This window comes from Erinaceus europaeus, chromosome 4, assembly GCF_950295315.1.
Source record: "Erinaceus europaeus chromosome 4, mEriEur2.1, whole genome shotgun sequence".
NCBI classification, from domain to species: Eukaryota; Metazoa; Chordata; class Mammalia; order Eulipotyphla; family Erinaceidae; genus Erinaceus; species Erinaceus europaeus.
Window position 1 is genome coordinate 136,307,543 of NC_080165.1, and position 144,179 is coordinate 136,451,721.

The following is a 144,179-nucleotide window of genomic DNA, read 5'->3' on the forward strand; positions in this document are numbered from 1 at the left end:
TCACTTGTGTTGATAATAATGTATAACAGAAAATATTTATTTCTTATGCATTTTCCTCTTCTTTCTTACTAATGCAACTTATTTAATGGAGTGGTGGTGACACATTTGTCTCAAAAACTGTTTACTTAGCCTCTCTTGCAGTTAGAAAGGTTGATGGAGGTGAGAGAGAAAGTCCTTGAGTGAAACTCAGAAAAGTCCCCTTATCTCTTTGCCCTCGATTTTTCTACCTGTAACATTAGAGATGATTGATGGAATTCTGGGAGGAAGATTTTCTTTGAAGTAATAAAGCATTAGGAGTAGCAGGGAAGAATACAAATAGAAGTTAGGTCCCTGAACACCAGACAGTGATAAACCTAGTAGATTAATGATTCTCAAGGACCCAGTGTTCAAACACACAGTCCCCATTTACAGGAAGGAGGCTTCATAAATGGTAAAGCAGTACTGTGTCTTCTCTTTCCTTCTCTCTCTCTCTCTCTCTCTCTCTCTCTCTCTCTCTCTCTCTGTGTGTATCTATCATTTTCACTTTCCCTCTCAATTTCTATGTCTTTATACAAAATAAATAAAATACATTTTTTAAAAAATTAGTTCTCTAACAAATTAATGTTTTCTTAGCTTTGAACTGTTTAAAATTGTGATTTTTAAAAGAATAATACATGAAGACATGGCATTTCAATTTATTTTAATAGCCATTAAATGCAACTCCTAAAGAGGAGATAAAGAAAGTGGTTGGCAGGGACTTCTGTAAGACAGGTCCATGGAATAACTGGGACCAAATTGCCTCTCCTCCCAAAACAACAAATAAAGACAAAAGACCTAACTGAAGTCATAATCTACAGCTGAAAGTTCTGCTGCCTCAGATGGGTGCTTGCATGGGGTTTGAGGGGAAAGAAGTGCGGGTTGAAGAACAGCAAAGTCCAATCAGAGCTCTGGGCAGTGCAGGGCACTAAGCTGCACCATGTTGGTGATTTCACTTTAAACGCAGCAAGCAAGTAACATTGTTCCTGGTGCCTGAAGAAAAGAGACAGGGGCTTAAAACCTCACAGTCTTTGACTCAGGGGGGGGGTTTAGCCTTCTGAATTCAAGGCAAGGACACAGCATAAAACTGGGCACCTGAAGACAGCCCAAAGCAACTACCCCCACTCCATCCCACTTGCCACAGAGGATACAGAGAAACCTAGAGATCACAGTAGCACCACCTACTGGCCTGCAGTAACCAGCACAAAAAAAATGCACATATTGGGGAGTATGTAGCGCAGCGGGTTAAGCGCAGGTGGCGCAAAGCACAAGGACCGGCATAAGGATCCCGGTTCGAACCCCGGCTCCCCACCTGCAGGGGAGTCGCTTCACAGGCGGTGAAGCAGGTCTGCAGGTGTCTATCTTTCTCTCCTCCTCTCTGTCTTCCCCTCCTCTCTCCATTTCTCTCTGTCCTATCCAACAACGACAACAACAATAATAACTACAACAATAAAAAAACAACAAGGGCAACAAAAGGGAATAAATAAATAAAATAAATAAATAAAATGCACAAGCAGAGAAACAGAACTAAATAGCCAACTATGCCGTATCAGCCAGACAGAAATGTAACAGAATAAATCCAAGGAATTACAGATTTAGAGAGACTCTCAGAGACATACTACACAGAGCTCATTATGAGGACTCTCCAAGAATTTAAGCAAGAATTAAAAAAGCATGTTACTATGGAATTAAAACACACAAGAGAGGAACTTATAACAGAGTTCACTAAGAACCTTCAAATCTTGAAAGAAGTCAATCCATGCCCAGGTAGAAGGCTTAGGAAGTAGATCCACACATTCAGAAGAAATTATCTCCAATCTAGAAGATATAGCCAGCCCCTCTTTCAATTCAAATATGAGGGAGAGGAATGGTTTAGAAACAACTCTCTGTGAAATTGCAGACTCCATCAAAAGACTGAATATAAGAGTTATAGGTATATCTGAAGAGGGGGACAAGACCAAAGACCCAGAGTCCATTTTCAGAGCAATTTTATCTGAGAACTTCCCTCACTTAAGAAACCATCAGAACATTCTCATTCAAGAGGCAGAAAGATCACCCAGATTTAGAAATACACAAAGACCAATGCCAAGGCACATTATTGTAAAGCTATCAAAAGTCAGCAACAAGGAAAAAAATTTTCTGGATGCTAGGGAAAGGAAAGAAGTCACATACAAAGGCAGAGCTACAGGACTTTCATTAGAGTCGCTTCACAAACTCTAGAGGCAAAGAGAGAGTGGAAAGGCATATTCAAAGTTCTAAAGGAGAGGGAATTCCAGCCAGGGATATGGAACATTGGTGGTGGGAAATGTGTGGAATTTCATCCCTCTTATTCTATGGTTTTGTTGATACTTTCTATTTATTATTTTATAAATAAATTAAAAAGAAAAGAATTGAAGAGAAAGGAAAAGAGGCAGAACCATAGGAAAAAAGTTGCCAAATATATATAACTAGAGATAGATAGCTATAGAAATAATAGTCAATCTATATCTGCAACTTTGGGAGAACTTCTGTAGTTTCCAGTGGAGGGAATGGTGACATAAAATTTTGGTGGTGGGAATGGTATGGAATTATACCCATGTTATCTCATAACTTTGTAAATCAATAATAAATCACTAATAAAACTTAAACAAAGAAAGCAGTTGGCTAATAAAATACTTTGATCTTTTAGTTAACCATCCTTATCCCAACTCTCTGGTTATGCATCTGTTTTCTCCTATCATAAAAATTGATGAGTCGTTGGAATATATAAGCCAATACATTTTTTAACAATAGTAGATGAAACCCATTGCAAACCACATAATGGCCTTATTAATGCTGCAAAGGTGAAGACTAGAGGAATTGAAATTAAACATTCAGTGAACACTGTTGTAAATCAGGAACACCTCTATTAATATTATGAAATAAAATGAATATACTTATACTTATCTTTCCAGAAAATAAGAACCAGAGAAATTAATTTAATCTTCATGGTCACACAACCATTTGCATCAAGGCCCAGAATTCTATTATCAGCCTTCCAAAATCCTATCATTTAGACTTTAGTAAATAATCAAATGAAACCATACTTTTGATTTTATCCTTAATGCTTTAATCAACACATGGATGCACATTATACAAATATGTAGCTGTACATACATATCTATCTAACAGAATAAACATAAATTTCATTGGGGCTCAACACATTAAAAATATGGAAAGCTATACTTTTTATTTATCAATAAAATGGTATTTTCTGCATCTTGTCAGCCTTGCTTACTTATAATTCATAACATCCACCTATGAGCTGCAGTAAAATCTGATGAGAAAAAAATATCTTCCGAAAGTAGAATAACAAGGATACCAGATGTGAAATGACTAGAGAAAGGGAAAGATGAACATCTTATCCTTATATCATTAGTTAAGCAACTAGATTTGCCAAGTAATAATTAATAATTAATAATAATAATAATAATACCATGCATTGTCTCACAGTGTTGCTCCTGAACTCATATGAAAGTATTGATATCTTGCAATATAAAAACTAGGTCCTAAATTTGCCGGTATTGGCAAGAAAAATCAGCAGAATACAATGACTTAAAATATGAGTATTTTAAAAAAGAGTATACAGCTTCACTATTCATGACTATCACATTAATCATTTTCCCAGCTGCTTTCTTCAACATTTTTAAAAAGCGGTTTGTTTGAAAGATTTTTTTTTTGCCTTAGACATTGCTAAAAATATAATAATATTAAATAGATGGAGTTGTGTACAACTGTCAGAAAAAATATATATATTTGTATATATATATATATATATATATATATATATCAGATATCAAAGACAAACAAACAAACAAAAAACCTTGCCACTTACAAAAACAAGAATGGACCTACAGACACTATGCTTTGTGAAATATGCCAGATAGGTAAAGAGAATCTTAAAAACTTGATGTTTTTAGGAGCAATGGCAGCAGAGAAGTATTGGACCAAAACAAAGGAAGCTGGGAAGGGTGGGTGGGGAGGGGCTTGTGGGGGAGGAGTCTTGGGGTTCAGATGCATGATGATGGAGGGGGACCTCAGTTGGGGGTGAGAGTGTTTTGGGGGAGATGAGATATTGTACCCATGTTTCAACAACTGTACTATAAAGCATTTATCAGATAAATTGACTTGAAAAAGTTATCAAGTCTTCAGATTAAATTAGAAGTTTTAAAAAGGCTATTATTACCCTCTTTATGAAATTATTTGTGTTTATAGCTGTACAATGAAAAAAAATGCTGGTAGCAATAAACTAGCTATCTACTCCAAAAATGAAGATACTATTATTGACCTTAAGTCAAGAAAAGAGAATAGAGTTCTTTGGAGTAATGTTTTGTTGTAATTAAGGTTCATGGAGCCACATACGTAGAATGTAGAGAACTGATACAAGTGAAATTGCAAGAAAACAAAACAAAATACTATGGCAACCACAACAAACAAAAACCAGAAACTACCAAATTGTTTCAAAGACTTGTGAAAACTATGGTGGCTGTATTTGGGAGGTGGAAGAGTGGGGATACAGAACTTTGGTGTTGGGTGTGGTATGTAATGCCACAGTTTTATAAGCCACTAAACATATCCCAATGTACAAGGACCCAGGATTGAGCTCTTGATTACCACCAACAGGGGAGAAGCTTCAGAAGAGACAAAGCAATGCTGCTGGTCTCTCTCTTTCTCTCTCTCTCTCTGCCTCTCTCTGTCTCTCTCTCTCTCTGTCTCTGTCTCTCTGTCTCTCTCTCTTTCTCTTTCTGTCTCTTTTCATATATATACATCCCTTTGCCTTTAATTTTTCTCTATTTCTATGGAATAGGTTAAAAGAGGGCCAATGAAATACTCCGCTTGAATAGTGCACTGCTTTGTCATGTGCACGACCCAGGTTCAAACCCAGCCTTCACTGTATTGATTATTCTTGTGGGAGCTTTAATTAAAACAGAAAGAAAGAAAGAAAGAAAGAAAGAAAGAAAGAAAGAAAGAAAGAAAGAAAGAAAGAAAGAAAGAAAGAAAGAAAACATGTCCCGAGTTCTCATATCACTACATGGAAATGCTTGGTTAGCTCCATCGAAATACAGTCAGAACTAGACAATGTCTTCTGAAAATGCAGTTATCTGAGGTGCCAAAATGCCTGTGGTACATTATTCATTCTTGAGATCTTAGTCTTAGAACTCTCTTCTCTCCATCTTTCTTATCATATTTATGTTTCACCAACTTGCCAATGCATCAAATAGGTGAAATTTCATAGCTTAATGTTGAAAGATGACAAATGATGTTAATTATGGGTTGCCTTGGGACATTTTGTTGGTAATTTAACAGCTTAACAGTTTGACATAATTTAGTTAATATATCTGGAGGGCTACTTTATTCTTGTAATTATTACACAAAGAGTATATTTCAGTCTGGGGATCATATGGACAGAACTAGACTTGTTTTAAGGGAATCTTACTAATACTATAACACAGCAAGAGGGTTAATGAGAACATATGCTGTATTGGATATTCTGTTAATCACTACAAAAATAAGAAAACATTTCTGAGTTCTATTTTAGTAAAAGAAGAGCATGTTTTGAGCTCTAGAGTTCCATCTTGTACTAAAAAAATTTACACATAAAATCTCATAATACGGAAACTTTATGAATTATAATCTATAACCAAAATGCCAGAACCTATTCTCTTTTTGTTTTCTTCCATGTTCTTTTTTCCCTTTCTCTATGTACTTGGAGTTTTGGATTCAAATCCCTAGTCTGCTATCGATAAGCAGAATCTCCCCATATCGCAGCTAGTAGTCTTTATCTCAAACTTAGTCTCCCTTGAAATTCTGAGGTAGAGTTGATGCAGTCCAAATCAAGTTACTTATAAAATGCCTCTATCATATCTGTCTTTAAGGCCTTTACTCAGGTTTATAATTTCTGTCAATGCTATTCCAGCTTGTGTGACTGTATTTTGAATGGCAGACATATGGCTGAAACTCATTTTTAAGTACCGCAGAACAAAGGTAAGTATGGTACATAAGTCATGTAACATCTTTTCTGGTTACAAACTAATATTGGGTAAGAGAAATATCTCACCTGATGAGTGTGTTGCTTTGTGATATACTAGACCCAGGTGGGCTTCCAACCCCCAATGTGTTGAAGGAGTTTTGGTGTTTTGGTCTCTTATACTCTCTATCTCAGCTTCTCTGTCTCTTTCTATTCTAAAAGAAAATGAAGCAGAAATAGCAGTAATCTATTGGAAAGAATATATTAATTGGAAGAAATATATTGGAAAAGTGTATTTATTGATAAAATATATGTGTTCATAGTACTACGCGCAAGGATCTGGGTTCAAGCTCCCCACCTGCAGGGGGGATGCTTCACAAGCAGCAAAGTAGGTCTGCAGGTGTCTATCTTTCTCTTTACCTCTCTATTTTCCCCTCCCCTCCACATTTATGTCTGCCTTGTGAAATAAAAATGGAGAAAAAATTGCCACCAGGAGCCATTTTGTAGTGTTGGCACTGAGCCCCAGCGATAACCCTGTAGGCAATATGTATTTACAAGGCTCATTTTACTAAAATGGAAGCACCACCGTTTTTGTGCAAGTGATTCATGACCTCTGTGTACTTTTGTAGGTATGCATAATAATAATTATCTAAATATTTATTTCTTCATTTATTTTCATGAGAGAGACCATGCAGAGCATGGCTCAGTTTTAGCTTATGCTTGGAATTGGATTCGGAACCTCAGAGCTGCTGATTCTGTGTTCTACCACTAAGCTAACTTCCCAGATGTACATACCATTTTTAATTTAAGAATTTCTAAGTAACATCATGACTATTTATTTTATCACTAGCATTATTCTCTAGTATGGTATCTTAAGGTTACATGGCATGCTACATTTTTCAGTATATAATCCATTATCATATGTTGGATACCTTGAGTGTCTTACACTAATCTATTTGTATAAATAACATTTGAATGAACTTCCTTGTATATATTTTTTCATGCTTAAAATGTTTACTGGAGGTAATTTTCTAGGTTAGAATACAAGAAACATCTTGATACTTTTGTATAACTACCTTTACAAACTACATTTTTTTCAATGAAGATAAGGAATATTTTATTTTTTGTTCAGGAAAGACAGAACAGTGATTATACAAAAATACTTTCATGCCAAAGGCTCTAAAGTCCCAGGCTCAATTCCCAGGACCATCATAAGTTAGAGCAGAGCAGTGTTCTGGTCTCTGTGTCTAGGTCTCTCAGTCTTTATATCTGTATCTCATTAAAATAAAACAAAAAACAAATGAATCAGAATTGACATTAAATTTTACTCTTACTAATAGAATAAAAACCTTTTGCTTTCATCTTTCACCAGTGTCTTAAGTCTATTATTTGAAGAGGATTTCTCTCTGGAGATATCCAGCTGTATTTTACCTACTTAGTGTGTGCTTTGATGGAAAACAGCATTGTTCCAGCATATCATATTACTTCATTTATCTAACGTAATTTTTCTGCTGATAAGTTGCTGCGAAGCGCAACTTTATGTAAAATATTTTACATTCCAATATTTCCTATGGCAAACTTACAAAAAAGACCTGAACGTACTCCTGTAAAGAACTAGACATTATGCCTGTTTTGATTCAAAGTCAACAGATGGCATCAATTTTGCTTTCTATTTTCAAGGGGAAATACTGACACTACTAGGAGTTTCTGGACCTAAAAATCGTTATAGCAAATATGACTTTTTAGATAGCTACCACAGTATGATTTTAAGACTACAAATTGTCATAGTCTTAGTTTACATTTTGGTCACTAACGAAGTCCTATGATATAAATGCATGTTAATTGACTTATATACACTGATTTACTTAGGAAAATTAAGTATTTGACTAGCATCTTCTAGATCAAGTTAATCCACTGAACGTACTTCACAATCTGACTCACAGAAATTTAACAGATTTATCCACAGTTGTGCTGATGTCTTATTAAATATTTAACACTACACTGGAAATTTTGAAAGAAGGAATCTTACAAAATTCTGATAAGCTAGGCCAGGCAACAGTCTGCCCAACTTAGTGATGAGGAAATTGACATGTGAGGTCAGTTAACTTGTCAGCCTCATAAATAGTGAAGAATAAAGTTAAAATCTGAACACTATTCTTATGAATTTAAAGTTATTACTTTTTATATTCAGGAAATATATACTAAATAGAAATATATATATAACTATTTGCAGATTCTATGCTTAGAATTGCTGGTTATACAAAGACACTCTGATGACTGAGGTTTAAATCCTAGGTTTAATCGTGCATCACCATAACCTAGAACTATTCAGTACTTGGTAAAAAAATAATAAGTTATAAATAAATAATAAAATAAATATAAATAATTAAAAAACTAAGTGCAAATATTTAAAGAACGTAACAGATATTTCTCAAAGAAAACAACTCAGAAACTTGGATCTGTGTAAATAAAGAGAACAGTGAAAGTAATTTCTTAAAATGCATGTTATTTTCCAAATAAGTTTTTACTTTTTATATTTAATTTTACTATTAATGAGAGATAAACAGAAGAGAGAGAGAGGGAAACCAGAGAATTGCTCACGTCTGGTTAATGATGGTGTAGGGGAGAGAACCTGGGTCCTCAGGACCTCAGGAATGAAAGACTTTCGAATAACCATTAGGATATCTGACTAGTTCAAAATTCATGCTCTAAACTGACCCAGCAGACCACAATATGTTCATAAAAATAACAGCTTATTAGAAAAGTTAAGATTGTCAGAATAGAACAAAAAATGAGATCCAGCTGTATGTTGTTCAGAAGAAGTCCCTAAGGAGTACCTAGGATTGTAAGTATTCACGGACCATGTATAAGGACCCTGGTTCAAGCCCCCAGTGCTCACCAGTAGAAGGAAAGCTTTACAAACTATTTAACTTAGGAAGAACACAAAATGAAATTTGGACTAGGCATAGTGTACTGATTCAAAGCAAAGGGGAGATAATTGTGGGGTTCTGGTGTATAATGAAATTTACTTATATGCCAATGACTTCACTGTAAAGCATTAACCACCACACACCCCCAAATTGGAAGGACAGAGAAATCTAATATGCCAACACTGAAATAAAAACAGTAACTGTAGCTTTATTAATTTTAAAGAGAACAGACTTCAGTGCCCAGAGACTTATGAGCAATTAAAAAGGACATTACATCATGAACATGAGACAGTGCTACAGAAGACGTAACAATCCTTACAGTGGATGGGATTAATGGTAGAGCATTAAAAATCTGTAAGGAAGCAATTGATAGAACTGCAAGGGAAATAGGTAAATTCATTATTATAGTTAAAAATTTCAACAATTCGCTGACATGAAGGACAAATCCAACAGTCAGAAAATCAGTAAGGACCTAACTGAATGCAAAAATATCTTAACCATTTGGTTATAAAAAAAATCAATAGATTATATTAATCAATAACAACTGAATATACATCTTCTCAAGAGCATGTGGCATGTGAAATATTCACTGACATAATCCCCATTCAGGGCCATGAAGTAGATTTTTTTGTTTCTTTCTCATTAATTGGAAATGTCACAGTATCTAATCTCAGAACAATGGTAGTAAACTAGAAATCACTAACAGAAAAATGGTTGGAAAAATCAAGAACTTGGGGATTAAATAACAAACTTCCAAATGATTTAAAGCAGAAGTATTAATCACTATTTTAAGTATTTTAATTAAACAAGACTGAAATATATATCTGGACAGTAGCCACTCGAGCTGCTCACTGAAAAGAAATGCTGAACGTTGTTTTCCCTTAATGTCTTTTCTTACAAAAGTGAAGCTGCTCATTGAACATGACTTAGTAAGCGAAACAGTCTCTTGTAAAATCACAGTGGCAAAATATAAACTAAAAACAGAGAATACCTGGGGTGGGGCGGTGTGCAGCGGGTTAAGCACATGGCACAAAGCATAAGCATGTAGGTTCGAGCCATGGCTCCCCACTTGCAGGGGGGTCGCTTCACAAGCAGTCAAGCAGGTCTGCGAGTGTCTAGACTTCTCTCCCCATCTTTGCCTTTCCCTCCTCTCTCAATTTCTCTCTGTCCTATCCAACAACAGTGACAACAATAACAACAATGATAAACAACAAGGGCAATGAAAAAGAAAAAAAAAATAACCTCTATGAGCAATGGATTCTTAGAGCAGGCACTGAGTCCCAGTTTTTTGTCTGGAGGACAAAACACAAAAACAAACAACAACAACAACTCAAAAACAAACAAACAAAAAACCAGAGAATACCCATGGTAATCTACTGTGGCTTGTTAATAAGTGACATTGAGTAACTGAGGCTAGTGTCATAAGGGAGAAACTTTACCTTCAGCTCAATTTTCCTGTGGAACCAAAATTGTTCTAAAACTAAATAGTTTTTTTTTCTTTTAATCCTAAAAGAAAAAAATCGCTTCTACCTGGTTTACCTTCAAAATTATGCATTTCTTGTTCTGACTGCTATCTTCTATTTCATGGAACCAAAGATTAGAGATGATGTGTAGAGGCAATCCTTATCATAAAACTTCTCCATCTGGTTGGCATTCATTAGAGTAGGACTGGCGGAGTTTTACTGCTGATATTTCTCACAATAACACTAGTCTTAGAACAATAGTTATGATAGATAATATCAAAAAATATTACACATTTTGAGAAAAATAGTCATGCATATAAAAAATTCTTTGTGGAAGAAAACGACAGAATATCTATCTATCTATATATATATATCTATATATATCTATATATTTATATATATTCCTTGACTTAGGATACTGTCACGCCATTGACTTTGTCTTGAGTTTGAACTAAAAGAATTCTGAGTAGAAAATATAAATATGAATATAAATATAAATATGTCAGGTGACAGAAGACATATGGATGTAGATGACAGATCATAGATATATATTATGAGATTAAAATTTGGTGTATAGAAGAGATTAGTATTCTGAGAGTCTATAAGGGAGGAAATTAACCTGTTTATAAAGGTTGAGGTAGTGTATTAAAATATTTCCAAGAGTCGGGCGGTAGCACAGCAGGTTAAGCGCACGTGACTCAAAGCCAAGGACCCACCTAAGGTTCCTGGTTCTAGCCCCAGCTCCCCACCTACAGGGAAGTTGCTTCACAAGTAGTGAAGCAGGTCTGCAGGTGTCTATCTTTCTCTACCCCTCTCTGTCTTCCCCTCCTCTCTCCATTTCTCTCTATCCTATCCAGCAATGACAACATCAATAACAACAATAATAACTACAATAAAACAAGGGTGACAAAAGGAAATAAATAAATAAATATTTAAATATATATATTTCCATAAGAAGTGATTCTAGGATTTATACTGATACATCAGAAAAATTTAACTGGGTAGATTTGGGCCTTCTTTGCTCCATATTTCAACTTAGCTAGATCCATTTCCCTCTTCTACTTACCAAGAAGTTCTTCTTCTAGCGTTTGCCCTTCTTCCGTAGCCAGTCAACAGCATCAGGTTGAGCCTGATGTAAAGTTTCGAGACCTCCTTTGAATCTGGAGAGGTGGCAGTCATTGACTATGTGGATCATAGTCTGTCTGGAGCTGCAGGGGCAGTTCGGGTCGTCTCTGGCTCCCCAGCGATGGAACATAGCAGCGCACCGGCCATGGCCTGTTCGATAGCGATTGAGGAGGGCCCAATCATAAAGTGCTAGGTCAAAGCCGGGTTGACGCTTGCAGGGGTCTGTGATGAGGTGAAACAGAGCTGACTGCCAGCTCTGTTTCCAAGAGTCTGGAACAGAGAAGTTCATTGTAGGCGTAGGGGACCAGATTGGGTGACGAGACGTCAAGCGTTGGACAGGGTGGGCGAAGATATCTGCGTATATTGGCAGGTCCGGTCGAGCGTAGACGTGGGAAATGAACTTAGATGATGCCGCATCCCGACGAATATCTGGCGGGGCGATGTTGCTAAGAACTGGCAGCCATGGAACCGGGGTGGAACGGATGGTTCCAGAAATTATCCTCATGGAGGAATATAATTTGGAATCGACCAAGTGGGCATGGGGGCTACGGAACCATACTGGGGTACAGTATTCTGCAGTGGAATAGCATAATGCCAGAGAGGATGATCGTAGTGTGGAAGCGCTCGCGCCCCATGAGGAGCTGGCCAGTCTTGCAATGATGTGATTCCTCGCGCCCACCTTTGCTGCAGTTTTTATGAGATGTTCGTGAAATGACAGAGTGCGATCGAGAGTAACGCCAAGATAGACTGGCTGGGCTTCATGCCGGATTCTCGTATCGCCAAGCTGCACATTAAGCTCACGTGAGGCCGAGGCATGGTGTAGATGGAAAACAGATGATACCATTTTTGCAGTGCTAGGGATTAGTCGCCATTTTTTACAGTAATCAGATATCAGAGACATGTCTTTAGTGAGTGTTTCCTCGAGGATGTCGAACTTGGATGCCTGAGTTGCACAGCAGATGTCATCGGCGTAGATGAACTTCCTTGAAGAAGTTTCTGGGAGGTCATTGATGTAAATATTAAATAGCGTAGGAGCCAGAACAGAGCCCTGGGGGAGGCCACTTGAGACAAGTCTCCATCTGCTGGACTTGTCTAGACTTGTCTTCTTTACCAAGAAGTGATATATAATCTCTCTAACTAACATTCAGGTAAAGAAAGATGGCACATTAGAAAACTAATGAATACAGTATACCAACAAAATGATTTTGAGACTGACAGCTCCCTCTTCAGTGAGTTTCAGAATACTTTCATCTGGATTTATTACTCCTGTGAAGAAGACAGAAGTTTCCTCTTTGTAAAAAACAAACAAACAAAAGAAAACTTAGCTTCCAGATATTGCTATATATTAGTAATAAGCATAATACTGGTTTGGATACAACAAATGACACTCATGCTTTAACAACTGGGAGAAAGTCTAAGCTCATCAGATAAAGAGAAGGCTACAAATTCTGGATAAGGGCAAGAGACTGACTTGCTTAATGATGGCCTTTTTAGCCAATACAAGGCCACCCCATCATCCTGGGCCCTATTCAGGGGATCCTTGGATTCTCACATAGATATGATGGGCCTAGACTTCTGATGGATCCCTCTCATCACTATCACTGGTCACTTCCATTAGGAATATCATCATAAGTCTTATTGAGGACTTCTATAGGACCTTGCCCTCAATGTAGAACAGCAATGGTAGGAACTGTCCCACTCTCTGAAGGGAGGCTGGGACATCTGTCACTTGAGAAAAATGGGTCCTGAAATGAGTTTAGCCTAGAATGTTCATAGCTATGAGCATGGACTGTGGGCCCAGACTGATAGGTACTAAGCAGTTATACAGGGTCAGATCAATAGGGTAAATATTTAATTATATTTATATACTTTCTTCAAGTTTGGAAGCTACTCTGCCCTACTTCATCTTTCTAGTCCTATTCTAAACTCTGACACAATCTTCCCATATTTATTCCACCTGCATGTTAGCTATCAAACTAAGACAAAAATTGCTAAAGTAATGGCTCCAGGGACTATATCTTAAATACACTTCCTAGCTTCTCTCCACCTAAGATCCCTATTCTCATCTGCTCTATTCCTACTTTTTAGTTCCTGTTTATTAAACATTTGGACCTATTTGTATCTAATTGCCTTTCAGCCACCAAGTTTCAGATACTACCATAATTCCATCCTGACTTCCCTGGGAAAATGACCTTACCGATGTGTCCCAGAATCTCACCCAATAGTTGGTGAAATTTAAAATGTAATGAGTCCTACATCTACTAACACACTGTAGATAGAGTTCTAGTTTTGGCAAAAAAAAATTAGAAATAATATATTTAAAACCATTAGATCAATAACATCAAATTATTTCTCCTTAAACTTTATTATGCAGGGTTGGATAGTGGCACACCTGGTTGAATACAGAAGCTACCATGTTCAAGGACCTGGGTTCAAGCCCCAGCTCCTACCTGCAAGGTGAAGCTTCTGGAGTGGTAAAGTAGTTCTGTAGATGTTTCTCTCTCTCTCTCTCTCTCTCTCTCTTTCTCTCTGTCTCTCCTTTCCTCTGTCTCTCTCTGCTTCACTACTTCCTCTCAATTTTTCTCCATCTTATCAAATAGAAGAGAAATAATTGGGGAAAAAATGTCTTCTGGGAGAAGTGTATTCCTCATGCAGGCAATGAACCTCAGTAATAACCTTGGTGACAATTAAAGAAAAAATAAAAATAATTTACAGGCATACACAGGTGCTGTCACTGACACAGGCATGAACTCATATGCACACATATATACACAGAGATCAAAAAGTGGGTCTTTTCAAACTCAAAACTGATATGAAGTTCAGGGGCTTCATATTAGAAAATGATTTATGAAGTGAAAAGTGAAGAGTTATTTAACCTTTATAATGTTTAGGTATTATAATGTGGGATCCAAGTGGCAGAATGTGATTGACTGAAAGTTACAATTCAGACCATTTTTAAGATGATTTAAGTTTATTTTATGATTTTAAGAAGCATTTACAAGATTAAGCCTAAGTGTTGTCTTATTTATATTCAGAAAATAAGCTATATTCAGTTATTCTTATGTGGCTTAAATTATTTTTTGTTGCTTCAGGAAATTTTCAAGACTTATCTCTATCTTATATTTAGTTTTCATAATCATGTACTCTTAAATATGATCAGGCAGATAAAGATTGGCAGATATTTAAGAAAATTCTTTAATGTGAAATACAGAAATTAAGCCCTCCACAAATAAAAGAAAAAAATCAGAAAAGATAGTTTGGGGAAACAGTTACTATTGGGAAAGAAAAAAATAGTACATGTAACATTAATGTTTTCAAAAGTATGAGATAATGTTATATATCTTTTTAAAAATCTATGTAACAATACTTGTGTGACTGGGGTGAGTAGTGGCACACCTGATTGAGCACACACGTGACAGTGCACAAGAGCTTTGCAAGGGGGAAATGACAAGTGGTGAAGCAGTGTTGCAGCTGTCTCTCTCTCCCCATTCCTCTTGATTTCTCACTGTCTCTATCCAATAAATAAATAAAGAAAAAGAGTTTTAAAATTAAAAAAAAGGTTAAAATTTACTTGTGTGCCCATCAAGATAGCTCATAGTGAGCTATCTTTGACATCACTGCAACCCATTTAAACCCCAATAAACCACATGGCTGTACTATTGTTCTCAGGGTAATGACTGTGCTGTGTCTTCACCTCTCCTTCTGTCTCTTTCTTTATGTTCTCTCTCTCTCCTTTCCTCCCTTTCCTCCCCTTCCTCCTCCCCTCCCCTTCTTCCCTCTCACCTCCCTCCTCCTTCTTCTTCATGAGCAGTGGAGTAGTGTTACAAGTGTCTTTCTCCTTCTCTATCTCCACCTCTTTATTTCTCTCTGACTGTATAAATAAATAAACATTAACACAAGATTTTCTATTCTTAAAAACAGAAAAGAAGAGTAATTAAAATTAATTAAGGTTTTTAAAAGAAAGAAAACTGGTTGCCAGGAGCAGTAGATTCTTCATGTATTCATTAATCCCTAGCAATAGCACTCGTGGTAATAAATAAATAGGGTGTAATACATATTGTATTTATCTCTATGTATTAGTGCTTTGATTTCTATAAGAATGAGCCTCAGAAATAAATTTATTGGATCAAATACAGATCTATTGTTATTTTGAGTAACTATTGAATGGTTGTTCTCCAACTTCTATAATGTTTTATTTTTCCACCAGCAAATGCAGGTATAATACTACCACTCATGAGCACCATATGTAGCTGCTATTATTCATCATATTTTGCAATCAAAAATTTAAGAAGTATGATCTTGTTATTAATTTAAAATTTACCTCTTGTCAAATACTAATGAGGTCAAACAAATTTTAATATTTTATTAGTAGCTTGATTACATTTTCACATATTTATTAGTTTCTGGAATTCAACAATCAGTGGATTATTTATTTGAAAATTTTAGCCATTTTTCTGTTTGATTGATTTTTATAGAATATGTTAAATTTATCAAATGCCCAGAAAAATATTTCTCAAAATTTAATGTATCTTTGAAATAGTTTGTGTTATTTTATTTATGTTAACAATTTACGCTAAATTATTTATATGTAAAAGATTTTATTTTATGCTAAAATTATTTATATATAAAAGAATAATAAAGGCATTTTAAAGGTACTTTCTGATTATCCAGTCTTGATGAAGAACTGCTCAAATTTCTGGATCATACAGACAGACTCAAAACTATTACCTAATTTTTCATTATTTGATATTCTCTATGTGAAAAACTTTTTCTAATGCTGTATATTTTTGTTATAGTGTAAATAAAAAACTACAAAAGCTTCTTTGCTTTTGAACTCTAGAAGTGGTCTTACCTAACAACCGAGAATTCCCTTGCCTGGGGATATATACACAGCAAAAGCTAAACATCTCTAACAGACACCAGTGTACGCTCATTTTTTATAGCAGCACAGTTTGTCAATAGCCCAATTTTGGAAGCAACCCAGATGCCCAGTGACTGATGAGTGACTAAGAAAGTGAGGGATATATACACAGTATGATAATACGCAGCTGCCAAATCAGTGAGATCATCTCAACTGCAAATTCTTGATCAGAACTGTAAGTTATCAATTTGAGTGAGATAAGCCAGAAAAAGAAGGACCAACACCCAATGATCTCATTCCCAGATGGAACTTCTTACAGTAAGGAAAAATGTAAGATAAAAATTGGATTGAGTATGGTGGACTCTAGGAAAGGAGAGAAAGGGATGGGACTTAGGGGTGTTATGGGCTTGGTTTATGATGGGGGAGGTGGCTCTCGGTTGGGGGAGTCAGTGTCTCTCATATACCTAGGCAGCTATCATGGGATAATGAGTTGTACCTATGTGTCAACAACTGTACTGCAAACCATTAATCCCACAACAAAGCACAAATATGAAAATGGATTGTAATAGTTTTCACTAAATCTGCACTTATCCTGGAATTTATTTCTGGACTTCAGAGATGCCTTTTCTTATGTTGTATCCTGCAGAGTTTACACCCCAGCCTCCAAGAAAAGGCTTAAAACCACCACCAGAGATCCTTGGAACCATTCAAAGAATGCTCCCTTTATTGGACAATTCAGTCAGGTTTTTAAAAAATATATTTATTTATTTATTTATTTATTCCCTTTTGTTGCCCTTGTTGCTTTATTGTTGTAGTTGCTATTGTTGTTATTGATGTTGTTGTTGGATAGGACAGAGAGGAACGGATAAAGGAGGGGAAGCCAGAGAGGGGGATAGAAAGACACCTGCAGACCTGCTTCACCCCCTGTGAAGCGACTCCCCTGCAGGTTGGGAGCCGGGAGCTGGGACCTGGATTCTTAAGCCAGTCCTTGGGCTTTGTGCCATGTGCGCTTAACCCGCTGTGCTACCGCCGGACTCCCCAGTCAAGTTTTTATAATCACAGCGGAGTATATGTTGATATACATTTGAGATCAAAATAGCATATCTTGAGTTAAAGAAAACTTTAACAAAGGTCAAAGTTACAATATCTGTGTATGCAGGCAAAGATCAAGAATATGATATCTGCATGTATCATTAACCTAATGATCGAATACCTCAAATTATTATTCTTATTATAGAAAAAGCACCTGAAGGAAGTGGTATACTTCCTTCAAGAAGAAACAACCTTAAGGGAGTAATTCACCCTGCTGGTGTCCCAGTCACATGGCAACTCAACCTGAGGTTTTTCTCATTTTGCAAATATTGGTATCCAACAATATCCAGAATATTTTACTAATGTAGAATTTATAGTATGTGCTGTGTCAATGTTTCTTTGGCAAAAAGAGTTGCCTTGGTTGTCATCAGATAATTATGTTTCCCTACACTGAAGATAACTTTACAATTCAAAAACCTAATTAAGATTTTTAATTGAATTTGCAATTAATTAACATGGGATCAGGGAAATAACTCAGCAGTAGAGGAGTCAACTGGCATGCCTGAAGTCCCAACGGTCCCAGGTTCCTTCCTTACTGTTACTATATAGCAGATTTGAGTATTATTCTGAGCTCTCTCTTTAGTGAAATTAACTAAAATTCAATACATTTATACATTGACTTGGGAAGTGTTGACATCTTTATAGCTTTTTATCTAAGAAAAAACAAAGACTGTCTTCAATCTGTAGATAATAAATTTATGTCCTTTAATAAGATTATATTTCTCTATTATGAATTGTATACATTTCTGAGCATTTTGTAAGATTCATTGTCATTGAGAATTGAATGCTTCCTTTTATATTTTTTTTAGTTTATTACTGCCATATTTTTAAAATAAGACTAACTTTTGGCATTCTACTCTTCCAATAATCTTAACTTTTTAATTTTTCCCTTTTATCAGGAAAATGTGATTGTTTAGACTTCAAATTCATGAGCTACAGGGATGGCTGAGTGATCTAAGGCACTGTGTTCAGATTTTAAGTTCAATCCTGCATTATTTGACCTTGTCAGAGCCCTCGGTGACTAGGCCTAGGAGCTGGCCATCTTGAACATCTTACTCTTCTGTCTTACTCAACCTCGGAGCTTGAGTCTAGCCTCCTAAAGTCCACTATACTTGCTTGTGACTATTTTATTTTTTATTAGTGATTTAATAATGATTAAAAATTAGTAAGGTAACAGGGGTACAATTGCACACAGTTCCCACCATCAGAGTCCTGTGTCCTATCCCCTCCATTGACAGCTTCCTTACTCTATCCCTCACTGGGAGCATGAAGCAAAATTCTTTATGGGGTGCAGAAGGTGGGAGTTCTGACTTCTCTAATTGCTCCTCTGCTGAACATGGGTGCTGGCAAGTCAATCCATAGTCATAGCCTGTTTCTATTTTTTTTTTTTTTTTTTAGTGATGTAGGGCTCTGGAGAGGTGAGGTTCTGAGACACATTGGTGAGTTTGTCTGCCCAGGGAGGTCAGGATGGCATCGTGTTAGCATCTGTAACTTGGTGGCTGAAAGACAGTACAATATAAAACAAATTGTTCAATAAATAGGAACCCAAATGTGACTATAGTTTAAAACTTGATACCATACCATCCTCACAAGTAGATCTTAGGTGTCTTTAAAAATTAAGCTCATGCCTTTACAATGATTCCAGTCCATGTGGTTAAACTCCACACCCCTTCTTTCTTTGCCACCAGGGTCATTGTTGGTACTGTATGCTTTCACTGAGTCCAAAGCTTTACTGCTAATGAAACATTCTCTTATAGTGGTAGACTGGGCCTTGAATTGGTCCAAAGCTTTTATTCTTTATTTATTTTTCAGCTGGGTGCTGGCACTATGAATTCACTGCTCCTGATAGCCACTTCCCCCCTTTGTTTCTTCTCTCTCTCTCTCTCTACTTTTTTATGACAGAAAAATTGAGAGGAGAAGGGAGATAGGGAGAGAGAGAGAGACACCTGAAGGCCTGATTCACCACTCATGCTGGAAGTAGGAGCTCTAACTGGTCCTGCCTTATGCATGATAATGTGAGTGCTTAACCATGTGTGCCAGGCCATCACTCTGGATAATTGTTTGCTCTGCCAGGTGAGCTACTATCTGGCCTCAGTAGCTAACATTCCCTTCTATCTAGATATCCCCTTTCCCCGTTCCTACTAGATATGATGAAGCATCTTACATTGTCAATCATCTTAAATGTTTTCATGTATTTGTTTCTAATAACTACAGAGACTTCTTATAACTATATCATCATTTTATAAATAAAAACTAATTAACATCTATGAAAGCTTATCATTTTGAAAATAAATATTTCCTCATCTATGTTTCATATCTTATCCATTTTAATTTTATTTTTGTCTTTATTTTGTTTTTGTAGTGCTGGTGATGGTAGTGCTGGGGCCTCACAGACGTAGGAGTTCTCATCGATCGACTTTTTAATTCCTTTTTTTAATTTAATTTTTTATTTTTTTTACATTTATTTATTTATTTTCCCTTTTGTTGCCCTTGTTGTTTATCGTTGTTGTTGTTATTGCTGTCATCGTTGTTGGATAGGACAGAGAGAAATGGAGAGAGGAGGGGAAGACAGAGAGGGGGAGAGAAAGACACCTGCGGACCTGCTTCACCACCTGTGAAGCGACTCCCCTGCAGGTGGGGAGCCAGGGGCTCGAACCGGGAGACTTTTAATTCTTGCTTTAGAGAGGAATAGGAGTAGAGAGAACAGAGCTTATCTAGGCACTATGACTGTCCTGTATGGCCACCTTATCTTTCACCAGGACTGTACAAATGACAATGGAAACACCTTACCAAATGAGCTTTCAGTTCCTCTTATTCATTTTAAATCTCAAAAAGTGTTTCCCAAATCATCTTAGTATGTATACATCCTGTATTTGAGCTAATCATGCACTTTTGTTAATAATTGTTACATCTTCTTGGTTGACTGATCCTCTGAACATTATGTAATAGCTACCCCCATCTTTTGTTATTTTATTTTAACATCTATTGTTACTTTATTTTAAAGTCTATTGTGTCTGATATGAAAATAGCTATTCCTGCCCCCCTTTTTTGTGGTCTGCTAGCTTGTATGATAGTTTTCCATCTTTTCACTTTGAGCCTGTTGGGTTAGGTGGGATTCCTGCAAATGATATATGGGAAATTCAAGCCATCAATATTATGGATTTAAGATGCTTCAATGCCATTATTCTAAACATTTCTGACTGTTCTGATATATGGCATGTTTTTGGTGATGTTGTTATTGTTCATAGGAGACTTTATATAACTTCTTGTAAAGAAGATTCAGTGATAGTTGATTCCTTCAACTATTGCTTGCCTGAGGTTTTTTTTATCTCTCCATCTACTGTGAATGACATCTGGCAGGACAGAGTATTCTTGGATGAAAACTGTTCTCATCATGTGCTTAGTATATATCTTGACATCCTTTTCTGAATTTTAGAGTTCATGTGCTCCAGGAATTCTCTAATAATCTTATTGGTTTTTCCTCTTCATGTGACTTTATGTTATAAAAGTTATTAGTGATGCATCATTTTCTTTAGAATTGTTATTTTCTTCTTTTTTCATATGGTTTTAAAATCTAATAAGATTTTCAGAATAGAATTTCACATCTATATATGTGTATAATGCTCACCATACCAACCACCAAAGTTCTAGTAACATTATTTATTGTTGTTTCATACTGTTATTTTGTTTTCTGTCAAGAAAAAATGATCCTACAACATCTTTTACTTCCTTATCACAATAATAATCGTACTCAGTAGTTAAAGATTGAACACAAGCTCCAGGGACTAGACTTGGCACACATGATTGAACATACACTACGTGCTCAAGGACCTGGTTTCAAACTCTTGTTCCCCACCTGCAGAGAAGTTTCATGAGTGGCAAAGCAGTGTTGTCTCATCAAGTAAAATAAATAAAAAAAGAATATCTGTTATAAGAAAAAAAAGGCACTTAGGATGAGTTCAGTGCTCTTGAACTTACTGACAATGTATTTGTGACCTAAGATATGGTCTACTATTAGTCTCTGCATATACCCTTTCCATATGCCTCAGTAAGAAATCAACAGACATAAGTACATCATTTATTAATCTCTTGCCAATATGTTTGAAAACTTGCCAATCTCTGCCATTATGTTTGAAATCTCTTCCACTTCTCACAGTCCTTTTAAGCTATGACTACTATAAAAATTCTAGTAGGTTACATTTTCCTCTTGAAAATAGGGCTATTGAGTAGGGCACCAAAGTAAAAACCCTGGGTTGAGGGTGAGGGTAGATGCCTGGCTTCATGGGGCAGAGTGGCGGGGGGGGGGGGGGGTCGGCTGATGGGATAGGACACAGTCTTTTGGTGGTGGGAATGGTGTTGATGTGCACTCCTATTAATTTGTAGTCATATAAATCACTATTTAATTAATATGAGAGGAGAATAATTGATTCAATGTCTCAATCTTTTTAAAGCACAGACTGATGCCGTGCTAGCTTCACCAGAGAGAGACGAGGGACTCGTGGTGGCATGGTAATACAATTCTTTATTGAAGTGGATGCCCCAGAGGCGGTTGTGAGCATAGCAGGCTTAGACCATGTGGAACTAGCAAAATGTCCGCCTCCCGCTATGCACACCAGCCCTTCTCCAGGTCTGGATGCAGAAGAGAAAGAGAGAAAAACCGGAACAGCAGTGGGCTTTATAGGGTAAAAATGAAGTGGCAAGTCGGAAGTGGAAATGGCTAGGAAAGGGGATGGAGAGAGGCAAAAGGCATGCTGGGAAGGTGGAAGTGTCCTTAGCAACTGTTGCAATGGTTTTAACTGAATTAGCAATACCCTGAGGGGATAATGTGGTGGGGATCTTTCAGGAAAAACAATGATTATGTAAATAGACCATAGTGTCAGCAATGGAGCATGGAGCAGAGCAGGGGGGGCTGACATAATGCCCAATAGACTGAGTCTTTTATTTTAATACATAGGCTAAGTCTTTTAAAAGCCTAGACAAGGGAGAGCAGAAGCAACTGGTGTCACAGCTATATATAAATAATGTCAAAGGACATAAATTATCGTGATGTTATGTATGATACAACAAATCATAACAAAGGGGTTTTTCAAAGTTAACCCAATTGCAAAATAATGTGATAACAGCAGTAACTACCTATTGTCTTAACCTTAAGAGAGCAGGAACTTTCTGCTTCCTCTATAGAGCCTATAGTTCCCCCATTCCTGGAACCTCTAGGGTGGGGCTCACTTTCCTGCATTCGTCTCTCAATTTTTACCAAATGATATTGCATCTGCCGATCCCAACCTAATCAATGCAAAAAATACCACCTCACCATGCTTCACTTCAGACTGTGCTCAGAGACATCAGGCATGGAATGTCATCCCTTCACCCTCATTACTTGGGTGAGAACTTTCCTTTCATAGTATTCTCTAATTCCATCCCAGGCGGTTCACTTCCTAACAAAGTTGCAAAACCTAGATATAAACCAGGTCCTGTAAGATACAGCATATGTTCACATGTATCCATAAATTATGGCAAAATATATACCTGAAAGCAAAAGAACACAATAGTCTGTAGTGATAAAATTCATAAAGAAGTAGTGCTTAATTAGAATTAGATACCTATTCACCTATTTCCTATTATAGTTCTCTCACTCATTCCAAAGCTAACCTTATCAAAGCAAGAACTGCAAAAGATGAATAAGGGCAAGATCCTGGCATACTTTAATGATGACTCTTTTGTCACTAATAGGCCACCCCGTCAGCGCGGGCTCTAATCAGGGAGTCTGGAGATTCCCAAATAGACATGATGGGCCTAAACCTCAAATAAATCCCTCTCTCCATTTTTACTGGTCAATTCTATCAGGAACAAACACAATAGACACCTTTGTGTTCCCCATAGGATCTTGCCCTCAATTTGGATCAACAATTGTAGAGAGTATTCCATCCTCCAAAGGGAGGATGGACAACATACTCTATACTACACCTGAGGAAGATAGGTCAATATTGGGGCAGCTTGGAATGTTCCTACTCATGACCACAGGATATAAGCTCAGATCTACATGGATGCAGAGGTCACATAGGATCCTAAGCTGACCAAATCAAATCAATGGGGTTTTCAGTCAACAATATTTATACCACTTTCCCATATTAGGGAACTACTCTCTTCCCTGACCCAGATTTCTCTTTTTTTTCCAGCCATAACATCATCTCCCTAGACAATAACCTGGATCCACCTGCATATCAGATTTCAGGCTCAGGGGAAAAAAAAGAAAAATAAAAAGAAAAAAAGAAAAAGAAAAAGAAAACTGTCGCTTTGCGGTGGCAGGACATGGAGAGAAGAAAAGAGGATCCGGTGCAGAGAGGGAACACAATTCTTTATTTGCCGGGCACCTCAGGGTGGGGTGAGAGTGCAGTGGTTCGGGCCATGTGGAGCTAGCCAAAAATGGCCATCCCCTGCTACGTACACCACCCTTCCATCACCGAGGTAAAAAACGGGCAAGAGAGGGGAGGCAGAAGTAGGAGGGCTTTTTATAGGGCAACAGCCAGGAGTGACGTGTCGGGACAGGATTGGTTGGGAAAGGTACTTGAGAATAGACCCTTTGGAATATAACTAAAATATGCCTATTAGCTATCTACAAAATGGAGTACCCACCCCCAACTCTTCATCTGCACTATATTCCAGCCTTTAGGTCCATGATTGTCAACAATTTGTTTGGCTTTGTATGTTAACTCTCTTTTCAACCACCAGGTTCTAGAAGCTAACATGATACCCACCAGACATCCCTGGACAGACAACCCCACCAATGTGTCCTAGAGCTCTGCTTCCCCAGAGCCCCACCCCACTAGAGTAAGAGAGAGACAGGCTAGGAGTATGGATCGATCTGTCAATGTCCATGTTCAGTGGGGAAGCAATTACAGAAGCCAGACCTTCAACCTACTGCATCCCACAATGACCTTGGGTCCATACTTCTAGAGGGTTAAAGAATAGGAAAGCTATCAGGGGAGGGGAAGGGATACAGTGTTCTGGTGGTGGGAATTGTGTGGAGTTGTACCCCTTTTAATCCTATGGTTTTGTCAATGATTCCTTTTTATAAATGAAAAATAAAAATTAAAAAAAAAAGAAAATAGGGCTATTATTTGATTATTGACTCAACTCTTGAATAGTTGAGTCTGAAAAATCAAGGGACTTACAAGGACTGTTGCTTTTACTTTGTCCTCTACCATTAAAAATGAAGCTGTAACTCACAAAGATGCATGGATCTCCCTTTTGGCACATTGATCCACTACAAGTCATCATTTACACAGCTCATGTGAGGGTATAGACAGGTACTCCCTTCAGTGATTTTAACCTTCTATTAGAGGGTGCACAAGCTGTCTTCTAAATAGGTCCAGAGAAAATCAGAGCTTTTAAACTGTTTAAAATCATAGATAAAATCAGAGCTTTCTTTTTATTCATTTCTCTCATTTATCTCGATAAAACTAGAAATGAATCTATAGAAACAGAAACCGGAATAAGTAAAATAATTCTATGTATGTGTGAGCATATAAGGAAATATTTGTCCTAAATGATGATCCATTTGCTATCTAGAGAATGCAGATAATGTATTTCCTTATTTCCACATATTCCACTTACAACAAAATCTGCCCAACACAAAGAACAAGCCATCCACACTCTCCATAACACTTACTGAATAAGCCAGTGGCTTTTTCCTTCCTCTTCAGGGTGTTTGCCCTTCTTCTTCTTCTAGCGTTTGCCCTTCATCCGTGGCCAGTCAATAGCGTCAGGTTGAAAGCTGTCAGGAGCTGCTTGTTGCTGGCTTTGAAAGTGACTGGGATCCATGTGGATTCAGTCGGCTAGGAAGGATCGTCAGTTTCCCCAATGAATGGGTACTCACGGGATGCACCACGAGAAGGTCGATCCAATGCATCCCGGTGCTTGCCCTACAATGTCATTAGTCAAAATGAAGCTGAGCAAAGGAAGTTCCAAATTCCACCTTCTCTGTTTTCAACTAATTGCCAATTTCTATAGTATTAGAAAGAAAATAAATATCTTTCTAACCCCTGCAACATTATGCTTAATTTCTGAAGCACACTATTTGGTTCTCTTACTTCTCCAGGTAGAATCACTCATACATTTTGTCAGAAAAGGTGTTGAGCTCTCTTAAAGGACCAATTTCTGTATAAATAATAAGGAAAAACATTCAAAGCTTTGAGTTTCACAGGGCAATTGCTTGATGGGAAGGAATGATTTTCTTTTTCTTTTTTTTTCCCCACCAACTCAACCTGTAAAAAATTAAAAGAAACTAAGAAAAAGAGACTTCAATTCCATCTTCAACAAAATAAGGAACAATTTGTAAATTCATAGCATGGTACATGATTTTGAAAAACATCAATTAATGCATCAGAGAAAAGAGAAGTAAAATTTCAATATTATTTATACTAAGTGACTGTTCTTACATTATTGATCCACACAATCTTAATTTTTTAATCATTACCTTGGAAACTAAATTAGCAAGTATGCATAGACATGAGATGGGAGTTAACTCATCGTTCTAGAGCACAGGAGTTTCATGCCTGGGTCCCCAAACATAACAGGTTCAAATCCCAGTATTGCCATGGTCCATAGCAGAACACTGATCTGTTCTCTCAAAATTAAATTAGTAAATGCATCCTTAGAAAAAGAAAAGTGGGGGTCTTGGCAGTAGTGCATCAGTTTAAGCCCACATAGTGTGAAGCACAGGGACAGGCTCAAGGATCCTGTTTGGTTCGAGCCCCCGGCTCCCCACCTCCAGGGGGAGGTTACTTCACAAGCATTGAAGCTTGTCTACAGGTATCTCTCTTCCTCTCCCCCTCTCTGTCTTCTCCTCCTCTCTCAGTTCCTCTCTGTCCTATCCAACAACAATAATAGCAAAGGCAACAACAAAAACAGTAGCAGCAACAACAACAGTGGAAAATAGCTGCCAGGAGCAGTGGATTGTAGTGCAAGGAACCAGTAGTAACCTTGCAGGAGAGAGAAAGAGAGAGGAGAGAGAGAGAGAGAGAGAGAGAGAGAGAGAGAGAGAGAGAGAGTGAGAGAACAGGCATGCATAAGATGTGAACCAATATTTTGGACAACAAACTTGCTGGGTTTTGTCCTATTAGTTATATTACATCAAGGGTAAGAAGATAAGTGATTTTGTTTCTTCTCTCCAGATTCATAATTTGTCATGAAAAATATATACGTGAAAATGACTTAGAAACTAGTAAACAAAAATACAAATAGTCTGGACTTACTGGTATATGGTTGGTATTTAATATTTGTTAGTGTTTCTGATTAGCAGTATAATTCACGTTAAAAGTGCAATTGTCATTTATTGAGTGATTTGGATATGCGTATTGGGATTCTAGAAAAAATTTATCTGATTGGTAAACATACCATAACAAATATCTATAGGCCAGCTGGTATGTGATGACAACCGCATTTTCATTCAGTTTCTCCACAAATTTATCTATTTGTGAAAGATACAGAGAGGAGTATGTACACACACACACACACACACACACACACACATATTCTTCTCTGTTCAGCTCTGGCTTTTGGTGGTGCTGGAACTTCAGAGCCTCAGGCATGCAAGTCTCTCCAGTCCCCAAGAGTTCTCAGAGAAGAAGCTTACTCCTTCTTTGATGCAAACAATGGTACTGACATATTTTTAGTCATTATGTTCTTATATATGTATAAATTAAATAAAACCTGTTTTTCTCTCTATTCTTCTTCTTTTTTTTTTTTACTTCTAATCCTGTGAGTATCTCTTTATATAGTATATTTTGAGTAGGGTTCTGTAGCTTTACTCTGTATGTGACAATGAAGAGTGTCTAGACATTTCACTAGTTTTGTCAGTATTCTTGACCAATATCTGTCACTCTCTTCTAATATAATGTGGCTTACAAAATCGAAGACTTCGGTATTTCTTATACAGTAAAGATTTTATTGAAGTGATCATTGCACTGTCTAGATGAAAATGGAGTATTTTTTTAGCTCAAGGTTACATTTAGATTCATAAGAGTAAACCATTTCCTATGTTGAAACAAATCACAGTGAGTATCTTTTGAGAAGCTAAAGTCATTCTTGAGTCATAATCAGGATTTAGAATCTAGTTTATGCTTTTGGAAAAATAATTTTATAGTTCTTGTTTTTTAATTTATTTAATTAATTTTGTTATATTGAGTTATTGAATATAGGCAGGCAGAAATCCAGAGAAAAAAGGGAGATAGAGGAGAAAGAGAAACAACTGCAGCCCTGCTCCAGCCCTTGTGAAATTTTCCCTATGCAGTTGGGAACCAAGGGTTTGAACTAGGATCTTTGTGCATTGTAACATGTGTGCTTAACCAAGTGTGCCACTACCAGGTCCCAAATTTTATGGGTCTTTAAATTAACTTCCTGCTGCTAATTATGGTGAATACAAATAATAATGGTGTTTCTTTAGTGAACTTACTGTCTTTATGAACAGAGGAAAACACCAGTTATTTGGATTTAGGACAAGCAATCTTTTATATGGATCTGTCTTATCCAAAGAGGTAAGTAAGCCTTAAATTGCACAGATCTCCTCATTTTAAATTAACTTATCTTATAAAGCAAATTAATGGGAAGTGCACAAAAGGGAAAGTAATAATGTATCCTATGTAGGGTGCTGAGACCTAACTGTGGGGCCAGAGTGATAGATAGCATGGCAGTTTGAGCAGTAGGCTTTCATGTCTGAGGCTCAGAGGTCCCAGAATAACCATAACTCAGAGCTGAGTAATGTTCTGCTAAATTAAAAAAAAAAAGAATCTAACTATTAGGAAATTAAGCCCAATTTAATATATACTGACTACAGTGCAGTACGTATTTGGGGAAGAATCAAGGAGTTGTGGATAAATAAAGCCCTCTAATGGTTTTACTAATTACCATGTTGATAACAGTGTGTAGCAGGATAACTCTTTGCACATCTATTACATCCAGGTTTCTGAATCAGTATTTATCTAAAATTTACAATGATTTGCCAAATTGGTAGTTTGGGAAGCTTTCCTATGCTAGTCCTTTCACTTAGCTACTCTAAACTGATAGGTTAACTCTCTATCAATCCAGATATAGCTATGATGTAGCTTCATAAGAATTTTTTTTTTGCAACAACCAACACTCAATGGAAAACTTGACATATCAACTATATGATGCATCATCTTAACAAAGAATAAAAGATGTAATAAAGTTGTAATACAAAAAATAACTCCAGTATCATGAAAACTATTGTCATAATGGAAGTAATTGAGCTAGAAGTCAACAATTTTCAACATTGTGTTTTAAAACATGGAAATAGGAATGCAACATCAAATACGTGAGTTGTGATAACTGATAATTTCTCAGTCAAAGAGAATCTTTATTTTTTAATGATTTTATTTGTAGAGTTTGAAGTTACGGCATATACTATATTATTAATACAAGATTATTTTCTACACTATACTTAGTAAGTAAAAAATGTTCACTATCAATCAATAACATTGCTATTTCCATTAAAATTCAAATGTATTTAGGTGTATAGAGAAGAATGATACTTATATAACTTTCCCATATTTGAGAGCTACTCTCTGCTCTGATCAAGCTTTCTAGTCTTATCTCCAACTCAGACACCACCTCCCCAGACATTGCCTCTGGTCCACCTGCATGTTAGCTGTCAGGCTCAGTCAAAAATTAGTAAAGTCATGGACCCCCTGGAATATAACTAAAATAGATCTACTAGCTTTTTCCAAAACGGAGATCCCAAAACTCATCTGCTATATTCTTGTCTTTATGTTCCTGACTATTAAACAGTTTGCTCTGCTTTATATCTTAATGCTTTTTCAGCCACCAGGTTCCAGATGCTACCATGATGCCAACCTGATTTTCCTGGGAAGATGACCTCACCAAAGTACCCTGGACCCCACCTCTCCTGAGCCCTGGCCCACTAGGGAAAGATAGGGACAGGCTGGGAGTATGGATCGACCTGCCAATGCCCATGTTCAGCAGAGAAGCAATTACAGAATGGCACTAGATCATAATGACCCTAGGTTCATGTTCCCAGAGGGATAAATAATAGGAAAGCTTTCAAGGGAGGGGATGTAATGCAGAACTCTGGTGTTGGGAAAATGTGTACCCCTCTTATCCTGTGGTCTTGTCCACAATTTTTATTTTATAAATTAATTTTAAAAAAGAAAGGAAGAGAAAACAGGACCACAGAAAAATGTATATATATATATATATATATATATATATATATATACATATATATATATATTTAAAGAAATAATAGTCAACCCATATCTGTGACCTTGGGAGAACCACTACAGTTTCCTGTGGAGGGGATGGGAACACAGAACCCTGGTGGTGGGAACGATGTAGAATTATACCACTGCTATACTTCTCTTATCTCTTAATTTTGTTAGTCAATATTAAATCTCCAATAAAAATAAATAAGGACCTTAACCATGTGTCATGATGAGTTTCACTTTAAATTTTTAGATTCAATCTTCACTTTCCTCTGGGTATGTAATTTCACATCTCCCTTTCAATAAACCTGAACTGCCAGTTAAAAAAAGGAAAGAAAAAGAAGAATGTGCTCATATGCATTTTAGGTAAGTAGGTTACCTCAACCATCTCAAGTTCTAAACATACACATTTCTTTGTTGAATTCCATGTAGAGGCTATGCCATACTAGCCAGTAGGACAAGATTAGTAAATAAATACAAAGGCTTAGGAAAAGGGATAAAGAGCAGAACCATAACTGGGATTGGGGAATAAGAATGGAAAGGACTGATATTTTTTTAAAAGTAAATAAATGAAAACAAGCATTATGCTGGGAAAATATGACTCATTTGAATTTCCCATAAATTTGTCATTTATTTTGATAGTCTTATCCAGTAGACATTTTCTGAGAACAGGGTTAGGAAGATAAACTATAGAAAAGACAGCAAGAGCTCCTGCTTTTATGAAATTTACAGGATTTTTTAGTTGTTCTAATGAAAACATGTATTTCTCTTCTCAGGTCATTACTTCATTGTACTTGGCATATTTTACCCAAGAGACATAGAGTAAAACTAATAAATTTCCTGTATGTCTAGAAATTGTGTATGATTAAATTAAACATCCCCGAGTGCATAACTAATAACGGGTATTAACTTTATTCTGTTGACTATAAGCTTCATATGTGTTTAAATTTTGTAGAAATGGAAATTTTTAAGATAAAATGAGTTTACTTATTTTTCAACAAAGTACTGCAAAGGTTTTTTTGGACATCACTGACCAAAGTAATTCCATATTGTTTTTGAAAAAGTTGTATGTGAAGAGGTAACAACTGAGTTTGGATATATTTATTATGAAGGCAAGGGTAAAGGTTTTTGGAACTATGATTCTGTATTAATAAAATGAAATATTAACATAAGTTTGCTAATTTACTGTTCCATGGGATATTTACATAACTAATTTGTGTTGGTTGAATTTATGAAAGTCATTAATTTTAAATACTTGTGGAGATAAAGTTTCTTTAAGTAAGGCAAAGTAATGAGAAGCATGATTAATATGTACTGCAAAAGATTTTTCTTCAGGAAAGCTTTATTGGCACTAGAGATTCTGATGACCACATCTCATTATAAAGTAAGCAGATATGAAACTAAAATATGAATAAAAACTGCCTTATGTAAAGGAATTTTTTTATTTCACAATTCTTCTCTATCTTCTCAAGATAATAACAAAACCTTAAGTGATTTAAAAACTGTGTTAAGAGTAAGAGGATCTTAAGGCAGTTTTAAATCACCTGTGCTTCATAAGGAAACCAAGAACTTCAGTTTTTGTCCTTCATTTCTGAAAACCTTGCTAGTTATCCCTAATAAACAATTCAGAATGGTTTTTTAGATCTATTCCAATATAACCTGTACTGTACAATCCATTTGTACCACAAACATATTTAATAATTCTATATGAAAATATATAGACAGATAAAAGATGGTTGATGAAATAGATAAATAGAAAGATGAAAAATAGATGGACAGATAGAAGGATAGATATAGATAAGACTATATCATGAAAGCAATTTTTTAAATATTTATTTTATTTATTTATTCCCTTTTGTTGCCCTTGTTGTTTTATTATTGTAGTTATTATTGTTGTTGTCGTTGTTGGATAGGACAGAGAGAAATGGAGAGAGGAGGGGAAGACAGAGAGGAGGAGAGAAAGAAGCAATTTTAATCAATACAAATGATCTGTTAGAAGTTAAATTCCACATAACTTCTGAGTGAATACTGACTTTGTTAGAGCATTATAATGAACCCTTTAATAATCTTCAACTGTAAATGGTCTATTACCACTTAGAAGGGCGTGAAAATTCCAGACCGCTTAAAACTAAGAAAATATAATTCAGCATGTTAGGTAAATAGAATTGGAAAAAGATAATTCACTGGTCATAAAATCTACAGGTTTTCATTGATAATTATGATCCATGTCCAATATACGCTTTGATAACTGATGAGCTTGAGAACAAGAAGTAAAGTGCATCATCTATCCTCCAATTTCCACTGCCTTGGGGATCTATATCTGTAACTATTAGAAAACAAATTAACAATGTTCTATTTTTATGTATGTAATGATAATTGATTCAGAATACTTATTTTAACAGCACTTCTTTTTTTCTACTACTGGAAATGTACACCATGGAAAACCTAGTAATTTAGAGGAAATGCATTATAGGACTTTTTATAATAAAAATAAATACAAAATCTAAATTAATAACTGGAGTATGCATATAATATCATCATCACTTCAGATAATCCATCCACTAAAATAAAATGTTTTAAAGAATTCTTGATATTTTAGGAATTTGTCATGAAATAGATAATAAGAGCAAGTACAGTCACTATAATACAAATTTGAGGAAAATATACATGTAAATAAACATATATACTCAACAAGTTTAAAATATGAAAAAAAGGTTCATTCTGAGGGTTTCCTTTACTGAGAATATGTGGTCTTCATCATAGTAGTTTATTCAAAGGCGAAACTGTATTTGTGAGATTTAGTAGGGCATTTAACATACATTTTAATAATAAGACTAGCTCTCATTTATGCAGTTACAAAAACAGGCAGATTTAAACTTATGACAAACTAGCTTTTTCTTCAGAATTTTTTAGTGTAAAGTTTGATAATATAACTATATAGAATAAACTATAATATGTTTTCTTGCTGTTTTACTACCTCTGCCATATATATGTGTATATATATATATAGAGAGAGAGAGAGACAGAGACAGAGACAGAGACACAGAGAGGATCACCATAATTTTTTCTACATTTTCTGATGCCAATACTCCCATGCGGTGCTAAGGATTAAACTCTGGCTCCACACATGACAAAGTATTTTCCCTACCAGATGAGCTATTGCTCAGTCACTAAGCATTCTTCTTTTTTTAATTGGGGGGATTAATGATTTATAGGAAGTATAATTGTTGAATCACTAAGCATTCTTAATCACAGTTGTTTATACATGGATGTTTAAATATTTAGTTATATCAAATAATATTCTTATCTTCTGACTGCTTATTAATTTAATCACCAAAATGAAATTTGAATTACTTTATCCCTTTTGAGATTTTAATTAGAAATAGTCAAGCCAACTAAAGTTGGAAAATCACTAGCATTTATCCATCTGTCCTAAGTTAACTGAAAATATGCAAATGTTCTATAGTCTCTAAGTCAAGCTATTTTTTTTCTTTTTTCTAGTGATTTAATAATGATCAATAAGACTGTAGGATAAGAGGGGTACAATTCCATGCAGTTTCTACCACCAGAGTTTCATAGCCCATCCCCTCCACTGGGAACTTTCCTATTCTTTATTCCTCTGAGAGTATGGACCCAAGATCATTATGGGGCTCAGAAGGTGGGAGATCTGGCTTCTATAATTGCTTCTCCTCTGGACATGGTTGTTGATAGGTCGATCCATATTCCCACTCTATCTTTCCCTAGTGGGGTAGGGTGCTGTGGAGGTAGAGTTCCAGGACTCATTGGTGATTTTATCTGCCCAAGAAGAATGGTTACCAACATGGTAGTATTTGCAACTTGGTGGAAGAGTATTGGAGCTGGAGGGTTGATATTCCAGGCCAGCTTTTAAGGAAATTGTTGAAATCTACAGAGTAGAATTTTTTGCTTTTTTTGAAAGTGATAGTCTGGAGGATTAAAGGTTTGAGTAGAGGAGAAAAATAATTTTTTTTACATACTAATGCTTTAAGATTGAAGGAATAAATGTAGAACAGACTAAGTCAAGTAAAATATAGACTTTACTTAGAGTTTCCATCTTACCTTTTGAGCTAGACCCTTAGTACTTCAAGTAGTCAGAAGGGAACCAGGCTGAGATTTGACCCAACAAGTTTTTACAGTTATAGAATACAGACATTTTACCTGAAAAAAAAAAAAACAATGAATCTTAGAGGAGTATGTTTATCAGTTTTCCCAATTCAGTTTTTCAATATCATTAAGTTAACAGAAAACATAACTTTGTCTTTGACCATAGAGGATTCATGAACTGAAGGCAAATAAATGAAAAGAACTCACTATGGTTGTTTCAAGTTAGTTTTGTGTTCTAATGATGAGGGGCTATGAATTACAGGCAAAGTTAGTTAGGGAACTCCATGTTAACATGGCAAGAAGACTTTGAAAGCTGCATAGTCTACTTGACATTGTCTATGGTCCTACAGCATTGAACAGTTTAATTAATAAAAGTAATGCTAGATGTTAAGAGCTGGTGGACTGAGGTACTGAATAAATAAGTTATCATTTCTTTCACTTGGAGATGATAAGTCTGAGTTCATATAGTCTTTCTGGAGGGGATACATTGGCAAGTGTTAGTAAATAAAAGAATATGAGGCTAAAGAATTAAACATTTGCCAGCTACGCTATATCTAAGCACCTAAACTGATTTTGCCAATTTACTGTTAGTTAATGCTGAGTATTACTAGTTTACATTAAAATTTACATGACGAAACTCAAAATGTCTGTAAATATAGGAGTCTCACTATGTCATGGCCTTAAAACATTTACTTTTGGGCCAAAGGAATAGCTCACCTGGACAGTACACTGCTTTACTGTATGCAAGTTTGCACTGGCCCCCAATGCATGAAAGTACTTTTCATGTTGTGGTCTCTTTCACACTCTGCCATTCTGTCTATAACATATTCACTATATAGATATTAAATATGGCCAGATAACATGATGCATTTACAGTTCATGTCAGTGAAGGATCAAATGTGAATGCTCTCTGAATATCTCTGAGTACTTTCATATGAATGTCACTTGAATAAAAAGATTTGGTGTCTTGTATATTGGGGAGCCTTTAGTGTTTTATGGGATTAATATAAGAAGGTTACAGCATTATTTTATATGGCTTGTCATTTGGATGTAGAATATAGCCACCTGTATAACATGACATGTAGAGAATTTTAAGAGACACCTTCTTTGACATCAAGGTGGGTGGTAGGCAGGATGAATGAACAGATTTTCCTATAAAACTGTCTACTCCAAAGTGCAAGAAGTATTCATGGAATTAGGCTGAATCCTCCGCTATGAATAAAAAGAATAAAACGTGAATATCCTTTTAAAGGAGCTTAAAAATCTAAGTTACAGTAAAACTATGCATGACTCTTTGAAGGAATTCATCTGTAAAGGAGCATGCTAATAGATAATATGAAACAGGGACAACCATAAATGCACACAGATACTAAAATGTCAGCTACAGGAGCAAGTAACTTCGAAAAGGATTAAATTAAGATATGAAGAGCAGAGGTATTTGTGCAGCTTAGGTTACTGGTCACATTTCTTTCAGTTCCCTTCACTCATTTGTCTTCCTAAATGTGTTTAAGGCTACAACGGACAAATCGGATACTAACGTCTACTGTTTTGAGCTTGCAGCCGAGAGGTGAGTGGATGCATTCTGTGTCAGTAAATTGCAAAGAAGCTATAAAGTTCCACTGCTTTGTATGTATGAGAATAGGTTGGGTATTGGATAAGGTTTCTTTGGTTACCATCCATTTTGGGGAGAAAAGAAGTTTGTTTGTTTGTTTCACCAGAGCACTGATCAGCTCTGTTTATGGTGGTGTGGGGGGACTGAATCTGGGACGTTGGAACCTCAGGCCTAACAGTCTGTTTGCATAACCATTATGCTATCTCCTCCACCCTGGTTGACATTTTGTATGTTCAATAGTTACATGGAGATTTTCTGAAGTATTTAGTAGAAAAATCCAAACAAATTCAGATGCAGAAAAATAAAGGACAAAGAAACACTTCTTCCTTCAACCAATATTTATGAATTATTTACCCTATGTTACACATTAGAATAGTTACTTGGAAGCACTGGCCATGCCCTTGTCAACTTTACAGTCTCATTTTATCAAAAAAATGACAAAAATATAGAGTACTACAACTATAACAACTAGAAATAAAAAGCACTTATTATATGATCAAGGAAGGTTTTGGAAATTATTTTTTATTATTTAATCTTCTGAAAGATAAGTAAGTGGGAAGGATGGGAAGATTTCTCCTGTTAAAAGGCATATTATCATGTCAGCAAAATAGTGTTACTGAAGATTGAAAGATGAGGTGCCTACTGGGAGTCAGGTGGTAGCGCTGCGGGTTAAGCACACATGGCACAAAGCACAAGGACTGGCGTAAGGATCCCAGTTCGAGCTCCCGGCTCCCCACCTGCAGGGGAGTCACTTCACAGACAGTTAAGCAGGTCTGCAGGTGTCTTTCTTTCCTCCTCTCTGTCTTCCCTTCCTCTCTCCATTTCTTTCTGTCCTGTCCAACAACCACAACATCAGTAACAACAACAATAATAACTACAACAATAAAACAACAAGGGCAACAAAAGGGAATAAATAAATATTAATTAAAAAATCTAAAAAAAAAAGAGGTGCCTACTTTGTCATGTGTATTATTCAGGGTAGAGTCTGGCTCCTACTGCATTGAAGGAAGTTTTGGATGCAGTATTGTCTTTCCTTCTATCTGTGTCTGTCTCTTTCTAACTGAGAAAGTTCTTCCCAGAGCAGCAAAGCCATAACAATAAATAAAATAAAATAATTAAACTTGAATGAAATTTGAAAGTATTTCAAAAGGCACAAGGAAATAAAATCAATTTTTAAAATTTAAGGAACAAAGCAGAGAAAGCAAAAGGGTCTTAAAGGGCTTGATACTAGAGGCCAGTTAGTAGAGAGAGACAGACAATTAAAGGGCAATATTTTTAGCTGTATTGTCAGTCACTCTGACCAAAAGCTGATGTGGTTATTTTAGATTTGGATTTAAAATAATTAAAATTAGAATAACAATTTGCTTCTTCAGTTGGATTAGTCACATTTAATTTACTCAATTGCCACTTGTGGTTAAATGGTTAATATACTGGACATTGTAAAAACATTTCCACTATTACCTAAAATTATAGTAGTGGTTGCTAACATAACATATGTGCATCCTAAGAACAATTTAGGAGTACTTATAAAATGGTGTAGGGGGTAATATCAGATGGCACCTTTTTTTTTGAGAAGGACTTTATATGCTATTAAATGGAATAGGGACTCCTATGATGGGGAAAAATAAGTTGTACTTGAATAGGGCCTTTAACAGTTTATTACAGTCCGTACACAGAGGTGACTATAGATGGAGATGAGAAAAATGGATAGAGTGGCCAGAGTCTTGGTGTTATAACAGAGAGGACTTGGTGGAGGATTAAATTTGGAACTTGGGTTTTATTTACTTAAAATTTCAGGATGTAACCTCTGTGGAGAACAGTCTGGAGAACTCTCGGAAGGCTAGAAATGGACCTACTTTAGGATCCTGCAATTCCTCTCCTGGGGATATATCCTAAGGAACCCAACACACCCATCCAAAAAGATCTGTGTACACATATGTTCTTAGCAGCACAATTTGTAATAACCCAAACCTGGAAGCAACCCAGGTGTCCAGCAGCAGAAGAGTGGCTGAGCAAGTTGTGGTCTATATACACAATGGAATACTACTCAGCTATTAAAAACTGTGACTTCAGCGTTTTCAGCCGATCTTGGATGGTCCTTGAAAAATTCATGTTAAGTGAATTAAGTCAGAAACAGAAGGATGAATATGGGATGATCTCATGCTCAGGCAGAAGTTGAAAAACAAGATCAGAAGAGAAAACACAAGAAGAACCTGAACTGGTGTTTATGTATTACACCAAAGTAAAAGACTCTGGGGTGGGTGGGGGGAGAATACAGGTCCAAAAGGGATGATAGAGGACCTAGTGGGGGTTGTATTGTTCTGTGGAAAACTGAGAAATGTTATGCATGTACAAACTATTATACTTACTGTCGAATATAAAACAGTAATTATTAATTCCCCAATGAAGAAATTTTTAGAAAAATTCAGGATGTTAGTGTCATTTATTGGAACAGTGAAGTAGGATCAGATCTGTAGAGGGGGTACTATCAAGAAGGAATTGGATATACAAATTCCATTTCTCTTTCTTACTTCCCAATCACCTCACAGTTTGTTCATTTGAACAAGACCATTCAACTTTTAAAGTAAGACAGTGAGGTGTATAGTATAGTAAGATTTGGGGAGTATTCCTTGATGGAAATGAGCATTTAAAAGTGACTCTACCTTGAATGGTAAATGGCACACCAGAGATCAAAAAATGAAGTTCCAACATTCTCATGAAATAAAGACACAGTGCTAGAGTTTCCATGATTTCCTGGTTAATGACAAAGACAGCTCTCTTGCTTTTGCATAATATATATTTTTCTTGCTCCTGCCATGTTACTTTCACAGAGTGAGAAAAGTAAGTCTTCTGGCCTAGATTGTTTGCAATAAGCCATTGTGTGATAAATGTCTATGAAACTGCTTAGCCCAAAGGCAGGCGGTGCAGAACTCTGCTTGATAATGAAAGAGAAAAAGATGCTCACTACTTTTCCTGACACTACTTTAAAAGCATAATTCTTCAACATTTCATGATACTATAGCAGTATATTCTGATGGTATCTGTGAGTTGCTCAGAGAATTTCAAAGCAGTTTTAAATTTCCTTATCCACAAAGAACTTGTCAGAGACTAGTGAACCACTATGAAAATGTGAAAACAAACACTCGTGGTGTATGCAAAAAAGCTTACAGATTTGGAACAAGTCTCGGAAGACAAAATCTCAGATTTCTTTTTGAGATAGTGTACTTCCTGTTGTTTCACTCTGTTCACTCATTCTCTTGCTTTATTTATCATTTCTCATTTCCATTTGCTAAGATACACTCTATATTTCACTATTGTGAGTACAAAAGAAAGTGTGCTTACCTGAATACTTAGTTCATTACAAATACAACTGGTAAATGTTAATATTATATAAAATAAGTTTTGCAAATTTACTTTAAGGGGCATATGCATAATAAATTTAAATTTAAAAAATTCACTTTTTTTGCCTCCAGGGTTACTGCTGGGGCTCCACTGCTCCAGGAGGCCATTTTTCCCATTTTTGTTGCCCTTGTTGTTGATTGTTATTGTTGCCATTGCTGTTGTTGTTGGATAAAACAGAGAGAAACTGAGAGAGTAGGGGAAGACAGAGAGGGGGAGAAAAAGACAGACATCTGCAAACATGTTTCACCGCTTGTAAGCAACCCCTTACATGTGGGGGGCTGAGGCTGGAACAGGAAGCCTTATGCTTAACCTGCTTTGCTACCACCCAGCCCCCATAAATACACTTTTAAAAATATTGGGGTTTGTGCCATATGTTTTAAGAAACATATCCACTTTAACTATTCAGACAACAGAAAGGTCTATACCAATATGCTCATATCATGTAAGGAATCAAACTGTTTGATATTTATTCAGCTTAACAATATTGTGATTTAGGAAGCATTGCTACTCCTTTCTAAACACTGAGCATATAAAATATGGACAAAGTTAGTTTGTAATATCTTATAAGAAATTTGATGATGATATAGTCTAGATTATTTAAATTAGTTGTCTAAATTAGTGGTTTCTGTTGAATATTAACCAATTAAATATAACTTTGTAAATAGACTTACCTGCATTAGTATTATAAATATATAGATGTCACGTCATAGCTATTTATTACTTTATAAATGTAAACTTTTTCTTAAGTTAGCATTTTAGAAATAAGTAATCAATGTTTGTACTACATGGTTGAAAGTGAACCTTACTCCTTGGTTGTTGAAAAGATAAGACTGACTTAAAAATATTTTATCTATAGCAAATAGTAAGACTGAAACTCCTATTTTGGTTTTAACTACAGCATTAAAAGATAATTTAAGATTTATAAATTAAACTTCAGAAAGACTGAATCTCATCAAGATACATATGGGAATACATTTTTATTTTTAGCAAGATACTGCTTTAGCTTATAGAAGATAAAATACAATATTTAATTCTTGGGGCATATGATAAAATATATTATGTCCTTTTAAATTTTCATTTTATTTTTCTGATTTTGATGTAAATGAGGAAAAAAAATGTCATCCTGAAAGTCAATAGTATATCAGTTTTATACAGACTTGACCTTGTCCAAGGAAACATGCTTTGAAAGTTGAGATGTACCCTGTTAAGTAATCTACATTAGTCATTAACATTAACTCAATTTTTGATAAATAATAAGTCTCTTCTGATTTCATAGCTAGGAGTTAATCCAGTAGAGTGGTTATCATCAAGCCCAAGTGTTTTGGGGTTTTTAATTGTCCTATTCAAACAGAAAGCTTTATGCTAGCTTTTGTTACCACCCAATTAATTCTCAAAACCAATTAAGATAAGTCATACATAATAATCTCCTACTTATTATTAAGTATATGAAATTTGTCTCCATCACTTAGTTCTTTTGACCCATCATTGACAACTCTTGATTAGTAGAGCTCCAGTCCTCTTTTGCTTCTTTGCTTATCATCATTAAGGGACATTTGAAAAAGGATACCCACTTCATTTTGCTAATTCAAATTAACTTTGCACCTTCCTTATTTGAATATCTGTGTAGTTTGCCTTTTAATATCTTACTTAATGTTATTTATTTTATTTTTATTGACACTTTTGCTTGAAAATGGTATGATATTTATACCATGTGATAATTAAATTGAGTGTGGGTAGATTATGGATCCTTCATATGAGAAATCATTTGGGAATAAAAATAGAGTGGTAGAGATAGTCTTAGTCTAAATTTCTAAATTCACAGTATAAATGTTTTTGGCTAGGTCTGACCTGGTTCGTTGACTATTCTATTTCTCAAACTCTGAAAACATCCCACATATTCTTAACATTCATTCTATAGTTTCATTGTATGGTATTGGAAAAGAAATACCTTTAAATTGTATTTGATAATTGCATTTCTCCCACAAATATCACATAAAATTCACTGGATTTAAATTTATCTCAGTAGTATCATGGAAGTTTTGTGCTAAGATATTTTTTCCATCAGGAATTATAAATGATCAAATATATTAAGTATATCAAGATATCAACAACATCTAAATGCATTTAACTAGCCTCATCTATACAATAAATTCAAATAAATTATTTTTAACAAACTACCATTGAAAAAATAAAATGCTTAGGGACTTCTGAAGCTATGGTAGTGGAGTAGATGATAGTCCAGATGAACTAGAAAAAAAAAAAAAGAGAGAGAGAAAGAAAGAAAGGAAGAACATCACCTGAAAACTCAACAAAACACAGTCAGGATCTCTCCAGAAACTCACTAAGCCACAGATAAGTATAGACATGCATGGTCAGTGGGCTGAAAAGGAATAAAGAAAAACTTCTCCTAACTCAAAAGCCACATTTCTTTATTGGGAGATTAATGTTTTATATTCGACAGTAAATACAATAGTTTGCACATACATAACATTCCTCAGTTTCCCACATAACAATACAACCCCCACTAGGTCCTCTGTCTTCCTTTTTGGACCTGTACTCTCCCCCCACCCACCCACCACAGAGTCTTTACTTTGGTGCAATATGCCAATTCCAGTTGAGGTTCTACTTGTGTTTTCTCTTCTGATCTTGTTTTTCAACTTCTGCCTGTGAGTGAGATCATCCCATATTCATCCTTCTGTTTCTGACTTATTTCACTTAACATAATTTCTTCAAGTTCTATCCAAGATGAGCTGAAAACAGTGACACTTTACTTTCTAAGTTATTGTTTTCTCTCCTTTCTATTGTTGTTTATCTTTCTTTTTTTTTACTTTAGGTTTATTTTTATTCAAAAAGTTACTGTCTCAAGACATAAATACAAGTCATAAAACAGTACAATTAGGACAATAGAATGAGAAGGACAACAGGTTAGAGTAATATATAAAAAATTTTAGCTGGTTGAAAACAAAGCTGTAAGAACTGATTTCACAAAGAAGTACTCCTTTCAAGAGTGAGGGGGAAAAAATCAACTTAGATTTAAAATCATATATACAGTCCTCTCAGCAAATTTCCAGTAAATGCAGTGGTGTGAAAAATAACATAGGCAATACTTCTGCATATAACAATATATGCTGATGGAAAATCAGTTAGAGGCGTCTGGTTTCATTTGTTATTAAACATGATTTAATAAAATAATTGTGTTTTGATCATGATCCTTTAACTAACCTATGGTTTTTGGTTTATCTTATCTCTGGGTTTTCTTATCTCTGTCTTCCCTATTACTTAGGAGTGATCTAGTGAGAAATCTACATATAGTTAAAAAGCCCAGAATGCCTGGGGGATGATAAATCACTGCCAGATTCCCTGGGGCATAACAAGGGAGTCCTTGCTTCACCCCAGGGACTTCTTCTTCTTCTAGCGTTTGCCCTTCTTCCGTAGCCAGTCAACAGCATCAGGTTGAGCCTCATGTAAAGTTTTGAGACCTCCTTTGAATCTGGAGAGGTGGCAGTCGTTGACTATGTGGGTCATAGTCTGTCTGGAGCCACAGGGGCAGTTCAGGTCGTCTCTGGCTCCCCAGCAATGGAACATAGCGGCGCACGGGCCATGGCCTGTTCGATAGCGATTGAGGAGGGCCCAATCATAACGTGCTAGGTCAAAGCCGGGTTGACGCTTACAGGGGTCTGTGATGAGGTGTTTGTTCTTGACCTTAGCTGACTGCCAACTCTGTTTCCAAGAGTCTGGAACAGAGAAGTTCACTGTAGGTATAGGGGACCAGATTGGGTGACGAGACGTCAAGCGTTGAACAGGGTGGGCGAAGATATCCGCGTATATTGGCAGGTCCAGTCGAGCATAGACGTGGGAAATGAACTTAGATGATGCCGCATCCCGACGAATATCTGGCGGGGTGATGTTGCTAAGAACTGGCAGCCATGGAACCGGGGTGGAACGGATGGTTCCAGAAATTATCCTCAGGGACAGTCCCCCCAGGGACTGAAGTGAAGCAAAACACCTAAGTACAGAGTGAGTTGGGCGATAGCACAGCCCGTTAACTACAGGTGGCACAAAGCACAAGGACCTGTCTTAAAGATCCTGGTTTGAGCCCCCGATTGCCCACCTGTAGGGGGACTGTTTCACAAGCAGTGAAGCAGGTCTGCAGGTGTCTGTTTTTCCTCTCCCCTTCTCTGTCTTCCCTTCTTCTCTCCATTTCTTTCTGTCCTATACAACACTGATGGCATCAATAACAACAACAATAATAACTACAATAATAAAAAATAATGACAACAAAAATGAATAAATATTTAAAAAATAAAATAAATATATTATTAATTAACATTCAATAACATCTTGTGACAGTTGGGAATACATTTTCAAAGCCATCTGGAATCCTAAATTGTGAAGGAACAGGATCCAAACAATGGTTTTTATCCATGCTTCATTTATCTTTGACCAAATTAGAGAAAGAGGCATCTTATTTTTTTACCTGGAAATTTTTCTCCTATAAAAATATAGCTAAATTTTTTGATACTATTAAGATAAATAAATGGCACTTGAAGTTTTGTTTCTAACAATACACTTGTATATGTTTGTCAATAAGTGGGTTTTTTTTTAAATGTATTTTCCTACATTTAAAATGAAGTGGTATCCCTTTGTATGATTTGTTTTCCTAGTTTTTTAAAATATATATGTTTTATTTATTTATTTTAATGTGAGATACAGAGAGAAGGCAGAAAGACCAGAGCACTGCTCAGCTCTGGCTTATGGTAGTGCTGGGGATTGAACCTGGAACCTTGAAGCCTCAAGCATGAAAGTCTCTTTGCACAACCATTATGCTGTGTCCCCAGCTCAGTGTCATAGTTTTAATACTTTATTTGCTCCAACTTACCAGAAGTCCTTCTACACTTCAATACTAAAGAAAGTTGCTAAGAAAGATAAAGTTTTTCTGGAAATGTTACTTCATCAACAGTACAACATTTGGGGCAATAGAATGACAAAGTATAATTAAATGATTTTCATACTGACTATGCGTGGGCAGGGTGGATGATAGGGTGGTGAGGCGCAGCCTTGTATGATCTGGTGTTAAGAGATTGAAAAAAGTTCAATTTCTTTCCTAATCAACTAATAGCCGCTAGAGACTGAGAAATGGCTGGATATAAACTTTATATCTTAGTAACAGTATTTCAAATTCACATTTAGGGAAAAAATAGCTTCACACATCCAGGCTATAGATATTCACTGTAAATTGACTATGATTCTAATAAGCATATTATATTGATTCATTTTTTTACTCCAGAAATTCAAACAGATTTGTAGCATGAGTCGAATCCTGAAGCACAAGATATGCTTCAGATATGGCTGTCATCTTGAAAAAACAGGTTTGTGACCTTGGAAGTGATATTTTTTCTTTTTATTTATGCATTTTTAAATATTTTATTTATTTATTTATTATTGGATAGAAACAGAGAGAAATTGAGAGAGGAGATAATAAGGGAGTGAGACAGACACCTGCAGCCCTACTTCACCACTCGTGAAACTTTCCCCCTGCAGGTGGGGACCAGGGACTTGAACCTTGGTCTTTGTATGCACTGTAGTGTGTGCACTTAACAAGGTACACTACTGCCTGGCTCCTGATATATATTTTTTCTTTAGAAATTGGGAGTTAGAGAGGAATCCAAGAGGGTGTAATAGTTTCTGTGCAGAAATGGGATGTAACATTTCTCTATGAAGGTAGGCATTTTTCTCTAAGGGTGAATCATGAACACTGCAGGGGAGGGGAGTAGAGGGCAGTTGAGCAAAGCCAGGATATTTGCAGCGGGTTTCAACTGGCCATACACAGTAATTCATGGCCTTTGTTCAAAGGGAATAAGGAAACATGTAGGAAGGTTGCCAGTCAGGAAAAGCCTATCCATCATAAGGTCATGAGGTCAGATGAGGGCCTGCGTATATCCTCTCCTGAGAAGGAGAGGGCTCGGGGTCAACCCTCTAAGACTCTTATGGAAACAATGGCTTGGACTTTCCAGACAGTGAGCCCTTTCCCACATAAATTTGACTTTATTTACCTAATGGAAATCAAGGGACCAGGTGGTGTCAAACCTGGTTGAGTGTACACATTACAGTGTGCAAGGACCTGGGTTCAAGACCTTGGTCCCCACCTTCACAGGGTAAGCTTCACAAGTGGTGAAGCAGGGTCACAGATGCCTCTCTGCCTCTCTCACTGTCTCTGCCTCCCATCTCAATTTTTCTCTATCTGTATCCAATAAAAATTTAAAAAAATAAAAAGGAAATAGACTATTAGGTTCCACCTGTCCAGCTCAAAGCTTACAGTACTGCTTAGTCCAAATATCACTTAAAAGCATATGTAAGATACCTTGCTTAAGACAAACTGAGACCTTCCCATCACCATCATCATTACCATCATCACTAAATAAAGTCAGTTTACAAGTAGTCTGTAAACATTTAATAATAGTGTATTTGGGGTTTTACTTCCAACATTTTTAGTACTTATAAGTCACTTTTTTTTTTAATTGATTAAGGTGAAATGCTTAACGCAAGCTCAAACTTCCTGTATAAAAGGAATGAAATGGTAGAAATGGCATGTTTATGAATTCCCTACTGAAAGTCATTATTCTGATTTTAATCTTTTTTTTTTTTCTCCTATGGACACTGCTTTTTGAAACCATCAGATCTACTATCAAGTAGATGAAAAGTGAGCATTTAAAGAAGACTGCCAAAATTTTGAAGAGAGAAAAGAAAGCATACACCTAGGAGGAATTAATTGCACTGTCTAAATTGTTGATAACCATGGTGAGAAAAAGATGCTACTTTCATCATTTATTCAGAGCTGCCAAAATGGAGACATTGATAAAGAATAACTACATTTGCAATTTAAATGGCATAAAATATTTCATTTTTAGATACGATCCCTTTATTTCTCAGGCAAATTCATTCCTCTTTTTAGTTTGGTTAGGCTGATTGCTTGCCTTCACAATATACTATTTGGAATGATTTAAATGCACTACCTCAAAACAGAAAAAAGATAAATGGAATTTTTTAAAAGCCTATATACATTGGTGTGTTTTGACATACAATACACTACTCAAATTTATTGTGGAATTCATTTCAAATTGTGAACTCTAAATATGGAAACGTGGAAAGGAGAGAAAGGGGAAGATTGATGTTGAATGTGAAACAGGATGTCTTTGCTAGAGAAGTTTTTATTTTAATTAACCTGCTTTTAATTTGTATTATTGTGTCATTCAGTTTCAGTTTGTGGCGCCATTCACACAGTACACTTTTCACACATCTGTGGGGACTGATAACGATGAGTTAAATTTAAATTAAAACTATCAGTAAAATTTAGAGATAACAGGGCTATTCAGAATATTTGCTGCAATGGCCTATCTCAGTGCACATTATTCTTTTTCTCCAAGAAGGCTTTAGTAACACAGAAGTCATGCTGAGAACTTCTACCCTATTTCTTAAAAAGTCAGTTGTTCATGTATATAATGATTTGCAGCTCTTTAAGAAACTTAGCAATTATTCTGATTTCTCAACTAATACATTGCAGTTACTCTATGTCTAGACTAATCCTAAATTGGCTAAACTATGCTGATTATGTACAATTGTTAAGAGCTTAATTGTGCTTTTCACTAAAAAAAAAAAATTCATTATATCTTACAAATAGCATTACTTTAATGACTTTGGTCGGTAAATCAGGAAGGAACTCAGCAAAACAAGAAGAATGTACATTCCACCCCAAATTTAGAGAGCAAGAAGCAAATTAATAATATGAATCAAGAAAAATACTTACTATTAGCCTCAGATATAACTCGGTAGGTGGTGAATAGGGTTTGCTTCCAATAGAATTTCAAGTAGATGTGTCTTACTCTTCATTTCAACTTATGTTTTTTTAAAAAAAAAAATCACAATTAGAAACATTCCAGGCTGAACTAATTTCAGGACCCATATTCCTTGGGTCTTATCCTAAGGTAATGTCAGTATTTCCATTTTATAAGTAAAATTAAAAAAAAAATCACAATTAGCTATGAGACTTCATCTACAAATTTTATAGGTACAGTATGTCAAGTCAAAGAAAGACTTTCATACATTGTTATTTGTTAGTTTCAAGGATTAATGAGTGTAAAATCTCATAAAATTATTATTTTTGATTTTTGAGAAAATAAGATAACTTTTTTAATGATACATTCAATTACATTGATTTATTTTTATGTCATATATCAATTTGCATTATTGGATTTAAACTCATGTAGTAATATTATTCTTTTTACTTGTTTGATTGTTTTGTTTTTTTTAACCAGAACACTGTCCAGCTCTAGTTTAGGATGGTACAGGGATTGAACCTGAGACACTGGAGCCTCAGACATTATACTCTCTACCCCTACCCATAGTATTCTTCTTCTTCTCCTTCTTCTTCTCCTTCTTCTTCTCCTTCTTCTTCTCCTTCTCCTTCTCCTTCTCCTTCTCCTTCTTCTTCTTCTTCCTCTTCCTCTTCTTCTTCTTCTTCTTCCACTTCTTCTTCTTCTTCTTCTTCCACTTCTTCTTCTTCTTCTTCTTCTTCTTCTTCTTCTTCTTCTTCTTCTTCTTCTTCTTCTTCTTCTTCTTCTTCTTCTTCTTCTTCTTCTTCTTCTTCCTTCTTCTACTTTTTTGCCTGTGGGGTTATTACTAGGGCTCGGTGCCTGCATTACAAATCCAGTGGTCCTGAGGCCAATTTTTGTTTTTGTTGTTGTTGTTCTTTGTTTTGTTTGAATAAGACAGAGAGAAATTGAGAATGGAGGGGAATATGAGAGAAAAAGAGAGAGAGATAAAGAGAGAGAGAGAGACACGGATAGACACCTGCAGACCTGCTTCACCGCTTGTGAAGCTACACCCCTCAGGGAGTCAGGGCTTAAACTGGGATCCTTGTGCAGGTCCTTGAGCTTTATACTATGTATGCTTAACCCAGTCTGCCACCGCCTGGCCCGTGTATTCTTTTTAATATGTTAATGGTTTTTATTTTTAACAGTGTCTAGAATGTCTTACTGAAGAACTATTGTTATTTTTTATTTTTGTAATGTCCAGTTTCAAATTTTAATATCAAACTATTCTGATTTCACAAAGCAGCTCAAGAAGTATTTTATTATTCTCTGAAAAAGCTGTGAAAGATTGGTTTTATTTATTTATTTTTTTTAATGTGGGTCAATTTGGTCAGGGTAAGTGGCTCAATGTTAAGTGTCTGCTCTCCATCCCCTGCTTTAGTAATGGATGAGAGTAAAAATATGAAAAGTTTTGTCATCATAATAACCTAGATCTGAAATGGTCCTTAATGTATATTTTGATTTTTATTAATAAAATATCTTTTAATTTTAATCTAGGAACTTGAATATTTTCTACTTTTATCAGAAGCATGTCAAATTATACTTACTTTGGAATGCTATCAATTTTTCTTTTTAAGTTTCAAATGTATGGCTGAGGATGTAGCTCAATAATAGAGCAGACACTTTTCATGTATGAGGCATGAATTCTATATATGTCACCATCACCACCAACAAAATTATATATATGTATATTGGCATAAAAATTCTGATAATCTTATAAAAAATAAGTGATTGAAAAATTGGTTATATGCCCTGTTCTGTTACTAATCTAGATATTCATGATTTGCATTTAATTTTAGTTACCTAAATTATTTTTAGAGATTTATTGACTTAATATGAGAGAGAAAGAAAGAGAACACAGGTCTTCTCAGGTCACGTACAGTGTTAAGAAAAGAACTCAAGATTATGAATTCATCTCCCAGTTAATCTGCTTATATTTTTAATACATCATAGTCATTTAAAAAAAAAGATTAACCTGTGTAGATATGCTTTGGTTTATTTTTACTACTCGTGATACATTTATTTCTGTTCATTTGTTCTAAATTCAGTTGGCTGTGCTCATTCCTGTGTTCTTGATATTAGCTCAGTTCATCTATGTTCAGTGTCTTTTGTTTTCTGATGTAAGTGCTAAAAATAAGCGCTTCCTTCTCCTTTAGCTTTATTCAAAAACTTAATCTCTTTGTCATTTTCATTGCTAACACAAGCTCTGTGTATCTTTTACATTGTCCTTTTATCTGAAATCTCTATTATGATTTTTATTCACAATTTCTTTTTCCTGACATTTTACTAGCGTCTTTGAATTGCTAGGTCTAACAATAATAGTAATTTTTATCTGTGTCTTGGGTTCAATATCCCTTTTTAGTCTGTATACTTTTGTATCAGGTGCACATCTGACCTTAGGATTCAAGGCAAGATCAAATGGTGATTCTTACCTGTAGTAGCTGGCTATTTACTTTGCTCAAAAGAGTATCACAAATAGGGCAAATTCAACAACAGTAACTGACTTGCTCACATTTCTGGGGGCTAGAAGTCTAAGATCAAAATGTTTATACCTCAACCCCATTTTAAATCATTTTCTGGAGGTCTTTGGCATCCCTTGACATGTAGCGATCTACCTTTATCTTCACACTGTATATTGTATATGTGTGGGTGTGTGTGTGTCTCCAAATTTCTTCTTTCATACAACTTATTCATCTATAATATCCCTCTAAATAAACTCACATTATAAGATATTGACAGATAAGGCTTTGAGATAGGATTTGAAAAGGGAAAAATTAATTCAATTCACAACACTGCCATCACTCCCACAGTTTCCATATCTATGAGAAAAGGATAATGGAGTAAATCTTAATTGCTACTGTTATCTGTGTTACTATCATAGCGACGTTATTAATATTATTATTATTTAGTGCTTATTTTGAAATATTTTTAGAACTAGGTCAATCATTGCAATGAATATACTAAGGCAATATATTGTATATTGTATCAATATATTTTATCAAGTTCTACTTTACCTTCTGTATTTTGTGACACTTATGCTAGGAATCTAGAAGTTACATGCATTTAGAGTTTAATTTTATGTGTGGTGAGATATAGTGTTTCAGTTTTATTCTTCTGTACATTTCAATCCTATTTTCCCAGCTTTATTTGTTGAACTCTCTCTGTTTAATAGTTTGTCAAAAATTAAATGTGTGGGGCTTATTTCTGGGCTTTCAGTTGTATTCCACTGGTTAGTGTGTCTAGTTTTGTTCCAATACCAGGCAACTTTGATTTGGGAATGTGATGTTTTCAGTTCTACTAATTTTTTCCTCAAGATTGATTTTGTGATTCTAAGTATTTTCTGCCTCCAGATAAATGTTTACAGCGTTTGTTTTATTCTCGTACAGACATTGGTGCCACCTTGATGGGGATTTCACTAAATTTGCATATGCCTTTGGGTATAGTCTTTTTTTTTTTCCTTTCAGGGAAAACTGATAAAAGTGATAATTGAGGCTTAGTACTGGCACTATGAATCCACTGCTTCTAGTGGTCATTTTTTCTTTCCATTTTATTCAGTAGAACAGAAAGAAATTGAAAGGGGAGGTGGAGATAGTGAGGGAAAGAGAAAGATAGATACTTGCTGACTTGCTTCACCACTTGTGAAGTGTCCTCTCTGCAGGTGGGGTGCAGGGACTTGAACTTTGGTCTTTGTGTTGGTCCTTGAGCATAGTACTATGTGTACTTAACCAGGTGCACTATGGCCCAGTTCCCAGAATAGTTATTCTGATGATGTTAGTTCTTCCAACCCAAGAGTAAGAGATACCTTTCTACTTTGTGTCTTTTTCTATTTCTGTGAATAGTGATTCACAATTCTTAGTATACAAGTCTTTCACTTTTTTAAAGTTCGTTATTAGATATTTTATTGTTTTATCCTACAGTGACTGATTTCTAATTTTTTTTTTGACTAAGTGTTTGTGTAAAGGAATGCCACCGACTTTTGTATAGTAATTCCATAGTCTGACACCTTACTATATTGCTTGGTAATTTCCAGGAGCTTCCTGCTGAATTCTTTAGGTTTTTCTATGTATACTATCATATTATCCACAAATAGTGACAATTTAACCTTTTCTTTTCCAGTCTGTATTCCTTTAATTCCTTTCTCTTGCCGAATTGCTATGGCAAGAACTTCCAGGACTACGTTTAATAGTAATGGTGATAGTGAATAGCCCTCTTTAGTACCTGATCTGAGGGAGGATGCTTACAGTTTCTTGCTTTTTCTCTTTCTCTTTCTTTCTTTCTTTCTTTTTTTTTTTTTTTCAAGTATTGCTCAGTTCTGGCTTATGGAGACTGAACCTGGGAATTTGGAGCTCAGGCATGACAGTCTCTTTGCATAGCATTATGCTGTCTTTCCCACCCTGAAACTATTTTCTTAAAACACAGCCTTATAAAATAATGTTACCTCAAAAATGAATAAAGAATTGCCAGGATAGCCTGAGGGTGCTTCTTCCCGAGCTAGTGCTCTCTGGGTTGGAGAGAACTCAACTGGAGCTGATCTAGGCTGCTGCATGGGAGAGGGATCAGGAACTTGTGCCGCACTAACTTCGCAGGAGATACATTCTGGAACTCTTGGAGCCGGAAAGCAATTTCCAAGTGTCTTTAATCAGAAGAGCAGCTGCTTTTATACTCTCCAAGTAGGGTGGAAACAGGATGTGACATAGAGAGGGTGGAGCAAAAAGTGACTGGTGGAAGATCAGGGTGTGACAAGGAGAGGATCAGGGTGTGACAAGGAGAGGGGGTGGAGCAGGTGAGAATTCTACCACTAAACCACCAATGCCCTGGAGGGAGTGTGGTGCTTTATGTAAATGTAAAAGTGATTTATGTAAATAGACCAAAGCTTTGAATGGGATCAAATCAATCCCTATATAGGCATATGGTTAAGGAGAAGCCAGGGGGAGCTGGCATACTACCCAACAAAGAATTTAGCATTTTACATAATACAGTGTTAGTTTATAATTAATTAAATAGCTTATCTGTTAATTTGATTGTCTGGAAGGTGGGAATAGTAAAAGAAAACTTGGAAACTGCTGTATCATTGTGACATATTGGGGGTCTGGAGAATTTTGACAGAAAATTTCAAAGTGGGACTCTATAGTCAGTAGTTAAGATAATGATAGTGAATTCACAACACACAAACGCTAAAGCAAAGAAAATAGGAATCAAAGCACTTAGGGCTAAATTTAGCTCTTAATGAAAAACCTACTGAGGATGAAACTGAATTTACACATTTGAGAGAGAGAGAGAGAGACCCAGAAAGGTTCTTTTGTCATCCTATCTCCATATACCCTTAAGAGGTATGGCTAACCTAAATAAAGTCAGGGGGCTGCCATACTTGATCTAGACACCTGAAAGATCTTGGCATTTAGGAATTATTTCCCCTTTTAAACTACAGCTTCAGAGTAACCTCCACATGGTAATAGAAACTGAAATAGTAAGCTCCCCACTGAGAAGACCTAGAAGACTCAGAGACAAGGGAGGCTGGATAACCACAACCAGATCTGAATCCATATCTCCAAGCTAGCATACACTCTCCTCATTTAGCTTTCACAGAAATCAGATTATTTAGGGGGGGAAAGATTCTTACCCTAGTAAAGAGATTCGTGCCCTACACTAGAGATCATCTGAATAAAATCCCATCAGTGCTGGGAATTAATGAACAGGCTGGAGAGAAATGCACTTCTGACACTCGTTGAAATGTTCCCATTATAGCGAACTTAGATAACAGTTAGTGTTTATGTCTATTTGCATCAAAATTTAGCCATCAAAGATTTTAAAAAAACAAGTGACTACAAATTATCAGCTGATTAAATTATTTTGGTATTTAAATAACCGTTGAAATTATGTCTTTTGACTCACTTTATATCTAATATTTTCTATATCAAATTTAACGGCATCTTTATAAGATGATAAAGTTCCTGAGACATAAATCTCTTGACTTGGTCAAGGTCATTTTCTACATTACAAATTTTGTGTTCAATAAATACTAATCTCCACAAATCTTCTAATTATAGTGATTATAATAAAAACTTTTAAACAAAATTATATAACTTATCGACTGAGATAGAAACTGGTCTCTATATTATTTCAGTCCTATCAATAAAAGAAATTGGAACTATACATTATCGATCTATAAGCTTTTTATGAGAAAATAAGTTCTGTACACCTCTCACAATATTATTTAAATAGTCAAATAAGAATGAAATATTGAGTGACATCATGAGTATAGGAATTTAAACTATGATATGATAAATTTTCTTCAACATTTTCAAAACGGCCAAAATTTGTAAACTTTAATTGGAAACAGAATTTTTCATTGGTTCTTAATTAATAGTCTATGTTTTATCTACATTATCTAAAAATATATTTATTAAATGAAAATTATGTATGCTACATGGCTGTATATGTGTTAATGCATGGTACATTTTTAAATTACTGAAGTGCCTATATCAGTCTTATAAAACCATCCATACTGAGCATCTAAAAAACATACAAAAAAGTTCCTTACACATCTCAAGAACTTGGCAAACATTTTGAAGTTTTGGTAAAAAATAATTTTATCTTTCCATAACACAATTATCTTTCTTCCAGTCTTTTAACATATATTCTTTTCCTCATTTTGTCTTTAAATATCAGCACACTTCATTAAAACTTATACATACGTAATTTTTAGCATTTAATATGTGATTCTTTTCCTCTTCATTTTTCTCTCTTATCTCATTTTTTTTTAACCAGATCACTGTTCAGCTCTGGCTTATGGTGGTGCAGGGGCTTGGATCTGGGAATTTAGAGTCTCAGGCATGAAAGTCTGTTTTCATAACCATTATACTATCTACCTTCCACCCTCTTCTCTCATTTTAAGATGATAGAACTTTCATGAATAATTTCCTTAAGGACAAGCCAAAGTGAGAATGTCTTTTCATTCTGATTTTTTTTCTTTATTTTTACCATGAACCACCTATTTGAACCACTATGTCTAAGGCAATGAAAATGCATTGGTAATGAAGTTACCACTTTCTCAATAGAGATCATAGATCCATCTTCTCTTCTTTTTCATACTCTTAGGTAAAGCATGATCAAAATCCCAAATAATGGATTATACCTAATATAAGGAAAATATTAGAGGTGTTTCATATCCATTTATTACAGAATTCAGATTTATCACCTGCCACTGATCACCAAAGAATTTCCAACAACAGTTTTGCGCCCAGTAAGATAGCTCATGTGGAATGGTGCCTGTCACCACCACACACACACACACACACACACACAGAGACACACACACATACACACAAGAACTTCTGTTCCAATATTTGTCTCTGTCTTTGTCTCTGCCTTTATATATTAAAAATATTAGTATTTATACCCCTTTCCCATACTAGGGAGCTACTCTATTCCCTAATCCAGCTTTCTGGTCCATTTTCCAACCATGACATCATCTCCCCAGACAATAACTTGGATCCCCCGGCATATCAGATTTCAGGCTCAGGGAAAAAAGAACAATAGTATAGCCACAGGCCCTTTGGAATATAATTAAAATATGCCTACTAGCTATCTATAAAATGGAGGAGCCCCCCCCCCCCAGCTCTTCATCTGCACTATTCCAGCCTTTAGGTCCATGACTGGTCAACAATTTATTTGGCTTTGTATTAACTTTCTTTTCTACCACCAGGTTCCAGATGCCAGCATGATGCCCACTAGACTTCCCTGAACAGACAATCCCACTGGTGTGTCTGATTCCCCAGAGCCCTTCCTCACTAGGGAAAGAGAGAGACAGTCTTGGAATATGGATTGATCTATCATGTTCATTGATCTGTCCATGTTCTGCAGGGAAGCTGCCGGGATAGCCTGAGGGTGCTTCTTCCCAAGCAAGTGCTCTCTGGGTTGGAGAGAACTCAACTGGAGCCAATCTAGGCTGCTGCATGGGAGAAGGATCAGGAGCTTGTGCCGAGCTAAAGTTGCAGGAGATACACTCTGGAACTCTTGGAGCCCGAAAGCAATTCCAAGTGTTTTTACTCAGAAAATCAGCTTGTATATATACTAGCCAAGTAGGGTGTAAACAGGGTGTGACATAGAAAGGGTGGTGAAAATCAGGGGGTGACAAGGAGAGGGGGTGGAGCAGGCGAGAATTCTACCACTGAACCACCAATGCCCTGGAGGGAGGGTGGTGCTTAGTTAACAGTGGTTTGTGTAAATAGACCACAGCTTTGAGTGGGATCAAACCAATGTCATGCAGGCATGCCAGTGCTTAGTTAAGCAGGATTAAAGACAGAAGCTTTAAGCTGGGGGAGCTGGCATACTACCCAACAGGAAGCAATTACAGAAGCCAAACCTTCACCTTCTGCATCCCACAATGACCCTGGGTCCATACACCCAGAGGGTTAAAGAATATGAAAGCTATCAAGGGAGGGGATGGAATACAGAGTTCTGGTGGTGAGAACTGTGTGGAGTTGTACCCCTCTTATCCTATGGTTTATCCAATGTTTCCTTTTTATAAATAAAAAATTTAAAAAAGAAGAAGAAAGAAGAGAGGGAGGAGGAAGGGGAGGGGGAAGAAAAAGGAGGAGAAGAAGAAGGGGAGGAGGAGAAGGAGATTGAGAAGGAGAAGAAGGAGAAAGACAATAACAGAACATCATAAATGGTATCATAGTATGCTGAACTCCTTGGGAGAAATGAAATAAAATGTTAATTTTGAAATGAAAAAAAATAAAAGAAGGTTAGTATGGAGCAGTGAAGTCCAGGTAACAAGAAAAAGAAAATAACATATTTAAATAAAACTATGACTGAAAGTTGATGTGTGTATAGTACCCCAGGAAATTTCTAGGGAATTTGACAAATGATCAAAGAAAATGAAGCTATATAGATGCATAGTCATCTCTTGAGTAAGGTGCAAGTAAGTACTTGCACTTGAACAAGTAGCATACCATTTTGCTAACAAAGGATACAATGTTTGTAGTTCAGTTTCACGTTAATGCTTCACTCAATAAAGGAGGTATTAGGGAGATATTTTCTGACATTGCAATATTCAATAAAAGCCCATTAGAACACTGAAAAATTAAAATAGTTTAACAATTACTTTCAAATAGGGTCATGTTATATGTTGTCACAAGAATTCAGGTGTAATAATCCTATCTGTACCAAAAGTTCCTTAAGGAAACCTAATTTAATAATTTTATTCCTTAGAAAAGAGCCTATCTGACAGGGAACATAGCATAATTATTATTGCAAAGGACATGCATGTTTGAGGCTCCAAGGTCTCAGATTCAATCCCAGCACCACCATAAACCAGAGCTGAGCAGTGCTCTATTGTTTCTCTCTGTGTCCTTTGTCTCTGCATCTTTCTCACACACACTCTCTCATTAAAATTAGAAAAACATTGAGAAGAAGGAAAGAGTTTATAATAAACACAGCATAAACATAATCAGGTGTTATTTGATAATAATATGGATAAACTTCTATGTATAAGATAAATAAATTTTTCCAGTGTGATTTTGAATAGAAGGTAAGACTTCTTCTTCTTCTAGCATTTGCCCTTCTTCTGTAGCCAGTCAACAGCGTCAGGTTGAAAGCTGTCAGGAGCTGCTTGTTGCTGGCTTTGAAAGTGACTGGGATCCATGTGGATTCAGTCGGCTAGGAAGGATCGTTAGTTTCCCCAATGAATGGGTACTCACGGGATGCACCACGAGAAGGTCGATCCAATGCAACCCATTAACTAAAATACCATTGAAGGTAAGACTAATGGTATTTTAGTTAATCTACGTAGGCTGGTAAATTTAGTTATATCAGTGATTCATTCATACTACATAGAGCTTATATTCTATATTCAAAGATATAAAAAAGATTGAGAAAAACTATGAACCTGATTTACTTATCATTAAATTTTAAAATGGTAAATATGGATCATGAGAATTCACTTATTTTCAGGGGCTGAGAGCAGTGCATCCAGCAGAGGACATATATTATAATGCACAAGGACCTGATTCCAAGACCCTGGACCCCACCTGTAGGGGAGAAGATTCAGTAGTAGTGAAGCAGTACTGTGAGTATCTCTTCCCCACCTCATCTCCATTCCATATCAATTTATCTGTCTCTATACAAAAAAGAAAAGAAAAAGCAAGAAAGAAAGAGAGGAAGGGAAAAAGAGAGAAAGAAAGGAGAAATAAATGGAAGAAAGGGAAAGAGAAAGAAGAAAAAGAGGAGGAAGGAAGAAAGAAGGAAAAAGTGAGAGAGAAAGAAAGAATGAAAAAGGAAGGAAAGAAGGAAGGAAAATTCATTTCCTATGACTCTGAAGGTTGCACAGTAGATACATTACTGGATTTTTAAGCAAGAAGACTTGAATTCCATTCTCTATTGTTGAGATATTATCATATCCCAACATGATGCTCTTGTTCTTTCTCCTTTGTCTTATTATTAGAAACATAATCTTTAAAAAATATTTTTTTTTTATTTAAGAAAGGATTAATTAACAAAACCATAGGGTAGGAGGGGTACAACTCCACACAGTTCCCACCACCCAATCTCCATAACCCATCCCCTCCCCTGATAGCTTTCCCAGTCTCTATCCCTCTGGGAGCATGGACATTGAGGGTTGCAGAAGGCAATTGGCTTCTGTAATTGCTTCCCCGCTGAACATGGGCGTTGACAGGTCGGTCCATACTCCCAGGCTGTCTCTCTCTTTCCCTAGTAGGGTGTGTCTCTGGGGAAGCTGGGCTCCAGGACACATTGGTGGGGTCTTCAATCCAGGGAAGTCTGGCCAGCATCCTGATGGCATCTGGAACCTGGTGACTGAAAAGAGAGTTAACATACAAAGCCAAACAAATTGTTGAGCAATCATGGACCCAAAGCTTGGAATAGTGGAGAGCAAGTGTTAGGGAGGTACTCACTGCAAACTCTAGTGTATCTGCTTTCAGGTATATATTTCGCACTAGTTTATGGATATGTGTGAATATATGCTCTCTCACACAGAAACTGGTGTATATCTAGGTTTTGGGACTTTGTTAGAAAGTGAACCACCTGAGATGAAATTAGAGTGTACTATAAGGAAAGGTCTCACCTGAGTAATGAAGCTGAAGGGTTGTCATTCCACACGTGAAGTCTCTGGACACAGTCTGAGGTGAAGCATGTTGAGGTGGCAATCGTTGCGTTGGTTAGGTTGTGATCGGTGGATGCAATATTATTTGGTATGGATTGGGAGAGGCATACGGGAAAGTGGGCCCTATCCAAGGGTTACAGGACTGGGGGAAGTAGGGGCTCTATAGTGGAGATGTGAGGTTACTGCTGTAATTTGGTGAGGTCCTGCTTTTAGTTTCCCTTTCAGATCTTCTTCCTCAACTTCTGTTGATGAGTGGGATCATCACATACTCATCTTTATCTTTCTGACTTAGTTCACTTAACATAATTCCTTCTATCTCTGTCCAAGATGGGTCAGAGAAGGTGGGTTTATTGTTCTTGATAGCTGCATAGTATTCCATTGTGTATATATAGCACAGCTTTCTCAGCCACTCATCTGTTGTTGGGCACCTGGGTTGCTTCCAGGTTTTAGCTATTATGAATTGTGCTGCTATGAACATAGGAGTACATACCTCTTTTTGGTTGTGTGTTATGGAGTCCTTGGGATATAACCCCAGAAGAGGAATTACTAGATCATATTGAAGGTCCATGTCTAGCCTTCTGAGATTTTCCAGACTGCTCTCCACAGAGGTTGTACCAATTTACATTCCCACCAGCAATGTAAAAGGGTTCCTCTGTCCCCACAACCTCTCCAGCATTTGTTGCTGCTGTCTTTTTTGATGAATGCCATACTTACAGGAGTGAGGTGTTATCTTAGTGTTGTCTTAATTTGCATTTCTCTGACAATCAGTGACCTAGAGCAGTTTTTCATATCTGTGTTAGCCTTTTGGATCTCCTCTGTAGTGAATGTTTTGTTCATATCCTCTGCCCATTTTTGGATGGGGTCATTTGCTTTTTTGGTGCTAAGTTTGCTGAGCTCTTTATATATTTTGGTGATTAGTTTCTTGTCTGATGTATGGCATGTGAAGATCTTCTCTCATTCTGTGAGGGGTCTCTCTGTTTGTTTAATAGTTTCTTTGGATGTGCAGAAGCTTTTCAATCTGATGTAGTCCCATTGGTTTGTTTCTGCTTTAGTCTTCCTTGCAATTGGGTTTGATTCATCAAAGATGTCCTTGAGGTGTAGGTGGGAAAGTGTTTTACCAATATTTTCCTCTAAGTATTTGATTGTTTCTGGTCTGACATCTAGGTCTTTGATCCATCTGGAGTTTTATTTCTGGTGAGATAAAGTGGTTCAATTTCATTCTTCTGCATGTTACAACCCAGTTTTCCCAGCACCATTTATTGAAGAGAGCCTCCTTTTTCCATTTAATCCTTCGGGCCCCCTTATCAAAGATTAGATGTCCATAGGTGTGGGGATTTATTTCTGGGCTTTCAATTCTGTTCCACTGGTCTGTGTGCCTATTTTTGTTCCTGTACCATGCTGATTTGATGATGATAGCTTTATAATATATTTTAAGGTCTGGGAGTGTGATGCCTCCATTTCTGTTTCTTTTCCTCAAGATGGTTTTGGCAATTCTAGGTGTTTTCAGGTTCCAGATAAATGATTATAGTGTTTGTTCTATTCTCTTAAAGAAGCTTGGTGGAACTTTGATGGGTATTGCATTAAATTTGTATATGACTCTGGGGAGAATATTCATTTTGATGATATTTATTCTTCCAATCCATGAGCATGGGATATCTTTCCAGTTCTTGGTATCAGTTTCTATTTCCTTGAGTAGCGACTCATAGTTTTCATACAAGTCTTTCACTTCTTTGGTCAACTTTATTCCTAGGTATTTGATTAATTTTGCTGAAACAGTAAATGGGAGTAATTTCTGGATGTCTTCTTCTTCAGACTTAGTATTTGCATAAAGAAATGCCACTGATTTTTGTACATTGATTTTGTATCCTGATACCTTGCTATATTGCCTAATAACTTCCAGTAATTTTCTGCTGGATTTTTTAGGTCTTTCTATGTATACTATCATATCATCTGCAAATAGTGAGAGCTTGACTTCTTCCCTTCCAATCTGTATTCCTTTGATTTCTTTCTCTTGCCTGATTGCTATGGCAAGAACTTCCAACTATGTTGAAGAGTAACGGTGACAGTGGACAGCCCAGTCTAGTCCCTGATCTAATGGGGAATGCTTTCAGCTTCTGTCCATTGAGTATGATGTTGGCTGTAGGCTTGCTATATATGGACTCCACTATCTTGAGGAATTTCCCATCTATTCCCATTTTTAGTAGAGTTTTGAGCATGAATGGGTGTTGGATCTTGTCAAAGGCTTTCTCTACGTCTATTGAGATAGTCATGTGGTTTTTGGCTTTGCTTTTATTGATGTGGTGAATGACGTTGATTGACTTATGGATGTTGAACCAGCCTTGCATTCCTGGGATGAATCCCACTTGGTCGTGATGAACAATCTTTTTGATATGTTGCTGTATCCGGTTGGCCTAGATCTTGTTTAATATTTTGGCATCTATGTTCATCAGAGATATTGGTCTGTAGTTTTCCTTTTTTGTTCTGTCCCTATCAGCTTTTGGTATCAGGGTGATGTTGGCTTCATAGCAGGTGGAAGGGAGTATTCCTGTTTCTTCAATCTTATGGAATAGCTTAAGAAGTATGGGTATTAACTGTTTCCTGAAAGTTTTGTAGAATTCGTCTGTGAAGCCATCTGGTCCAGGACTTTTGTTGTTGGGGAGATTCTTAATAATGGTTTCAATTTCTTTGTCTGTGATTGGTGCATTTAGATTTTGTAGTTCTTCTTGGTTTAGTTTTGGAAGGGCATATGCTTCTAGGAATTGTTCCATTTCTTCCAGATTCTCAAGCTTAGTGGCATATAGTTCTTTAATGAAGTTTCGCAGGATTCTCTGGATTTCTGTGGTATCAGTTGTGATATCTCCTCCATCGTTTACAATTCTATTAATTTGAGTCTTCTCTCTTTTTTGTTTTGTGAGTCTGGCTAGGGGTTTGTCAATTTTGTTTAATCTTTCAAAGAACCAACATTTGGCTTCATTGATCTTTTATATGGTTCTTTTATTTTCGATGTTGTTTATTTCTGCTCTAAGTTTAGTGATTTCTGTCCTTCTGGTTGCTTTAGGGTTCCTTTGTTCCTCTTCCTCTAAGTCCTTGAGGTGGGCAGTAAGGTCGTTCATTTGAGCTTCTTCTTGGTGTTTAATATGTGATTGTATGGCTATAAGTTTCCCTCTCAGTACTGCTTTAGCTGTGTCCCAAATATTTTGATAGGTTGTGTCTTCATTTTCATTAGTTTCCAGGAACATTTGAATTTCCTGTTTGAGTGAGTCTCTGACCCAGTGGTTCTTAAGGAGTATGTTGTTTAGTTTTCTAATTCTGTGCCTTTTAATTATTTTCTGTTTGTTGTTAAATGTTAGTTTTACTCCACTGTGGTCTGAGAAGATACTTTGGATGATTTCAATGCTCTTGAATTTATTGATGCTGTCTTTGTGGCCTAACATGTGGTCTATCCTTGAGTATGTGTTATGTGGATTTGAAAAGAAGGTGTATTCCAGTTTTTTGGGGTTGGAGGAGTCTGAAAATGTCCAAGAGGTCTAGTCTGTCGATCTCTTCATTCAATTCTCTTGTATCTTTATTGGTTATCTGCTTTGTTGATCTGTCTAAGTGTGAGAGTATTGAAGTCTCCTACTATTATTGTATTACTATTGATGTATTTTTGAAATTCTTTCAGTAGGTGTTTGATGTATTTAGATGGTCCCTCATTGGGTGCATAGATGTTAATAATTATTAAGTCTTCTTGGCTGATTGGTCCTCTAATCATTATGTAATGTCCTTGCCTATCTTTTATTACTTTATTTAATTTAAAATCTATCATGTCTGAGATGAGAATTTCTGTTCCTGCCCTTTTTTGTGGTCCGTAAGCCTGTATGATAGTTTTCCATCCTTTCACTTTAAGTCTGTGTTTATCTTGTTGTGACAGATGGGATTCTTGCAAGCTGCATATGCTTGTGTTATGTTTTGTGATCCATCCCACCACCCTGTGCCTTTTGATGGGTGAGTTTAAGCCATTAATGTTTATTGATATTATGGATTTAATGTAATGTAGTGCCATTGTTCAAAAAAAAAATTTGTTTCCCCTGATATATTGCAAGTATTATAGTGATGTTCTTGTTAATAAGAGGTCTTTTAGAACCTCTTTCAGGGCCGGCTTGGTGATGGTTGCCTCCTTTAACTGTTGTTTATCTAAGAAGGTTTTGATCCCTCCATCTAGTTTGAATGAAAGTACAGCAGGATATATTATCCTTGGTTGAAACCTTTTTTCATTAAGGGCTCGATAGATATCTTGTCATTCCCTTCTGGCTTTTAGAGTTTGAGTGGAGAAGTCTGCAGATAATCTTATGGGTTTTCTCTTGTATGTGACTTTTTGTTTCTCTCTTGCAGCCTTTAGGATCCTTTCTTTATCCTTACTTCTTCTCATTGTGACTATGATGTTTTGGTGTTTTCAGGTCTGGGTTGATTCTGTTTGGTATTCTCTGGGCCTCTTGAATCTTGATGTCCTTTCTGTTATTCAGGTCTGGGAAGTTTGCTTCTATTATTTCCTCTAGAATGTTTGCTTCCCCTTCCTCTCTTTCTTCCTCCTGCAGGCCAATTATGCGAATGTTACTTCTTTTGAGATCATCCCATATGTCTCTGTTGTTGTTTTCAGTGTCTCTCAATCTCTTTTTAAGCTCTTCCACCTCTTTCTTCGTTTTCTCTAACTCATCCTCTGTGTGACTAATTCTGTTTTCTGCTTCTGTTAGCCTGCTTTCCCTTGCCTCAGCTTCTTTCTTCATTATAGCTATTTCAGCTTTCAGTTCTCTAATTGCCTCAAGATAATCCGTATTTTTCTTGGGGGTCTCAACTGTTGTTTCCCTAATACTGCCATTCCTTTCCTCCAATGTTGTTTTCATTTCTGTGATTAATAAGTTTATTATTGCTTGCATACTTTTCTTATCTATGGTTACTTCTGGCTGATTTGTAGTTTCTTCTGGGCTCTTGTCTTCATTCATTGGAGTAGCAGTTTTATTTGTTTTTGATCTACCCTTTTTTTGATTTATGTGTTTCTTATTTTTATGTTCTGTTGTTCCTCAGTTGTTGTGTTGAGTACAAGTAACACTGTACTAAATACCTTTATAACAATTGCACTCACCAACCTCAGGAATTACAGTAGCAACTGAAGCAAGTATTGAAGCAGTTTAATCGTTACCAGTTAGCCAAACAATTTCTCCAGTTCATTAATAAATAATAACCAAATCCCAGTGAAGAAGAGAGAGAAAAGAAAGAAAGGATAGCAAGAATAGACAGTTATGCAAATCTACTATCTACTGTTTATTCTAGGGGTAACAAGAAGGTAAAGGGAACTAGAGCGAGATACACACATAGAGAGTCCACTCTGAGTCAGATTTCTTCCTCAAAATAATTCACAAATTCAGAAAGGCAAAAAAGAAGGAAGAAGTGTATGAGAAGATAAAGAAAAAAAAAGAGACAAGAGAGAGAAAAGGGAAAATATAAGAAAAAGAGCTGTAATTAAAGAGCAGTGAAAGGAAATTCCCAAATGTGTATCAGTGAATTCAAAAAAGCACACTGTTTGGTGGTGTGGGGGCTGGGGACTGTGACTTTGGAAGCTGTAGGATTAAGGAAGAAAGGATGACAAGAATGAAAAAAAGAAGAAAAAAAAGGAAAGAGAGAGAAAAAAGAAATAGATAAGAAAAAGAACAGTCATAAAAGAGCAGTGAAAGGAAAGTTTTTTTTTTTAATGTATTTATTTTTAATTAATTAATTAGCTATGCGGGGTGAGGTGGGGTGGTTCGCTACTTAGAAAGAAAAAAGGCCAGAAGTTTCAGAAGGGTATAGACTTAGGATGAATGATAGTCCTTGGTGGGACAAGAATTTGTTAAAGAAAAGGACTCCTAGCAGGGGAGCCTGCTAGGAGCTGGTCCCCAGGGATTGGTTATGGGGGTGGGGGGGGGCAGGGAAGGAGGTATGCTTAAAAATTAAGAGGAAAAAAAATTTTTCCCCTTTTTTCCTACTCTAATTCTTAACCCATATTAAGTTATAGTCACCTCCTTGGTGTTACTGCTAGGACCCCTTATTGGCTGGCCTACTAAAGGCAGAAAATCCTACCATTTCCAGGAGATTTGGTCAGAGCTCAAGCCACTAGCAGCCTCTCAGTCCGCCATCTTCCGGGAACCTCTTTTTTTTTTTTTTTTTTTTAGAAAATTCACTTACTCGGAGTCAGGCTGTAGTACAGCGTGCTAAGCGCAGGTGGCGCAAAGCTTAAGGACCAGCATAAGGATCCCGGTTCTAACCCCGGCTCCCCACCTGCAGGGGAGTTGCTTCACAGGCAGTGAAGCAGGTCTGCAGGTGTCTATCTTTCTCTCCCCCTCTCTGTCTTCCCCTCCTCTCTCCATTTCTCTCTGTCCTATCTAACAATGACAACAATAATAACTACAACAGTAAAACAAGGGCAACAAAAGGGAATAAATAAATATAAATATATATTATTAGTAATTGAATAATAATTAACAGATATAGGTTAACAAGGGTACAATTCCCACCACTAGAGTTTGTATCCTGTTCCCTTCATTGGAAGTTTCCCTTTTCTTTATCTCTCTAGAAATAAGAAACACTTTCTATAATGTCACTCAATTTTTGTGAGGGTTCTTATTCTACAACCTATGACAATATTAAAATAGAAAGATTTGGTCAGAAACAAAATATTAATGTAGGCCTAAATCACTGGAGCTGAGTCTTTCTGTTTAAAGTAACAGCTTCTATGTTTTATCTTGATTTTTTGTTAGTTTTTTCTCCCCCTTTGTTGCCCTTGTTGTAATTATTATTGTTGTTGATGTCGTCATTGTTGGATAGGACAGAGAGAAATGGAGAAAGGAGGGGAAAACAGAGAAGGGGGAGAGAAAGATAGACACTGGCAGACCTGCTTCACTGCCTGTGAAGTGACCCCCCCCCTGCAGGTGGGGAGCTGGGGGTTCCAATCAGAATCCTTAGGGCAGTTCTTGCACTTGGTGCCATGTGTGCTTAACCCACTGGGCTACCACTCGACCCCCTTCTTGTTAGGTTTTGGTAATTGAAACAACTAATCCTCATGAATGCCTCTAATGATACTGTCATGCAAAATAGTTGTGGCTGATTGGTTAGATTAGAAGTCAGATTTGTCTCCTAGTGCTTTTGTCACAGAAATCTCCAATAGAGTATGATTGATGTTATGAATGTGGTACTATTTCTTTTACCAAGGCTCAGAGTACAGATTCTATGACTAGAACTCAGAAATACTTTGTGAAATACACATGAAATACACTATCTTGAAACTTTAAAGGTAAATTTTGAGAGGATAACATAATATTATTTAGAAGAGTTTAAGTACACTTTTTTGAGATACTGCAAATCCTTGAAGGGGAGTACTGTAAATTCACAGAGGAATCAAACTTCTATCTGACTGCTTCAGAGATGGAATTTTAGTGGTTTGCACCAAAGCAAAGAGCTCTAGAGAAGAAGGAAGAGGGAGACAGTGGAGGGGCCTTGTGGCCCTGGTGCATATAGGTGGAAAGAGACTTAAGTTGAGGGAAGGTGAAGGTATTTTGCAGACATATATCATGGGAAGATGAGATATTATACTAACTTATACCATGTGTCAATAACTGTATTGCAAAACATTATCCCCTCAAGAACAAAATGACTTGTAAATAAAAATAAACAAATATAAGGACAAAAACCAAAAAAGATAGACAGCTGTTGTCTTTCTCTCTTTTCTTCTTCCTTCCTTCCCTCTTTCTTTCCCTCTTTCCTTCTTTCTATTTATTTAGTTTTAAACTCTCTAATGTAGATATTATCCAGAGGAAATTAAATTCATACATTCAAAAAGAAGGATTCAGTGCTAAATATTTAAGAAACAGTTTATAGAGAATAATAGTACTTATGAGAATAAGTACTAAAAATAGTTATAAAATAGTTTATAGAGAATATTAGTACTTACTAATACAATATTGTTTCTTTATTTTCATTCATAGATCTTTAAAACAGTATTATCAAAACACTACTTAATTAATTGCACTTCTTTGGGTATAGTAAAAGGAGTTAAGAGAGCCCAGTGGTAGTGCAGCGGGTTAAGCACACGTGGCTGCAAAGTACAAGGACGAGCGTAAGGATCCCGGTTTGAGCCCCAGCTCCCCACCTGCAGGGGAGTTGCTTCACAAGTGGTGAAGCAGGTCTACAGGTGTCTATCTTTCTCTTTCCCCCTCTGTCTTCCCTTCTTCTCTCCATTTCTCTCTGTCCTAGCCAACAAGGATGACATCAATAACAACTACAACAACAATGAAAAACAACAAGGGCAACAAAAATCGGAAAATAAATAAATATTTATTAAAAAATACAAAAAGCTGTTCTTTAAAAATAAAAGGAGTTAAAAATTGCACGATTTCAAACCTATGTTATTTCTATGATTTTGTCTTCATGTTGGCTTCATAGGTCCTGGGTTCTGTCTTAAGGAAAGTGAAAATTATGTATCATCTACATGGTCAGAATTATGCTATGTGTTACCTGGCTGTAGTCTGTCTACTACCCACCAATCTGTTCACTTCCTGTATAGTTTGTAAAAGACAAATAGTAAAGGGGGCTAGGCAGTGGTGCACTCAACTGAGCACTCATAATGCAGAGTGCAAGAACTTGGTTTTGACCTCCACTCTTCACTAGCGGGGTGGACCCTTCATGAGTCCTCCTTTCGCTCTAACTTTCCCCCTCTTCTCTCTAGTCCTCCCTGCCCTAATAAAATAGAAAAAATATGTTTTAAAACAGTAAAAACACAAACAAGCAAAAGGAAAATAGTATACAAACATCTATCTTCAGATTTCATTGCTTATATTTGCCTTTCACAAAAATCATTCCCATTGAGAAAATACAGTTTTGAAAAGTATACTATAGGGAGTTGGGCAGTAGCTCAGCAGGTTAAGCACAGGTGGCACAAAGCTCAAGGACTGGCGTAAGGATCTTGGTCTAGCTCACCTGCAGGGGAGTTGCTTCACAAGCAGTGAAGCAGGTCTGCAGGTGACTATCTTTCTATCCCCCTCTCTATCTTCCCCTCCTCTCTCCATTTATCTCTGTCCTATCCAACAACAATGACATCAGTAATAACTACAACAATAAAACAACAAGGGCAACAAAAGGGAATAAATAAATATTTTTAAAAGAAAAATATACTATATAATATTGAGGATAGAAGTTTAGCTGCAATAAATGGTAATTAAGACTCCTTGGCTATTATTTTTTTAAAAAAAGAATTACCATAAAAAAGAATGATAACACCAGGCTGGGACTATTGTAGTAAAATTTCTGCACATCCTGCACTGAGGTGGTAGTACATGCATCCTTTACTCCCCTTCAGTGCTCTAGGCAGAAGATCTATTAACTCTCCTAATTGCTGTTACATGTAGACAAGGGTTTTCAACTCTCCCACAATTTGCTAAACAAAATTCACTCAAAAAGTCATCCATGTGGAGGTCTCCATGACAATGTAAAGTTCTCCCTGGTGTGTAGCAGGTAATTATTTTTCTAAAGTTGACTTGGACAATAATCTCTGTGTAAACAAGAAATTCCTGTGCAGTCTGTTGATGACTGTTAATTAATTTTTGCCTGTTGCTATAACGCAAAAATTCACTTAGAAGCTGTGAATTGTATGAAATATTAATTACATTCTAGAGGTTTCAGTACACCACAGAATGATAATAAAAGTGGGCATTGATAAGCTTTTAATTGCATACAATTCAATTGAGCTATTATGTTTTTATAACCTTTTATTTTTCATTAGTTATCTGTCAGTTTATAATACAGTTGTTAATTGAAGTAGAAATAGGATGTGTGAACTTTTTTTTCTCCCAAGTGTATGCTTGAGTTATCCAGGAAGACAAATACACCCATAGCCATAGTTGCTATGGCATTTTCAAGGCCAACAAAGCTAATAAAATGGAAGCAAATGAGAGAAAATAGAATAGACATGGCACAGCTTCATGAAGTAGTATTAACACTGTCCTCTAAGAACAGTAAGAAGTCAGATGATCAATTCATTCAACTCTGTCTGAAATAAGAGAGAAAGCACTGAAGAATAAAACTATTTTTGGTCCATCTAAGAGATTGGAATAGAAAATGATTAGCCATTTTCATCCAAGAATAAAATAAAATAGAGGAATGAAAAGAATCCTTCCTTCTTTGGAGAATTCAGCTTTGAATGATCCTTATTATTGAAATAGCTTTACTCTGTTTGACATACTCATTTGTCTAGACACTGTGCTAAATAGCATTAATTCTTCAAAAATAACATAATAGAATTATAAGAAATGTTTATAAATTATTAGTGTACTGCTTCTAGCTAACAATATTAGGGAATATATAAAATATATATACATACACTTTGTTTAATGTATATTTTGTCATATTATAACATCCTATATGAATCTTCATTGCCTGGTATTGAAGACAGGGTACATTATTTTGGTTACTTCTATCAAGCTATCTCTTAGAAACCAGAATTCTTACATTTGTCAGCATAACATTCTAAAAGATTATCTGAAACTGAAATCAGATACATTAAAAATTCCCACATCCTTTACAATTTGGGTAAGAAAATGAATTATTAGTAAAAGCACTAAAAGACTCACTATTCAGTAAACCATCTTTTAAAATTAGAACTCTAGCTCTCACAGGAGTATTGGAGCTGAACGGTTGACATCCCAGGCATGGAGTCTCTGGACACAGTCTGAAGTGAAACATATAGACATGGCACTGGTTGTACTGATTTAGTTGAGATTAACAGATGCAATATCAAATGGTATGGATCAAAAGATGCATGAAAGAAAAAGTTCAAAGTCTGAGAGGTTCCAGGACTAGGAGAAATATGGGTTTTTACAGAGAACAAAGAAGGTTCCTTTGTTGAGTCTAAGAAGCCAATAGACAATTATTATTATAACCCAGTTATTTGGGAACTTGGTTTACTTTGAAAATCCAGTGATTAAGATTTATTGTACCCTACAAGACTTTACCATGATTTATGTCATTTAAGGTGGGGGGTAGATAGCATAATAGTTATGCAAATAGACTATCATGCCTCAGGCTCCAAGTTCCCAGGTTCAGTCCCCCATCCCACCATATGACAGAGCTGAGCAGTGCTCTAGTAAAAAAAAAAAAAAAGTAATAAATAGAAAAATTTTTAGCATAATAATTTATGTAATCTAATGCTATTTATAAATAACTATAACTTATATACTGACAAGATTGGCTGCTTCTGGTCTAAGGTTATAGGTGATTTAACATTAAAAAATATATTTTTAGGGAGTTGGGTGGTAGTGCAGCGGATTAAGTGCACGTGGCACAAAGTGCAAGGACCAGGTAAGGCTCCCAGTTCAGCCCCCCGCTCCCCACCTGCAGGGGAGTCCCTTCATAATCGGTGAAGCAGGTCTGCAGGTGTCTATCTTTCTCTCCCCCTCTCTGTCTTCCCCTCCTCTGTCCTATCTAACAACAGTGACATCAATAATAATAACTACAACAACAATAAAAAGCAACAAGGACAAGGGAAAATAAATATTAAAAATACATATATTTTTAATAGAAATTCATTAACAATTTAAGCCCAGTGTTCAAATTCAGTAAGTTTGCTAATTTGAAACCGTAAATGCTTAGATTAAAGGAATATATACTCAGAGCCGTATCTCAGTTGGGAAAGACAGGAACAGGCTAGATGTACTGATATTCCTGTCAATGCCCATGTCCAGTGGAGAAACAATTACAAAAGCCTGACCTTCCATCTTCTGTACTCCATAAATATGTTTGGTCCATACTCCCAAGTGGATAAAGGATAGGGAAGTTTCCAATGGAGGGGATGGAATATAGAATTGTGGTAATGGGAATTGTGTCAAATTGTACTTCTCTTATCCCATAATCTTGTTGATCATTTATTAAATTACTAATTAAAAATTAGAACTCTAGAAAGATATTACTTGATTAGTTGAAATTACTTATTATTTATTTTACATATATTGCTTATGGTTTTTGGTCATCATCAGGACTTCACCCACCTGGGTTTATCTTTTATTTCAGATTGAAAGAGAAAGATAGAAGGAGACAGACAATGACATCATATCTCCAGAAGCTTCCCCAATGCAGTGGAGGCCAGACTCTCACCTATGTTGCATGCATGGCAGATAAGTCACCTTCTCAAATAAGCTATCTAGTCAACCTGTTTATTTCTGTTTAAGATGAAAATTTCAGGTTTATGCTTCATTAAGTTTAAAATAATTATATAGTGGAGACTAGTAGGACATTTCTAAATCACTGTACAATTGGTTTTGCCTTCTCTCATAGTTTACTGTGTTGAGTGACATTTTGCTGTAGTATTACTGTTACTTAATTTGCCTTTAATCATCAACTTATTTATTTATTGACACCAGGGTTATTGCTGAGGCTTGATGCCTACACAACTTCACAGGTCCCACCCAGTGAGCTTTATATTCCTTTGTGCTATAGCAGAGAAAGATAAAGAGAGATAGAGATAGAGGTTAAGATAGAGGTAGAGATAGAGATCAAGATAGAGGAGTAACATGAATCACTGCTCCATTTCTTACCAAGTTTTCCCTGCAAGTGGGAACTTGAACACAGTCACTGTACATGGTAATGTGTGCACTCTGTCAGATACGGTACCACCCAGACCCTGATAACATTATTTATAGCATAATAAAATTGTAGTTGTAGGACTAGAGATAGCTCACTAAACATAGGACAATTGCTTTTCTGTATATATGGAACAAATTTAATCCCTGATATTCCATGGGAAATGCATCTGGAGACATTCAGTTGCCATGGTGTCTCTCACATCATCTCTTTCTCTCTCCATCTCTCTATTTGAATGAGAAATCTGCCCAAACAGTGAAATTATATTTGAGGATCTGAATTTCTCCATCCCCAATTGTAGAGGTACATTTTCACACCTATATATGAGTGTATGACTCACCACATCTATCATCAAAGTTCTAGTGACCTACAAAAAAGGAGATGCCACTTCTCAACTCACTTCTCATCCATAGTTCCCTTTCCCAATTTCTCTTACATCCAAGATAGTATTTATAGAATCTAATAGTTTTATCATATTTTTTGCAAATTTGTTTGCTCCCATTATCTGTATTCCAGATACAGATGAAATCTTCAGTAATTGTCATTCCCTTTCATTTTTATTTTACTCAGCATGGCAATTCTCATTTTGTTTTGTTCGGAGAGATTATATGTTTTCTTTTATTTTCCTTTACTGGGGGAATTAATGGTTTACAGTAGACAGTCAAATATAGTAGTTTGTACATGTGTAACACTTCTCAGTTTTCCACATAACAATTAAATGCCCTCTAGGTCATTATCTGCCATCATGTTCCAGGATGGGAACCCTCCCCAGCAGCCACCCCAGAATCTTTTACTCTGGTGTAATACATGATGTTTTACTTTTTATATGCTTTATTTTTAAATGCATGTTTGATTTTTTAAAGGACAGGTTGCATTCCATTTTATCTGGTCATCTGTAGATGAACACTGAGGTTGATTCAATATTTTGGCATTGTGAATAGTACTATTGTGAACATAAGGCTATATATGCCCCTTTTATTATTGCTGAGTTCTACGGTACTGTGCACTTCAGCTTGTAATTCTTTGCTAGATTTATGCTATACAAGCATGTTCTCCATATTTCTAAGTTGCCTTCTTTTGTGATAGGTGGTTTTCCCTATCCATCAGAAGTCTGTTTAAATTTTTGTATTCCTATTTGATTATTCTTGCTTGCATTTACCTTGTTAATAGAGTTGAGTCTCCAAACACAGTTTTTAATGTCAGGATCATGTAGTGTATCACCTTAATTTTCTTCCATAGGTGAAAATATTTCAGATGGTTCATAGCCCCAACTAGAAGCAATCTAGATGCCCAATGAAAGATAGATGGCTATGAAGTTGTGGTGTATATATACACAACAAAATATTGTGCAGCTGTAAAAATGACACAGTCATCTACTTTGTCATATCTTTGAGAAAACTTGAAAATAGCATGATGAGTGAGATAAATCAAAGAGGGAAGGACTAACAATGAATGATTTTACACACAGGTGAAACTTAAGAAATAAGAATAGTAAGAGGAAACACAGTGTGAAACTGAGATTGGGTATGGTGTATTAAAACAAAGAGAAAGGTTCTAGGGAAGTAGAGAGAGGGGCTGGAATGAAAGGGAGTTGGGGTCCTACTGTGTTATGGGACAAGGGGACCTAAGTTGTGGGAAAAAGTATCTTGCAGACACCTAGACGTCTATTATAAGGAGATGAGGGCATATATATATATATATATATATATATATATATATGTGTGTGTGTGTGTGTGTGTGTGTGTGTGTGTGTGTGTGTATTTGTCAACACCGTACAGTAAATCATTAGTCCCCTAATAAGGTGTAAGTAAAAAAAATAAATATAATGTTCAACAACCTTGGTGAAAAATGTTTGTATTCCTGCAGCTTATCATTTTTTTATCTTTATACTTATTTTCTGTGTTTATTTAATATACTTATTATTTGTTTAAGCTTTATTATGCCAACTTTTAAGCAATTTGTCTATGAAATCCTCCAGTTATATGTCCTTATGAATGTCTCCTAGGAGATAATTCTCCTTAATGAAATTCATCTTATTTTGCCTAAATTACCAGTCAATTTTCTGTGCTTATACAACTGGACTAGCTGTAGTTTACTCACTGGTGGTGGTGTATCTTTTGTCATAGAATTTCTCTTTGTTTATATAATGAGGCAGGGATTTCTCTTTGTTTATATAATGAGGCAGGGGTGGCTATTGTTGTTGTGAAAGGGCTATAAGGCTGCACCATCATTTGAAATCTTGGCATTTCTTATTATTTCTGTGGCACAGCTCTTTCTGTGTGTCTAGTAGGAAAGCACCTCCAGTCTCCTGTGTTTAGATAACTCTTAGTTTTAAGTGCAGCTAATCTCAGATTTAATATATTTTCTGCTGGGTGAAAGAGGGACTTGACCAGACTAGATCCACTTAACTCAGCAGTTTTCAGATTATATTCTTTCCTGCCCCAGAACTGAATGTATGCAAGCAGATCAACACTTTGAGGTCAGCTTTTGGTCTGTGTCTTATCTCTAAAGGGTCTTCTTTGCTAGAAACAAAGACAGTTGACATGTATCATACTTCCCAAATAGAGGTATATACTCATTGTTCGCTCCACCGCTCCTGTTTCATCAGTGTCAGATGGAAACATCTTTACAACAGAATCATATGTGCACTGGTGAGATTGAAGTCAAATAAGGACCCACAGAATGTAAAATTTAGTCACACCAATGTCTGCTCTAAGCTAAATCTGTTTTATTGTTGTTCAAATGTGTGATGGATGGTGAAACATAGTTCAAATCAGCCTTCCTATTTCTTTGTTTTAAAGAATATTTACGCAGGTAAGAGATAAAACAAAGCTAGATCTTGAGTCAGTCTAAAATTGTTTTTTGCATAAAGATAAGAATAAGTAGATAGGAGTGTTCAGATTATCACGTCATCTGAACTTCTAGGTCAAAGTCAGGTCACCCTATTATGTAGCCCTGTCCCTTTGAGGCCATGTTTTCAAGGTTTTCAAGGTTGAAATTTAGTGACTAGCTACTTTCGGAAGTATGATTTGTTTGAAACTATGTGGCCATGGCTCTGAGTTTTCCATGATAATATTATTTAAAGACCAAAACCTAAGGAATGTGATGTAGTTAAAAACACACACACACATACACATACTCACACACACAGTCACTCTACATTTTCATTGTCTTTGCATCTCAATGGGCACATATGTAATACGTATTTTAAATGTAAGTGCCATAAACTTATATATTTTTACTTTGACTTTTTTTAGCTCATACTATCAAACAAATTATGTCAGAAATGTGTAGCCTTCTACTGACATTTGATATAGTACATTTTACATAGTAAGTTTATACTATATTTTCCCTAACAACTTTCTTATTAATGGAAATTTAAATTGTTTCTGAGTAATTCAGTAATGTAGTCATAGCTGTAGAGAACATTATTTCACACATACCATCATGTATCCCAAAAGTCTAATGTTCATCACATCACTACCAGAATGTGTAATTATAATGAAGATTGTATTCTCTTTGAATATATTTAGTCACCTAGATGCGTATTTGCATGATTCAGAAAAAAAGCGCAAATTCTATAAGGAGAGTCCCTGAAACATATAATTTGGTGAGAAAATGATAGCTCTTTTATTAGTTGTGTGAAACTTAGGGCAAATCTACCTCATCTCACCCTCATGTTCTTACCTAAGAGGCAAATGGTATGTTTGTTTGTGTGTGGGGATTACTAACTGCCAATGGATTGAGATCAGAGATGTTTAGTTTTTAATTTTATTTTTTATTTTTATTGATGGGTTAATGCTTTACAATATAGTCACTAATATATGAGTGTGTTTCTTGTTCATTTCTCATCAACAGTCTGGAGCTCATCACTTCATTCCTAGCTCCTTGTACGCTCTACATGTGTGACATAGGTGAAAAGTTTTCCTTGGTTCATCTTTGACCATCAAGGGAGCCACTAAAGGTCAACTAACATGTCTGAACAACTGTAAGTTCTAAAAGACAGAGCAGGTTTACTAAAATTAAGTTAACTCTAGGGAATTTTATAGCACCATTTCTACTAATAAAAGGTGGAAGTCAAATGTCAACCCTACACAAATAGTAATGAAATTCAGTCTTTGAACTAAAATCAAGTTTACATTTCCTCTTCATGTCTTCTTCCTTCCTTCCTTCCTTCCTTCCTTCCTTCCTTCCTTCCTTCCTTTCTTTCTCCCTTTTATCTTCTTTTGAAAAGATTTTAAAAGTATTCTTCAGTGAAAATACATTTAAAACAGTATGAGTTAAAATTTGGCTGTGAGAGAAAGGAGGCATGTAGAGGACTATTATGTTTGGAGTGTTTGCATCATCAAGAAATCTACTTTTTGCTGCTTGTTTTGCTTATGGAAATAGTTATGTTCTGTTCAAATGCTTCTTGTGTAGTCTGACAAACAATAGTTAGCAATATCACAGTTGATTGCTTGGGTTTTATTGTTTGCCTTGACTGGTATATTCCAAACGTCAATCATTCTGCCTGCATAATGCTCACTGCAGACAGACACTTGGGCAATTTCCTATGTCCTTTGATGAAATATGCAAAAGTTCTTAAACTTCCTTTTTGATTGAGCTCAAATTGATGTTTAAGGCATGTATATAGATCACTCTGCATTTTACCTACATACATAAATTGCCTATTAATTCCATTCCTCATTTGTGGTTCTTCAAATATGGCCACAAAGAATGGTGAAGCATATTACCAGAGAAATGCGTGCCTTTGTCTTTCCTCTTCCTGCACACCACACTTGTAGCCAGCTCATTTGTTATTTTATAAATGGAACAATAATTATCTTATTAAAGCAAGCAGTAGACAAAAAGTTGGAAATTCAACAGTACAATTAAGTATGCTTAGGAGAGAAGAAATTAAAAAGATGTAGATACAGATGTATCTATCTACACATATATGTTGTAGCTATGAAAATAAAACACAGAAGACCAGGTGGTGGTGCTCTTGGTTAAATGCATATGTTACCATGTGCAAGGACCCAGGTTCAAGCCCCCAGTTCCCAACTACAAGGAGGAAGGTTCACAAGAGGTGAAACAGTGCTACAGATGTCTCTGTATCTCTTTTCCTACCATATCCATTCCATCTCAATTTTTCTCTGTCCTATCAAATAAAATAAAGTTTAGAAATTAGATACATGAAGTATTTTATGTATTTTCTTAGCCATATTAATAATCAATCACTTTTATGATTTTACTAAGAGTAATATGAAAAATATATAGTTATTTACTTAAGTTTTTATCTATTTTTTAAATTTATTTATTTATTTATGATTCTGGGGATCAAACTCATCAACTCATGTTTGAGAGTTCAGTTTCTTCCACCCTATCACCTATGGAGACACCTAAACTTTTATTATTTTGAACTTTGGTTTTGTAACTGTCTTTCAAAATTTTATTAGAAATATAGCACATGTATACTGTTTAAAGGTAAAATAAGACTTACAAGAATAAAATAGTAGTAAATGTCTTAGTTTCTTTCTAATCTTAACTGCTTTTACCCCCTTAACTTACTCATGTATTGCTAAATAAAATATATGGACATTTCTTTACTTTTCAACTTTTACATGAATTACTGGTTTTCTATTGATGAAGCATAAAGTGCAGAAAATTCATTTATTTCATTATCTGATGTCTTTATCTTTAACATAAACTTGGTCAAATCACATGTTGTCCTTATAATATTTTTTTTCTATACAACATTCTCTTCTCCCAAGATTCATAATAGACTTAGTAAAACTGAAAAATTTTGAAGATTTTTGTTAATTCTTAAGAGTTGATCATCAAGTTATTTAACATTGACTAGAAACGGACACAGATGAGAAACTATCAAGTTATCTTCGCTCATCTCCTCTACCCACACACCAGAGTCTCATCCATGGCTCTCCTATTCTGCGTCCTTATGAATTGTTCCTTTGGCAAAAGGAAAACTGCAGAATGATATTCCTGTAGTTTTCATTCTTCTTTCTAGGAATGTAGTTGTGTCCTCCTCTAAGGTGAATCCTTTTTTACTTAGCATAAGCGTTTTCATATTTTATGGTTCCATTTTGTTGAAGAAAATCTTCTATCACCTGAAAAAGAGATACATGGGTGAACATTTTTTATATTTGCATCTCAGAAGACTTTTTAAAATTATCTTTATTTATTTGATAGAGACAGCCAGATATTGAGAGGGAAGGGTGAGATAGAGAGGGAAAGAGGGGAAAGAGACAGAGAGAGATACCTGCAGCTCTACTTCACCACTTTCAAAGCTTTCCCTCTGCAGGTGGGGACCAGGGGTTCAAACCTGGTCCTTGCACATTGTTCTATGTGTGCTTAACCAGGTGTACCACCACCCAGCCCCTCAGAAGATTTTTTTGTCCGCTTTATCCTTTTCTCCACCCCCTTTCCTAGCCATTTCCTTTTCCGACTTGCCTCTTCTGGTTCTTTCCTATAAAAGTGTTGTCTCTGATCAATAAAGACACATTGCGTTCCCACTCTGCCATGAGTTCCTGGTCTCTCTCATTGCTGAATAAGCAGCAGCCCAGGCTGGCTCCAGGTGAGTTCTCTCCAACCCAGAGAGTACTCACCTGGAAAGAAGGCACACCCAGGCTAGCCCGGCAATTAAGCTGTGAATTCAATACCTTTTAATAAATTCGTCTTAGAATATTCCCATCTTGATTAGACACATTCTGCTGGGTACTGAGGTTCCCATTGAATAAGAGTTTTGTGAGTGGTCTGAAGAAAGTTATACCCTTTATAAAATTTTGGTGGACAGTAAATTAACTCTTCCACAGTCTTATTCCCACAACTTTCATCACCCAAACTTCAAGATAAATTGCCCCCAGTCACTAAAAAAAATCAGCTGAAATTTATCAGCTGAAAATCCAGCAGTTCTGGACTATGCTATATTATAGACTAAATGTATACTGTCAAACACATTACTGAGATTCCCAACCCCTAGCATGATAACATTAAAAAGTAGAGCCTTTGAGATATGATTAGGTCATGGAGAATAGTATGATTATGAATAGAATTAGAGCCCTTACAGTAGGCTAAAATAGAGCAGAGTCCCTTTCCCCTTTTACAATGAAAGGACACAGTGAAAATATGACTACTCTGCACACACAAAATCTGAACATAGTTCCCCAGAAGATAGAATCTGCCAACTCGTTACCCCTATACTTCTTGGTCTCCAGATCTGTCTGTGATATTTTGACTGAAATATCTTTATATACCTGAAACATACTGGGTTTGAATCTTTTATTCATATATAGACACACACACAGAGAGAGAGAGAGAGAGAGAGAGAGAGACATCACACCACTAAAGCTTCCTCTGATGCCATAGCATTTCCAATAGAACACCTGGGTTGGAATCTGATTCACAAGCCTGGCAGTAAAGGCATTCTACTGATGAGATAGAGATAACTCTCTGACCCAAGAATAAAGATTTCTGTAAGATTTTATGTACTTTGGTATTTTCCAAATGTTATCTTTTCTGAGATAAATTTGAATTGAAAAAAAATTTTTGAAAATAATTTTGATAGCCTACTACTTATCCTTAAAAATAATAGCTCTAACCCTTCTCACCTACTTCCTATTACAGTTCTCTCACTCACTCCCAAAATAAATTAAAAATAGCTCTAGAAATGTCTGTATTTTGTCGAGCAAACTTTAACTAGATATAATGAATGTAATTTAGCAATATGTCCTTTTTTTTAAAGTTCATTAATGCCCTTGTTACCAATTAGTCATTTAATCTTTAACTATTTACATTTAGAGAAAAAAAATTAGGTTGTCTAATATACTTGTCTGCAACTTTTAATCTGATTTTCTTGTTATTTTCTGTTTCTTTCAAATCTAAGGAAACATTTATCAATTTGCTTTATTTTACCCCAGTGTGAATCTTAGTTTTAATGATAAAAAAGCAGGACTCAAAGTTGCAAAAAACGTGTATTACTTTTTACAAGAGTTATAAAACTGAAGTATTTAGACTAATGAAGTTTTTAAAAATTTTTGTTATCTTTTTTATTGGATAGAGAAAGTGAGAAATTAAGAAGGAAGGGAATGATAGAGAGGGATAGAGACAGAAAGATAGCTGCAACACTGCTTCACCAATTAAAAAGCTTTTTTCCTGCAGATGGGGACCAGGGACCCAACCCCGGTCCTTGCTCATTGTAACATATGCTCTCAACCAGGCAAGCTCCCACCCGGCCCCTGACTGATACAGTTTTAATGCAATAGATAGTTAATCACACTTTTGATGGCACTTTAGAGGTGTGTGTGGGGGGTTTCCCTTCCCCCATAAGGATTTATTCTGGATAGTAAAATTATCATATAAATTATCAGATATATTTACAGAAGAGAAGCATCATATTTTATGCCATATGTATAAACAAATTTAACATGAATTTTTAAGTTCTAGAATAAATTAGTTTGACTAAGCTAGTGAATCAGGGATCTGGAGCATCAAAGAGTGAGACATTGTGAGAAGTGTAAGGATGATTTTTACCTACTCTGCAAATCTAGATAGGTTTATCACATAGACTGATTACTTCTATGGAAAATTATAAATCTGAATAAATCCGAACTTTATTCTCTTAAGTAATTAAGGCAATAGAGATCCATTCTTCTTAGATTAGTGGAGAAAATTCTCCTTAGTTTCCAAGATCTTAACTGACCTAAACTCAAAATAATCTACATGCCAATCTGGTTCCTTCTGAGGAAATTGGATGTGAGAATTTTGGGGAGGTTTGTTCTAAGCATTTCCAGCACTACAGAAGAAAACATAATATTCATACATCTGTATATACATCCAAGAGTGTATGCCTACATCTATACCTATCTATCTTGCTCTAGGATTAAATATAATTAGGTCAAACTTCAGGTATATATAACATTCAAAATTTCTGAACATCACATCTTTATCCTTATTTCTGTATGCAATTAATTGAAGCTCTAAGCACCCAAGGCCTACTTTCAGAACTATAAAGTACAGATCTATAAAGAGCTTGACAGTGAACACTCTAAGAAGTAGATGCAGTTTGAGGTCTTTAAAAATACTTGTGTGCACACATGATGTACCTGTGAAGTTGGTCTGCTTCTAAATTCTGCTTCTAAGACCCCTTCTGTTGCACTGCTTGACGCTGTGGTCTATTTACATAATCACTGTTTTGTTTGCACTGGTTTAATTCCCACTGGTTCATGCAAGTTTTCCTTCTTCCCACCCCCTTTCCTACCTACATCCTCTTCTGACCTGACACTTCCACCTCAGGAGATATATAGGACAGGATTGTGATTAGATTAGATAGCTTGCACTGCATTCTTCATCAATAAAGACTGAACTGCTTTCCCAGCTCAGCCATGAGTCTCTGTTGTTTCTCTCCCACCCATGAAGCTAGACCTGCACTGTGAATAGTAAACCTCTGGGTAGCATTTTTTTTAAAACCAGATCACTGCTTAGCTCTGGCCCTTGGTGGTGCAATGGATTAAACCTGGGACTGTGTAAACTCAAGCATGAGAGTCTTTTTGCATAGCAATTATACTATCTACACCCAGCATCTGTATTTGTTTCAGTTGGCATTACTGTAGAATATTGAGTCATACTTTGCAGTTTTACACACTTGACTTAATTCCAACATGACACTGCATACCATTTCTTTGAAGGTGAAAGCTTGACAAAAGTAAAACCTCATTTTCATTAGGTAATTTATGGTGTCTTTTTAGGTCTTTCTACCTGCTTGCTTCATTTATTGACTCACTGTAAACTATTGTGCACTTTTGCTTTCAGGTATATATTTTGCCCTAATTTATGTATATATGTGTACATATGCCCTATCTCATGGAACCTAGTCTATTTCTAGGTTTGGGGGCTTTGTTAGGTAGTGGACCACCCAAAATGGAATTAAGGAGTTTTTTGAGAAAGTAAAGATCTCACCCAAGTAATGAGGCTGGAGGGCTGACATTCCATGTCTGATGTCTCTGGACACATTCTGAAGCCGATGTGGTACTCTTTGCATTTAATAAGTTGGGATCAGCAGATGCAGTGTCAGTTGGTATGAACTGAGAGAAGCATGCAGGAAAGTGAGCCCCACCCTATAGGATCTAGGATTGGGGGGCTTTATAGAGGAAGTGGGAGGTTCCTGCTGTCTTAGGGTTTAAGAAGGCAATAGATAGTTATTGCTATAATCAAATTATTTGGAAATTGGATTAACTTTGATAATCCCACTGTTAGGATTTGCTGTATCATACACAACCATACCATAATTATGTCATTTGATGATATATATACATAGGTATATATATATATAAGACACAGGCATATATATATATGGTTGTATCTTATAAAGTAACACCACTAGTTACTTCTGTTCTCCCTGGTCTAAGCTTTTAGGAGAGTCAACATTTCAAAGAACAAGTCATTATTAGAAATGTATTAATAATTTGATCCCACTGCTAAAATTCAATATGATTATCAATTTGAAATCTTAAGTGCTTAGATTGAAGGAACGTATTTCAGCCTATGGTCTACATTAAAAAGTTTGAGACATTCAATCAATTTTCCCCTATCATATTAATTAAATAGTGATTTATGAGACTACAAGTTAATAGGAGTGTACATCAACACCATTCCCACCACCAAAGGACTATGTCCCATCCCACTCCCTCACCCCCCCCAGTGAAGCTGACCATCTACTCTCAACTTCTACCCAAAGATTTTTACTTTGATGCCCTACTCCAAAGTAAAAATTCATTTTAAGTAGCATGAGATCTTAAATATTTTCTATGTAAAACAATTGTATAAATTAATCTGTCAATATTCATACTGAATAATCTCAACAGAATTAATTTATAAATTGCCCACATGAGTATACATCTCCCGCTACCCATTAGGCCTAATATTTTTATTGGGTATGGGAATTAAAAATACATATTAATAGTAAAAATTATCTAGCTATATCTTTGAACTTTGATTCGGTAGACTACTCCTGCAGTAAGAAACCAGTATTTATTTTACCAATTGTTTTAAGTGATTGGGCTTGTAGAATGAGAACTGAAAAGTCTTGTCATTCTTTCAGCATTCCTGTCGTTCCCAGTGTTTACAAAGGTATCCAAGAAGTTTAATCTCATGCTTAATGGATTTATACTCTTATATTATTCTTCCATATTATCAGATTATATTAGGCCAAATAAGCATTTTTATGCAGAAAAGACAAAATGAAATCCTTTCTAAGTATCAGAAAAGAAGCTGGTTATGCAAAAAGACTTTCATGCCTGAGGCTCTGAAGTCTCAAATTCAATCCCCAGCATGGCCACAAACCAGAGCTGAGTAGTACTCTCTCTGGTCTAGAAACAAAAACAAACAAACGAATAAAAGAGTATCATAAAGGTGGTGCTCTTGGTAGAGGTCACAGTTTACCAGGTGTAATGATCTGGGAACAAACACCCTTCCAAAAGTTATGGAGTAAGCAGGGATTTTCTTGTTTTTTTAAATTATCTTTATTTATTTATTGGATAAAGACAACCATAATTTGAGAAGGAAGGGGGAGATAGAGAAGGAGAGAGGTAGAGAGACACCTGCAGCCCTGCTTCACCACTTGTAAAGCTTTCCCCCTGCAGGTGCGGACTGGGTGCTCGAACCACGGTCCTTTCGCGTTATAACGTGTGCTCAACCCGGTGTGCTACCATCCAGCCCTGGGAATTTTCATGAGTGTTGGAGAACTGCTGCAATTGTCTCTACTTCTCACTCCCTTCCCCCTTCTTCCTTTTCTCTTTCTCTCCCTCTTTCATTATAAGAAAGATAGATAGATGATAGATAGATAGATAGATAGATAGGGAGGGAGGGAGGGAGGGAGGAAGGAAGAAAGAAAGAAAGGCTTCTGGAGAATGGTAAAGTTATCAAGGCACTGATGATAATCCATAACCCTGGTGGCAAAAATAAAAGGGGGGGGGAGTAAAATCCTAAATGAATGTTTAAAATAGCTTTGATTTGCATGTAAAATCACAGATAAGAAATCTGCATGAAACTGGCTTTGGAAGTTCTGCAAGTACGGATAAACCTTCAGTAAAGTAATTGCTAACTTATTCCCAAACTTTAATTGTAAAACTAAGTTATGGCAATGCTTCTCAATATTTAGTATATAAAATCATCTAGAATAATTGTTGAAACACAAATTTCTGGATCCAAGTTTCTGCATTAATAATCTGGACTAGCAACCAAAATTTGCATTAAAAATACAAATTATGCTATTGGCCCGGGTCCACACTATAAGAAGCTCTGTGCTGTATGAAACAGTAATTATATTGAGCTAAAATTTGTAATATATATTTTTTAATTTAATTTATTTATTATTGGATAGAGACAGAGAAGAATTGAGAGGGGTGGGAGAGAGAGGGAAAGAGACAGTGAGACATCTGCAGCCCTATTTCACCACTCATGAAGCTTTCCTCCTGCAGATGGGGACCAGGGCTTTGAATCCCGGGCCCTCGAGTACTGTGTTGTGTGTGTTGAACCAGATGCAGCACAGCCTTGTTCAAAGGTATCCTTTTTTTAGTTTGATTTATTTATTTTAATCGCTGCATCAGTGTTATTACTGGGTCTCACTGCCTGCTTAACTCCTCTGCTTCCAGAGATCATTTCTTTCTTTTGTTTTCCTTTTCTATAGAGACAGAAAGAAAATAAGAAGAAAGTGGAAGACAGAAAGTGAAAAGGAAAGGACACCTACAGCACTACCTCACTACTCATGTGATGGGCAGGGAAAGGCCTTATCTTTAAGCCAGTTCCTTAAGCGCTATGATGCATGTGCTCTATCTTATGTACCACTGCCAGGCCCCTGAACTTTAATTTTTAAAAGTGCACTTTATTTTTCATTGTCTCAAGACAACTTCAGTAATGTCTGTTTCTTTTTCTTACAGTGCAGACCACTGAAGACAGATTGGAAAATAAGATTATATATTATGTAAAGCAATCTATTAAACAAATGAGTTCTTTGCAACCTTTGATAGTCAAGGGTGTTTGTCTTTTAACTCAATATAACAAAAATAAGTAGATTTCACTTTTTTGTTGTTTTTCTCTATAATTCAGAGCTCACTGATAAGCATGATTAGTCTCAGAGGGTCACAGAGAGGATAGACAGCAAAAAAGACTATGAAATGGAATAGGGAGATTGGAGGAAATGACCTGCATATAGAAAGTGCTTCCTCAAGGAGAACCAGATATATATATTTTTTCTCTATGGTTATCACTGGGGCTCGATGCCTACACTATGAAAACGTTGCTCCTGGAGGCCATTTCCCCCCATTTTGTTGCCCTTTTTGCCCTTGTTGTTATTATTGTTATCTCTATGGTTATTGTTGGTCTTGTTGTTGGATAGGACACAGAAGAACCAAGAGAGGAGGGAAGGACAGAGAAGAGGAGAGATAGACCTGCTTCACTGCAGGTGGGGAGCCAATGTTTTGAACCAGGATCCTTACGCAGGTCCTGGCCTTTTCGCCATGTTTGCTTAACCTGGTGCAGTACTGTCTGGCTCCCCAATCAGATAATTTAACACTCAGTGGGTTAATAATTTATCAATTTGTTTTTATTCCTTAATATAATATATTGGGCTATAAGCCTTCACACAGGTGGCATCAAATAGAATATTGAGGGTTACTGGTCTACGAAGGGATGAAGCAGGAGAAGAAAATTCAGTATATAGGAGCCAGGTGGTGGCACACCTGGTTAAGCTTTCCCCCTGCAGGTGGGAACCAAGGGCTTGAACCTGCGTCCTTGTGCATTATAGTGTGAGCACTTAACCAGGTGACTTTAGAACTTGGCATTTGTGTCTGCTCTGTGGTGGGCAGATTTCTTTATCTTAGCATTATGAAAAGTCCGATTTGAACCAAATTTGCATATCAACAAGGTTTGTGCTCATTAGTAGAACCTCTAATTTCAATTGGAAGGTCTTTAAGAGTCATCTTTAATCACCCCACTATGTAGTGAGGTTGGGTCACCATCCTCTGGCACTCAAGGAAGACTTGCCCTGAAATGAGTGCAGCTTAGAATGTGCCCTAGCATAGTAATACAATAATAGTGGGAGACTTCAATACCCTACTCTCACACTTAGACAGATCAACAAAGCAGAGAACCAACAAAGATACAAGAGAATTGAAAGAAGAGATTGACAGACTAGACCTCTTGGATATTTTCAGCGTTCTTCACCCACCAAAACTGGAATACACCTTCTTTTCAAATCCACATAACACATACTCAAGGATAGACCACATGTTAGGCCACAAAGACAGCATTAATAGATTCAAGAGCATCAAAATCATCCCAAGTATCTTCTCAGACCACAATGAAGTAAAACTAACATTTAACAACAAACAGAAAATTATTGAAAGTCTCAGAATTTGGAAACTAAACAATATACTCCTTAAGAACCACTGGATCAGAGATTCACTCAAGCAGGAAATTCAAATGTTCCTGGAAACTAATTAAAATGAAGACACAACCTATCAAAATATTTGGGACACAGCTAAAGCAGTACTGAGAGGGAAAATTATAGCCATACAATCACATATTAAACACCAAGAAAAAGCTCAATGAACGACCTTACAGCCCACCTCAAGGACTTAGAGGAAGAGGAACAAAGGAACCCTAAAGCAACCAGAAGGACAGAAATCACTAAACTTAGAGCAGAAATAAACAATATTGAAATAAAAGAACCATACAAAAGATCAATGAAGCCAAATGTTGGTTCTTTGAAAGATTAAACAAAATTGACAACCCCCTAGCCAGACTCACCAAATAAAAAAGAGAGAAGACTCAAATTAATAGAATTGTAAACGATGGAGGAGCTATCACACAGAAATCCAGAGAACCTGTGAAACTTCTATAAAGAAGTATACACCACCAAGCTAGAGAATCTGGAAGAAATGGAACAATTCCTAGAAGCATATGCCCTTCCAAAACTGAACCAAGAAGAACTACAAAGTCTAAATGCACCAATCACAGACAAAGAAATTGAAACCGTTATTAAAAACCTCCCCAACAACAAAAGTCCTGGACCAGATGGCTTCACAAATGAATTCTACAAAACTTTCAGGAAACAGTAAGTACCCATACTTCTTAAGCTTTTCCATAAGATTGAAGAAACAGGAATACTCCCTTCTACCTGCTATGAAGCCAACATCACCCTGATACCAAAAGCTGATAGGGACAGAACAAAAAAGGAAAACTACAGACCAATATCTTTGATGAACATAGATGCCAAAATATTAAACAAGATCTTGGCCAACTGGATACAGCAACATATCAAAAAGATTGTTCATCACGACCAAGTGGGATTCATCCCAGGAATGCAAGGTTGGTTCAACATCCGTAAGTCAATCAATGTCATTCACCACATCAATAATAGCAAAGCCAAAAACCACATGATTATCTCAATAGATGCAGAGAAAGCCTTTGACAAAATCCAACACCAATTCATGCTCAAAACTCTACAAAAAATGGGAATAGATGGGAAATTCCTTAAGATAGTGGAGTCTATATATAGCAGACCTACAGCCAACATCATACTCAATGGACAGAAGCTGAAAGCATTCCCCCTCAGATCCGGGACTAGACAGGGCTGTCCACTGTCACCGTTACTTTTCAACATAGTATTGGAAGTTCTTGCCATAGCAATCAGGCAAGAGAAAGAAATCAAAGGAATACAGATTGGAAGGGAAGAAGTCAAGCTCTCACTATTTGCAGATAATATAGTAGTATACATAGAAAGACCTAAAGAATCCAGCAGAAAACTCCTGGAAGTTATTAGGCAATATAGCAAGGTATCAGGCTACAAAATCAATATAGAAAAATCAGTGGCATTTCTGTATGCAAACACTAAATCTGAAGAAGAAGAAATCCTGAAATCACTCTCATTTACTTTTTAAGCAAAATCAATCTAATACCTAGGAATAAAGTTGAACAAAGACGTGAAAGACTTCTATACTGAAAACGATGAGTTGCTACTCAAGGAAATAGAAAATGATACCAAGAAATGGAAAGATATCCCATGCTCATGGATTGGAAGAATAAATATCATCGCACCAAAAAAGCAAATGACCCCATCCAAAAATGGGCAGAGGATATGAACAAAACATTCAGTACAGAGGAGATCCAAAAGGCTAACAAACATATGAAAAACTGCTCTAGGTCACTGATTGTCAGAGAAATGCAAATTAAGACAACACTAAGATACCACCTCACTCCTGTAAGAATGGCATACATCAAAAAGGATAGCAGCAACAAATGCTGGATAGGTTGTGAGGACAGAGGAACCCTTTTACATTGCTGTTGGGAATGTAAATTGGTTCAGCCTCTGTGGAGAGCAATCTGGAAAACTCTCAGAAGGCTAGATATGGACTTTCCATATGATCCAGTAATTCCTCTCCTGAGGTTATACCCCAAGGACCCCATAACACCCAACCAAAAACAGGTGTGTACTTCTATGTTCATAGCAGCACAATTCATAATAGCTAAAACCTGGAAGCAACCCAGGTGCCCAACAACAGATGAGTGGCTGAGAAAGCTGTGGTATATATACACAATGGAATACTATGCAGCTATCAAGAACAATGAACCCACCTTCTCTGACCCATCTTGGACAGAGCTAGAAGGAATTATGTTAAGTGAGCTAAGTCAAAAAGATAAAGATGACTATGGGATGATTCCACTCATCAACAGAAGTTGAGTAAGGAGATCTGAAAGGGAAACTAAAAGCAGGACCTGACCAAATTGTAAGTAGGGCACCAAAGTAAAAACTCTGTGGTGAGGGGTAGACATGCAGCTTCCTGGGCCAGTAGGGTATGGGAGTGGGTGGGAGGGATGGGTCACAGTCTTTTGGTGGTGGGAATGGTGTTTATGTACACTCCTAGCAAAATGTAGACATATAAATCAGTAGTTAATTTATATGAGAGGGGGAAAATCAATTGTATGTCTCAAAGTTTTTAAAACACAAACTGAATCTTTTTAATATATAGGCTGTGTATTTGATATGCAGACTCTCTCAAAGCCTAGACCAAGTAGATCAGAAGCATCCAATAGCACATCTATATACAAGATACTGGGTACTGTACAGCAAACCCTAACAAAAGGACTTTTCAAAGTTAACCCAACTACCAAATAATGTGACGATAATATTAACTATCGATTGTCTTTTGGAACCCTAAGACAGCAGGAACCTCACATCTCCACTATAGAGCCCCTACTTCCCTGAGTCCAGGAAACCTTGGATAGGGCCCACTTTCGCATATGCCTCTCCCAATCCACATCAAATAATATTGCATCTGCCGATCACAACCTAATCAACACAACGATTGCCACCTCAACATGCTTCATTTCAGACTGTGTCCAGAGACTTCACGTGTGGAATGACAACCCTTCAGCTTCATTACTCGGGTGAGACCTTTCCTTTCATAGTATACTCAAATTTCATCTCAGGTGGTTCACTTTCTAACAAAGTCCCAAAACCTAGGTATACACCTTGAGAGAGAGCATATGTTCAGACGTATCCATAAACTACTGCAAAATATATACCTGAAAGCAGAAGTACACTAGAGTATGCATTAAGTATCCCCCTAACACTTCCTCTCCACTATTCCAAGCTTTGGGTCCACGATTGCTCAACAATTTGTTTGGCTTTGTATGTTAACTCTCTTTTCAGTCACCAGGTTCCAGATGCCATCAGGATGCAGACCAGACTTCCCTGAATTGAAGACCCCACCAATGTGTCCTGGAGCTCAGCTCCCCCAGAGACACACCCTACTAGGGAAAGAGAGAGGCAGACTGGGAGTATGGACCGACCAGTCAACGTCCATGTTCAGCGGGGAAGCAATTACAGAAGCCAGACCTTCTACCTTCAGCAACCCACAATGACCCTAGGTCCATGCTCCCAGAGGGATAGAAATGGGAAAGCTATCAGGGGAGGGGGGGGATATGGATATTGGGTGGTGGGAATTGTGTGGAGTTTACCCCTCCTACCCTATGGTTTTGTTAATTAATCCTTTCTTAAATAAAAAAAAAAAAGAAAAGAAAAGAAAACAAAAACAAGATCAGAAGAGAAAACACAAGTAGAAAAAAAATAATAAATATCATCAAAATGAATATTCTCCCCAGAGCCATATACAAATTTAATGCAATACCCATCAAAGTTCCACCAAGCTTCTTGAAGAGAACAAACACTACAATCATTTATCTGGAACCTGAAAACACCTAGAATTGTCAAAACCATGTTGAGGAAAAGAAACAGAAATGGAGGCATCACACGTCCAGATCTAAAAATATATTATAAAGCCATCATCATCAAAACAGCATGGTACTGGAACAAAAAAGGCACACAGACCAGTGGAACAGAATTGAAAGCCCAGAAATAAATCCACACACCGATGGACATTTAATCTTTGATAAGGGGGCCCAAAGGACTAAATGGAAAAAGGAGGCTCTCTTCAATAAATGGTGCTGGGAAAACTGGGTTGCAACATGCAGAAGAATGAAATTGAACCACTTTATCTCACCAGAAACAAAAATCAACTCCAAATGGATCAAAGACGTCAATGTCAGACCAGAAACAAACACTTAGAGGAAAACATTGGTAAAACACTTTCCCACCTACACCTCATGGACATCTTTGATGAATCAAACCCAATTGCAAGGAAGACTAAAGCAGAAACAAACCAATGGGACTACATCAAATTGAAAAGCTTCTTCACATCCAAAGAAACTATTAAACAAACAGAGAGACCCCTCACAGAATGGGAGAAGATCTTCACATGCCATGCATCAGACAAGAAACTAATCACCGGGGAGTCAAGCTGTAGCGCAGCAGGTTAAGCGCAGGTAGTGCAAAGCACAAGGACCGGCATAAGCATCCGGGTTCAGACCCCAGCTCCCCACCTGCAGGGGAGTCACTTCACAGGCGGTGAAGCCGGTCTGCAGGTGTCTATCTTTCTCTCCTCCTCTCTGTCTTCCCCTCCTCTCTCCATTTCTCTCTGTCCTATCCAACAATGACAACAACATAATAACTACAACAATAAAACAACAAGGGCAACAAAAGAGAATAAATAAATAAAATAAGTATTAAAAAAAAGAAACTAATCACCAAAATATATAAAGAGCACAGCAAACTTAACACCAAAAAAGCAAATGACCCCATCCAAAAATGGGCACAGGATATGAACAAAACATTCAGTACAGAGGAGATCCAAAAGGCTAACAAACATATGAAAAACTGCTCTAGGTCACTGATTGTCAGAGAAATGCAAATTAAGACAACACTAAGATACCACCTCACTCCTGTAAGAATGGCATACATCAAAAAGGATAGCAGCAACAAATGCTGGATAGGTTGTGAGGACAGAGGAACCCTTTTACATTGCTGGTGGGAATGTAAATTGGTCCAGCCTCTGTGGAGAGCAATCTGGAAAACTCTCAGAAGGCTAGACATGGACCTTCCATATGATCCAGTAATTCCTCTCCTGAGGTTATACCCCAAGGACTCCATAACACCCAACCAAAAAGAGGTGTGTACTCCTATGTTCATAGCAGCACAATTCATAATAGCTAAAACCTGGAAGCAACCCAGGTGCCCAACAACAGATGAGTGGCTGAGAAAGCTGTGGTATATATACACAATGGGTATATATACACTATGCAGTATATATACACAGTAGTATATATTCACTATGCAGCTATCAAGAACAATGAACCCACCTTCTCTGTCCCATCTTGGACAGAGCTAGAAGGAATTATGTTAAGTGAGCTAAGTCAGAAAGATAAAGATGAGTTTATCTTTATCAGAAAGATAAAGATAAAGATGATAAAGATAAAGATGATGATCCCACTCATCAACAAAAGTTGACTAAGGAGATCTGAAAGGGAAACTAAAAGCAGGACCTGACCAAATTGTAAGTAGAGCACCAAAGTAAAAACCCTGTGGTGAGGGGTAGACATGCAGCTTCCTGGGCCAGTGGGGTGTGGGAGTGGGTGGGAGGGATGGGTCACAGTCTTTTGGTGGTGGGAATGGTGTTTATGTGCACTCCTAGTAAAATGTAGTCATATAAATCACTAGTTAATTAATATGAGAGGAGGAAAATTAATTGTATGTCTCGAAGGTTTTTAAAACACAGACTGAATGTTTTTAATATATAGGCTGTGTAATTGATATGCAGACTCTCTCAAAAGCCTAGATCAAATAGATCAGAAGCAACCAATAGCACAGCTATATACATGATACTGGGTACTGTACAGCAAACCCTAACAAAAGGACTTTTCAAAGTTAACCCAATTATCAAATAATGTGAAGATAACATTAACTATCGATTGTCTTTTGGAACCCTAAGACAGCAGGAACCTCACATCTTCACTATAGAGCCTCTACTTCCCCCAGTCCTGGAACCCTTGGAAATGGCCCACTTTCGCATATGCCTCTCCCAATCCATATCAAATAATATTGCATCTGCCGATCACAACCTAATCAACACAACGATTGCCACCTCAACATGCTTCACTTCAGACTGTGTCCAGAGACTTCACGTGTGGAATGACAACCCTTCAGCTTTATTACTCGGGTGAGACCTTTCCTTTCATAGTATACTCTAATTCCATCCCAGATGGTTCACTTTCTAACAAAGTCCCAAAACCTAGATATAGACCAGGTTCTGTGAGAGAGAGCATATGTTCACACGTATCCATAAACTACTGCAAAATATATACCTGAAAGCAGAAGTACACTAGAGTATGCATTAAGTATCCCCCTAACACTTCCTCTCCACTATTCCAAGTTTTGGGTCCATGATTGCTCAACAATTTGTTTGGCTTTGTATGTTAACTCTCTTTTCAGTCACCAGGTTCCAGATGCTATCAGGATGCCGGCCAGGCTTTCCTGGACTGAAGACCCCACCAATGTGTCCTGGAGCTCCACTCCCCCAGAGACCCACCCTACTAGGGAAAGAGAGAGGCAGACTGGGAGTATGGACCGACCAGTCAATGTCCATGTTCAGCGGGGAAGCAATTACAGAAGCCAGACCTTCCACCTTCTACAACCCACAATGTCCCTGGGTCCATGCTCCCAGAGGGATAGAGAGTGGGAAAGCTATCAGGGGAGGGGTGGGATATGGAGATTGGGTGGTGGGAATTGTGTGGAGTTGTATGCCTCCTACCCTATGGTTTTGTTAATTAATCCTTTCTTAAATAAAAAATAAAAAAAAGGTATGACCATGGGATGTGAGCTCACACTGACAGGGATACAGAGGTTACACAGGCTCCTGGGCTGAATACGAACGGACATGGGCCCTAGATCAGATCAATGAGATTTACAGGTAACAGTATTTATACACTTATCCCTTATTTGGGATCTACTCTCCGCTTGATCCAGCTTTCTGATCCTATTCCCAACCCTAATCCCACCCTCCTAGTTAATACTTTGACCCCACTTGCATGCTATCAGTGTTAGGCAAAAATTAGTAAAGTCATGGGCTCCTTGAAATTCTTCTTGCAACTTGAAGACCCCAAATATCATCTGCTTATATTCTTACCTTTAGGTTTCTGATTATTAAACATTTTTTTTCTTCTTTACATCTTAATGCTTTTCAGCCACCAAATTGCAGATGCTATCATGATGTCAATCTGACTTCCCTGGGCAGACAACCTCACCAATGTACCCTGGAATCCTATCTCTCCAGATTCCTGCCCCACTAGGGAAAGATAGAAGTAGGCAGGGAGTATGGATCGACCTACCAATGCCCATGTCCAATGGAGAATTAATTACAGAAGCCAGACCTTCCACCTTCTGCATTCCTATAATGATTCTGGGTCCATGCTCCTAGAGGGATAAAGAACAGGAAAGATTTCAATGGAGCAAATGGAATATGGACCTCTGGTGGTGGGAGTTGTGTGGAATTGTACCCTTCTCAATCCATAATCTTTTGATCATTATTAAATCACTAATTAAAAAAAAGTGTCATCTTTAAAGTGGAAGCTGGCAGTGTAGGGGTAAAGACTTTCAAATAGTGAAAATTGGGGTCATCCGCATGAATTTGGTTTAGTTGTTGGGCTTCATTAAGGATAGGGTTTCCTATACACCATATACATGGTTTCATTTTTTGTTTCATTTGATTTCTAAAAGTATATTTATTTACTATAACAATTTATAATAGTTACCAGGACAACGAGGTCTTACCAAGCAACATTTTACTTAATATGACTTGCTTTAAGACCCTCTGCTTACAATTTTGACTAATGTGTAATGTCATCAATTTTTCTGAATTCAAATAATGTCCACATAGTGAAAGATTTATAATCAGCCATTTGATCCCAGACTTTAAAATTCTATAAGTACTACCTGTGTTGTTTTTTTTTCTCCAGGATTCTGCTGGGGCTCAATGCCAGCACTTTGAATCCACTGCTCCTGGCAGCCTCTTTCTCCATTTTATTGGATAAGACAAAGAGAAATTGAGAGAGGAGGGGATGGTATAGAGGGAGAGAGGAAGACAGACACCTGTACACCTGCTTCACCACTTGTGAAGTGACTCTCCATTGCAGTTGGGGAACTGGGGGCTGGAACTGGAATCCTTACGTGTATCCTTGAGCTTCAAAGTATGTATGTCACCACCTGATCCCCCAACCATGTCTTTTTTTTTTTTTTTGAAGGGAAGAGGAATTGGAAAAATTTTACTCAGATCAGATTACTTTCTCTACAGATACAGAATAAAAGGGCTTCCCTGGCAGCACCCAAATGGCTACTCTGTCTGTGAAAATAAAATCAAAAGTTTTAGCAGCACATTTATAGCCTGATTGCCATATTTACAACTCCCTTTCCAGTGAAATTCTGAACATATGTGCTGTTATGTTGCCTATATCCCAGATGAACAAGGTGTATGACTTGTAGTACATGTAATTGGACATTTGTTCTCAAGTTTACATATAAATAGAAATAAGGAAAAACATATTGGTGGCTGATAAAACCTGAAACTTTTTTAGTAGTTTTTTTTCAATTTATAAGGCAAATTAATTTATTTTTATTTTTTATTAGTGATTTAATAATGGTTGACAAGATTGTGGGATAAGAGGGGTACAATTTCATGCACATCCCACTACTAGAGTTCTGTATCCCCTCTCTTCCATTGGAATCTTCCCTACTTTTTATCCCTCTGGGGGCATGGACCAAAATTCTTTATGCAGTGCAGAAGGTAGGAGGTATGGCTTCTGCAATTACTTTTCCTGTGAATATGGATATTGACAGGAAAATCCATACTCCCATCCTGTTTCTATCTTTCCCTGGTGTGGTAGGGCTCTAAGGAGGTGGGGTTCCAGGGCACACTGGTGTTGTCATCTGCCCAGGGAAGTCATGTTAGCATCTGTAACATGGTATCTGCTTTATATCATTAATATATAAAGCAGAAAAATTGTTTATAAAACAGGAACCTAAAGGTAAGAGTATAGCAGATGAAATTTGGGACCTTCATGTTGAAAGAAGCTAGGAAATTTATTTTGGGTATATTCCAAGGAGCTCATAACTTTACTAATTTTTGCTTGAGTCCAACAATTAACATGCATATTGGCTAAAAAGTATTGTTGGGAAGATGATATCAGAGTTGAGAATAGAACTAGAAAGCTGGATCAAAGCAGAGAGTAACTCCCAAATATCAGGAAAGACTATAAATACCATTAACTGTGAACCCCATCGATCTGACCTAGGGCCCATGTGTAATCACATTTAGCATAGGAGCCTGTGTAACCTCTGAGTCCCTGTCAGTCGGAGCTCAAAGTCCTTGGTCACAGCTAGGAACATTCTAGGCTGCACTCATTCAGGACCAATCTTCCCTGTGTGGTAGAGGATGTTGACTCCAGCCTCCCTTCAGAGAATGAGCAGTTTTGACCATTATTGTTCTACACTAAGGACAAGGTTCTGTAGAGGTCCACAGGAAGGTTTATGATGTTGTTCCTGATGGAGACGACCTGTGATGGTAGAGAGAGAGAGATCTGTTAGAGGTCTAAGTCCATCATATCTGTGTGGGAATTCAAGGATTCCCCGGATGATAGGGTGAACCAAATGGGCTATCACTAAAGTATGCTGGTCTCTTACCCTTATCCAGATTTTTTAGTTCTTACTTTTTATGACAGGGTTAGACATAGACTGATTAGGGGAAGTGAAATAGGAAGTAGGTGTGGAGGGTATATTGGTCTAAGTAGAAAATATTTGATTAAATACTTTATGGTGTCTTTTTTAGGTCTTTCTACTTGCTCCCTGCACTTATTGAGTCACTGCAGACTATTATGTTCTTTTACCTTAAGGTACATATTTTCCCCTAACTTATGGATACATGTGCATGTGTGTTCAATAGTTCCTAGCAATATAACATCAATGAGTGTGAAGCTTGAACATTTTAAAATTATATATTAATTTATATTTTGAAGACTCAAACCTTTAACCATTTGGCTGCAATGTCACAACAGAAATTTAATACTGGGGACTTAGTAGAGGCACACCTGGTTGAGCACACATGTTATAGTACACAAAGACCTGGGTTCAAGCCCCCCATTTCCACCTGATGAAGGGAAGCTTCACGAGTGAAGAAACAGTGCAGAAGGTGTTTCTCTCTTCCCTCTCAAGTTCTATCTACATCCAAAATAAATGAATAAAAAATATGCATATATATATATATATATATATATACATTTTTTTTCTGGGGAGTTGGATTATCAGGTAGAGCACAAGCTTTGATGGGTAACCACCAGGTTCCATTTTGTACCACAAGCAACAGAGTGGTATGCTTCCCCTCCCTCTCTCCATACTTTTCTCTCTCTCGTTTTCCTGATTTCTCTTCCTTCCTTTTTCCATTCCCCTCTCCCCCTCCTTCTCCATCCTCTACATAAAAGATAATTCCTTGCCTGCAGGGGGGGAGTATCTTCAAAAGTGATGAAGGGGCGCTATAGGAGTATCTCTTTCTCTTTTCTTCATTATCTCCTCCCTCCCCCTCAATTTCTCTCTGTTTCTATATTAAATGAATACATATTAAGTAAATAAGCATTCAAAAAAGAAAAAAAGGTATGTCTTTAAATATAAACACGCAATATCTGTTTTTTAAACATTTTCCACAATTTGAACATCTTAAAAGTGTAGGATTTACACATTGAAAAAATGCTTTTAGTATTTCCTGTTCTTCCTATTTTTATGTATAACCAGGAACTCCCACATGTTCATGTCTGGGCCACTTTTTGGGATCCAGGGAGGAGAGACAGAGAGAGAGAGAGAGAGAGAGGGAGAGAGAGAGAGTCTTAGTTCCAGGGCTTAAACATAGGTCACATCCATGGCAAGGAATGTGTTCTATTTAATGAGCTATCACTCTGATTCTTGTCATGGTTCTATGTAGACATATATGTCATGTTGGCATTATAAAGGAATATTTAGATCAATCCAAATTCTGTAAATTTATGGAGGTTGCTGGAGTATGTAGGATTTTTAAAATATGGTACAATATAATACCATGTAGTCCAGCTGCTCTATGAAATTAAATACAGAACAATAGATTTCTTATAATGTCTATTTTGCATCTTTAATAACCTTAGCAATGTATCCTTTTAGTGTTTCAAGAAGCAACAATTAAATAAATGCAGCAAAGTAGAATATTGTCAAGAAAGCTAGTAAATTATATATTATATGCAGGGCATTGAACCATTACTTATTAATAAAATTAAAAATGATGGGCTAACTAAGTTAAGTAGAAAAAAATATGAAATATTTAAATTATTTTCCTACATGATATTAAAAGCACTTTAGTATAACCTCCTGTTATTTAAATAAATCAAGGGTTGTTAAAACATTAATATTAGTAGCCTTAAGTAATTACACTTGCCATAATGAAAGATCACCAATATATCCCATACGTAGAAAATGTGGCCTCAACTTCTGTGATTTTATTGTCTTCTATTGTTTTTTCTTCAAAAGTTATGCACTCATGAACTAGGATAAGAGTCCAGCTAAAATCTCCCCAAAGGTTGAAGCACAAAATAATGAGGTCAACATCCAGACACTAGTTAAGGAAATAATCACAGGAGTAAGTAAAGAGTTTGAAAGAATTGTCATCAGAAATGCAAAAACAACAAATGAGACTCTGGAAGAAAACACTAATTATCTCAAGGTTATTAAAGAGCTGAAAGCTGAAATAGCTGAGCTAAGAACACAGCTAGCTGAACAAACAAAAACAGTTTCAGAACAGGATAACAAAACAGATGAACTCCAGAAAACAGTAGAGGGGAGAGAGAATAGAATAAATGTGGCTGAAGACAGAATTAGCGAGATCGAGGATAAATTAGAGACAACTACAAAAGAACTAAGAGGTCTCAAAAAGAGATTAAGAGATACTGAAAACAACAACAGAGACCTAGAGGATGACTTCAAAAGAAATAATATATGCATTTTTGGTTTAACAGAGAAAGAAAGAGAGGGAGGGGAAGAAAGCATTCTTCAGCTCCTAATAGCTGAGAACTTCTTGAGTCTAGACAACATAAAAGACATAAAGGTTCAAGAAGCCCAGAGAATCCCAAACAGAATTAACCCAGACTTAAAGACACAAAGACACATCATATAGAGAATAGAAAGAAATAAATATAAAGAAAAGATCCTGAAGGCTACAAGAGAAAAATAAAAGAATCACCTACAGTGTAAAGCCCATAAGATTAGCAGCAACTTCTCCATACAAACACTACAGGCCATAAGAGAATGGCAACATATATATATCAACTGCTCAATGAGAAAGGCTTTCAATCAAGACTACCATATCCTACTAGACTGTCATTCAGACTAGATGGAGGCATAAAAACTTTCTCAGGCAAGCAACAGTTGAAAGAATCAACTATCACCAAGCCTGCCCTGAAAGAAGTTCTGAAATTTCTCCTATAAACAGTCAGACCACCATAAATATGCCATCTATCAGCACACTCTAAAACTATAAGGATGGCATTTAAATATTTTCAATCTATGATATCAATAAATGTCAATGGCCTGAATATACCTATTAAAAGACACAGAGTAGGAAGATGGATCAGAAAACACAACCCAACAGTATGCTGTCTACAGGAAACCCACCTGATTCAACAAGACAAACACAGACTCAAAGTGAAAGGATGGAAAACTATAATACAAGTTAATGGCCTGCAAAAAGGGGCAGGAACAGCTATTCTCATATCTGACACAATAGACTTTAAAATAAATAAAATTTAAAAGGTAGGGATGAACACTACTTAATGTTCAGAGGATCAGTCAATCAAGAGGACTTAACAATTATTAACATCTATGCACCCATTGAGAAGCCATCTAAATATATCAAACATCTACTGAAAGAGCTACAGCAACATATTAACAGCAACACAGTCATAGTAGGGGACTTCAACACCCTCCTCTCTCAACTTAAAAGATCATTCAGGCAGAAAATCAATAAAGACATGAGGGAGCTAAATGAGAAGATAGATAAACTAGAATTATTAGACATTTTCAGAGTCATTTATCCCAAGAAATTGGAATAAATATTTTGCTCAAGTCCACATGGGTCATTCTCAAGGATAGACCATATGTTAGGCCAGAAAGACAGCATCAGCAAATTCAAGAGCATTGAAATCATCACAAGCATCTTCTCAGACCACAATGGAATTAAACTAACACTTAACAATCAACAAAAGGTTAGTAATAGTCTCAAAAGGTGGAAGCTCAATGGTACACTACTTAACAACTACCTGGTCAAAGAGGAAATAAAAAAAAGAAATCAAAATGTTTCGAGAGTTCAATGTAAATGAAGACACAAGCTATCAAAATATTTGGGACATGGCTAAGGCAGTACTGAGAGGGGAGTTCATAGTCATACAAGCACACATTAGGAAACAAGAAAAAGCACAAATAAACATTCTGACTGCACATCTTAAAGACCTAGAAGAAGAAGAACAAAGGAACCCTAAAGCAACCAGAAGGACAGAAATCACTAAAGTTAGGGCAGAAATAAATAACATTGAAAATAAGAAAACCATACAAAGGATCAGCGAAAGTAAATGATGGTTCTTCAAAATAGTGAACAAAATCAACAAACCTTTAGCCAGACTCACAAGACAAAAAAGAGGGAAGACCCAAATAAAGTGGATTATAAGTGAAAGAGGACGTATAACAACAGAAACCGCAGAAATTCAACATATCATGTGAGACTTCAGTGAACAACTATATGCCACCTAGCTAAAGAACCCGGAATAAATGGATGATTTCCTAGATACCTATGAACTTCCAAAACTAAATAAAGAGGAGGTAGATAATATGAAGAGGCCCACACTACTATTGAAGTTGAAACAGTTATCAAAAACCGTCCCAAGAATAAAAGTCGTGGACCAGATGGTTTACAAATAAATTCTATAAAACCTTCAAAATAGAACTAATACCACTACTTTTAAAAGTCTTCCAGAAGATTGAAGACACTGGAATACTCCCTTCCAGCTTCTATGAAGCCAACATCACTTTGGTACCAAAAGCAGACAGGGACACAACCAATAAAGAAAACTACAGACCGATATCTCTGATGAACATAGATGTTAAAATATTGAACAAAATTCTAGCCAACCTGATACAGCAGTCTATTAAAAATATTGTTCATCATGACCAAGTGGGGTTTATCCCAGGGATGCAGGTTTGGTTTAATATACATAAATCAATCAACTTGATCCACCACATCAATAACAGCAAGACCAAAAACCACATAGTCATATCAATAGATGCAGAGAAAGCCTTTGACAAAATACAACATCCCTTTATGATCAAAACACTACAAAAAATGTGAATAGATGGAAAATTCCTGAAGATAGTGGAGTCTATCACCACTATCACCACAGGGCTGCCCACTATCACCATTACTATTAAACATAGTGTTGGAAGTTCTTGCCATAGCAATCAGGCAGGAGCAAGGAATTAAAGGCATACAGATTGGAAGACAACAAGCCAAACTCTTTCTATTTGCAGATGACAGGATAATATACATAGAAAATCACAAAATACCCAGGAAGAAGTTTTGGAAGTCATCAGGAAATACAGTAAGGTGTCAGGTTACTTAAGTAACATTCAAAAGTCAGTGGCATTCCTCTATGCAAACACTAAGTTAGAAGAAATTGAAATCAAGAAATCAAATTATTTTACTATAGCAACAAAAACCATAAAATATCTAGGAATAAACCTAACCAAAGAAGTGAAAATTATGAGTCACTACTCAAGGAAATTGAAAAAGACACAAAGAAATGGAAAGATATTCCATGTTCATGGGTTGGAAGAATTAATGTCATCAAAATGAATATACTACCCAGAGCCATATACAAATTTAAAACTATCCCCCCCCATCAATATTCCAACCACAGTGGCCCGGGAGATGGCGCAGTGGATAAAGCATTGGATGCTCAACAACGAGGTCCTGAGTTCGATCCCTGGCAGCACATGTACCAGAGTGATCTCTGGTTCTTTCTCTCCTCCTACCTTTCTAATGAATAAATAAATTTTAAAAAAAAGATCCCAACCACATTTTTAAGAGAATAGAACAGATACTACAAATGTTTATCTGGAGCCAGAAAAGACCTAGAATTGACTATATATATATATATATATCTGGAGAAGAAAGAACAGAACTGGAGGTATCACACTCCCAGATCTCAAATTGTATTATAGGGCCATTGTCATCAAAACTGCTTGGTACTGGAACATGAATAGACACACTGACCAGTGGAATAGAATTGAGAGCCCAGAAGTAAGCCCCCACACCTATGGACATCTAATCTTTGACAAAGGGCCTAAGACTATTAAATGGAGAGAGCAGAGTCTCTTCAACAAATGGTGTTGGAAAAAATGGGTCAAAATATGCAGAAGAATGAAACTGAACCACTCTATTTCACCAAATACAAAAGTAAATTCCAAATGGATCTAGGACTTGGATGTTAGACCACAAACTATCAGATACTTAGAGGAAAATATTGGCAGAACTCTTTTCCATATAAATTTTAAAGACATTTTCAATGAAACGAATCCAATTACAAAGAAGACTAAGACAAGCATAAACCTATCTGACTACATCGAATTAAAAAGCTTCTGCACAGCATAAGAAACCACTACCCATACCAAGAGACCCCTCATAGAATGGGAAAAGATCTTTACATACCATACATCAAACAAGAGGCTAATAACCAAAATATATAAAGAGCTTGCCAAACTCAATAATAAGACAAATAATCCCATCCAAAAATATGGAGAGACATGGACAGAATATTCACCACAGAAGAAATCCAAAAGGCCGAGAAACACATGAAAAAGTGCTCCCAGTCTTTGATTGTCAGAGAAATGCTAATAAAGACAACAATGAGATACCACTTCACTCCTGTAAGAATGTCATACATCAGAAAAAGTAACAGAAGCAAATTATGGAGAGATTGTGGGATCAAAGGAACCCCCTACACTGCTGGTGTGAATATCAATTGATCCAACCTCTGTGGAGAATAGTCTGGAGAACTCTTGGAAGGCTAGAAATGGACCTACCCTATGATCATGCAGCTCCTCTCCTGGAGATATATTCTAAGGAACCCAACACACCCACCCAAAAAGATCTGTATACACATATGTTCTTAACAGCACAATTTGTAATAGCCAAAACCTGGAAGCCACCCAGGTGTCCAACAAAAGATAAGTGGCTGAGCAAGTTGTGGTATATATACACAATGGAATACTTGTCAGCTATTAAAAATGGTGACTTCATCATTTTCAGCTGATCTTGGATGGAGATTGAAACAAATCATGCTAAGTGAAATAAGTCAGAAACAGAAGGATGAATATGGGATGATCTCACTCTCAGGCAGAAGTTGAAAAACAAGATCAGAAGAGAAAACACAAGTAGAACCTGAACTGGAATTGCTGTATTGCACCAAAGTAAAAGACTCTGGCGTGGGGTGGGGGGAATCCAAGTCCAAAAAGGATAACAGAGGACCTATTGGGGGTTGTATTGTTATATGAATAACTGGGAAATGTTATGCATGTACAAACTATTGTATTTACTGTCAAATTAAAAAAATAATTCTCCGATAAAAAATTTTTTTAAAAGAATGAAACAGAAACAATACATATCACCACACTCAAAAGTAATTCCAAATAGATCAAGCATGTCAGACCAGAAAATATCAAATACTTAGAGGAAAATATTGGCTGTACCATTTTCCATCTAAGTTTTATAGACATCCTCAATGATCCAAGTTCCATTGCAAAAAAGACAGAAATAAAAGTGAACAAGCAGGACTACAGCAAATTGAAAATCTGCATAGAAAAAGAAACCATCACCCATACAAAGAGATCCCTTACAGAATGGAACATTTTTACATGCCATACATAAGAAAAAAGAAAAATAACCAAAATATATAAAGAGCTCACCAAACTTAGTGAAAAACAAATGACCCATTCAAAATGGGGAGATATGACCAGAATACTCACCAAAGGGACCCAAAAGCCTAACAGGCATATGAAAAAGTGTTCCAAGTCATTGCTTATCAAAGAAGTACAAATAACCACTCCTGTGAAAATGTCATATATCAGAAAGGACAGTAGCAACAAATGCCTGAGAGACTGATGTGGTAAAGAAACCCTCTTGTACTGCTGGTGGGAATGTAAGTTGATCCAACTCCTTTAGAGAGTAGTTTGGAGAACTCTCAATGGGCTAGAAATGGACATTCTCTGTGGCCTAGCAATTCCTCTTCTGTGGATAGATTCTAAGGAATCAAGCCTGCACACCCGAAAAGACCTGTGTATACCTATGTTCATAGCAGCAGAATTTGTAATAGCCAAAACCTGGAAGCAAATTAGGTGTCCTACAGCAGATGAGTGGCTAAGAATATTATCACTTCACCTACTTTAACCTAAACTTATATGGAACTTGAAGGAATCATGTTAAGTGAGTTAAGCCAGAAAGAGAAGGATACATATGGGGATATTCTCACTCATGGACAGAAGTTGAGAGATAAGAACAAAAAGAGGAAACACAAAATGGAACTTGGACTGGATCTGATGTGTTGAATCAAAGTAAGGAACTCTTGGTGTGTGTCAGGGGGCGTGGCATTTTGAGGTCCTTTTGCATGATGATGGAGGACTTACACTGGGGGCTGAGAAAGGTTTTTTTTCTTTCTTTTTTTCACTTATTGAGAGGACTATGGTTTATAGTAGACAGTGAATACAGTTGTTGGTACACATGTAAAATTTCTCTTTTTTTTTCTATCCCCCCAGGAAGTTTTTTATTTTTTAATTTCACCACTCCCATCACCAAAGGTCTGCTTCCCCATCCCACACCCATAGATAACCATTATAGAGAGAGTTTTTCAGAAAATTGATAAGCTTTATACATGCACCAATAACTTTATTTACTGAAATCATCAATTCAATAAAAAGAAGCGACTGATTTTCTAATATCAAAAAAGAAAAGATTCTAGACAATAGCAGGTTTGATTTCCTGAATGCATGCGTGCCTGTGCACACACACTTACAGAGAGAGAAGAGAGAGAGAGAGAGAGAGAGAGAGAGAGAGAGAGGGAGGGAGATGTAGAATAATGTTGTCTCATGAAATAAATGTGCTTGAGTATGCACACATGTGCACACTCTGGGGTGCCCAAAGATCCATGTGGCTGGCAAGCTCTGTGGAGGTAGAACACTAAAGTCTTGCTGCTTTATATTCTTCATCCCAATTTCAGCTTTTCAGTTTCCTGCCCTCTCAGCAGCAAGATGTGCAGAGAAGCTGGGAACACACAAGTGACATTGCCATTGTATCCATGCTCTGATCGCCTACTTGCAGAAAGTTAGGGAATGAGCCTGCCAATCACTCAAGTCATTAGATAATGTACTTCCTAGCTTAACTAGGTCATGGTGATCTGGGCCAGAATGGGCCAAGATAACAAACAGAATATTAGGTTGCTCTCTTGCCTCTACTTCATGGGTGATTCAGAGAAAGAGTAAATTAAACATTTTTTTCTCCTTTTCTCTTTCTGACTTCTATTTTCCACTCTTGATATTCACCAAATTAGCAAATAAATTTAGCATTCCTCTTAAAATGAGTCAGTTAAGATGATCAGGATAGTTCAGGGGTGAAGACTGTTTTATAAAAAGGTGTACCTAGTCTTAAAAAAATGCTTAAAATTTCATATACACCGGAAAAAAAAACTTTACTTTTGCTATCCATAGGAAGCTTGCAGTGAATTTTATGTTAGTGTACAGTTGTTTCAAATCATACTAAGGGATGTGAGGGTGATCTGGCTGTGACATCTGTCACCCCGTTGATCACCAGGGTTGATTCCACTGACCTGGCTGGCTAGGTGGGTATCCCCTTCCTCCCTCACCTTGGTCAAAGAGGATGGCCTTCCCCGAATAGAGATGAACCAGTCTTTGGTCGAGGGTATATGAGTAGCTGCGCTCCCCTGCTAGAACCTCCAAAGAAATCATACTAAGATAATAGTGTTTGAGTATAATCACCTAGTGCCAGAAATAGGAAGATGAAAACCTACAGAGTAATAAAATTATTTTTACAAAAGTCTGTGTGTGCACCATGCAATAGTTAATCAAATTGATATTCCTCATCCTTCACTCCACCTTGGTGACTTGTTTAAACAATTTCTACTCTTGATTCTTACTTTTTTTCCTTCCTGAGACATAAATCTAACTGAATAAAAACCTGTGAAAGAAGGGCAGTTTAGTAATCTGTAATATATACCTCATTTATAATTTAACTCTATACCATAACATGCTTATTTTTGTAGCCAAAGTGATGGTTCAGAGTAAAAGAATTGCATGTATTCTTCCTGAAATTTAATTCCTGACACCACATATGCCAGAGTGTGTCATTGCTCTGCCCCCTCCCCACTTATAAATTTTAAAAAAAAGTAAAGAACAAAAAGAAGCTTCTTCTTATAATCAGTGTAAATCAGGTATTACTCTCAACATAGCATTCCTTCTTTAATAGTTACATCACTTCTTTCTAACTACACACTTTTCATCTGCATATAACAGTGAATATTTATTTATTTGTTTATTTTTAAGCCCCTGGTCCCCATCTGCTGGGGGAAAGCTTCACGAGTGGTGAGACAGGGCTGGAGGTGTCTCTGTCTCTTTCCCTCTCTACCTCTCCCTCCCCTCTCAATTTATCTCACTCTATCCAATAATAAATAAATAAATAAATGGTTTTTAAAGGAAAAGTACAGCAACAGAAAGGTCATTTTCAAGGGAGAAATTTGGGGGGTGGAGGGATAGAGTCAAGGGTGGGTGAAATAAACAGTTCACCTGATCCTAGCATTATCTAACTAAACCAACCCTTGAATTAAGACCTAGGGTATCACCTCAAAAGTTATCACAGTGAATATTTAATTGATCATCACAAAATCTGCTACTTCAGAATGTACTGGGGAGAATATGGGCCAAGTTTGTTCCCCACATGTATAAAGGTTTGTCACACATAAAGAGAAAGCATGATTTTTCAGGAAGTTTAAAACTTTATTCCAGAAAATTGAGAACATCCACATACTGGAGTACACATGGGTCAAGAAACAGAGCAAAAGAAATAAAGTGAGCCTGAGAACTCTTATACACATGATGGCAGGCCCACCTAGGCAGAGAGAGAGAGAGAGAGAGAGAGAGAGAGGGAAATGCAGAGAGACAAACTCATAGGTCTAGTTTATAAACATCACAAACCAGCCTTCACCTCCTTTCTAAGCCACACCCACACCTGCTCCCATTCCCATTTTCTGTGCAACAATTTCCTTCCCTCCTGGGGAACATGTCTTCTGTCATGGTGAAGCAATGTCTGCGTTCCTCCAGGTACTTCCTGTCATTTTTGATCTCAAGAAGTCCTTTTTTTTTTTTTACCCCCATAAAACACTTTACAGAAACTTCAATTAATGCCAGTCATATAACAGTTAACGTTCTCACAAATGTCCAGAACAGCCCCTAGTAAGTACTATATTCTTTATCATGATTTGATGCTTTTATCTTACATATTGGAGTTAATTTTCCTTTTTTTTTTTTCTTTTTACTAGAGCACTGATCAGCTCTTGCTTACGATGGTGCAGGAATTGAACCTGGGACTTTGGAACCTCAGGCAAGAGTGTTTGTTTGCATAACCATTATGCTATCTACCCCATCCCAAGTTCATTTTCCTAAAGGACAGTGGAGGTATGTCCAGTGGAATTAAGAAATAAATATTTCAGGAAAAAAAAAAAAACTTTGGCCAAGGTCAGGAAAATGGAGCTTGACTCTAACTCCTAAGCTAAGGAGAATATTTTGGAGGTCATATACTTCTTTTTCTTCTGATCTTCATTTAAAATTCCAGAAATAAGGTAAAGATCATAATCTGTGTTAATTAGGGGATATCTCCCCCCCCCCTTGGCAACTTCTGCTTTGAAATATGTAGGCACAGACTAACTTTAAGTCTAATTCTAACTTCAACTGAAACTTCAAATTGAAAACACAGGCTTAGGGAGTCGTGCGGTAATGCAGCGGGTTAAGAGCACGTGGCACATAGTGCAAGGGTCAGCGTTAGGATCCTGGTTCCAGCCCAGGCTCCCCACCTGCAGGGGAGTCGCTTCACAGGTGGTGAAGCAGGTCTGCAGGTGTCTTTCTCTCCCCCTCTCTGTCTTCCCCTCCTCTCTCCATTTCTCTCTAACAATGACAACATCAATAATAACAATAATAACTATAACAACAATAAAAAAAGAACAAGGACAACAAAAGGTTAAATAGATTTCAAAAAACTATTTAAAAAAGAAAACACTGGCTTGGGAGATGCATCTTTAAGGCCCCAGTAGTCTCAGTTTCAATCTTTTTCACCATTGTAATCCAGAGCTTGGAAAAGCTCTGATCTCTCTCTCTCTCTCTCTCTCTCTCTCTCTCTCTAGTAAATTAAAAGAAAAAACTTTATTTTTTTTTTGTAAAATGCATACAAGGCTTTATCCCATATACTTCTCTTTTCTGAGGCCAAGAGAAGGTGGCTGCACCTTTTTGAAAGTCAGACTTAGAATGTTCCACTCAGAGGTCAGCAGGAAATGTGAAGCAGCTCAAGGAATCTGGAAACAGTAGGGAGAGGCACATGTTCTGAAAAGGAGCTGTCAAATGAATGACAGTTGACAGATGGGAGATTAAATGCTTCATGCCAAAGATTCTGGGTCTAACTCTAACATAACGGCCACTAACTACACAGATAGTTGAGCAGTTAAAACGTGGCCAGTTTAAATTGAGATATTCTTTTAGTGTAAAATGCAAATGGGATTGCAGAGACATCAGGAAAAAGTAAAAGCCTAAGTTATATTATGGATAATTTCTGTTGACTGATCTTAAAATATTAATATATTGATGTATTTGCTTAAATGAAATATACTAAAATAAACCAATGTCTTTTGCTTTTTGTTATGTTTAAATCATGATTACTGGAAGATTCCAAATAAACTAAATGACCCACATTGGGCTATGATGATGTAAATGAGAATTTTTGAAAAGATGAAAAGGAATTTAATGGCAGATTATCATTTCATTCAACAGTAGTTCACTTTTTTTAAAAAACGGATTTAATAATGATAGGCAAGGCTGTAGGATAAGACAGATACAATTCCCACTACTAGGACTCCGTATCCTATTCCCTCCGTTAGAGGCTTCCCTATTATTTATCCCTCTGACAGCATGGACCCAGGATTATTATGGAGTGCAGAAGGTAGGAGGTCTGGCTTCTGTAATTGCTTCTCTGCTGGACATGGGCATTGACAGGTGGATCCATATCACCAGCCTGTTTCTATCTTTCCCTTGTAGGGCAGGGCTCTGGAAAGCTGGGGCTCCAGGATTCATTGATGAGGTCATCTGCCACCCAGGAAAGTCAGGCTGGCATCATGGTAGCAACTACAGCATGCTAGCTGAAAAAGCACTAAGATACAAAGCAGAAAAAAATGTTTAATAATCTAGAACCTAAAGGTAAGAATATAGCTGATAAGATTTGGGGTCTGCATTTTGGAAAAAGCTAGTAGGTCTATTTTAGGTATATTTCTTTTCTGTATGGGATGCTCAGTCAGGAACTGGATAAACAAGAGTGAATGAAACATACAAAACTTCTGTATAATTAATATCAACAATATCTCAGGGAACTGAAGCCAAAAAAATAATTATAACATTATAAATGTTGTTGATAAATGCCATTAATAGTATTTGAGAAAATAGAACATGGGCTACTACTGCCTTTAGTCAGAAAATCATAGAGGGTCTCTGAGGATGTGACATATATTAAGACCTGGGGAGTGATTGTTATTTAGCCTGGAAAAGATGTGTACAGGAAGAACAGAGGTAGTGAGGGAACAAACACACTGTGCAAAGATTCTATAGGCAAGAAAAAGATGAGGAGGAGGATCAATGTGACAAGGTTACTAAATGTGTCAAAGAACGTTACTAAAGATGGGACTTAGAGCTATGCATGGATTCTCTTAGCTATGCAAACCTTTGTGAAGGTAAATAAAAGAAGTAATTTGCTTCATGTCTTTAAGATGTTGCTCTCAGGAATTGTATAGTGTCTCACCTGGTTGAGCAGACACAGTACAGTACTCAAGGACGTGGGTTCAAGCCTCTGGTCCCTATCTGCAGGGGGAAACATTTCTGAGCAGTGCAGCAGTACTGCATCTCTCTCTCTTTCTCTCTCTCTTTCTTTCTTTCTCTCTCTCTCTCTTTCTCTCTCTCTCTCTTACTCCCTCTATCTATCCACCCCATTTCCTCTCAATTTTTCTGTCTATACCCAAAATAAATAAATTGAAAGGAAATAATATAATGTAACTGTGGTTTGGTGCAGAACAGTTAGAGGATAACAAGCATGAGGTTATGGAAAGAAGCAAGAAGAACACTGTAGTCAGATGAGATGGAACAAGATGCTTGGTCCCAGCAGATCAGAGGGTTCAATTATTCACTACCCTGGCACATGTATCTTGGTCTTGTTAACTTGGATGAGCTATTTCCCTTCCTTGTGTGGCAATTGCTTCCTATTACACTTATCACTTCTTCCTGTCCATTTTCAATTACTTCTTGGAAATTACTTTTTTTTTGTCCCCTTTGAGTCTTGCCAAAGACAGATTAAAGCTTTCTGATTCCCCTTCCTTATTATACTTGATTAAAGATTCTTTGCCTTCATTTTCAAGTGACATGCAGAAAGGAAGCATTATTTACTTTTGTCATGAGTAGACATTACGAGGTTTATGGACTCAGAACATCAAAAAAAAAACATAATTACTAATATTAACCTAATAATAGCCATGACTGAAAAATTGTTTTCTTTCTTTTCTTTTCTTTTTTTTTTTTTACTAGAAATGCTTATAACATTCTATTTACTTACTACTGAGTGGTGGGAAATCTTAAAATATATTATATATTTATTTACACTTTTTCAATACTTTATATAGCTAAAGTGTTTAGAAATTATAAAATTATTCAAGGAATGCATGTCTTTTTCTGCTCATTTCCTTGATTCATCTCCCAAATATCAGATTGACAGTTTTAGAGAAATTATTCTTTCATTTATATACTGAGGAACATTTGCCCAAAGAAATGCCCATTGCTTTCTCACATGAGACCCAATATCAGAAAACCATTCTACATAAGGCTTTTGATTTCATTTAATTTTTATTGAGGCATAATTTTATACACATCATTGATAGACATTTTATTGAGTTTTGAAAATCTCATATACCACTATATCCCGCAGATATATTCAATCTACCAGTAAATGACATCAGCCCAATCTTTAAACTCATTTTCTAATCAGATAACTCCTTACTAGCCTCACCGTTTGCTAGTCTGAGCTTCTATCACTTTTTACCTGAATTGGAAATGACTTTATTAGTCCTGTATAAAGTATTTCAACAAAACAGCAGAATATTTAAAAGCATAAAATAGAGTATGTATTGTCCCTAATTCATCTCAAAATCTCTCAAGTGATAACATTCTTTGCTATTAAATTATTTTTAATCTTCATTTATTTTTGGATATAGACAGCCAAAAATCGAGAGAGAAGGAGGTGATAGAGAGTGAGAAAGAGACAGAGAGACACCTGCAGCACTGCTTCATAATTTGCAAAGATTTTCCCCTCCAGGTGGGGGCCAAGGGAATTCGGGTCCTTGTTCATTGTAACATGTGCCCTAATCAGGTGCACCACCACCTGTCTCCTATAACATCCAAAATAATATACCTCTTACATCTTTGTAAGACTGGCTTTATAATTTGAGGGGCTGAGTGCAAATTAAGGATGCAGTAGCCAATTCACTGAATTTCTAAGTTCTGTTAAAAGTACTTACACGTAGGGTCTTTTTTCTTTCATTATTTATCTGGGCTCATGTTTTTAAATTTTTTCCTTAGTATGACATTCTCTTGAGCATGAGAAATTCCAAGGGAATGTAGTCACAGATGTTCAGGGACCTTGCCTTGTCACTGACTATACTAATAGATCATTGGTTTCTGGGTTTTCTGTTACTTCTCTTTAGTAATTTCAGAATTCGGAGCCTATGCTCTAGCTGGAGGAAGGGAACTCCCTAGGCAATCCCCATTTCTACAAACCAACCCACAGACAACAGACAACTTGGGTATTTAAAATCCAAGATGAATGTGAAGAATCCACCAAGTCACCTGTAAAATGTACATGGGTGGGAGTCGGGTGGTAGCACAGCGGGTTAAGGGCACAGTGGCACAAAGCGCAAGGACTTGCAGAAGGACCGGTTCGAGCCCCAGGCTCCCCACCTGCAGGGGAGTGGCTTCACAAGCAGTGAAGCAGGTCTCCCTCTGTGTCTTCCCCTCCTATCTCCATTTCTCTCTGTCCTATCCAACAACAACAACTACAATAACTACAACAATAAAACAACAAAAGGGAATACATAAATTTAAAAAAATGTACATGGTTCTGCTAGCTCTGAAAAATAGCTGTCACTATGCTCCTCCTAGAAACACCTTGGATTCTGAGTACTGAGATTTTGTACTTCTTAATCCTCACCCAGGTATCAAGTGGCTTCAGAGTGTCAATGTGTCAGCAGGAATGGGTGGGAAAGAGAGACACTGGAAAATGATTTAATCACACTTACCCAGGGACTTCCAACTCTCTAGGCTGCGCTATTGCCCAATTCAGACATGTATAAAACTGCTGCAGGCATGGATTAACCTGCCAATGATCATGCTCAGTGGGGAAGCAATTACAGAAGCCAGAACTCTCTGTCACCTTCTGTAACCCATAAAGAATTTGTCCATATTCCTAGAGAGATAAATAATAGGAAACTTCCAATGGAGGGAATAGGATACAGAACTCTGCTGGTGGAAATTACACGGACTTGTACCCCTCTTATCCTACAAACTTGTTAATCATTATTAAATTACTAATTAAAAAAAATTAAATTCAAATATAACTTATTAGAGATTTCAAAAATGTAGTCACAGGGTATTCAACCCCAAGCTCAGGACCCAGATTAAATACTCATGAACATGGTACTACAATGTCTAACTCAAACTTATTCCTTTCTATAACTCTCTCTTCTCCAGTCACACTGATCTCTTGACTGTTACTTAAACTATCAAAAAGGGAGCATTCTCTAGTACTTTGGAATTTCTGTTTCCTTTCCCTGGATCAACATTTCTTCAGTTATATATTTGACTTCTTTTTTTTTCTTGAAATCTGTATTCAAATATCATGCTGTCAAGGTTACCTTTTGTAGCTTTTAATTTACAATTTAAAAACTCTATATGCTAAATTCCATATATTATATTAGGAGAAAATGTTTATCACATTCTAAAATAAATAGCTGAAATCTAAAGTATAGAATTCAGCTATTTATTATTTATATTGCTTATTGTCAGTTCCCTAGTAGGAGACAAACTCTATGAAGATCAGCCCAATTTTTGTCTTGTATATTGATACATCTTAGTGATGTATAATGTTCACTGATTTGTGTTTGATAATACATTTTAGGTAAAAATAAATTAAGCAAATAAATGGAAGATTTCCATCTGGAAAAGAAATTATCTAAAATCCCTAAGAAACACTATGGCTGTGTGAAAAATAAAGTATGGGTGGGAGTGGAAGAGGAGCATGGGAAAGGGAGAGAAATGAATATCAGTATTTCAAAAAGAATGCATTGATTTGAGGGAGAGAAACTATTTGCTGTTAATCACCACCAGCAGGTATTTTCCATTATATTGAAAGTCCCTGTAAAAAGTCCATTAATATGTAACACTACTTTCCCTAAGGTCATATTTGCAGTAAGTGGCAGGAACACAATTAAAACACATATATGTTTGACCCAAAAGTCAGCATTTGATATTTTTCATGGGTCACTTATATTTAAAGAGTCACTTGCTATTTATCGTGGATTTTGAGTTGCTGTGCTACTTGAAGGAGATATTTTGATCTCCACTTTTGTCTGTAGTTCTATATTCCCACTTTGCTCTCTCTTTCCTTTATACTTATATGCTATGCAAATGAACAGACAGGAAAAATATTAATCCCCATGTTACATGTGCCTCAATAATTTCTGTCATTTTCAGATTATCATATGCCTAAAACCACATCATTACTGACATCCAGGGAGGCTGTAAGTGATTTAAACTCTGCAAAGCAATGGGCAATTAAAAAACCATTTGTGCCTGGGAACACAGAGACATGCTAAGTGTAGAAAATCTCTCGTGCGTGATGGTTTAGGAGGACCTAGGCTGGGAATGAGAGTGTTCTGCAGAAAACTGAGAAGCTTTACACATATATCAACAACTATAGTCACTGTAAACCATTAACCTCTCCCAAATGAAAAGGAAAAAAAAAGTCTCTAGAGATTCCCCCCTTATCTTCTCTATCTCTTCTTTTTTTTTCTCTATCTCTTCTATTAGGTTCCTATACCTAATATTGTAATTTCTTAAGGTGAACTCTTAGAATGTATTTCCCAAATAGGCAAATGTTTGAAGAATAGTGATGATTTTTTCTCGAAGATTCAGTTCCAAATGCTTTCTAACAGTTTAACACTAAATCATTTCGTGACAGTGTAAAAAAGAACTGTCTGATCTTAATATATATATATATACATGCCAATATTCATTTGATTGTGACTCAGTAGCTCTATAAATTCTGTGCATTAATGAAAGTCTGTGTCAAATAGCATTTTATTGGAAATTGTAGTTATACATAATTTTAAAATCTTAGGTAAAGAATGAATAACAATAGGACAGTGAGGATTGAACAAGGATATTTTTAGTCTACCTGCATGTCAACTATAAGGCTCAGGCAAAAATTACTAAAGTCATGGGCACCTTGGAACATACCTAAAATAGATTTTTTAGTTTCTTGTCACACAGAGTTCCCTATTTTATCTTCTTTATTCTCACTTTTGGGTTCCTGTTTATTAAACAGTTCACCCTGCTTTATATCTTACCACCTTTTAGTCACCAAGTTGTAGACACTGCCATGATGCCATTCTGACTTCCCTGGGCAGATAACCTCATCAGTGTGTCCCAGAACCTCACCTCTCTAGAGCCCTACCCCACTAGGCAAAGATAGAAAATAGGCTGAGTGTATGGATCTACATACAAACACCCATGTCCAGTGGAGAAGCAATTATAGAAACCAGACCTTCCACTCTCTGTACCCCATAAAGAATTTTGATTCATAGTCCCAGAGAAATAAAGAATAGGACACTTTCTAATGGAGGAGATGGGACACAGAACTCCTGTGGTGGGGACTATAAGAACCTGCACCCTTGTTTTCTTACAATTTTGTTAGATATTATTAAGTCACTAATAAAATAAATAAATAATAAAGATAAAAAAGACTGAACACATGACCAGCAATAATAGTAGATCTGTATGATAACATGCTGCAATCTCAAAATCTACTGATAGTTACAAAACATTTATGATACACTCAATACATTCATAAACTAGTTGGGTGCTATTGAATCAGAGAGTCAGGACTTGACAGTGAAAATGACAAGCAAGAGAAAAGGACGAGTATATGCAAAATGAGTTTATTTCAGGCTACAGAACAAGGTCTAGAAGATGGAACATTTGTGTTTCATAGAACCATTTCATTCTGAGGCTGAGGTTCATGGCATATAAAACACAGCGGGCCAGTAAAGCTAAGAAGTTCAGTCAGCACAATGGCTATGCAAAAGTCTTTCTTGCCTGAGGCACCAAAGGGCTCAAGTTCATTCTCCAGCACCACCATAAACCAGAGCTGAGCGCTACTCTGGAAATAAATAAATAAATAAATAAATAAATACAATTTAAAAAGAAAAGCTACCTGGCAAAAAAAGTAAAGTTCAGTCACAGAGCCATCTGGCTGAATTAAATGGACACTGTCTATTGGACTGGATTGATTCATTTTACAGTGTCTTTCCTTCAGACCTGAAAGGCATCCTTTGAAAAGGTTGTCTAGCTGTAAGAAGGGTTGTTATGATGAATGAGTAACTAGAGCCTCATGGCCTATAAAACTCTGAGACAGAATTTTAAGTAATAAGGGATCCCAGAGGTCTAGGTAAAAGTTTTTTTTTTTTCCCCCCTGCAGGTCTATGTGCCAGGTGTCTGGTTTTTAACATATGTGTGTGTGTGTGTGTGTGTGTGTGTGTGTGTGTGTGTGTGTGTGTGTGTGTGTGTGTGTGTGTAGAGCAAGAAAGAGTCTAGAATGCATAAACAGAAACAGCATTTCTTAACTTTTCAATATCTTGAGTGAGCAGGTTATTTCAGCAATATGTTGTATCACGTTACATGCTAGGGACTAGATTGAGGCAGCACTAATAAAGTGCACAAGTTACCATGTATGAGGATCTGGGTTTGAAGGTCCAGTCCCCACCAGTCCCCACCAATAAAGGAGAAACTTCATGAGTGATGAAGCAGACTACAGCTTTCTCTCCCTCCATCTCTTTCTCTCTCTCTCTCTCTCCCTCTCTCTCCTTTGCTCTATTTCTCTCTGTCTCTCTCATAATAATAAAAAAATGGGGAGGGGGTATGGCTACTAAGAGCAGTAGACTCCTAGTGCAGGCAGGCAGAATCCTAGTGATAAGCCTGGTGGAAATAAATAAATAAATAAAATACTATGTTACTTATTGGACTACTATTGCCATTTTCTCTCTTTTCTTTGTAAAAAAAAATGTACTAAGGGCTGAGGAGATAGCATAGTGATTATGCAAAAAAAAATATGTTCATGCCTGACACTCTGAAGTCCCAGGTTTATTCCCCAGTACCAATCATCATAAGCCAAATCTGAGCAGTGATCTGGGGGTGGGGTGAGGGGGAGTGCATTCTGTTAATTTATTTTTTCACTATAAAACTAAATATTGAAATGAAATATTCGGTGAGTCAAATGTTGACCACGTTACCACAATAAGCCATCTGTTCTATTTTCATTTCTATCTAGTTATTTGAACTTAGTTTAAAATATATTATAATTTACAATGTCTGACTAGTCATACAATTCTGAAAAGTTCTGCTTGCAATTATTTTTACCTATTATATTCAGTAATATACTCTGATAATGGTGGGTGATCCAAAATACCTACACAATATATTTTCAAGAATAAAAGATTGATACCTCATCAGATTTATACTTACTGAATGCAATGACTTTTAAAATGCAATACACAAGCTGGGTTGTGATTCCCCAGATAAAATATCTACATCTGCAAAGACCTAGCTTCTAGCTCCTGGTTCCCACCTGCATGTAGGAAGCTTCAAAAGTGATGACATGGTCCTGTAGGTGACTTTTCTTCCTCTCACCTTCTACCAGAATAATTTTTTTTAAAAATTCAATTCAAAAGTGTAAATGTAATTAAACAATAATTACCTGGACACAAGAATTTGTTTTTACTTGTAAAGTATATTTATTTTTTCTTGGACAACCAGAATTTCTGCAGAGCCTCTTACTATAAACTTAAATATGGAAATACTCCAAAAGCTTTCAGTGTGTCTAACATATCGGCAGGAGACTGCAGATTTGGGTACTTTTATTTTGATTCTTTGTTGCACTTTTCAATTGTTCTTTTGTTTCCTTTTTCCTTTTTGGAGGATACTAGGTTTTGCAAACAATCCTGGGTTTTGCCTGGAGCACTGTGAGGTAATTGGTGGTGACACAGAATTACATCCTGTTTTAAAGAGAATTGTTTATGATGAGGTAATTTACACTTGAAGTAGACAGAAGAGAGCCTGACCTACAATTAGTAGGATGGATATTTGTCTTCCAGCAGATCAGCCCTCCCTATGGGCAGCCCTGAAACCAGGAACAAGCTGATGTAAATACTCTTCTGAAAGTTGGCAAAGGCTGAATTTGGGATTTTTGAGTCCAGGTGATTATTGCTAGAACAGCTGTCTCTTGATAAGCATTAAGAAGCAAATCTGTATGCAGTTGTCCTTTTTTCCTTTTTAAATCATTTTTTTGTCAATATCTCAATGTTTCATTTGACTTTCTAAATATGAAAAGTTAGATAACCTGGTAAGATTTTAAATTGCTATAAATATCTAGCAGTTTTCTGAGATGAATTATCTTTTTCAAATGAAAAGAAAAAGATCATCTGGATATAAATGATTAGCATATAGTTTCCCATTATTATTTTCAATTATGGATAAAGGAAAACTACATCTATTTCTGAGAATTATTTCTCCCTGTAGCTGTATTCTGGTAATTTTTATCAGAGAATTGGACTCAGGAAAGCTATTGTAGAACCTGAAAGGGAAAAGGATAAAGAAAGAAACAAGGAACAAAGTATGGAAAGATGGGAAAAGAGAAGCTGATCTGTTGAATCAAAGAGGACCAATTAATTCAGACTCTGGGGTCTGTATCCAGAGACATGTCAAAGGAAAATTTATACAATACAGAGTTAAGCAGGCAAGGGAGACTTTTTTCAAGTCCACTACAGTATAGGAGACAAACTAGATCTCATCTTTTATCCCACTGGAACAAAAGATAGGAGTGTTTTATTTAGTTATTATTATTATTATTTTCTCCAGGGTTATTCCTGAGGCTCAGTGCCTACAATACAAATCCAGTGCTCCTGGAGGCTTTTTTGTTCCCCATTTTTTTGCCTTTGTTATTACTGTTGTTGGATAGGACAAAGAGAAATCATGAGAGGAGAGGAAAACAGAGAGGGGGAGAGAAAGACACCTGCAGACCTGCTTCACCACTTGTGAAGGGACCCCATCTACAGGTGGGGATCCGGGGGCTCGAACCCGGATAGTTACACTGGTCCTTGTGCTTTTTATCTATATATCATAGAACTTCTGAGAATGGAATTTGGAGAAGCAAGGCATTTAATTCATTCTAGAGTTGGGTGATGTACACTGGCAGCAAAGAGACCATAACTCTAAGTTCACTCACCAAATATTTGACTTGATTAATGCCCTGCTTATCATTTTCTTTTCACTTGCTTTAAGTAACTTGAAGTGCTTATGACCACTTGGGCTTATGGTAGATATCAGACCTCATTTTGCTTCACTAAATAGAGAAGTGTTCTCAGGCAATGATAGGGTGTGTGTGTGTGTGTGTGTGTGTGTGTGTGTGTGTGTGTGTGTGTTATAATAGAATGATTAGTAGCATAAAGATAGACATTGTCAGCAGCCATTGGAGGATGGCTCTCTCTGCCCTATCCAACAATGATGCTATAGATCTACCTACCTATATATATACATATATGCCACAGGAACTTCACCACTCTGGACTTATTTTTTTCTAAGAGAGAGAGACATCAACAGAGACCATATCAATGAAGCTTCCCACAGTGCTTCAGGGACTGAAGACTGAACACTGTGTGTTGTGCATGGTAAAAAAAGGGCCTTCCCAGGTGAGCTATCTACTTATGTGTCTAAATGTTTTAAATATCTAATATCTGTTAGTATGGAGAAAAATTCTGTGACGAACAACCTGAGTATAGATTAACTTTGAGTCTAAGAGACTCAAAGAGTACTAGCTTTGCCTTCCTGAGCATAGCTTCCTGATAGTCATCTTTTCCAGATCCAAGTGAGTCAGTCACTATTTCATGAACGCAAAAATTTTTCTGCAGGTATATTCTGCATGGGAAGGCCTCGTGTCTCTTTGCTGAAGGCACATTCTACACCCATAGAGCTGCTGTATCTGAGTTACCAGAATGTTTTAGAATTTTTGCAGTTATTTATTCAATGATGAACACTATCATTCATCATTTCATTCCACATTAATTTAAATAATTTCTGTTATTTCTATACTCTCATCTATTGTCTTTTCATCCAGTTTGAAACTGTCTTGAATTATGATGTGAAATTTGATTTTCTATTGAAGTATGGATACTTAACAGTTTTATGTTTTGAATATTGTATATTATTTATACTTTGCATTTGACTTAGTTTTTCCTAGCACTTTTCCAGAATAGTAAAGAACTTTTTAATTACTGTGGGCTTTTGAAGATACGGGGGTTTCTTGTTATAACTGGGTAAAAGGGCTATTCATCTCTTCTTGGTAGTCCTTTCATATTTCCTTGGCTGATAGCAGAAGTATTGACTATTTTTCCTTGGAGGTCTTCTCAATGAGGGTAAAAATCCTAATTGTCTATCATACATTCTCTGACTCTTTGGGAGAATGACAACTCTCAGGTAAAGGAGGAATTCTTAGTTTTCCACCTTGTATTTATTGACACAATGTGTAGCATAAGGTCTCCTTACACCCACTGGTTCATGTCTTTGCCCTTTGACATCATCACAGATAATGAGATAGACTTAATTCCTTATAACCTGATATCATGTAAGTCTAAGTTCACAACTCAGTTGGCATGGACATAGTTAGGACTATAGTTTTACTGTGATATCTGACTTAAATAAAGTATTTACTCACGAAAAATGAATCTGTCTTATTATACTGCCCTTTCTAGATCCTATGTGTAGAAAGAAAGTTTGTCTGTTCATATACACTGGTGTTTTTTAATTGCTAGCTCTTCTTTAGTTCCAAGTCATGGAACAAAAATGAAAACAAAACAAAACAAACAAACAAACAAAAAACCAGCCTGTTGTTTCTTGACTATTGAATTCCCTAGCTAAGCTACAATATTCTGTCTACAAAATGGAGTGTAGTAATAGCTGTCTTTTTAAAAAGGGTCAGGTAGGTTATGTTTAAGATATTAGAATAGGGTTTCTAGTTTGCCCATTTTGCTTTAAAGGTTGAAGGTTATATACATATAGATATCTCTCCATAAATACCATGTTTTTTTGTTTGTTTGTTTGCTTGCTTTCTTCTTTTAACCTCTTTCTTTTTAAAGAAACTATGTTTTATAGGAGAAAGTAGCTTACGGAATGAAACCCTTCTAGAAGCAAGGTTTTGTTGTATGACAGCATCCCTTCCTAGTCATATGAAACTCCATCCTCTCTCCTTGATGTCCCAGATATGTTTGTATAGGATATTAATGTCTGGTTTACACAACTTACCATTATGCAAACTCTCCCAGAAATACATTACTAAACTTGCTCTTGTCCTCCTCTGTTCTTATTTAACTTAAAAAGGGTTAGTGGGACTGCTGAAGCACATAAAAGGATTCACTGCCAGGAGTTGGGAACTGGTTTAAACAACAGAAGGTTTATTAGGGTGAAACAGGTAAAAGGCAAAATAAGCACTTATCATCAAGGGTTAAGAGTACGCTAGGTCCATAAAGTCTGAGTAGTTATCAAAAGTTTAGTCCCATAAGATAAACAATTATCAACTGTGGTAAAAGTTGCTCATGGCTGTAGAGGGGTCTAAAAGTTTACCAGCTAGCAGAGTCACACGTATTCAGTTCCCAGGAGAAGTAGCCATGGCGGATACCTGGCGCAACTCTGTCGAGATGCTTCTGACCAGGAGAAGCAGCAGCAGCCCAAAAGAGAGACTTCTAGCTGGCTGTACTTTTAAGTCTATTCAGTCCACCCACAATGCTTTGTACACCAGCACAGACTGGATCCACCCACAGTCCACCATGTGCCTGTGCAGATCACTGCATGCTCTGTCGCCATGGCTGACGTCAACATTGTGCCAGGACTTCCATGGCCGCTGGTAAACTGTCACCTCACTCCTCCAATCAATCTGATGTTGGCTTGTTTGTTTATTCAGTCTCAGAAGAAACTTAAAATGGGGGTTGTACTGTTATATGAAAAACTGAGAAATGTTATACATGTACAAACTATTGTATTTACTGTTGAATATAAAACATTAATTCCCCAATAAAATTTTTAAAAGTGGTGGGAAATTTTTGCTGTGCACATAAACTAGAGTCTTGTACTTGCTTTCTATGTACTATTGAGGGATCTTATCATACCTAGCTGAATGAAAAGAGAACAGTATGGGTAATCCAGTTTTCCAGAATGGATGTCTCCACTCTATCATTTAAAAAGTTTCTATTTGTAAGATACATTATTATTGTAGTCCAGGAGATAGTGCAGTAAAATGTTGAACTCTCAAGTCTGAGGTGTCAAGTTTATTCCTTGGTAATGCATGTCTGTTACTTTTCTTTTCTTGTCTCCTAGATCTCTCAGTAAGAAATAAATGAAATATTTTTTAAATATATGTGTGTGTTTAAGAATAGAAAAATAATTAAAAAGTAAATGCCCACTAATTTAGTTGTGGTGTTAATGATACACTCAAGAAAATATATTAAGCAAATGAAATTTCCAATAGAAATTCACTAAGATAATTTTCAGAAAATATCAGAAATGATGAAGAAGTGAAAATGTTCCTAGAAAAATAAATTTCAGACTCAAGAGAAAGTGTTGTGAAATAAAACCTACATTATAAGAACAACTATGTATGGATACTATCTGAATAGGGCTCCTAAAATTTCAGGGATCTAGTATAGTAGAGTTCTTCTCTTTCTATATCTTCTCCGACACTTATCTTTCCTTGTTGTATTAATTAAACCCATTCTCACAGGTGTGAGGTAGAATTTCAATGTGGTTTTAACCTGCATTTCTCTCACGATGAGTAAATTAGAACATTTCTGCATATGTCTGTGGGCCATGTGTATCTCTTCTTTAGAGAACCTTCTAGTCATATCTTCTGCCCACTTTTTAATTGGTTTGTTCTTTTTCTATTTGTTGACCGGTAGGAGTTGTTCCTTATAAATCTTTGATATTAAATGCTTGTCTGAAGTTTACTGTGCAAATATATTCTCAAATATATTTGCTGCTTTTCCTGTTTATCCTTGTGAAATTTTCTTTAGATGTGTAAATGCTATTTTAATTTATTCATTATTTTTGTTTGTTTCCCTTGCCCATGTGGTAGAGTCTCCAAGTATTTCTTTAAAGTTGAGATTTTGAAATGTTTCACCAATGTATTCTTATATGTATTTTATAGTTTCAGGTCTAATATGCATATCTTTGATCTATTTTGAGTTAATTTTGGTAAATGGTATTTGGTAGTGGTCTAGTTTCATTTTCCTTCATGTGATTGTCTGATTCACCCAACACCATTAATCAGAAACTTTTTTTCCATTTCTTTCTTTCTTTATTTAATTACTTATGTTTATTTCTTTATTGAGGGATTCATGTTTTACAGTTGACAGTAAGTACAATAGTTTGTACATGCATAACATTTTTCAGTTTTCCACACAAGAATACAACCTCCACTAGGTCTTCTGCCATCCTGTTCCAGGACCTGAACTCTCCCCCCACCCCCCACTTGCCCCAGACTCTTTTATTTGGTGCAACACACCAGCTCCAGTCCAAGTTCTGCTTAGAGTTTTCTCTTCTGATCTTGTTTTTCAGCTTCTGCCTGTGAGTGAGATCCTCCCAGATTCCTCCTTCTGTTTCTCACTTATTTTGCTTCACATGATTTCTTCAAATGTCATCCAAGATGGGCTGAAAATGGTGAAATCACCATTTTTTTATAGCTGAGTATTATTCCATTTTGTATATATACTAAAACTTGCTCAGCCACTCGTCTGTTGTTGGGCACCTGGGTTGCTTCCAGGTTTTAGATATTACAAATTGTGCTGTTATAAACATAGGTAACACAAATCTGTTTGGATGGCTGTGTTTGGTTCCCCACAGAGGAATTGCAGGAGTATAGGGTAGGTCCATTTCTGTGGGGGGAAAAGAGACACTTCTGGTGGTTCAACTTTTGTGAAAAAAAGTCTGGAAATTATTCAGTACACTAGAAATAGACCTGCTCTACACCCCAGAAATTTCTCTCCTAAGGATTTACTCAAAAGAAACAAATACACATATTAGAAGAGATCTGTGGATATTCATAGACACACAATTGGTAATAGCCAAAACCCGGAAGCATTCCAGATGACAGATGAGTGGCTAAACAAATTGTGGTCTATATGCACAATAAAATATTATCCATCTGTTAGAAATGATAAGATTGTCCCTTTTGAATAATCTTGGATGGAACTAGAGGTAAGCCAAAAGGAGAATGACAAATACCAAATGATCTCAATTATAAGTAGGGCTAAATAAATAAGGACAGGGAAGGAGAAGATGAAATGATATGGGGAGTGGACATGGTGTATTGCATAAAAGCAAAGGACTTAGTGGATGGAGGAGCAGAGAGGAGTAGAAAGGAACTGTGGGGTCCTGGTGCATAATAAAATGCTACTCATATATCAGTGACTGCACTGCAAAGCATTGACCCGCTTAATAAAAGAAGAAAGAGGAGGAGGAGGAGGGAGAGGAGGAGAAGAAGAACTATACAATCTGGGCAAAACTACTTCCTGCTTACTCTTCTCCAGAATCTCAGCACTGTCATTCTTACTATTCAGGACAATAAGGACCAGAAAGATGTTACATATGATTACCATATATGTAAGATCTGTCAAGGAAACTGTAGAAAAGTTCTTCAGACTTTCCATGAGTCAGCAGAATGTGAGAAAGTCTATGGCTTCAAGAATCAGGGTTAAAATGACTATAGTAAGCCAGATTATTATGGCAGACAGACACATTTGTCAAAGCAAAGCCAGCACCAGGCAGTTAAAAAAGCAGGAATGATTTCAGATATCGCAACATCATAGAGGAACAAGCCTGAGTTCTTATTGAAACACAATGCCAGAACATTAAATTGGTTCTTAATATACTGAATTTTTTTCCTTTGCTTTCTTTGTTTTTGTTTATTTTTCCATCAGAGCCCTAGTCTGCTCTGGTTGATGGTGGTGCTGTGGATTGAACCTGGGACTTCAGAGCCTCAGGTAGGAAAGCCTTTGGCAGAACAAAATATTTTTCATTCTCTAAAAGGGACTCCTTGTGTTGCACAATACTTTATTAAGCATAAGATAATTAATTTGATGTTACATTGATAGATTCTCTGAGATGTTTATCTTATTTTTTCATAATAAAATACAAAAAATAATATTTCCATGTCATTTTATATGCCCATAGCTGTATTTGTAGCACTTCTATTAAATATTGAATGTGTTTGTAATTTGCATGGATCCTTACAATTATACTCCATAAGTATGAGTTTTATTACTAATGTAAAAGCTTCATGAGTGCAGTCTAGAATATTCCTAGCTATAAACATGGGATGTGAGCTCAGACCTACAGGGATGCATAGGTTACACAGACTCCTGTGCAGAATATGGGCCCCAGATAAAATCATTGAGGTTTACAGTTAACAATATTTATATACTTTCCTCATATTTGAGAGCTACTCTCTTCCCTGATCCAGATTTCTAGACCTATTTCTAACTCTGACACCATCTCCCCAGACAACACTCTTAGCCCACCTGCATGTTAGCTGTCGGGTTCAGGCAAAAATTAGTAAAGTCACGGGCCCCTTGGAATAGACCTAAAATAGACCTACTAGCTTTTTCCAAAATGGAGACTCCAAATCTCATCTGCTATATTCTACCTTTAGGTTTCTGATTATTAAACAATTTGTTCTGTTTTATATGCTAAGGCTTTTTTAGGCACCAAGTTGCTGATGCTATCATGATGCCAACCTGACTTCCCTGGGCAAGACAACCTCACTGATGTGTCCTGGACCCTTACCTCTCCATAGTCTTGCCCCACTAGAGAAAGATAGAAACAGACTAAGGTTGTGAATCAACCTGCCAATGCCCATGGACAGCGGAGAAGTAATTACACAAGCCAGATCTTCCACCTTCTATTCCCCACAATGATCTTTGGTCCACACTCCCAGAGGGATAAAGAATAGGAAAGCTTCCATTGGAGGGGATGGGATACGGAACTCTGGTGGTGGGAATAATAGGTATAAACTAGAAAGGATGTGAAGGCAGGATGATCATTAAAAATGAGGGAATATATATACATATACGTATATATTGAGAGATAGGTAGTTATAGAATCAGCCCTTGGAGGAACTACTGCAGTTGTCAATGGAGGGGATGGAACACAGAACTCTGGTGGTGGGAAGTGTATTAAATTATATCCCCAATGAGGGTTGGGTGGTAGCGCAGCAGGTTAAGCTAAGCACACATGGTGCAAAGTACAAGGACCCGCATAAGAATCCCTGTTCTAGTGGTGGGAATCGTGTGGAGTTGTACTCCTCTTATCCTACGGTTTAGTCAATGTTTCCTTTTTATAAATAAAAAAAATTAAAAAAAATAGGAAAGCTATCAAGAGGGGATGGGATGCAGAGTTCTGGTGGTGGGAATTGTAAAAAAAAAAAAATCATGTCCCAGTGACATTTTTTCCTCTATTTTTCATATGCAGTATATGTTTATTGTATGTTCTCCAACTGAGCATTCCTACTCATCCTCTTCATAAATATGTATGCTTTTTCCCCCTAGGAAGTTCCCCAAAATATAGAGGCAGTGTGTCACCTTTAACTATGCTTTTATCTTTCAATAGAGACAATATGCTGGAGGCTGGGATCAAAATGGGGAGGTGTACCTGGCAAGGTAGCTCATTGTCCAAGTAAGCTATTTCGCCATTCCTACTGTACTCTTTATAAAGCCAGATTTCTTCCTCTCTTCTTTGAAGCAAACCATTAGGCTTCTCAACTCAAATTGTATTTCAAGTAAATAAAAATCCCTTTTTCCCATATACTCAGTCCTGTGAATTCTTTGATCATGTCGAGTATAGCAGCAGTCATAAACAAAATTATTTTTTAACCATTTCAATAATTTATTTGCTTATAAGAAACCTCATCCTTACACAGGTATGATATATATCTCTGCTCTTGTTCCGGGGCATCTCTCTCCCTCTCCGGTGGGGTGGTCTCCCAGGGGAAAGGTAACGGGCTGGTTCTTTCTCACTCACGACAGGGGTGACACGAAGTAAAAGACACCAGGGGACTCTTAGCGTGCGTAGAATCTGAGTCCTAGAATCCCAGAATCCTAGAGTCTGTTTATTAGCAAAGTGGACATGATTAAATAGAAAAGCAATGAAGTTAATTATTGTTGAAATATGACAGAAATTACAGGTTTCTTAACAGTCAGCATGCCCCTAAGGTAGGGGGCTGGTATGACAGGAATTGATGAGATACAAGACAGTTATTCTCCATGACACAAGCAACTTTATTATCCAAAGGTATTTGAGAGAAGCATAGGGGTTAAACCCGTAGGGTGAGACAGAAAGAAGATGAATATCAAAAGGCCATATAGTTTGGAATTTCTCTTGTCTGGGGTCTGAGGTGTGTGATGAAGTGTGTGATAAGGTGTGTTCTTCTGTGGTCAGAAGGTGACTTTGAATAAGTGAATCTGCGGCCATGTGGCCTGCAGTTAATGGAGGGAAGTATTGGGGTTTCTGTGGGCCTGAGAGTCAAGAAGGAAAGAACCAAGTCTGAGTTTTCCCCCTTATGCTCATCTTGGTTGAGAGAGACTTACCAAGAGGTTATCTACTCAGACCTCCATCCAAAGACAGGGGTGGTTCTCCCTAAGCTCTATCAGGCTCACACATATTCCCAAGACTCTTGTGTCAACTTTTTGTTGTCTGGAAAGAGATATAGAGAGACAAAGAGAAAGGAGAGTCATCAACGACCCAGGGCTTCCAACGGTTTCACAGTACCCACTATAGTGCTGATGATCAAACCTAGACACGCACATGGTCACACACACACCCTACCTGATGAGCTACCATCCTGGCCTTTTAGAAACAATTTTTTTTTCAGTGAAAGCTACCATGAAATGTTGACATGAATAAATAAATTTACAGAATATAATGGATTGAAGATTATTACTGATATGTCAATATGTCTTTAAAAATTTACTGAACCCTCCTCACAAATTGTTAATGTTTTAGACAGGCAATTTAAAAGGAGAACTAAATGTGTGAAACAAACTTGAATAATGCCCTTATCACTTATTAATTATCAAGTAATTCTGCTTATTAAATTGCTACTGTAAGCTTGTGAATTTCAGTATCAGATATTTGAATAACTATTACTAAGATATATTTAACTTTTATATGCCTTTTCTATATTTAGTTATATGAGACAATACTGCTTATTTCTACATGTTAAAGATCAAATGTTAAAAATAGGAGTGCACTAGTGCTCTACTCAATGATTGAAAAACATATGTCTTCGGAAACTCCAAAACTTATTAACTAGCTAAGAGATAATTCTTAGCATTTCTGAACTTAAGCTGAAATCATTGACCTTGTATGTGATGGTTAAAATCTCATTTAATTAGTATAATAACACTGGTAATTAGAACAAGATTTGCCTTTGGATATATGCAAGTATACAGGACAATTTTAGAAACTTCATTTTGTGATTTTTGTTAGAATTCAGAAATTAACTAAAGTTTAAATTCTACAGTCATTAGAATGTTCTCATAATGATTTTGTATTATAATTAAAATCTTTCAAACAAACAAAAATTAGGGAGTAGTGCTTTTAGCCAGATTTCCTGCAAAAGAACAATAAAAAGTTTTAAAGTATAAATAATATTACAAGACAACATAAAAGAAATTAAATGTTTAATAATATTGTCATGTGCAAAACTGTGAAATGTAATGCATGTATAAATTATATTTACTGTCAACTGTAAAAAATTAATCTCCCAGCAAAGAAATAAAAATAAATAAAATATATTAAATATTTTTAATTTTTCCCATGTTAACATTTTTAATGTGTAAAAATGAAACTTTATGAATTTTAAGTAATTTTAGATTCTCATTTAGACTATGAGTCCTTCAAAAAAATAAGTGTGATATGGATATTCTTTCACCCTCTGAGGAAAAATTGAAAGATGCAAAACAATCATCATAAAGTGTTATAAGAAATTCCAATGTCATACATAATGACAACGATCAATCATGTGCAACCTAACAATATAGAATAAGAAGAAAGTTCAGAGTAAAAGGAATAACTCAAATCATATTTTGTTGTTATTAGCTAGAAGTTAAAATGGTATACTTTACAAAATATTCTATGGCTTATTATAGTTGGGCATTCAATTTGTTAAGAATTTTAATTAAACATGGCTTTCGGGAAAAAAAAGCATTTATTTGGGAAAAAGGAGAGAACCAGAGTCTGATACTGGAACATGCAATGCTGAGGACTGAACCAAGAACTTCCTTCTTAAGTGCCCTGTGTTCTACCCACTGTGCCACCTCTCAGGCCAAAAAAAAAATAGTAATAAGTTAGATTTTAGAAGAAAACTAAATTAGAAAAATGAATAAAGAAAACAAAATGAAATAAAACCACCACAAATGTTCAGAGTGCTAAAACTCACAGAAGACCTATACTCTTCTTTTTGTTGAAGAAAGCTTAGTGAACTGATTACTAGACTGACAGTCCTTTTCATATAACATGTGGGACTAAAACTCATGTCTTTCAAACAGATGGAAGAGTTGATATGCCAAAATTAGTCCCTTTACTGGGTCTAAAACGAGGGTAGCCAAGCTAGCAGTGATGATGAGGACACATGGGAAAAAATCTAAGTCTATAGCATACTTTTCTTGGCATTACACCTATTTCTTCTAATCTCACTTTCACTGGCAAAGGACAGGAAATTTGGAACTAAAAGGGGGAAAAACTTAAGACAATGACACCCAATTTCTCAATGTCTGTAACTTTTCATTCAAAGTCAGTACAAGACACTTGTCTACAAGCTAAAACACTGTCAAGACCAAAATAAGTTGTGATTCCCAGAAATACTGAATGCTAATAATAGAACAGAAGTGAGTACAGTCTGCTAAGCACTGTGATGCAGTCCTTGAATAATCTCAAGGAGCAAATTCTAAGACAGAATATATGTATATGCATGGCTGGTAAACCAAAACACAATATTAAATTTAATCATAGAGTTTGTTCTCTGATCACACTAGAATTCAATTTACTGAGAGTTAAAAGAAAATCTCCAAAGACTTGGAGACTAGAAAACCTATTTATAAATAATCCGTGAATCAAAGAAAAGTTTTAAGAGCAAAGTACAAAGATGTACCAGGGACCTAACTGCATATCATCAAAACAATGGAATACAAATTACGACATACTTACACAATAGAATACTACTCCACAGTTAACAGGATGAATACATAAGCATTCAGCAAGAAGAATTAATTGTGTGAATATACTGAAAAAATACTCTAGACACATAAAAAAAAATTCAAGAGCAACCAATTTAACCCAAGGTTTTGAAATCAAATAGTGATTACATATGACAGGTAAGGGATAGACTAAAATTTGTGAGAACTTCCTAAAGCAAATATATCATCTTAATTGAGATGTAGGTTACACAAGTAAATAAATGAAATCTAATATATATATATATATATATATATTAGTTCAAGTAAAAGAATAATATTTAACTTCATCAATTTTTATCTTTTGCTCATGTATTAAATCACTAAATTTTAATGCTTTTTTTTTTTGCTAAAGTTGTGTATCTGCATGACTTCACCACTTCAAAATGACTTTTATTGCCTAGAGAGTGAGAGACAGAGATAGGAAGGGAGACACTGAGGAGAGAAACCACAGTACTATTCCACCTCTAATTACGCATTACTTGTGCAGGTGCTTCCATTGGGTGCCCAGTGGGCTACAAAAAAAAAAATCCAGGCTTGGTAAAGTGTTTTCTTAACTGAGTGAGCTATTCCCTTACCCTGACCCACCTTCTAACATACCTCTCAAATTCTATTCTTTTCTTTTAATCTTCTACCGTACTATCACAATCTAAGGTCAGATCCTTGTCTGGATAGAAACATTCTCCAAAGTTATCCCATACATAATGTTCTGTTACTCATAAACACTCTTCCCTAAAGTTCCAAACTGATTACAAATGGTTTTAAGTTAATGTCTTCATGGATAAAATTCCACAATTTTAACACAGAAAACACATCATGATTAGGTGGGCTCCAGTTTACTCACTATATATACTTCCACCTTCTTTTGTAGTTATCTCTTTCTGTATTTACCTTCTCAGTGGAATATGTGCTTTGTAAAGACAGAACTTATTTGTTTTAAATATTCAAGTGACAAACACCATGCGTGACTCATTGTAAGTCATAATTAATTAATTAGTGAATGAATAAGCAGGGTGCATTATTTGGTACTACGAATATGCTGGGTTTTGAGGGCTATTTTGTCAACACGAATTAGATCTTACTGTACAGATGCTACATTTCTTTTTACTAGAATAATGTTATTTGCATTTATCTAAAGGTTTGGCTGTTAGCCAAAGTATGAACTAAAGCCTTCTCTCTCAAAATCAATGTGTCACAAATTACAATTGACAAAGCAATTTGAAAGATAGATGTCGATACATAATAGGAACGATATTTAATTAGGGCCCACACACTGGCAATATAAAAGAATGTGCTAGACCCTAGGATAGGGCCCACTTTCCCGGATGCTTCTCCCAATTCTTATCAAATAATATTGCATCCGCTGATTGCAACCTAAACAATGCAACAAGTGCCACCCCAGCACGCTTCACTTCAGACTGTGTCCAGAGACTTCAGGTGTGGAACGACAACCCTTCAGCTTCATCACTTGGGTGAGACCTTTCCTTTCATAGTATTTTCTATCTCCATCCCAGGTGGTTACCTCCCATCAAAATCCCAAAACCTAGATATAGTCCAGGTTCCAGGAGATAGAGCATATGTTCACAGGTATCCATAAACCAGGGCAAATATATACCTGAAAGCAGTAGTACACTAGAGTTTGCAGTGAATACTCCCCAACACTTCATCTCCACGATTCCAGCCTTTGGGTCCATGATTCTTCAACAATTTGTTTGGCTTGTATGTTAACTCTCTTTTCAGCCACCAGGTTCCCAATGCCATCAGGATGCTGGCCAGGCTCCCCTGGACTGAAGATCCCAGCAATGCGTCTTGGAGCTCTGCTTCCCCAGAGACTCACTCTACTAGGGAAAGAGAGAGGCAGACTGGGAGTATGGACCGACCAGTCAACACCCATGTTCAGTGGGGAAGCAATTACAGAAGCCAGACCTCCCACCTTCTGCAACTCACAAGGACCCTGGGTCCATACTCCCAGAGGGATAGAGAATGGGAAAGCTATCAGGGGAGGGGGTGGGATATGGAGATTGGGTGGCAGGAATTGTGTGGAATTTTACCCCCCCATCCTATAATTTTGTTAATGTCTCCTTTCTTAAATAAATTAATTAATTAAAATAATTAATTAATTAATTAAAAGAATGTCCTAGAAAATTCCTTCACATTTCAATTGTTTCTTTCTGCAAAAAATCAAAAAGTCTTTACCATAGTTGGAAAATTTTCTTATTTAAGGAAACCAGGGAATGAAGATATAACCACTAATACCATATTAAGCATAAAAACAGCTCATAGCTTGAGACCAATTGGCATTCTTTTAAAAAAAAAGAAATCCTTCCAACAATTAGGATTAAAGGTATTTTAACCACAGGTATTAATTTAACATTCATAAAAGCTTAAACCTACAAACATTTCAAAGTCTGAAATATTTTGCAGATTTTTTATTTTTTAAGTTTATATTTTTATGAATAAAGATTAATATTAAACCAATTTTATTGTTTTGGACACTTGGCTAATGCAAACACGAGTGTTTTCAGGGTTTATTAATCTTTTGATAAACTCGATATTATGTGAATTCTTAAAGATAAATTGTCTCCACACCAGTAAAATTAACAGTTCTCCTTTCTGCTTCATGAATATAAGAAAAATTAATGAATGTGTGATAAAGTTATACTTTCCACATTCTCTGGGAATGAACTTTAGTAAAAACATAGAGGGCAATTGTTGGTCAAAAAACTTTATTCCCCTACTCCTAACCACAGAATGTGAGCTCAGATCTATAGGGATGCAGAGGTCACATAGGCACCTAAGCTAAGTATGGGTCCCAGATCACATCAAATTGACTGGGTTTATAGTCAACAATATTTATACACCTTCCCCAGGGAAGCTACTCTCATCCCTGATCCAGCTTCTGGTCCTTTTTCCAGCCATGACACCATCTCCCTAAACAATAACTTGGATCCTCCTGCATATCAGATGTCAGGCTCAGGAAAAGAAAGCAAACATACAAACAAAACAACTAGTATAGTCATAGACCCTTTGGAATATAACTGAAATAGGCTTACTAGCTATCTACAAAACAGAGACCCTCAAATCTTCATCTATGACATTCCAACCTTTAGGTTCATGATTAGTCAACAATTTGTTTGGCTTTATATGTTAATTCTTCTTTCAGTTACCAGGTTCCAGATGTTAACATGTTGCCAACCTGTCTTTCCTGGGCAGATGACCTCACCCATGTGTCCTGGAGCCCCACCTTACCAGGGAAAGAGAGAGACAGGCTGGGAGTATGGATTGACCTGTCAATACCCATATTCAGTGGGGAAGCAATTACAGAAGCGAAACCTTTCACCTTCTGCACCCCATAATGACCCTGGGTCCATACTCCCAGAAGGATAAAGAATAGGGAAGTTATCAGGGGAGGGGATGGGAATTCTGGTGGTGAGAATTGTGTGGAGTTGTACCCCTCCTATCCTATGGTTTTTGGCAATGTTTCCTTTTTATAAATAAAAATTTTAAAAAATCCAGGATGTAAAAAAAATAAATAAATAAAACTTTATTTCCTTAGTCTAAAGGACAACTTGGTGACACATTTCTGTAAGTAAACAATATCTTGGAGTATATTTTTAGAAAACTTTCGGATTTATAAAATTTTAAATTATAAGAAGTAATGTTAAATGAAAAGTGTGTATTACTGGAGTTGTTTTTGAGTCACTAAGTAAATGGAGATATAATCTAAGAAACAGTTTCAAGAGACAATAATAGATATCCTCTATGAAAAATATACTTTTATTTTTTTTGGATTAGTTGATTAATAAAGTATAAACCCTAAAGCAACTTATACTACTTAGTAATGATTATTAGAATGTCTTAAGAGAAGGGCAGAGGACCTGATATTTTACTAAGTCATTCAATATTTATTGTTCTTCAATTTATGGACTTAATGGTTTGTAACATGGAGAGTTTACTCTTTCTGTAATATGATTTTAGGAAGAAAGATTAAACAAATCATTGCTATTCTTTACAGTCGCACCCCCTGTTTATATATTTATTTGATTTTGTTCTCCCTCATGGTAATGGGTCCGGTCATTTACACTTTCATTTTATATTTTACTTTATTTTTTACCAGAGCACTGCTCTGCTCTGGTTTATGTAATACAGGGAATTGCACCCAGGACTTTGGAGTCTCAAGCATGAGAGTTATTTATTTATTTATTTATTTATTTTATTTCTTTTTGCATATCCATCATGCTTTCTACCACCACCTCATTTTTTACACTTTCCATGCATTCAGTATTTGGCTTCACATCCAACTTCTTCCTTGCTGCTTAAATTTTTTGGTTGTGCAGAAAGATGCAGTTCAGTGTTGCTCTAATTACTACAGAGTACTCTATCATAGCTTCTACAACACAAGCTGTACTGTTCACAGTTAACTGTCCACAGATGCTGCTATGACTACTTGAGTAAGTGGGTAAGCGACATACCTTTGACAGCCTTGGTAGTAGAGATAATCTTATGTTGAGCCAGCATCGCGGGAGGGGAGGGAGAGATAACCCAGGAATCAAGTTCATGGTGGTAGGAATACCAATCTTTACTCATGTGGGTGCCCCAGGGTTAGGCGTGTAGGCACCTGGTTTAAACCACTTGGAGCCAAAAACCGCAATGGCCAGTGTCTGCCTCCCGTTGCAGGCCCCCCCTTTACCCTTCCCCAGGACCCAGAAGAGCCAAGCCTGCCAGGAAGTGGCTTCACAATACATACATAGTTAGGAGAGGGGCAGAGAAAAATGGGAGGGGCCGGAGAGGTAGGACCTCCCTAGCAACCATTGCTTGGGATTCAACTGGCAGGAATTAGTAATATACCCTGCGGAGACTTAGGAAAGAGACCTTTAGTCATTTGTAAGACAAGGCAAGAGATTGATACGTAAATAATAAAGGGACAGGCCATTAGTAGCATGGAATGTAGGGTGCTTTGGGGGGCAGGGAGAGGATGGATGGCCCCTCAAGTCAAGCCCTGCCAAGCTCAACCACATGCTCACAATTTCCCAACAATCTTAACCTGCATGCTTTCACAAACTGCAAAGTGCAGTCACACTTCTGCCAATATTGTACTTTGTCATGACTGAACTAATATCAAAATTGTGCAGTTCCTCAAGCTATCGTGCTTTAAAAAATGACTTACTTTTACTCTTAATTGCTCTCTGAAGAGGAAGCGATTATAAAATACTTAGGTGTCGGTACTATAAAACTTCAAACCAGGATGCATCCACTTTATGCTATGGATATATCTTGCCCATCCTGAGATCACCACTGAGATTGGACATTGAGTTTGAAAGAAATCAGCTCTACCTACCAGCAAAGTTTGTTGGCAATGAATTTGTAGGGCATTGGGGACCCATTTAACATATCTTTCTTCCCAGGAGGTCCTTGGTTACTTATATAAAGGAATATATTCTCAACACACATTTTAAAATAATATATAATGGGGCAGGGTGGTGGTGCACCTGCTTAGGTGTACACATTATAGTGCGCAAGGACTTGGGTTCAAGCCCCTGCTCCCCACTTGCAAAAGGAAAGCTTTATAAGTGGTGAAGCTGATCTGCGAGTGTCTCTCTGTCTCTCTCTGTCTCTCTCCTTCTCTACCTCCCTGTTTCCTCTAAATTTCTCTCTGTCTAATCAAATCAAATAAAATTAAAAATAAAATAAATTATAAAAAATAATATATAAAGACGCAAGAGTAAATTTCCTTCTTCTAAAATTAAATCTGTTATATTTCATAGACATTACAGCTTTAACAAAATAGCACATTTTAATTAAATGTAATGGAAAAACTAAACATCCAAATGCTTAAATAACATTCAGATAAATACAAAAACATTTCAGGAAAATAATGCATTTTCCATAATCAGAGAATTGGTTAAATAAGTCCTTTCATTCTTGCAATAACTCATATTCCTTAAATGTGCTGAGTGTCCTTGAAGCAACATTGATGTCTTCACAATACTGAGGCCATGCGAGACACTTTGAGGTGAATCTTTTAAACAAAATTAAAATGTTCACCACATATCTTGAAATACCCTTGAATTCTGAACCTAGATTCAACATTGAATAACAGCTAGCTACTTTATAATTTGGAACCTTTAGTACTTTAACCACAGTCTATGCTGAACTAAAAGTCAGAATAAAAATATGAAGAAAAATATGTATAGAACTCTCTATAGTAAACATTTAATTTGACATCTTATCAGGAAATAACTGTATTTTCTTTGTTCAGATCAGCATGGAACATATTTTTAAATACTTGATCTTAGTGCCCATCTAGTCCACTTCCAAATCACTAACAAAACAATTTTAAAAAGATTCATAGTTGATAGTTTTGCAGATGCACTTATACCTGCAAACATTAGTGCATGTGTCATTTTATATAGTCTTAAAATCCATTATACTGGAAATGTTTTAGAATTAGACACTAAATTGCAAGATAAGATGTTTTTAAACGATTTGATTATTTTTCTGGCCAAAGAGACATATATAATTAAAACAATCTAAACATGAGTTTTTATTCAGTGCTTTTGAATATATGACAAAAAAAATCTCCAAAATAACTTGATAGGAACTGGGTAGGTAATGACATAGGTGGTATAACAGACTTTCATACCTGAGGCAACAGAGGTCTTAGGCTCAGTCTCTGAAAACACCATAGCCTGAACTGAACAATGTTCAGAAGAAAAACATAGATAACAGAATAAACCCTCACTTAAATATTAAGTATGAAGCTACTAGTTACTGAAATTTTAACACTAAATTAAACAAAAGGGTGTTAATTAAGAGTATACCTCAAGTAGTTTTCATCCATATGATAAATCAGTCTAAATTCAAAGTGGTCATAAAATAGTAGTTACCACTATGTTCTCTCTTTTTTTCTTTTTCTTTTTTTCTTTTCTTGAGTAAAGTGGCCAAATAAACTTGTTGGAGGGCACAACAAATTATATTGTAATTTTGGTGAGATCCAATTGCTGATTTAAAATAATTTAAAATTGTCAGGTTATCACATTCTACCTTTGAAACATTTGTTCACTTATTTTTTCTTTAACAAAGCATGTCTTCATTTTCATGTGATTCTGTCTCTCTATTTTTCTATTTTATCTGAGTAGAATATACTTAAACACCATACATGTCTGAATTTTCCTTGATATTTGTGATACAAATGCCCCTGTAGTCTTATAAACTATAATTAAAGCACTTGACAAGAAATAAATAAAAGCTAAGGTAAAAGAAAAAAATCCTTTAAAAACTCATTTGGGACTCATTTTTAAATTTTTCCAGTGACATTTAAATGATTATCTTTATTTAACTATTCTTCAACAAAAACAATTAAATGACAAAAGTAAAAGAAAAAAATTGACTTCTATCAGTTAAAGTAAAACTTTCTGAATGAGTTAACTAATGAAATGAATGTGATTGTATTTAAAAAAATTCCTATTGGAAGACTTCTGTTTAAAGTACAATATATTAAGAACACAATTTATATCAGTCCTGAGTTTGATCTGTATTATTTTCACAGTTATTCCCTCTCTGTTCTTCCTAGGCTTCTACATCTGTCATAGGTCTCATTCTTTTGTGAAACAAATACACTTTCTTTGCTCATTGCACTCTGAATTAACTGGGTGACAAGTTTGACCAATGGGAATTGTATCAGTGTGACCTGTTTTAGCAGATGATTTAAATATCATTGCTCGATATTCAGCCTTTATTCTTCTTTGCTATGAAAATACTCACCTGCCATGAAGGGACTGCTCCTTATGGGTCTTCTAAGTCACTGAAATAGGGGCAAACTGAATTAAAACACAACATAGACAACTCGTACAAATAAAAATGTGGAGAAATAACATTATCTATACAAATTCTGAAAAAGAAAATCAGGGATATGGGAAAGATCTTACCCAATAGGACTCCTGGAGTTTGGGTTTGAGCTCTGGTGCCATGTGGAAACAAGATAGTACAACGGAAACTTCAGTTCAGTAGTATCGCTTTCCTTTATGTCTCTGTTTCTTTCTTTTTGAACAAAAATAAAACAAAAAGATAGGCCATGCATGATGGAATGGTGCATGAGTGAAGCCCTGACACAACAAATATATATTATATATATATATCAGAAGGAGAAATGAATGGGGGAGAGAAGGGAGAGAGAGAAAGAAGGAGAGAGAAACTAGGTATTTAGCTTCCAAGTGTTTACTAAATGATCATAGACATGAAAACTCTTTCATGAGGTTTGTTCTAAACTATTCCATCCCCCCTCCATATACAAACATCTTAATACAGTACAACATTCATAATTCATCATTTAAGTAGCATGTTAATAATTCAAAACCATTTCCAGTTGTAAGGAATATATATAACAGTAGTGTACTCTTCTGTATTCTTATCAATATAGAAACCAAAATTATTTTCAAATTATTTCAAAGTCAAACAAATTTTTAAAAGCTAATAATAGTGTACAGTCTATTAAAATAATATGAGGGATAAACAATGTAATACTGAGGATATTTATTTCATCATAGTTATAATATTTGTAAAGAATTCCTGCCACCTGTCCCTAGTAACATATCTAAACGATTTTGCTTTTTGAGTTGCATTTATAAACCATAAGGCTCTATAACACATAGAAAAGCGATAATTGAAAATCCCAAATGAGTACCTTAAAAGTTCTGCTTCTTGATATTCTATACGTGTGATGGAAAAAAATTGGCCATGACTGTCTTCTCAGTGCTGCCTGTTATCTAATTTAAGAATGTATAGATTTTAATGTTCCTACTTTTATATAATCCCAGATGCTACCATTTTAGTGCAAAAAAGCATTGCCAATTTTTTTTCATGGGCATTCTACTATGTGGTGAAGCAATCAGTCTCACACATAAGCTTATGTATTACTTTTCCACTTCCCTGTTTAGGACTCCTAAGAAGTTTTTTCAGTGGGAGAAAGATGAGTGGTCTATAAATGTTTACATTATGCTTCAATTCTCTTCAATTTCAAAATATTTTTCTAGCATTACACAGAAATATTTTAATTGTTACTAAATCGCAGAGAGATAATATTCCTCACCTGAAAGAATATCATACAAAAAACATTACAAATATGTGTGATCTTAATACATGTTTTCACACAAATGCATGTAATCTGAACATATAGTTTCATTGTGAAATTTTTATGTGTGTTAAAATGTGTCTTAAGGGAGTCGGGCAGTAGTGCAGCAGGTTAAGCGCAAGGACCTACCATAGGATCCTGGTTCCAGCTCCAGGATTCCCTCCTCTCTCCATTTCTCTCTGTCCTATCTAACAACAACGACATTAGTAACATCAACAATAATAACTACAACAATAAAAAACAACAAGGGCAAAGAAAGGGGTAATAAATAAATATAATTTTTAAAAATGTGTCTTAAAGCTACATTTACCACAAAACAGTTTCAGTAGGTCAGGAAGTGTCAGGTGGATCACATTTTCATCTGGAACTTCCATTTTTATCCCAAATGAATTAAGATTATTGACAGACTTTAGGTCCTCAGGGTTGTGAAACTGGGATTCCTCTTTGCTTCCCTGCAGACCTGCTTCACTGCCTGTGAAGGGACTCCTCTGCATGTGGGGAGCCAGGGGCTTGAACCCCGATCCTTACACCTGTCCTTGTTTTGCGCTATGTGCACTTAACCCGCTGCGCTACTGCCGGACTCCTAGCTTCCTGCTTTTAAAAAGCTGGTACAAAACCCTTTCATTCTGAGTTTTAAAGGTTCACTTAAGGACGCCGTGCAGTAGGGCACCAGGTTAAACCCACATGTTACCAGGCTACAAGGGTTCTGCTTCAAGAGGTGCAGCAGGTGTGCAGGTGTCTATCACTCTTTTTCCCTTTTTATTTTCAGATAAAATAGAAAGAGAAAAGAAAAAAAAAAGGTTGCCAGGAGTGGTAGATTTTTCCTTCATGGAGAAATAAACACAACTTACTTTAGCTATTATGAATGTTAGTAGTGACCATCTCATACTACAAATATCTTTTGTCTTTTCTACATAAAATCCTAAGGAATTATCTGTATATGTTGTTATCTATACTCATTAAAACTCTTAAGTTAAAATAATGCAAGTATTAAAATGTCTAATAGACAAGGGATCAATAAATATCATCTAATCTAAATACAAAAAAGAATTCCTCTCAGCTCTAAAAATAATTAAATCCCTTTTGCTATACCTCGCTTGTAACCTGAAGGAAACGTGTTAAGTGAAATAAACCAGAAAGAGAAAGATGAATACCAGGTGGTCTCACTCATGTGTGCGACTTAAAAACAAAGAAAAAGAAAATGTAAGGTGAAGCATACTTATTTATCTGCTTGCTGAGGCTTCATGTCTACTTGAATTCACCTGTCCTGGTTACCTCTTTTTTTTTTGTCCAGCAAGAAGATGAGAGAGAGAGAGAGAAAGAGAGAGAGAGAGAGAAAGAGAGATGGAGAGATGTTTATTATGGGAAATGTAAAATTGTACTCATACAATGACAGTCTTGTACAGGAACTTTTTCCCAGTGAAATGATCTTTAAAATTTATATCCTCAACAATTGTCAAATGTCTATTAAAGCAAAGAGTGTTGTATTTTTCATTTAGCTTATTTTTTAATTAATTAATTTATTTATTTAAGAAAGGAGACATTAACAAAATCATAGGATGGGGGGGTAAAACTCCACACAATTCCCACCACCCAATCTCCATATCCCACCCCCTCCCCTGATAGTTTTCCCATTCTCTATCCCTCTGGGAACATGGACCCAGGGTCGTTGTGGGTTACAGAAGGTGGAAGGTTTGGCTTCTGTAATTGCTTCCCCACTGAACATGGGCGTTGACTGGTCGGTCCATACTCCCAGTCTGCCTCTCTCTTTCCCTAGTAGAGTGAGTCTTTGGGAAGCGGAGCTCCAGGACACATTGGTGGGGTTTTCAGTCCAGGGAAGCCTGGCCAGCATCCTGATGGCATCGGGAACCTGGTGGCTAAAAAGAGAGTTAACATACGAAGCCGAACAAATTGTTGAACAATCATGGACCCAAAGGTTCGAATAATGGAGATGAAGTGTTGGGGAGTACTCACTGCAAACTCTAGTGTACTACTGCTTTCAGGTATATATTTGCCCTGGTTTATGGATACATGTGAACATATGCTCTATCTCATGGGACCTGGTCTATATCTAGGTTTTGGGACTTTGTTAGGAAGTGAACCACCTGGGATGGAGATAGAGAATACTATGAAAGGAAAGGTCTCACCAGAGTGATGAAGCTGAAGGGTTGTCGTTCCACACCTGAAGTCTCTGGACACAGTCTGAAATGAGGCATGCTGGGGTGGCACTCGTTGCATTGATTAGGTCTCAATCAGCGGATGCAATATTATTTGATAAGAATTGGGAGAAGCATACGGGAAAGTGGGCCCTATCCTAGGGTCCCAAGACTGGGGGAAGTTTAGGCTCTATAGTGGAAATGTGAGGTTCCTGCTGTCTTAAGGGTTCAAGAAGACAATAGATAGTTATTTTTATCATCACATTATTTGGTAATTGGGTTAGCTTTGAAAAGACCCTTTGTTAGACATACAATCAATTTCCCCCTCTCATATTAATTAAATAGTGATTTATATGACTACAATAATAGGTGCGTACATAAACACCATTCCCATCACCAAAAGATTATGTCCCATCCCACCCACCTACCTCCACCCCTACCCCCCCACCCTACCCCCCCCCCCCGGGCTCATTTAGCTTCTTAAAGTGAGAGGCACCTGAGCATGACTCTGTGTCAGCATGTGTAACACTAGTGATCAATCACTGTAGTCCTTATGAATGGAAATTCTGTACTCTACCTGCTGAATCACATCTCTGAACACTGTATACATGTTATTATTAGAGAATTGTTTTTATTTCTTAATTTTCTTTTCTTTTCATATTTAGTTTCATTTGTTCATTAATGATAGAGGGAAAAAAGGCCACCATGCAGTTCATTTTTTAGACTCTGACTTATTTTCTAAACCTAAGACCCACAAATGCAAGGCCTACTGACTTGTTCAGTAGTACTGTGAACTCATTTTATTTCCAATATTGCATTCATAACCTAGCTATCAAATCTGTTTCTTTTTTTCTTTTTCATCTGTGAATAAGCAATTAGTGTCTTCTATTCACCATGTGGTGTAATTAAGAATCCTAAGCCTCCCAGAGGGATAAAGAATAGGAAATCTATCAGGGGATTGGATGAGATATGGAGTTCTGGTGGTGGGAATTTTCTGGAGTTTTATTCCTCTTATCCTATGGTTTTTGTCAGTGTTTCCTTTGTACAAGTAAAAATAAAAAGAATCCTAAGAGCCTTTCTTCAGTTTCTTCTCCTTCACCCCATATCTAATCCATATTAATCTTCTTTAATTTTGCTTCCTAATAGTATCTCAAATATTCTCATCATGTCAATATAGCATTTCTGTGCCAAAATCTCTTTATCATTTGCTTAGTCTCTTAACTCCTCTTAATTCAGTTTTCTCCCACTTTAATTTGCTCATTTCAAAAATAAAGATTTGATTACATCACTAAATTGACTGAAAGTTTTAAGTAGCTCCCCAATGTCTTTATGTCAATACATGAATCTGCTTTACAGACTACAAGACTGATCTAGTCCAGACCCCTGCTACCTCTGCAGACTCAATTAATGACACCCTTCAATTTTCTCTTCAGGTTTACTTCCTCCAGATCCCTGGCTTGGTTTCTGAATTTCCAACCCAAGGGATTTCAGTTTTTTATTTTCTTTTACATATGACATTTTAAATTATTTTGTTGAGTCTCTTTTCTCCTCACTATTTTCCATATTTGCTATTTTCACTTCCAGCTAAACTCAATTATCATCTACTCAGTAAATTATATGTCTAGGTGGCTGTTTGACTTACGACAATCTGATATCCTGCACTGCAAATATTATAAAGTAGAGAACATCTATTTTGCTCAGGAGCGTGTCCTCTTGCTAAACAACTGTGAATGTTTGTTGAATGTGTTTTTCTCCATTTCTTATTTGTGATTAGTAATGGATTACAAAATTGTAAATTTAGAGTATAGTACACACCACATCCACCATCAAAGTTACTAAATGTGTTTTGAGAGGTGAAGTACCGATGAATACATCAATGAGGTATCTCTTTACAAAGTTCTTCTAATTTTTTAAACTGGTGTTAATCATTATTAGGTTAGTCACTAATTATAATATTTATACCATATCTGTTTTGAAAGAGAATACTATGTTAAATTTAGAAGTATTGTTTTAAAAACTGTAGTAGAAACAAATTATATCTATTGAGATCTGCCTTGAAGCTAAATGTTTCATCTATCTTCTAGATTAAAAATCACCAACCAATGGTTTTTATATTCTTTCATAGGGTAGGAGTGGGGCTGGATAGAGGTATGAAGAAAATACATAAAAAAAAAAAGTTGCCATTAGGGTTAACACTGGGCCTCAGAGCATCTTTGATTCCACAGTTCCTGGCAGCTTTTTTTTTTTTTTTATAAAAGATGCTGGGATATATATGTTAGATTATTAGATAGATAGAGGATAGATAGATGGATAGATAGATAGCTAGATAGATAGATAGACAGACAGATAGATAGATATAAACAGGAATCTACATTCCACTATTCATGAAGCATCCTTCCAAAGGCAGGACAGGGTCTTGAACCCTGGTCCTCATGCATTGTGCTTATGCATTAAACTAGGTGAGTCACTACCCAGTCCCTTTTTACAACATTACTTTTTTCTGTTGCTGGCCACCACTGGACATTTTAATATTAAAAGTGCATTCAGAGAAGTAAAACATCCAACATGGTGATTGCAGAACAGATTAGACATTTTCAAATTCACTGAACTTGCAAATGAATCAAATAAAATTTTTCTCTCTGGGGTGGGGGGGGGTGACAGCAGAGTGCACACTTCATCACATATGAGGACATAAGCTTGAATCTTCAGCTACAACACAGGATCACCTGCATTAGTGACGTTTCACTGTCATAATAGTGTTTTGGTGTCTCTCTGCCTCTCTTTTCCTCTCACTTCTTACTCTCTATCTAAAACTAAATAATTGCTTTAAAACAGTTCACTAAGGAAAATGCAGGAGTAGAGTCTCAGTAATAACTTTGATGACAGAAGAAAAAGCAACAAATATATATATATATATTTACCAAAACAAAGAAAAGGACTTTTAAAATTTTTTTATTTATTTAAAAAAGGAGACATTAACAAAGCCATAGCATAAGAGGGGTACAACTCCACACAGTCCCCACCACCAGATCTCTGTATCTCATCCCCTCCCCTGATAACTTTCCTATTCTTTATCCCTCTGGGAGTATGGACCCAAGGTCATTGTGGGATGCAGAAGGTGGAAGGTCTGGCTTCTGTAATTGCTTCCCTGCTGAACATGGGCATTGACAGGTTGACAAACAGCCAAAAGCCAGGGGTGGGTAACTTCTAAAAATAGAGTAAAATCACACACTGTATACAGACAAGTTGCAATTAGAACATTAACACATCTTTCTAGAAACAGTGGATGCCTGGTGGGGAGATACATGACGGTTATGCAAAGACTTTTATGCCTGAGGTTCTGAGGTCTCAGGCTCAATTCCTAGGACCACTATAAGCCAGAATTGAGCAGTACCCTGGTAAAGTCAACAACAAATTGATTCAATAAGAAAATAGCATGGGGGCCAGGTGGTGGCTCACCAGCTTAAGCACACATAATACAGAACACAAGGATCCGGGTTCAAACCCCGGCTCCCCACCTGTTGGGGGGTTACTTCACAAGCAGTGAAGCAGGTCTGCAGGTGTCTATATTTCTCCTTCTCTATCTTCCCCTTCCCTCTTAATTTCTCTCTGTCCTCTCTCTATATATATAAAAAATTAGAATGGTATTTAATGCTATTACAGAAAGTCAGATTTCTATACACAAGAGAAAATCCTTAAACAATTGTGATAAAATGTAAATAGTTTTAGATTAAGAGATTTTGATATTAGACCCAAAACTATACTATATACAAAAGAAAATATAAGTTAAATTATAGATGAAATCCTTCAGGACCCTAACACCAAATACATATTTTGAGATCTACCACTGTGGGTATTTCTTAATGCCTAGATTCAAGCCCCTGGATCCCACATACAAGGAGAAAGCTTCATGAGCAGTGAAGCAGGGCTGCAGGTCTCTCTCTCTTTCTATCTTCCCCTATCAATTCCTCTCTATTTATATGAAATAATAAATAATAAATTTTTTATTTTATTTTTTTAAATATATATTATTTTTAACTTATTTCCCTTTTGTTGCCCTTGTTGTTTACCATTGTCATTGTTATTATTATTGTTGTTGGTATTGCTGTTGTTGTTGTTGGATAGGACAGAGAGAAATGGAGAGAGGAGGGGAATATAGAGAGGAGGAAAGAAAGATAGACACCTGCAGGGGTGCAGGTAGAGAACCAGAGGCTCAAACCTGATGCTAGTCCTTGCACTTTCTGCCATGTGCACTTAACCTGCCAAGCTAGCCACTACCTGGTTCCCATAAAATATATTTTTTAAAGAATAAGCAAATAGAACTACATAAGATTAAAATGTACCTGCACACTGATACTTTCACAAACATAAAAAATTGCAACTAAACTACTAATGGAAGATATTTGACAATTAGTATATTCAACTTCACTCCCACATGTCTCAGAAGATATACAGAAACTAGAGATTAAACTGATCACCAATGATTTTTACCATTGGTTAACAATTTAATTGTGTTTATACAATAAAATCTGCACAGAAAGAAGAGTGTTCAAAAAGCTTCTGGTAAGCACATGGGGATTTGAAGGGAGCACCATACTCAGAGACCATAAAAACCAGGTTTCTTTCCCGTGTCTTGCCCTGTGCCTCTCTTTCAGCGACTTCTTTGAGTTATATACTAAATATTAAACTGAGACTCCAGCAAGTAAAATGTTTGTGTGTGTGTGTGTGTGTGTGTGTGTGTGTGTGTGTGTGTGTGTGGTTTATATGTGCTGCTCTAATTCAATGAGCCCAAGGAGAAATCTTTGGATTGTTTAACCTATAGCAAGTTGGTAAAAAAGCAGTGATGAGAGCTTAGACTTGCAACTGGCATCTGACATTTTGAAGGGACCAAGATGTAGCATTGATACCTCAAAAAATGGAATGAGACTTCAGTTGGGTAGATA